This window comes from Hippichthys cyanospilos, chromosome 3, assembly GCF_059441005.1.
Source record: "Hippichthys cyanospilos isolate Australia breed blue-spotted pipefish chromosome 3, RoL_Hcya_1.0, whole genome shotgun sequence".
Taxonomy (NCBI): Eukaryota; Metazoa; Chordata; class Actinopteri; order Syngnathiformes; family Syngnathidae; genus Hippichthys; species Hippichthys cyanospilos.
In genome coordinates, this window is record NC_142371.1 from 27,307,595 (window position 1) to 27,449,247 (window position 141,653).

General features: G+C 39.0%; 12 protein-coding genes across 18 annotated transcripts in view; 11 read left to right on the forward strand and 1 right to left on the reverse strand.

The window, feature by feature from the left end:
• The first annotated feature begins 2,191 nt into the window (after nt 1-2,191).
• LOC148426623 (pleckstrin homology domain-containing family G member 4B-like) lies at nt 2,192-31,066 on the forward strand. Of its 2 annotated transcripts, XM_088411227.1 has the most exons (24): nt 2,192-2,334; nt 7,845-8,042; nt 9,413-10,646; nt 13,665-13,862; nt 14,030-14,153; nt 15,113-15,206; nt 15,700-15,789; nt 16,247-16,363; nt 16,596-16,694; nt 16,769-16,911; nt 16,990-17,128; nt 18,185-18,307; nt 18,872-19,036; nt 19,148-20,010; nt 20,561-20,810; nt 21,243-21,332; nt 21,605-21,829; nt 23,542-23,712; nt 23,792-23,969; nt 24,043-24,159; nt 25,195-25,473; nt 26,474-26,712; nt 27,761-27,820; nt 29,139-31,066. In XM_088411227.1, the coding sequence occupies exons 1-23, from the start codon at nt 2,266-2,268 to the stop codon at nt 27,803-27,805; spliced, it is 5,250 nt and encodes a 1,749-aa protein (XP_088267353.1). In that variant the 5' UTR covers nt 2,192-2,265; the 3' UTR covers nt 27,806-27,820; nt 29,139-31,066. The 2 variants fall into 2 exon arrangements, with proteins under 2 accessions (XP_088267353.1, XP_088267354.1); XM_088411228.1 differs by lacking the exon at nt 27,761-27,820 and having other exon boundaries at nt 2,193-2,334; nt 29,139-31,064.
• LOC148426624 (uncharacterized) lies at nt 29,683-34,628 on the reverse strand. 2 transcript variants are annotated; one of them, XM_088411232.1, is made up of 6 exons: nt 34,292-34,628; nt 32,427-32,602; nt 30,606-30,725; nt 30,066-30,122; nt 29,883-29,984; nt 29,683-29,814 (listed from the first exon to the last, which is right to left on the reverse strand). In XM_088411232.1, exons 2-6 carry the CDS (start codon nt 32,589-32,591, stop codon nt 29,713-29,715), a joined length of 546 nt encoding a protein of 181 aa, XP_088267358.1. In that variant the 5' UTR covers nt 32,592-32,602; nt 34,292-34,628; the 3' UTR covers nt 29,683-29,712. The 2 variants fall into 2 exon arrangements, with proteins under 2 accessions (XP_088267358.1, XP_088267360.1); XM_088411234.1 differs by lacking the exon at nt 34,292-34,628 and adding an exon at nt 34,048-34,267.
• On the forward strand, nt 34,207-37,467 carry LOC148426625 (uncharacterized). 3 transcript variants are annotated; one of them, XM_088411230.1, is made up of 7 exons: nt 34,207-34,428; nt 34,598-34,763; nt 36,490-36,585; nt 36,678-36,734; nt 36,822-36,935; nt 37,146-37,262; nt 37,338-37,467. In XM_088411230.1, the coding sequence occupies exons 2-7, from the start codon at nt 34,605-34,607 to the stop codon at nt 37,365-37,367; spliced, it is 573 nt and encodes a 190-aa protein (XP_088267356.1). In that variant the 5' UTR covers nt 34,207-34,428; nt 34,598-34,604; the 3' UTR covers nt 37,368-37,467. The 3 variants fall into 3 exon arrangements, with proteins under 3 accessions (XP_088267356.1, XP_088267357.1, XP_088267355.1); XM_088411231.1 differs by having other exon boundaries at nt 34,601-34,763; XM_088411229.1 differs by having other exon boundaries at nt 34,207-34,763.
• Nucleotides 37,468-38,578: 1,111 nt separating this feature from the next.
• LOC148426626 (phosphatidylserine synthase 1) lies at nt 38,579-48,965 on the forward strand. Its single transcript, XM_088411675.1, has 13 exons — nt 38,579-38,999; nt 39,976-40,067; nt 40,360-40,404; nt 40,483-40,607; nt 40,719-40,877; nt 40,949-41,100; nt 42,214-42,355; nt 43,650-43,762; nt 43,851-43,916; nt 44,172-44,271; nt 45,426-45,494; nt 46,146-46,212; nt 47,452-48,965. The coding sequence occupies exons 1-13, from the start codon at nt 38,815-38,817 to the stop codon at nt 47,544-47,546; spliced, it is 1,410 nt and encodes a 469-aa protein (XP_088267801.1). The 5' UTR covers nt 38,579-38,814; the 3' UTR covers nt 47,547-48,965.
• Nucleotides 48,966-50,391: 1,426 nt separating this feature from the next.
• On the forward strand, nt 50,392-52,657 carry LOC148426627 (E3 ubiquitin-protein ligase NHLRC1-like). The gene has a single exon (XM_088411044.1). The coding sequence runs from the start codon at nt 50,535-50,537 to the stop codon at nt 51,729-51,731; it is 1,197 nt and encodes a 398-aa protein (XP_088267170.1). The 5' UTR covers nt 50,392-50,534; the 3' UTR covers nt 51,732-52,657.
• Nucleotides 52,658-54,054: 1,397 nt separating this feature from the next.
• LOC148426628 (kinesin-like protein KIF13A) lies at nt 54,055-105,174 on the forward strand. Of its 2 annotated transcripts, XM_088410385.1 has the most exons (40): nt 54,055-54,406; nt 54,580-54,670; nt 69,826-69,841; nt 72,907-72,967; nt 74,473-74,565; nt 75,572-75,752; nt 83,554-83,641; nt 84,645-84,779; nt 84,858-84,970; nt 85,527-85,638; nt 85,713-85,925; nt 86,006-86,116; nt 86,187-86,321; nt 87,892-88,022; nt 88,216-88,302; nt 88,369-88,544; nt 90,019-90,238; nt 91,594-91,756; nt 91,837-91,980; nt 92,054-92,203; nt 92,298-92,462; nt 92,996-93,169; nt 93,359-93,510; nt 93,591-93,723; nt 93,825-93,971; nt 94,866-94,898; nt 96,158-96,257; nt 97,300-97,426; nt 97,505-97,560; nt 97,811-97,935; nt 98,921-99,097; nt 99,182-99,274; nt 99,357-99,509; nt 99,857-99,934; nt 100,027-100,086; nt 100,228-100,309; nt 100,607-100,758; nt 101,055-101,207; nt 101,631-102,669; nt 103,376-105,174. In XM_088410385.1, the coding sequence occupies exons 1-40, from the start codon at nt 54,352-54,354 to the stop codon at nt 103,507-103,509; spliced, it is 5,808 nt and encodes a 1,935-aa protein (XP_088266511.1). In that variant the 5' UTR covers nt 54,055-54,351; the 3' UTR covers nt 103,510-105,174. The 2 variants fall into 2 exon arrangements, with proteins under 2 accessions (XP_088266511.1, XP_088266510.1); XM_088410384.1 differs by lacking the exons at nt 94,866-94,898; nt 101,055-101,207 and having other exon boundaries at nt 101,634-102,669.
• Nucleotides 105,175-106,799: 1,625 nt separating this feature from the next.
• Nucleotides 106,800-115,755, forward strand: LOC148426629 (RNA-binding protein 24-like). The gene is made up of 4 exons (XM_088410493.1): nt 106,800-107,329; nt 108,492-108,615; nt 109,070-109,124; nt 114,036-115,755. The coding sequence occupies exons 1-4, from the start codon at nt 107,162-107,164 to the stop codon at nt 114,409-114,411; spliced, it is 723 nt and encodes a 240-aa protein (XP_088266619.1). The 5' UTR covers nt 106,800-107,161; the 3' UTR covers nt 114,412-115,755.
• Nucleotides 115,756-117,030: 1,275 nt separating this feature from the next.
• LOC148426630 (protein lifeguard 1-like) lies at nt 117,031-119,734 on the forward strand. The gene is made up of 6 exons (XM_088411048.1): nt 117,031-117,310; nt 117,380-117,486; nt 118,393-118,593; nt 118,753-118,881; nt 118,964-119,107; nt 119,361-119,734. Exons 1-6 carry the CDS (start codon nt 117,091-117,093, stop codon nt 119,511-119,513), a joined length of 954 nt encoding a protein of 317 aa, XP_088267174.1. The 5' UTR covers nt 117,031-117,090; the 3' UTR covers nt 119,514-119,734.
• A 1,151-nt stretch (nt 119,735-120,885) lies between these two features.
• On the forward strand, nt 120,886-127,818 carry LOC148426631 (sphingomyelin phosphodiesterase 5-like). 2 transcript variants are annotated; one of them, XM_088411046.1, is made up of 8 exons: nt 120,886-120,957; nt 122,832-123,954; nt 125,548-125,623; nt 125,685-125,825; nt 125,907-125,996; nt 126,079-126,142; nt 126,214-126,373; nt 126,520-127,818. In XM_088411046.1, the coding sequence occupies exons 2-8, from the start codon at nt 122,908-122,910 to the stop codon at nt 126,610-126,612; spliced, it is 1,671 nt and encodes a 556-aa protein (XP_088267172.1). In that variant the 5' UTR covers nt 120,886-120,957; nt 122,832-122,907; the 3' UTR covers nt 126,613-127,818. The 2 variants fall into 2 exon arrangements, with proteins under 2 accessions (XP_088267172.1, XP_088267173.1); XM_088411047.1 differs by lacking the exon at nt 120,886-120,957 and adding an exon at nt 122,153-122,273.
• Nucleotides 127,819-128,288: 470 nt separating this feature from the next.
• LOC148426632 (mitochondrial assembly of ribosomal large subunit protein 1-like) lies at nt 128,289-130,403 on the forward strand. Its single transcript, XM_088411003.1, has 4 exons — nt 128,289-128,684; nt 129,682-129,857; nt 129,948-130,029; nt 130,139-130,403. Exons 1-4 carry the CDS (start codon nt 128,372-128,374, stop codon nt 130,291-130,293), a joined length of 726 nt encoding a protein of 241 aa, XP_088267129.1. The 5' UTR covers nt 128,289-128,371; the 3' UTR covers nt 130,294-130,403.
• Nucleotides 130,404-135,164: 4,761 nt separating this feature from the next.
• Nucleotides 135,165-137,021, forward strand: LOC148426633 (peptide YY-like). Its single transcript, XM_088410515.1, has 4 exons — nt 135,165-135,273; nt 135,418-135,595; nt 135,687-135,776; nt 136,831-137,021. Exons 2-4 carry the CDS (start codon nt 135,432-135,434, stop codon nt 136,853-136,855), a joined length of 279 nt encoding a protein of 92 aa, XP_088266641.1. The 5' UTR covers nt 135,165-135,273; nt 135,418-135,431; the 3' UTR covers nt 136,856-137,021.
• A 1,324-nt stretch (nt 137,022-138,345) lies between these two features.
• LOC148426634 (protein PALS2-like) overlaps nt 138,346-141,653 on the forward strand; it is a 17,048-nt gene continuing 13,740 nt past the window's right edge. Inside the window, exons 1-2 of the mRNA XM_088410381.1 lie at nt 138,346-138,496; nt 141,556-141,626. The gene's annotated coding sequence lies outside the window, so the exon portion shown is untranslated. The remainder of the gene's footprint in view (nt 138,497-141,555; nt 141,627-141,653) is intronic.

Sequence of the window (141,653 nt, forward strand, 5' to 3'; positions counted from 1 at the left end):
GAGACACTGTGTCGTCGTCTCAGTTGTTGTGTGTCTTGCTTTAACAAGGCTCTGCAGGAAGCCGGGCCTCTCTCTAAATATAAATCAATTTGATTACCTAGCCTCACTACCTTCTTTGTCTAAGCTTGTGTGGTAATGTGATTTTTTACACATGCTATGCATCGCTTACTGTTTATGTGTACAGTAAAGTCCACAAGTATTTGAGTTTTTGTGATTATACTTTTATTCAAGTAACGGGCTGGGAAAAAAATCAAATTCATTCAATTCATTCATCATTGGATCCCTTTCTGGAACAGTGGTCACTACACTGGACAGCTATTCAACTGGTCATTACAGTGGACAACTATTTAAAAATGTCTTTCTCTTATATCCTCCTGAGACCCAACCTATTTATTTGCGTCTACCGTTGTGTCCATTTTATCTCAATAGGACAGTGCAGTTATCGTTATCCATCCAAATACATTTGACATAATTGTAAAGGTCAGAATGTCCTCTTCTGAGCTACTGAAAGGACATGAATGAATCTTAAAAAAAAAAATCCTTAAAAATGCTTTTGTGTGATTTTCATGGCTCATGCATTAAAGTGTCGACTTGAAAAAAGTAAAATCTCGAAATTGAAGTTTTGCACAAGTGACAGAATACTGGATGGGTGGTTCTCAAGACCTTTTTATATTAGTTAACTCCTTGACGCTCACCAGGCAGACTGAGCAAATTTGCAACAATGAAATGAAAATCCCCTTACAATTCCACATTAATATTTCATGAGCCATTTTTTTACTCTGAAGTCTAAGAGGGTTAATTGTGGCATTCAAGCAAGTTATGTATTGTGTATTAACTAGGATTAGCTATCTTTTGCACAAGCTAAGCATGATGAGTTTACATCAAAAGTAAAGGGGCGGCGAATTTTTGGCCACTGACAAATTTTGGCTGAAAATGGCAAAAAAAAAAAAAAAAAAGGTTATTAACAAAAGGTGCACACAACATGTCAAGTAGCAACTCAAGCAGGCAAAAGTACAACTCAGGAATCAAAACGGGATTAAAAGTACAAGTTAAAAAAGACATGACAAAATTGCATGTCACTAACCGTGATCAGGGACGAAACCAGCAGAAGGTCGTCGCCATAAAACTCAAAGTACAAACTAAATTCACTAACACAGACTGTGGAACGAGAAAAGGCAAAGTAGCAACTAAAAAACATATGTTGTAAAACAGAGAAACTAGGAAGCAAGGCCGGTGGCTCCGCCCCCTAATCTGCAGACAGGACAAGATATTAGGGACACGGGATGTGACATGGCTACCGGTATTTTATGCAGAGTTCTGCGATTTTCAAAGCTCTGTTTTATTTCAAAGGAGTTGAAGCTGATACAGGAGCTGAAAATAGATGATAATAATAGATGATAGACAATGCTGAATTAATGTGACTGCTGACAACTTGTGCAAAAGCTGCCTTGAGTATTGTGGCAGTCACACAAATTGATGCACCTTTCACCCCACTTTGTGGCTAATTTATCTTCCAAGATCATTCTGCTTCGATGTCAAATTTGTCTTCCTCAATAGAAGTATATCTCTCATGTGTCACAGGGTTCTAACAGCCGGTTAAAGTATTGGGTTTTCCCCTGACAAAATTTGAGGGGAATGCTATTGTCGTGAGCGACTTGAACCACCAATCCTGCGCTGATGTCTTCCTTTCTTTTTTTTGCCCTTTTGAAAAGCAGCAGAATAAGCTGAAACCCTAGTCCATTTGTATTGTGGGGACAAAAGAGGGCCCATTGTGGCCAGGAGGGGTGCGGGGTGCTGCTTGTGGAGGTAGAGGTGCAAGGGGTCACTGGGCCAGAGAGGAGTTAGTCAGAGTCCGACCCCTACTGGGTGGAGAGTTTGGGACTCTAGGACCAAGTAGCTTGCATGTGTGTGTGCGCGTGGGTGTGTGTGTGCACATTGGTGTGTGCGTGCGTGTGTGTGTGTGTGTATTTAGAATGATGAGTTTCAGCAGTTTGCATCTATCCAGCTGGAAGAGGTTTTCAGCATGGAGAGGCAGGGCTTTGGGTGTATTCTGGATAGGAGGAGGGAGTGCGATTGAGTGACGGGGACGCTCTCACGCCCCAGCAGGAGTTTATTCACGTCCAGCTGCCACAAAGCACAAGAGCTGGAAATGGACCTGGTGAGAGGGCAGCATTGGGCTGATCATACACTGCATTGTGCAGCTTGGATTTGACACAGCTTATTTCGTCATTAAAGAACCGCCTGGGATTTTGATCAGGTGCCTCAATGCTGTCACATGGCAAAATGCACGCCAGAGCCAAGTCGAGGAGTTGTGACAACTACCTGAGTATTAAGGTATGGACTTGACATGCGCTTTGGTGACTTGTGCTGGCATGTACTGCGTGTAGAAGTTATTTAACGTGTTATTTTGTTTACTGCTTGACTTCAGCCCTTAAAAAAAGCAGCTGTCTATTTATATTTGCATAAAAGAAGAAGAAGAAGAACAATGTGGACGCTGACACTGCATGTTGTGGCTGTTAAATGACAAACATATTTCTCTACATTTATGTTTTAATTAAAAAAACATTATATAGAGAAAAACATAAAGAAAAACATTTACATAAAGAAAAACATTTTGAGTTTTGAAAACAATACATAACAATTCACAGATAAATGTTTTTATGAACTTTACTCGCTCTGTTGTCTCGCCATGGATAATCGACTTAAGTTGTGATCTGTTGAAATTCTCTCTGATGTTAGATGCATGTGACAAAGCCCAATCAGGAGAAAAAAAAAGATTTAAAATGTATACTTGTATCACTACTTAGGTCAGTGAAGTACACAACTTTGTATCCTCTCTGATAAGCAACTTTCCTTTATCAACTCCCAACTTGTTTTGGTATGCACTCGTTCTATATTTACCTTGCACAGGAATCAACAGATTTTTTTCTAGAGCTCTTTTTGACTCTGCTGTCACTTCTCACTTTGTATTTTCTCTTTCCAATATCGCAAAGAAATATGTATACAAGTGTGTGTTGAGGAATGTAGAATACTACTGCATGGAGTCAAAAAGGTCAGCATGGGCTACTCAAGAACAATATCCTGCAGAAAGTGCTGTTTACATCCTGTCAAGCAAAGACATCAATCGGCCGACAACATAAATCAAGTCTTTCTCTTAACTATGGCAAGACTCTTAAAAACAGCTTTAATAAGATGGCGCAGTTAAGATTCCCTACATGTATTTTCAAGCCTAAAATGTAAGTTCCCAGAAATTACCATTTGAAACCCTGAAAAATGACTGCTTTCAGAACATTTGAAACTGGGCCACTCTTATGATTTTATTCAATACGAACTGTCATACTTTTGAAAAACATCTTACCTGACAACTGAAAGCCCTTCAATTATCTCTTTAAAGGGGACCCCCCCAGGGCTACCCCCTGAGATGCATAAAAATGCATAAAAATGGATGGATTTTGTTTTGTTTGTATTTTTTAAATATGTTAATAGTGTTAATCTAATATTTAATTTCTACTGTAAATGTATGTTTTTAGTATGCTGATTAGATTCACTTTTATGTGTCAGGCTAACTGTGCTTGAATGTTTGGGGGTTTGAAATCAAAAGTCAATCACACTCTGAAGTTGACACTGATAGGCTGTCATTGTGTGTGGCATAACCTGATAGGTTCCTGTTGTGAATGGGAGATCAAGTTAAGGGGCAGATGGAAGTTATGAAAATGAAAGTGCATGTGAGAGCCGTCGGTCTGATGAATGGAAAACACCACATTTAATAATCATAAAGCAGTGCTTACCAAAGAAGCAGCTACTCTCAAATGAAGCAAAAGAATGGTTACAAAAACTGCATCTGTTAAAGTCTGTTTAATAAAATGAACATACTTTTTTGTTGATATCAATCTTTTGATCTGCCACAATAATACAATGTGTCTAAATTTAAAAAAAAAGCTGGTTGAGGGGTTCTGAAATGTTTAGTTAAGATTAAAGTAAATGAATTAATTAAGTTCATTATTGATCTTAATTATTCTCAAAATTGTACAAACCTTTACAGTACTACTAAAAAACAATATTAATCAGAATGCTGTGCTTGCACTAATGGGGGTGCATTGAACATTATATTGTGAAGAAAATATTTGGGTTAAAACTCTGTCATTGTCCAAATACTTCTGGACCTAAGTATACAGGAACTTGTGGTCATTTTTTTCACGCAGAACTTACTGAAATATTGATCTTAGAGTAAGTGACCCTCAAAGGTTAACATTTATCACTAAGAGATAGCCCTCCCTAAAGAATCTTGTTTTTACTGTCGTCAAGGCCACAAACCCAGACAAAGCCTGGTAACTAATGAACAGGCCAAACAAATACAATTTTATTTTCCACTTTCATTTATGATTATGAATGATGATTATGATTGTCATAACTGCAAGCCCAAATCCATTAAGTCTATCAAGTCCAGTTTTTTGCTGATCCTTGTCATTGATTCCTATCAATAGAGTGGACGAAATCTTTAATTTAAATGACCTGGCAGGTTTGAACCACCTGTGGCCTTTTGGCATCATCCTGCTGCCTGTGAGACTCTCAGTAGCTGGGGGCTCTCCTGTTACACTCCCCTGGTGGCTTCATGCTTCACTGAATGCCTGGTAGGCAGCCTTTTGTGCCCGTGACCCACTAAATGAGTCAGCGAGCACCTCTCGATCACTCTCACTCCACCTTTCGCTCGGATGCAGCCTTGGTGTATGCCTTTTTTTTCCCCTTGATTCATTTTTTTGTTCCAACTTAAAAACTATTGGATGAAGGCATAATGGATGCCCAGAAGCTGTGTTGTTTCACACACTGAATTAAATCTTCGGGCTTCTTTTTACGCATGTCGGTAACAGCTGTTTTTCTAATGTCTCAGACAAAAGTAGCCCACCTGGATCCCGAGGCCACTAATTCCTACCAATCTCCTCCATCTCACAGGCAGCCATTTACCAACAAAACCTGGGATCATGAAAGGGTGGGACTTTCCTCTTCATTACTATGTCATGACCGAAGGTCTAAAGCAGGGCAACGTCTGCATTCCTGTGTACAGCTGAGCTCCTTTATTTTGTTGAACATTAGATAAACTTGCACGAGATGGGTTCTAGTTCAAGACTTGTAATAAATAGTTTTAAAGTGCTACATAAATAAAGTTGAGTTTGTACTCGACTGCAGACAATTCACTCAAAGTTGGTACAATTTCATTGTCGCTGGCAACTGATGTCATTAGATGTGTGCAGGTTCAAAATTAGCAGAGATAAGGGTGGGATTTTCTTAACAACATTAAATGAGCACTTCAAATGCTTCAATAATACCCCATAATAAATAAATGTAAAAAAAAAAAAAAGATTGTTTTTGTACATGACAAATTCTGTTGCCCACGCTGCTTTTCTCACCAACAATCTTCCATCTACTCATTAAATAGAGCTATTTAGGCAAGTGTTAGCATTTGAATAGTGACACTTAATTTTCTCCCCTGAAAACTGAATGTATATTTGTAATTGAAATTTAAAAACCAATGACAGAGTGTAATATTCTGTATAGAAGGCAAAATAGAAGAAGGACAATGTTGAAAAATAATAGTTGGTTTACTCCAATTTGTCTTTTGACCAGATAGTCAATATAATACAAAAACAAAATTGCTGTTTTCCCCATACAAAAGGCTCACTTTCTCCAGAATGCTGGAATCTGATTCCAAAATCTGATTTTCAAAATTCCATCAGCCTTATACGGTACTCACATCGAAGTGGCTTTTCACACACTTTGCATTTTGACAGATTTTCATTTTTTAATAAATCTTGTCAAATTGCAACTAGAGATGGTAGAATTAATCAATTAATCAAAAACATTAACTTTTTATTATTTTAAGAATAGACTAATCAGCCAGAGCCATTGTTTAACAAAGTTATCAAAATCCTCAAATTTCAGCCTCTCAGCAGTAATTCGGATTTCTGCAATCCTCCATAGTATTTGTTTGGTGTATCTTGGCTGTTTAATTTAAGTACTGAATCCGTTCTAGAAAGGTTAGCAAGTACAACATCCTTCCCTTTTGTGTAATATTGTTTTATTTTTTATATCACTAAACAATACCGAGTTAACAACAATGGTTGGTGTTCTACATGTATTAGCTTGAAAATCTCAGGTCCCTTCTTGTGCTTTTTTTTCCTTCCTTGGGAACCAAAAAAGGAAACCTAGTGACCCATCTTCACAGTGTCACGAAGGCTTTCCTTCCATTGTTGGCATTCTCCTCATAAAACACCACGTTGTTCTTCTCCTGCCTAGTGACTAAAGCCTAGAGACATTTCTGTCCCGCTAAGTGCTGTCTGACTACTAATGGAGGTGGGCGCTTTGTTTCTGGAGACCAACACTGTACTGCTCACACCACTTAGGGAGGTGGTGATCACAATGAGGGCCTTGTAGCCAAGTCGTGGCATGTGTACCAAGGCAGTGAACTGTACTCAATCTCCTCTAATAAACAGCGTTGAGCTGCTGAGTTCAACAGTCCTACAAAGGGTAAAACGATGTGCTGTCTGATTTAAACCACTGAAACATGGGATGCTTTGATTTAGTTCACATTGTCTTGCAAATGTGACCGAGTGAAAGTTCCAAAATGTTTTTCAATAGTGTTACATAGATGCCAAATGGTGGGACTTTCCCTGGCTTTTCTGTGTATCTGCATGGTTATCACGAATGGCAGATGTCCATTGTACTGTTGTGTTCCATTTGGGAAGGACAGATAGCGGTAGGATGTTTGGCCTTGGCGCCCTTGCCTGAGCTGTGAACATGACTTCCACTCCAGATCAGTCTCTTTATGCTCCATGACCGCCATTTATTCTGGCTAATGTACTTTTCTAAATAACTAACCTGTCAAGTCATGTATAAGTCAGAATTTTTTTTAAACGCGCCTCGGCTGCTATTAGAAGGTCAGGCTGCACTGGGTGGATTTTCCAGTTGTGCTGTTTGTGTCCACTCTGAGTGACGTCACTTGGTCCAGGTGTTTCCCCTTTGTCTGATGGAAAGTTCATCACCGGCCCGTGTTTCCTATCATGATACAACTTCCTGAATACATGGGATCATGATCAGTCTGTAAATAAGCATATTTATCTGCAGTTATGATGATGGTCATTCATGAGAAACAATCAATCTTTCTGGTACATAAGCGTTTTTTTTCCAAACACGGTTTCTTTTGGAAATGATATAAATTTGCATGAGTAGTCTTTTCATGTTTTAAGGGGAAGTCAAGACAAAAATGTCCTATACAATAATATGCACCCCAACACCATATTCTTATTAATACAATTGTTAATTGACTGAGCCCAGACCAATTGTGATGTCAGCCCACAGCAAAATGTCCGCCATCTGAGATGGATAAAAATGAGAGGATCTTGCTGTCTATTTCAAATTCCACAAACCCAATTTTACAAGAATGCCTTGTTTAGTCTATTGGTAGTGCATAGAACATATTATTTAAAAAAAAAATATTTGACTCGACTTCCCATTTAAATGGTCATATGTTACAAGTTTTCAGTTCAGCTTGTCACATTATGTTCTACGATGGTGGACATTTCTTGTGGTTTTACTGCAATGTGTGTAGGTGGTATGATAGTAGCTGTGAGACTGTGCTGTCTACATGAATAATGTCACAGATAACCAGTGTCATCCGCCAAATAACGCAATATTGAACATATTTCTATTGTTGCATTGAAGGAATAGGTTTCTTTTGACCATCATTTAGTAAGTGATTAACTAAGCATTTTTTTGGTCCTCCATACATAAAAGTGAGCCAATCTATACTCTGTGAAAGTCTGGATGAAACATTTCTGTGTTTCTCTCAGGACGCTGAGTCTTTGGACAGCTGTATCCAAAGCACTTTGTCGGCCTTGTACCGGCCCTTCAGCGCTACGGCCTCCACCGTCCTATGGCAACTTTTCAGCGTGGTGGAAAGACAGTATCGTGGGGACGGCCTTCGCTGCTTCATCGACTTCTTGCTTCCAGCCAAGAGGATTCTTCAGATCATCCAACAAGAGACTTGTGTGAGTGGTTAATTTTTGTGTCATTTTGATCTCATAATGTTAGTTGATACAAGTACATCCTCCTTTTTGATGTTCTTATGCATGTTCAACTCAGTGGAGTATTTAACTTGACTATAGAGATATGTCATCTGAGTTTTATTTATTAAACTTTGGAACTGCATTTGTTGCGGTATCTCAAAGTGTATTTTATTCAGCATCTCCAGAAGATAGCTTGTCTGTTCACGGTATTAAAAAGTATTGAATCAGATTTGCTGCAGAAATCCTGTTAAAATCTCATTAGCATCTGAAGGGCTTTCACATACCCTCAAGGGTACTTGTACATCCATCTGGGAACTGCTTAAGAAACAGTTTTCTAAACTTTACTTATTTTCTTTTTTTTTTATATATATTTTCTACTTGGATTAATACCTATTTTTTTCCATGTGCAATTTATACCAATAAAAACACATTTTGCCACTTGCAGTCAACTTAAAATGACATCACATGTACTCAGGGCTCAGGCTACAACTCCTCACGGCTCCGCTGTTTTCTGGGTTTGGTCATGTGACGTTCGCAAGCTTAGTATGATTGGTCACTTGCTACCTGAGTCAACAGTACATCTCACATCATTTTCAGTGAACAGCGGATGACAAAATGTATTTTTGGAGGTATTAACTGTACATGAAAAACAATGAAGTTATTGAAGTAAATATGAACAAGATAAGTGGCTTGGTGACGCTGTGAATAGCACATCTGCTTCATAGTTAAAGGAACCAGAGTTTAAATCCACCTCACTCCGGCCTTCCTGTGTCAAGTTTGCATGGTCTCCCCAAGCCTGTGTGTTTTCTCTCTGGGCACTCCGGCTTCCTCTGGCACGCCAAAAACATAAATGGCAGGCAAATTGCACATACTAAATTGTCCTAAGTTGTGATTGGGTGTGTGATAGGTTGTTCATCTCTGTGTACCCCGCGATTGGCTGGCAACCAGTTCACAGTGTCCCCCGCCTACCGCCTGAAGCCAGCTGGGATAGGCACCAGCAAACCTGTGACCCTTGTGAGAAGAAGTGGATTTAGAAAATAGATGGATGAACAAGATATTAACGTTTTACTGCTGAAAATGGTTAAATAAGTCTAGTATCCCTTTATTATTTTGGTCACAACAAGGTTTTGGTTGTTTGGAAACCAGGCTTGATCTGACAAGTCTTTCTAAGACAAATGATCACAGTCAGTGATTCATCATGTGCTTAGTGACTCTCTATTAAAGTTAAATATGTGTTGTAACTTTAGTGACGATTTTGGAGACAGTGATGCAAGTCGCCTCACAAGCTGTCTTTACACACAAAAGGCAATTTGTTCCTGGGACAAGTTTTAACTGTATTTCCCCTCTTCCAGTTGAGGTTCCGAGGACTGCTGCTCTATAATGAAGGGTGGCCTCTCTGCATCCATGACAAAGTGGTCTTGCAACTGTCGCCCTTGCACAAAGTGAGGCTAAAGCAAGGAGACTTCTACCTTCAAATTGTCCCATTAGGCCGCAAGGCTGCCAAGCTCGTGATAAAATGCTTGTCGGCCAGTGGGCAGGCCATCGTGGAGATCCTCATTGCGGAGAGCATGTATGGCAGCGTCTTCACCGCTGAGTTCCTGCAGAATGTAACACTGGAACGGAACCTGCACTCGCTACAGAACTGCCTGCTTACAACTGGCAAATCTGTCTACAGGACCCCGTGGAAGAACGTGGTCAACCCTCTGTTTGTCAGCAGCACAGCGGAAGCCATCATGCAAGCACATTGCAGCAGGGTGGGCTTCCGCGGCCAACTCAGCACCTGTAGTACGAGCGGATCCACGGGCACCCTGGACAGTCATCGAAGCTCCAGGGAGTCCCTCCATTCTCAGGGAGCGGATTCCACTTTTTCGGAGCCCATCGCACTAAACAGAAACTGCACGGATACCAGCAGCGATAGCCATAGCATGCATAGGGTAGACATAACAACTCCCATCATTAAGATCAGCCACACTGAAGAACGTGGGACAGAGCACAGTGGGGAGGACACTGGCGGGAAAGAAAGAGGACCAGTGTCTAAGATGCTCTCTTTTAGTACGGACCTCAGCAATCCAGGCCCTCGTAGACGTCATCCAAGAGACTCTGCGGCTTTTGAGAGCAGAAGACTTTTCAGGAAATCCTACATGGAAGCCCTGCAGAACCCCATGAGCCTCGGCTCCAGCACTGAGTCCATCCTGGAAGAAAATACAGAACCTGCTGGCTTTAGAGACGGCTCCGTGACGCCAGGCAGCAGCCCAGACACTCGTACTTCTTCTCGAGAACACTTATCCCGGAGGTTGGGAAGTCGAGGTTGGCTCAGTGGTGACGATTCCAGAACCAGCACACCTTTGCATTACTTACAGAAGGGACTGCGGAGTGCGGAGAGACGGGCGGAACGCCGCTCCAAGTCGCTGGAGAGGGCTAACAAGGCTGGCCAGGGTAAAGCTCACAGAGAGAGGTCTTCTTCTGGCGGCTCAACTAGCATCTCCCCCAAAAAGCTGATGAATGGCTATGTTCTTCGATTTGGGAAGTTGGAAGTGGAGGCCTCTCTTCCTGGTTGTGAAAGGAGGAGCAGCAAAGAAGTGCCAGGTATGTGCCAGTATCATATGTCATGATATGCACCTCACAATGTTCAAACTTCCAAAGATCATTATATAATTTTTGTCATAAAGACTTTCTTTATTTTGCCCAGATGGGGACCGCAACAAACATACAATACATTAGAATCTGGTGTTGTCAATGTCAGAAGGGAAATCAAGTCAAAGGCTATTTTCTTTGTCATTCTTCCATGATTAACCCTCTTTAACAATTGATATTGTTCCACAATTTAATTTGAAACATCATTCACACATATTTCAAAATGGGCTCAGTATACTGTGATTCAGTATGGCTCATCATTTTACAAGTAACACAACAAGTGTATGAAAACACAAATTTGGGAATTGAAACTATAACAGGCTAAATGTGGGCAGGTTTTAAAATGATAGCCTGCAGCAAGACTAGCTACAACAGCTCATCAAGAGTGAGACAGCTCACAACTACGAAACATTAATGCCGTCACTGCTGACAGATTGCTTTTTCAAAGGAGACTTTTTGTGGATTTTGGCACCTCTGTGTGGGTGTGTGCAAACGTATGGAGTGCAGGTTTGGAAAATGAAGTCACATCTGTGTGTTGTCTTTTGCACTGAGTGTTTTGTTTGGTTTTGTGTTGTTTCATGCAGTGTACTGTAGCATAGGTAACAAATAACATAAGGGTGATGTCTGAGGGGCTTTTTTGTTATGGAGGAAGCTTATTTCATGGGTTGGACAATAACTCACTTTGAGAAAAATCCTATTTTTTTCATATTCATTAAGTAATTTTACTGTGGTCATTAACATAAAATAGTATATATATATTTTGTTTTAATTTACTCCCTTCACTTAACCTTTGCTAATGTAATATAGGAAAAAGGAACAGTAAAAAAAAAAAACATAAAATGCTGATGTTCTTTTTTTACTTGAATATGTGCAATAATAATTATCTGTGCCTGACCATTAGCTTTTAAATGATTTTTCTAGTCTAGACTATACTTTACATTTCCTTCGTTTGAATGGGCAAATTAATCCAAAAACAACGTTTGAACATTACAATAATATATTCTATCCAGCCTATAAACATAATATTCTGATTAATAGTGTTTGTGGGATATGAATTCAACAGCAACATTTACCTGTCAAGCTAAAATGATATCACACTTGCTCAGGGCTCGGCTATTGAAAACAAATTCAGAAAACAGGTGAGCCATGATTGGTCAATTTTGAGCAACTGTTATGTTGTTTTCAGTTGACAACAAGTCATGAAATGGCTGCCCTTTGAGATAAAAACGTGTGGATCTTACGACTTTAATTTATATTTCACAAACGAAGTATTAGTAGAATCCTGTCTTTAAAGTAGCGAGGCGTGATTGAGCATGTTACTGTAAAGACCATTTTTGGCTTGACTTAGTAAAGGTGATTTCAGTGGAGTTTAAAATACTTTATATATTATTGAATCATCCCACCAGCATCTCACAGAAATCCCAATCCAGTACAGTAGAAGAAGTACCGGTAATCAAACATCAGATCCCCTTTGCACTCCTAAGATGACCTCAGAAGAGATTGCCTTTCACCTGTTGCAAAGCAGGTTTCCCTCAACATTGTTTCAAAGATGACAAAAGATTCTGTAAACCAAGCAGAAGGACCTCTGTATTCTACAATAAGATGGTCCTACAGTGCTTTCAAGGATGGGGATGCTCAGATCACGTGTGGGTTGACTCTATTACAAAAGTACCCTTTGTCAACCAACAAGGTATCAAGGTGGAAAAAAAGATCCTAATTAGTATAAGTCGAGAAAAGATTTAACCAAACAGGCTGAGCACAAGGTCCGATCTCTACAAGCTGATGCAGAGTTATCCTCAACAGTGTGTTGTGTCCAACCAGGAACACAAAAAGCAGATTTTCACAATACTCCAGAGGCTTTACTCTGTGTTTGTCACTTCCTGTGAAAACAAAGCAATTTAGGAAACATGCGGCAAACACTGGCCGGCTCACACAGTGGCACAGGAAATGCACTGACTATTTCAAGACAATAGAGGCTGTGCTGGCTGGTTTTACTCCCACACAACTGAGTGGGACATAAAAGAGGCCTCCAACTATTGAAAAATACAACAGTCACTGGCACGCAATCGGGGACTCTTTCAGTTTCTGTGTTTGTTTTTACTTTTTTTCACACTGCCATCAAGACTTATGACATAAGTCATTTTGGGCTCTTCTAAGACTATTGGTGTCTTCAACATTCATTGGATTTTTTTTTTTTTTTTAAACATAAACTGCATGTTTACTTACAACGAGCGTCACTGTACTTATGGTATATTCGGAGGGCTGCATCCCTGTCTCTGCTGGTATTAACAGCTGCCTATCAAAGTTTCTCCATTATTGCACTCCTGCTGTGCCAGCCCTCCCAACTTGGCAGAATCCATTCTGCTAAATTGGCAAACATGCACAGCGAACCTTGCGGTAGTACAAAAATCAGGACAAGGCAGCATTTCTGCGTTTTTGATTAATCATTGAACCTCTACTTTGTAATGCAATACTGCCATAAAAACAGGTGTCTAAAACGGGTTTGGAGAAGACCCGTTTAAATGATTTGTTTAAATGACATCACCAAAGTTTCTCGTTTCACTTTCCCACTTTATTAAGAAGAGAAAATGTTGTTTCTCTTTTAGGTTTTGTAATGCGTCACACAAAGCCTAACAGTGAGAACATTCTTGTATTGTACTAAAGTGCAATTTGAGATCAGTGCTAATTGAGATACACAATGAATAATCTTGTGCGGATGTGCTTTTACAAAGCCACACACTAGATCCAGTGTGGAAATTGCATTACCCATAGAGAATGTGGGTTGTGCTTATTAACGGGCCCCAGGGACCAAAATGCTGACGTTTATAATAACGGCGAATTCACTCTTGACTCATGCTGATGCTCCACCTGGCCCCCAGGATGAGTCAGTGTGGTTTACTATGATTATACCACACTGAGGTGAAAGGAAGCTTCTTTTTCTTAAATAGTGGTTTATTGTTAATATTACAGGCCAGGAGGAGGACACCGGTGATGACAGGAAGTCCAGACTCACAGAGGAGGAGTCCGACTGCCCAAAAACTGCTAATGGGATTGCCGTAAGTTTGGGGTCATCATCAAGCTCCTCCAATGACAGTAATTTGTCCCTCCCCAAACGGATGTCAGAGGTCAATCAGGAAATGCTTGCATCTGGCGCTATTATTTTGCCAGGTAAGTTGCACCTTGACCTCATTTCATTCTTCAGTCTCATAGGAAAAACATTTTTGTTTAAACCATGTATCAGTGGAGTCATACTTTATTTTTATATCATAAATTGTGAAAAAGTAGTCCCCTCCTTTTCAAAATATTTCACCCCCCGCTGGTCTTTTGTCTTCCAGGAAGCCGAGATCGCAGTGGGAGGGCGGTATTGCAAGTGTGCACCAGAGCTCAGGTGTGGGCAGGAGAAAGTTGCACGGTGCAAGAACTCAGCAATTTACTCGTCTACTTCCACTCCACACTTCGGTAAGCTTGGAATGGTCTGATTCTTCAGCAAATAATTTTTTACCAAGGTGTGTCCGTTCAACAGACTGATTGCAATCAATTAATTACAGTCATTATTAAAGTGTCATTCTTTTTAATCGGGTTAAACTTGTTTTCACTCTCTAACCTTCTGCTTTCCGTATGAGGATTCTGTCATTTTTTGTTTTTGTTTTTTTATGCTTCGGGCTTCTTTTGCTTCAGTTGTTTGGGATTGGAAAGCAAAGGTCAATCGGACCCTTGAAGTGGACACTGATTGGCTACCATTGTGTTTGGATAACCAAATAGGTTCCTGGAGATCAAGTTCAGGAGCAAAAGAAAGACATCAAATGGAAGCGCACGTAAGAGTTGTTGGTCCGTTATTTGTAGGAAGCAGCTCAAATTTAGCCTTGCACATAAATGCCAGGCACTCAGCTCCAATTGCAGCCACAGCTAACGATAGCAACAGAGATGCCACTGTAGCAAGTCATAGCAAAGCTTTTTGCCAAACTAAACTTAAAAATACTCTGCTTTTGAGCAAGTCTGCAATGAACAGGATAGAATAATGTTAATTTCTTAATATTTGGCCATTGACAAAATAAAACAGCACCATTCCTACTGATGGTTGAAACAGAAGGTTGGAGTGTCCAATACACCTAGCGTGCATGTTTTTGGAATGTTGGAATAAACCGGAGTGCCTGGAGAAAACCCTTGCGGGCTCAGGTAGAACAAACAAATGCCACACAGGAAGGCCAGAATGAGCTGCTTTTGAACTTGGGACTCTGAACCGTGAGGCGGGTGTGACAACCACTCTGCCACCAAGCCCTCTCTAATACTGTATATGTATTTTCATCTGTGGTTGTGTGTATGTGCCTTGTGAATTTTTTTGCCAGTTTCCCTTAAGGCACTGATGGCTATGTAAATATGTAGTCGAAGTGACTAGAGTATGCTTGCTGTGGTTGTAGGAAAGAAAAACGTGATGAAGGTCTGACAGTTGTGATAGACTGCAGAAGGCAGCAGCCTGTTCCAGCACTCTTGTCATCGTTGTCTGAGTTTCAGGTGAGAACAGACAGCGAATGTGCACAGACCTGGTTTGCAATACCCAATAAAGTTTACTGACCTCATGTGTTTAAGCAATGGCAATTGTATTACTTCTTTTTACATTCTATAACATGCCCTATACATTTTCCTAATGTTCAGCGTTTCAGCAGAGGCACACCTTAAAGTTGTAATGACTGCATATCCAAAAGCCTCTTCTGAGAAAAGCCTGGCCTGAGGCCTAACCTGTGCTTACATGCCTGTTTTTAACTCGCTGTGACTGAGTTGGTGTCAGAAGACTTGCAAAAGCCATATGATTACATTTTTGTGTCTGACTTAGAAATCCTCAGTCTGGAAACCCAGACATTGTAAAAAAGGACATATTAGCACCTGTCTACATGTGTACCAATACCTTTATAGGCCACTACAGTAAAAACTCTCATCCTTTCAACTTTTGACATTATGAGTAGTCGTAATCATTTTAATAATCGTGAACATGTGCATGTTTCTTCAGACACTGGTACCAAATGCACTTTACTCAGTTCTTTTCCTGGTGGACAAGGAGGCAGCAGCCAAACCTGAAAGGGACATTGTCAACGTACAGGTAAGTAAATATAGTTACTGTCACATGAGTAAGTCATGCGGTGACTTTTTAAAGTGGCTGTTCCCAGTAGGTTATCCTTGCCATGCATCTGCCTATTCTCAATAGTCTGTAGATTTGGGTTTTAAATCCTGGTCCTCGAGGGCCGCTCCCCTGGATGTTTTGTGTGTCACCTGGCTGTGACACACCTGATTCAAATGGTTAGATGCTCAGCAAGGTCCACAGAAGCTTGATAACTGAGCATTTGAATCAGGATTTTGTAGCAGGGAGACATATATGGTAAAACATCCAGGACACCGGCTTTTGAGGAGCAGAATTGATAGATGTTTTTTGGATGACTTCATCTTCTGTAACTAATGGTGTTTGTTGCCTTCTTTGTCCCCACCCAACTCTTTTAATCACATTAGTGTTAAATACAGACAAGAGATGTTCACTGACCCATGTGTTTGTCTCACCACAGACTGAGACATTGTCATCATTGAAGTCTCTGATGAAACATATTGAACAGCATCAACTCACGCGTGACTTGGATGGCACCTTCCATTACGACCACAACCACTGGATGCTCTTCAGACAGGTGAATGGTACAGACGACGGGCAGAAAATAACAGTTTGGTTAGCTGGGTTTGTTAATCCAGATCAGATCATCTGGATTGACAAATTTGGATGAAGAATATTCACATTTCTATGAATAATAATCGAATGAATAAAAATGTAGAATGAGTATTTTATTTTGTCATTTCTCCTTCAAAACTATTTCCGCCAAAACTGAAGGCAAAGCCTAACAAACCTTTTTGAAACACTTACAGAAAATAGAGCCATTTGCCAGCAGCTGCAGCGAAGCCATAGCTTCCCTCCAGGAATCTATTGCCACGTTAAGTGACTGCGGCAACCTGAAGACATCTGAAGTATGACTTGGAGTAAATAGTCCCGTTACCCTGAAAAATTGGGAATCAATCAAAAATGATCCTTTGTTGTTTAGGAGGTTTCACAAATGATAGCGCAGCAGAAGCATCTCATGAAGCGTGTGCTCGATGACACTCATCTAAATAGGTTACGTCTGGAAGGAGGCACCATCCTCGCACGCATCAGGAAGGAAGAGGCCGGTGACAATGAGGCCTACAGGTACTGCTGCAGTCGAGGCGTCTCACTTCCTGTTAATGCAAAAAGGACCTTGTCAATAATAATTTTGCATGCCTTCAGGGATGCTGTAGATATGTTAAGTGCGCTGTACAACCAAGTGGATGAAGAGGTCCACGAGCTTGTCATTCTGTCCAACAAATCTCAGAAAGACTTAGAAAGTCTCCTGGAGGTGCGCAGGTTTGAGGAACAGACACAACAGGTGAACTCTCACTATTTCGTTATTGATAGCTTCCCTCTAGTACACCAGTGGTCCCCAAGCGCCCGTCCAAAAAGAAATTGCAGAGCATATATATCATAACCCCACTCCCACCCTGATTACTCTCCGATGAGCAACATTAGTAGGGCTGGGTGACTGTACCATTGAGAATTGTGATATGATGTGACCAGTGGCAAGCTCTGAGCTTATTTTCTCAATCAAATGTTGCAGTCAATCCGTGTCCAATTTTTTCCTTCTAACTTTGGTTTGCAAGTTGAAGTAAAGAAAATCATCCAGTAAATGAACGAAGCGTCAGTACTGTAAACAAAACAGAAGAGTAACATGCAGCTAAGCATGCAGGTGATGGCTAGCCATGACTTGCCATGATTTTTACAAGTTGAACCTATTTTGACAAGAGAGTTCCTTCCCATGTTTTGCACAGTGGTGTCACTAGAGCGATGGGAGAAAAAAATGAAGCAATTGCGCAAGGCATGTCGGCAAGACTACAGATCTGTTGAATCATTTGAACAAGTAGTTCCCAAGTAATGGTGGAAAGCATGAAAATGTGAGCAGTTTGCAAAGCCTACCCACATAACTATTAGTCAATAGTTTAGCCCAAATAAAATCAATCACCAGACCAAAAACAACAATCAATTGTAACACATTCATTTGATCGTGCATTTTTTATTTATTATGCATTATTCATTTTTTATTTATCTTTTAAAATTCCTCGGGTATCCACTTTTTGTAAGTCCTTGTGTATTTTCAAATACAGTGTTTTCCTACATTTGTTTTATTCTTCAATATTTCATTTTAAATCTTCCTTTTTCTTTAAAATTACTGCCTCAGTTAAACTGTCAATTTAAAAGCAATAATGCAAAGTCTCCCCCCAACACACACACACACACCCCCACCCATCCCCCTGTCTGCAAAAAATAATGTACGTTTCTAAACCGGTCCATGATACAAAAAGTTTGGGGATCACTGTGCTTTACAACAACGTGGGAATGTATTTATTTATGTATTTATTTGTTTGTTTGCTTGCTTGTTTGTTTTCAGGTCAAACTGTGGTTCAATGAGGAGGGAGATAAGCATCTGGCATCTTTAGAATCACTCGCCTTGTCTGTCAGCAGCATAAAAGACATGAAAGAGAGCTTGGACCATTTTCTAAAAGAGTCAGTGGTAAGTATCTTGTCAAGAACAGAGATGATACCAGAACACATGAATTTCTGTGATAGTACATTATAAAGACAAAATTTATATTGTGGACAACCATTATGGGCACAATTTTCATAAACCGCACACATGTGCAGGTGCAAATATTGTTTTGTTTGGCAGGCCATGCTGTGCCATGCGAGATTTTTCAGTGGACCCAGGGAAAAAAAAATTCAATGCCCCTGGCGTACCTGACAAATTGATGTCTGAAAGTAGACAATTTTACTCGTCCTAACAACTGGCCTAATTTCTGGCGCATGTAGTGGACTGCAAGTTTGCTTGTGATTTGATGATTGAATCTCCTACATGGACTCCAGCCATTTACACTGCCGGAGGAGAAAGTAGTCTACCTTCACACCCACAACTGCACAAATGCCTAAAAAGAAAGAAACCTTCACCCGTGTGCACAGTTATGTTAGATTTTTGCTAGGCACAAAACTAGCGCCCTATGTGCCCAAAATTTTGTCCACGTCGTTTGTGCACATGATCTCAAAGCGTAAAGTAATCAGTTGTCCTTGTATTGGTTAATAGCACCAGCAGAGACATGCCATGCAGATGGTGAACGAATCTCCACAGTTTCTTCCTGGCTCAGTTTCCTCGGAATTCAAGGAACATCTTGTCTCCATTCTGAGCAGAGTGGAGAAGAGGAAGGCACAATTAGACATACTGGGAAACCTTTATGAGTTTTATGAATCTGTAAGTGTAAAGAAGATTGTGTATATTGCAAAGCAGTTCTTTTCTGTATGGCTCAAGAATCAGATGTGTACTGGAGTCCAAAATAGTCAACTCTCTTTTTAACATCCATAGGTAAACCAGTGGAGAGAGCACTGTCAGGACTATGTCAGTCACCTTAACACTACAGATGAAGCGCTTTCACCTGCCGTGATTCCAATCCTGCAGGATTACTGCACCGAGGCCTCCAAGTTCTCCGTGGACAACTTCAGCACATTAAATGAGATGGTGCTATCCCTGGAATGTCCTCAGTTAGTACAGCAGTGGAATGCAGTGTGGCACAGATGTCAGCAGACCAAGCAGCAGCTGGAGGACACTTTGGCCCGAGCAACAAGGACATCGTCAGACTCTATTTCCTCTGAACTTACAGATATTTTAAAGCCTGCAGAGATCCAAATTAGTGTAGCTGAGAATAGTGGCTGTGGGATTCTAGCTGATAGTTCATCTTGCTCCAGCAGGGCAGTAACATCTCAGGCTGCCGATGACACCAAGCTGTATTCCGATGAGACTCTCCCAAGAAGCCCCTCTGGTTCAATCGCCTCCTCACGCTTCACTTTCCCCCCTGACAGCAAGATGAGTCCATCTATGTTTGATGACACGGACAGCGACTGCACTATCGACTCCACCATCTCATGCCATTCTGAGCCCATCATCTCTGCAGCTTTCCGAGTCCGCAAATCACCAATGAAGAAGATCATGAAGAAGACAATGAGCTACGAACTGACGCCCAGGGATGGCGGCCATTCAGACTCCAGCCACGTGCATGGTTACACGGGGGTATACATTAAGGGTCTAGAGGTAGCCAATAACGTGTCAGCAGAGAAGAAACTGCAGAGACCTGATGTCATGAGCCCAGCGTTGGGACGTAGCCGCAGCATGTCTACGCCCTCCAGGATCCATAACAGACACATTGAAGGGGGTGGCAAGAAACAGAGCAGGTCAAAATGCTTTTATTCTTAACTAACCTTCATACAAAGTTGTAACATTTTGGCTATATACAGTAATCATCAATTGAACTGAAACTAAAAGAATATGCATCTATACAGGTTAGAGATGTTGCCTTGGGTCATAGACGAGCTATCAGCTGCCGTAGAAGCGCCAGTCAATTAGAGGACAAGATTAGAGCTGTTTAAATCAATGAGTTTTATATCTGTTTAGATAGATCTATTATCAGCCCGGCCGATTAATGACTGATATTCTGCATTTGGATGAATAGCGGCATTGACTATATTTTAAAATTGGCAAAGATTAAACAGAAACCCTTCAAGATTTCGTAAATCTGAGAATGTGTTCAATAGAAACATACAAGGCATTTCATTACCAATCCAGTGTGCAAATATAAACATAAATAGGACATTCTCAGTCATGGCTCAACAATAAAAAAAACTAAATAAATCTCGTACTGTGCAAAGACAAAAAAAATTTGCGGCATTCTAATCTTGCTAGATCTCACTTTATTATTCAACATGATGCTTTTTCTGTTTCCAGTAAAGTGCAGCACATCATGGACGAGATGATCGCCACCGAGAGGGAGTACGTTCGCTCTCTCAGCTATATCATTGAGCATTATTTCCCCGAGATGGAACGTCTGGATCTGCCTCAGGACCTGCGCGGGAAACGGAGCATTATTTTTGGCAATGTGGAGAAGCTGTGGGACTTTCACAGCCAGTACTTCCTCAAGGACCTGGAATCGTGCGCTTACTCCCCGCTGTCCATCAGCAGCTGCTTCCTCCGACATGTGAGTGTGTGCAAACAAATCGCCGTGCCCCGAGGAGGCGTACTGACAACTTACTAAGCATGCTCAGGTTCCATCAAAATTCATGACCTTTTGACATCTAATTACACAACTAAATGTGATGTTTCCAGGGTCATGATTTGTTATTTCCAGTGACATTTTGTATGGAGGTACAGTAAACATGTACCTAAAACAAGTTATTTCTGTGACCATTGTGGGTATTTCTGTAATTAATAGACAAGTACCAACATTTTTTTGCTCATGTGTTTTATATGGTGGAGAATTGTACACAGTTTGGCCTTGCGCTCAATAGCACAAAACTCCTGTGGTTTAAAGTACTCCCGATATTTAGGAGAGCACGCTGACATGCCAGTTTGCTTTCATGACTGTTCTAACTTGTTAATTGTGTGTGTGTGTGTGTGTGCATGTGTGCAGGAGGATCAGTTTGGAATGTATGCCCTGTACAGCAAGAATAAACCCCAGTCCGACTCCCTGCTCAGCAGCCATGGGAACGAATTCTTTAAGGTGCGTCTGGAAACTCTGGTAACATTCTTCACTGGGTGTGAAGATCATTACTAGTCCACAATGGTGCAAAATAAAAGAAGTGAAAAATGCATGTCTCACAAGACATGTAGCAACTCAATCTATACATCTACAAAGTTTATTTGATTACAAAACATTTAGACTTAAAACATACTTTAATGTTCACGTTGTATGTAAACAATCAACCATTAAAACAGTGACTATTAAAACATTGCAATGGCTAGAACCATCTTAACTGTGCTCTCACGTCCTAGAATAAGCAACTTGATCTGGGGGACAAGATGGACCTGGCATCCTACCTATTGAAGCCCATCCAGAGAATGAGTAAATATGCCCTGCTGCTCAAGGATCTCATCAAGGAGTGCGGCCAGTCACAAGCGCAAGAACTGAGCGACCTTCGCACGGCTGAGGAAATGGTCAAGTTTCAGCTTCGCCATGGCAATGACCTGCTGGCGATGGATGCCATTCGGGGCTGTGATGTAAGTAGAAAACATGCACTTAATGGACAAAAGTATTACAAAGGTATTACACGACAAAAAAAAAAAAAAAAAATCAAACTTCCTGGTGAAAAACAATAAAAAACACAGAAAAACAAATTACACATTTCTACTTAACTTTAAATCTCAGTTGCTTTACTTAAACATGAATTACTTCATTTAATTAATGACACAAAAGTTTAAATCAACGGTTTACTTTAATACTTAATGACCTCCTTCAGTTCCAGCTATTTTTAGACGTTGCTTTAGCTAATCACTTGAAAAATATTGTTTTTTTTAATACGTAAATGATTACCTAGGATGGAACGTTCGGAGTCTCAAAAAAGCGTGAGAATATATCTTTGATACTGAAAGAGTTAATAATGATAATCATCCTCCTCCTCCAAATCTCTTGTAAATAATTTTTGTTCTATAAAACAAATTTGGCGACTGAAAAAGCACATGTGAGTCAGTGCAGTTTGTTAAAAAAATGATCTGAAGGAATGGCAACTATATCAAGCTGTCAACATCAAAACGTGCAGTTATTTATTTTTTGTCACTCCAGCCTATATGGAGTACTGGAACGGGGCTAGCCAGCAGCTAATTTATGCTAAACAAATTTATAATGAAGCCGTAGCCAATGGATTAAACACTTGCAACTGTATGCCAATATCAGCAGAATAAAGTTGTTTGTTCACGCCCATAATTGGCCATTGAACGTGATTTCAGAACAATGTTGTCTTGTTCGTTTCGGGAGTCCTTTATTCTTTATTCTGTGACACGCTGCCGGAAACACCTTCAAAATAAAAACATGACAAGCCATTCATAATTGATATATTATTTGGTTAAATAAGGTTTATTTTGAAGTTGGCCTCATTGCGTCTTTGCCATGTTTTACTGTCATGCAGAGCATTTACATTTATTGCTACAATTGGCTTGACATTTTTTCAGACATATGCACTAATAAGCGGGTATCCGAGAAAAAAAATGCCTTGAAAGTTATTGTTGTTGTTTTGTTTTGTTTTTTTTAAATAAGGTACTTAAAATATTTAAGGACTCTTTCTTCTTTTTTTGTAAATAATTAATTTAACTACTTCATTAATTTTCATGTACAAATACCTTTAAAATGCATTTTGCATTTGCTGTCGACTGAAATTGATATCACATGTAGTCAGGGGTCAAGTAACTCAACTCAACTTTATTTATGTAGCACTTTAACCAATCATGTATTAGCATTTTTGAATCTAGGTACTCAAATTACTCAAGGACTCACTTCATGGACTTGGACAGTTCCCTTGAAATTGTAATGTGAAGCTTTGACTTCAACACTTGCAACAAAACAGTCATATCCAGGGGATACCAGGGTTGGCCATTGGGAATTTCAGGAAAAATTATGGATTCTCTCGGAGGGCCACGCTATTTTAAAGGGTTGTAATTATCACATCGTAAATGCTAGTTTTATTAACACTTCAATGATGCTTTACATAAAGTGCTAAAAAAAGAGCATGAGACAAAAGAACAAAAATGTCCACAGGGAACTTGAAAATCCACAAGGAAGCTCATGTCTCAATGTCACGTATACTCTTATCTGGAGTGCATATTTAAAATTGATGTCATCTTTTTTTTTTTTTGTATACAGTAGAGTGAAGTCACCATCCCGCCAGTACTTCCATTGTTGTGTGTGACGCATGTGACCCGATGTGCTTCCCGTCTAGGTGAATCTAAAAGAACAGGGTCAACTTCGCTGCCAAGATGAGTTCATCGTCTGGTGTGGACGCAGGAAGTTCCTTCGCCACGTCTTCTTGTTTGAAGACCTCATCCTCTTCAGCAAGACCAAAAAGATAGAAGGAGGATATGACATTTACATCTACAAACAATCCTACAAAGTAAGGTTTATTTTCCGCCTGTCAAGAACTTATTAGGCTGCCTAAACAGTGGTTTTTTTTCTTCTTTTTAAAAAAATAGACAGCAGAGATAGGTATGACTGAAAATGTTGGCGATAGCGGTCTGCGCTTTGAGATTTGGTTCCGGCGAAGGAAGTCCCAGGACACGTTCATCCTGCAAGCAAGCTCCGTGGAGAGCAAGGCGGTGTGGACTTCCATCATAGGGAAAATCCTTTGGAGGCAGGCGTTACGAAACAGAGGTGTGTTTCTTTTTCAGGAGTATCCATTAATTACGCATTTTTAGACAAACTGTTTGTGTATTTTGGCTTGCAGAGTTGCGCATGCAGGAAATGGTGTCAATGGGAATTGGAAGCAAGCCTTTCATGGACATTAAGCCCAGTGATGCAGCCATCAATGATAGAGCCATTGACTATATCATGAAGGGGTCTGGTGAGACTTTTTTTAATAGTCCCCATCATTCCTTTATTACTCCTGATGCCAGGGCTGAACAATTTTGAAAAGTAATCTTAATTGCAATGTTTTCCCCTTCCGTATTGTGGTTTTATTAGTGATTTTTTCATGGTCCTCTTCCCATTCATTTTTAACAAACACAATCAATAAATTAATCTCTGTTGCAATAAGTAGTATTAGATATTAAAGCCTACAGAGCAACCAAATCAAAACGGCACTTTTGCAATTTGAAAATTGCATTCTGCTCCATTGCAATTTGAATTTTATCAATTGTTCAACCCTCCAGGAAGGTGTATTGTATTTTGTTGACCAAATCACTTCTAGCTGAATCTAAAAAAACTCATTTTAACCACCCTAATTATCTTTGGTCTCATTTATTTCCAAAAGTCAAAACATTAGAAACATCATTAAAATAAATCTTAATCTGAAGACGTTATTTGTATTTCTAATTTTCACTATCCATCCTTCATTTCAATACAATAAAGGGGAAGTCAATCCAACAACTTTCTTTTCAATAATATATTCTATGCAGCCCCATTAGTTTAAACACAGTATTTTGATGAACTCACTTACTTTTAGCCCAGTTAAAAAAAACATTTTTGACTTCTATTGCTGTTAATAGTGAATGACTCAACTTATTTACTATCAGTCCAATGAATGTAGATTTTTCATCAATGGGACGTAAATGGGAGTGACTGAGTCAATATTCTGTTTGTGAAGTATGAATTAGGCAACAAAATCCACCTGTTTTTATCTAGCTTAGTAGCGCATTTTCCCACTTGCTATCGACTGAAAATGACATGACAATTGTTCAGGGCTCATGTAACGAACAATCAGAGCATTTGGTATTTTCAGTTAATAGCAAGTGGCAAAGATAGAGATAGATCAAAAAGGTGGATTTTCCACATTCACAGTAAATCCGTTTTTTACACTCATCGACATTGAGCACACATCTACAATGATGTTCTCATTTCACACACAATCCCACTTTTTTTTTCTCCGTGTTTCCATCAGAATGTAGGACAAGGGCCTCCATAGCGGTCCCCTCGTACGAATACTCTGCTTCCATCAAGAGACCGCACTCCACCATCTCCAACAGCAGCACGTCCTCCTCCAGCAGCCAGTCGTCCTCCTCCCTGCTGGGATCGCTCAACCTCCACCTGTACTCCTCGCCCTCGCACCCGCACGCTCATCCTCACCCGCTGGCCACCGTCCCTTGCTTCACTCAGTGGCCGTACGACTGCATCGAGGAAGACGAGCTGGAGCACGACTCTGGGAGCCGGCCTTCAATGCGTGAGTTTGTTTGTTTGTTTTGTTATTTTCCCGCTTTATTTTCATTTCAAAATTCCTGGCTAAATCATGAAATCTAAATCTCACTTAAGTGGCAGAAAGCTGGATAAGCCGTTTACGTTACATGTTTGCAATAGGTAGTAATTACTTAAATGTGCCATTTAAAGGGTAGTCCAATTACTTAGCCAGTTTTAACAATTAATTTTTGTCAATAAGCCATTTTAGGCACTCCAGCCTAACACCTAAAAATGTTTGAAAAAAAATCTAAATTATTACCTAGGATTTGATGTCTGTGCTCTTAAAAACATAAAGTTACAGCTTTGGGATTTAATGAGTTAACGTGAAAAGTATTTTTTACGCACAGTCAATACTTTTCAAAACACTCTTTTCACTTGCTCTCACCCTGAAATGACCTCACGTGTGCTGGAGGCTCAGGTACCCAAAAGTGATGTCATTTTCAGTAAACAGCAAGTAGAAAAATTCATCATTAATGGTATTAATTGTACATGAAAAATAATTATCAAATTAACTGTAGTCAAAATTAACTTTTTACTGCTAAAGATTGTGATATAAAAGGATTATCAATTTAAGCAAGCTATAGTGTTAATGTTACATTAAAACTGATTGTAATCTGAATTTATTATTTTTGTCTGAATTTCATCCACAGGATTTTTTTTTTAATAAATAGTTCACTAAATGTTTGTTGGGTTTATTTCTTCCATTAAAGTTGATTAAAATCACAATTATCCGGAATGATTGAAAAAAAAAAATCAAGATTTTATTTGTTGTCCATCTTGCCACATCCAAACATTTGTGAGTACTACTTCCTGTTTTTGCTCAAAAAAGAATTCTTCTATTTGAAGTGTTACATTTACACAACACAGCATTATTACACAACACGTGTTCATGCCAAATGATCAAAATGACAACAGCACGTCGCCTTGCCTGAACTTGCCTGGACAGTGCAAATAACGATGACTCACGTTATTTATCATTGTGTCAGTCACGGAGAGTTCCGAGACGTCATCCCAGTGCACTTCCAATGACAGCGTGACCGGCCTGAGCACCCTCACCTTACCAGGACCCCCCGACGGGCTCCTGGACTCGTTCAACAACAACAGCAATGAGGAATCCTCCTCCTTCCCGTGCTCCTCCGTGCCGCCTTCCTCCATGGAGGCCTCCTCCTCCCTCTTCTCCCAAAGTGAAGACCTCCAACCGCAGAGCAACAAATTCATCACAGCGGTGAGTCTTTGCCCTGCATCCTTGTCTTACTAATCTACTAATGATGAATTCAAACATAATAATTCACCACCAAATAGCTCGGGGCAAGGATATAAATATTAGTGGAAAAAAGTTTCTTTCGGTTCACAGAATGCATTGCATGGAGCAATTAATGAAGTTATATTAACTCGTCATGCATATTTGTGTTACTAGGAGGTCAAAAGTCATATTTAACAAATTTACACTTATTTCATGTGGCACTATATATTTTATGATTTTTATTTTTTTCAGCAAATTTTGACTAGGTTGTGTGTAAAGGTCAATTCTTTCCACAACGTCCTTGCATTGCTTGTAAAAATTTAGATTTGCTTTGTTTTGAGCTACCTTTTTTTTTTTTTTACCAACTTTATGACATATATTTAGGACACAAGTTTATGGTAGGGATTTATTTGTAATAAATAATGACACCAGGGTTTCTTGTTTGTTACTGGTTTCAATCTTTGAAGTAAATAAAGGTAAAAAGTTAAAATAATCAGCAAATATTGCCCATTCGGCCGATTTCTTAAGGCCCATAATTCAGTCAGGCCTACTTAAGAACTGCTGTGTCTTACAAAAAAAAAAAAAATAGATCGAAAAAATATTATTTCTGCACAGTTTGAACATTTGTGAGCAGTTGATTCGCTGTGGCAACTGCTGAAGGGAAAAGCCAAAAGGAGAACGTTTCAGTCAGTGATTCTTTTTTACGCCACTAGAGGGAACTATTGTGCCCGTAGTGGCACTCATACCACTTTGAGACTCACTGCCGTATTACTACCATTAGCCATTGTAATCATTTTACATCGGCCATTTTGAAGTTTATTTTGAAGCACTTGTTAAAATGAATACATTTAAGTGGATAGTTGTAATTCCTTCAAGTGCATAGTTTGCACCGAGTAGGAAACTTTAAGCACGGATGATGTGAATTGTTTGTTTTTGCAAGGCCTTGAGGACAAGAACCATGAAGTAGCTCAGTTTAAAAACTCCACTTTTTCCCCTCGTTTTCTTTTTTTTTTTTTTTTTTTTTCGCCAGAACCAGAGTCCTCATATAGCAGTAGGCCTGTCAACAGTGGTGTGAATAAAGCTTAGCTCTGTAAGTATTCAGCGTCACCATTGTGGTCATGTTAGCAGCCTGTTCAACAGCCGTGATGATGACACACGGCCTTGTTACTAATACAGCATGTGTGAAAATCATGCATGGTCGTGTGGGTTTGAAGCCTTTGCTCCATTGGCTGTTTTACCTGCCTGCCATTTTTCCCTGCAATCTTGTCATTCTGAAAGGATTGTGTGAGTGAACACATGCATGCTCCTGACCACATTCAAATGATGTCACTTTTGAAGGTACTCTATGGATATCATAAGTCTACACACCCCGCTCGAAATTCCAAGAAACAAGATCAAAGATTCTCGCCATTCATAGTACCTATAACTGGATTAAATCTTTACTCATGGGGAAATGTGTGCACACCCACTTGTAATTGGGTTGTAACTGCCACCATTTCAATGGCATCAGCAGAAGCCTGACTGTTTTACTCTAATAATTCGACAAAGGAATGTTTTGTCACAAAATACATCAAATCGGGTAAATAAATCTAATTCATTTGATTATTCTGTCATTTCAAAAATGGAAGAAATTTTGCTAAACCTTGCTGTGAATAAATTTATGTTAAACCTGGTATAAAACCACTTCATTGTTGTCTGAATATTTCCTCATTATTTATATGTTTTTAATCATTTAAAGTTAATAAGCGTTTGATTGGTGTGTTTAATTTAAATTGATTAAAATCGGAACGTCCAGAATGATTGAAGAAATCCTAGACTTTATTTTTTGGGCCATATCGCCCAGTCCGTATCGCTAAACTGCAGTATTGGCAGCATTGGGGTTTTTGGTGGGCTCATTTTCTTCAGTTCATACTGGAGCTGTAGTCAAGGTGATGGCATTTATGAGCAGTTCTGAATAGCAGTGAGCGGTAGTGCAAAAATGTGTCAGGAAAAGTCTACTAAAACATCTGTGAAGTGTATGACTTCCATTGAATGTGAATTTGAACGTGAGCCATATCCCCATTTAACAGAGGGTGTGCACACTTGTGCAAACAGATCTCTTTTGTTTTTTACTTTGGCTTTTTCCCCAGTTGAGTTGTACCAGTTATAGTCATAGTACAGTCTCTTTTTTTTTTTTATTACAAAAAATGTGGCAGTCGAACAGGGATGTGTAGACTTTGTATAGCCACTGTAGTATTTTCTTTTAAAAACAGCTACATCGTATTGAATGGGACGTGTGCAACAACAACAAAAAAGTGTTGCTAAGCAGGTCAGCGCCATTTGTTTTAAAAGTTACAACAACTTGCATGTAAACTCCACTTGAATAATTTGATGGGGTTTTTTTCTAAAAATATGTTTTTTCTTTGCAGCTGTGAAGTCTGGACAAAGACCAAATCTCCAACAAAGACGAGTTGGAGGTTCACGTTACAAAATTGACACCATGGTACTCAAATGGTTTGTAACATTTCCTTAACAGTTTGCATCCGTGTGTTTATATTGTAGATGTTTCTTCTTGTTCATGTTTTTATTGTTGTTGTGTAATTTACAAATAGCTGGCAGGTCAGTTCTGAAAAAAAAAGACAAAAAAAACTGCAGGTCTTCTGTTTGCTGTCCTGCCTTGTGAGACTTGTACAGATGATTAAAAACGTTTGTATTAAAAGATTGGTTGTATTTATTATGTATCACATTTAGTTGAGTTGGTGCAAAATAGCCCATAATGTGTGAAACAAACAGAGTGAGGATGATAACCACAACGTAGCATTTCAGTTAGCGATGTGTGTGTGTGTGTGTGTGTGTGTGTGTGTGTGTGTAGGGGGGGTCTTTTTCCTTTAAGAGCACGCACGCATTTACCGCAACTTTTTTGACATTGGTTAACCCAACATTTGAGATGGAAATAAAGACACGAAGCAGTTCTTATAATGCACATATTTGTTTGCAATAGATTTAATTGTTCCACTTGTGACGTTTCACTTTGGAGAGCCATACACAGAGAATTACACTGAGCAAAAGCTGAAGTCCCAATATGCAAATTTGCATCACCTCCATCTACAAAGAAATGGGGGAAAGATCATGAAACAATGTGCTTTTTCTCCTTTTTTTTTTTACATACTCACAATCAAATAGTACTCTGTAGTCGGATTCATTAGGTCAATGATGATCAAACTGATAGCACCTAATGTCATAAATATACATGCTCTGTTGATTACAAGAGACACCTGAAAGAAATTTGGCTATTAGTTCAATGAAACAATTTTAACAAAATTAGAACCACATGTAGAGTCATAAAGATTACTTACAGTCACTAATACTGGATATCTTATGAGAAGGCTGGCAACAATTCCTGCAATAATAAACTGAAAAGAAGGAGAATTTCAAACAATGGTTAAAGAAATTTGACTTAGGCTTTTTGATGTGTGATTCCAAAGGAAAAGCAAACAAAAAAATACTAGTAGGCTAAAATATTGCATAGCGTGTCAAAACATGACGACTTTCAATATACCACGCTGCCGTCCCTTCTATATGCTTGCAAAAGGGGGTGGAGAGCTACACACTATATGTGTCAAATTTAGCCCATGTCGGGCTCATTTACTGCCATTCAAAATCGGAAATATTGTCAATTTTGGAAAATTTGAAAAACCTGATGTTATAGCATGCGTGTGTGTGTGTATGGATGGATGTTAGGGCTGATGCCACTAAACATTTTGAGGGTTTGAAAGTAAAATATATTTATATTTGACGATGTTACGACCTTTGCAAAGTCATCTCAAGTTGAGTTATAATAATGCCACGCTAGTGAAAAATCTCCAGACACCCGGGGTTTAAAATAGACTTCTTACCAGCATTCCGGTGAAGTGAGCAACTCTGAAGAGTGTCAGAAGCGAATGATTTATCCTCAGGCTAACAGCCATGGTAAGACCAATTCCAACACTGGGTAGTCCGCTGACAACCTGGAGGGACTGTAATGATTGATTCACCATGAACTCATGGGAAATATTTATGTTTTAAAATATATGAAATTGTTGTATTTTAGAACATGTTAAATAATGCAGTACGGTGAAAAAAAATCTAAAGAAATTGTGATCAGCAAATTAGAAGCTTAACTCATATGTTTGATTAACTTTTATCAACTCTCACATCTAATCCCGTGTAAAAACGTGGTTTGAAAAAGTTAGCCAATGCCTTATAAAACACGGGGTCTTTTTTTGCAAGATATTTCAAATATTACTGATTTGATTCTTTTACAATAGTTCCAAGATTTTACTCTGTATCTGTAACAAACTTAGTAGAAAATAGTTTAAAAATGTGATTAATTAGTCAAAAAGAATGAATCATTTGACAGCACTAGTAAAAATATTTATTTGAATGTTAATAACTTGAATGTATTTGCACCATGAAAATGTTGATTTCTGTGCACTCATGTTTTTTGCAATAAAAATAGGCCAGTCTACAGTGCATACATTTTTTTGGGTATTGTTTTTCACCATTTAAGAGTGAGACCACAAGAGCCGAACGGAGTTTCCTGTTTCATGACATTCAAACTGGCTGGACATCCTTTAACTATACACCACAAAACCTCTGTCTATCTACAGTATCTGTCTGTGTATCAACTGCATAAACCTTTGATTGTGTATTCACTCCAAACCATCAGGGCTAAGGTTTTAAAACATAAATGCATGCTCCAATATATGTCAGTCCACTGATTTTTTTTTTTTTTTCCCCGTGGGTTATGTATGTCAAATATGCGTCATAATTCTCTCCTAAATTGTGCTGGCTTTCTCCACGTACTTTGGCCTCGTGTTTATTGAAGACTAAATTGTACATCACCTGCGCTTAAGGCTCGGGTAACGACCAATCATGGCTCACCTGTGGGTTAAGTGGCGTGTGGTCATTTTAGTCAACGGCAAGTGGAAAATTACTTTTTCAAGGTATTTGACATTAAAAATGAAAATATTGACTTTTTTTTTAACTGCTGAATATTGCTAGATTAGTATTCCTTTCGCAATTATTATACCAAAAATGTACTTTTGGTTTTTGTAAGGTCAAGCTGCCGTTTGGGAATTCTTTACTTCTCAACACTCATGTTGACATTGTTTATTTTGTTGTTGGTTTTTTTTGGTCAACAAATACGTCATATAAAAACTAAACAAATACTAAAAGTAATACAAATGTAACTAATTTAAAAATACATTTTCCTTCTCTGTCAACTAATAATAACATCCCATGCTCAGCTTGTGAAAGTCACATAAACAAACCCAGAAAAAATGCTAGTTTAGTATTAGCTAACTACATGGTGGGGTTTTTCCATCTTTGCCAATCAATTTCATACATGAGCTCTTTTTTTATGGCATATATTTATTTTAAATGTATTTATTTTGATATGACTTTACAGGAATCATCATTTACATATATTTCTCAGAGCTTTTTTGACCTAATTTTCGATTTTAGTTGACGAATATCTTTATTGAGAAAAAAGTTAATAAAAACTGAATTATTTTTTTTAATAAACAATAAATTCTAAGAAAGTCATTCTAAAAACTAATAAAAATGAAGTCAAAATGAAATAAAAATGAGTTCTCCTGACGACCTGGGCATCATGGAAAATATCCTGTTGTGGGATTCATGAAGCATGTTTATTAGTACGCACTTGTCGGCCTTACCCCTAACAGTGCGGTCGTAATCTTTAGGACGTCATGCATGGCCTGTGTCTCATCTTCGTTGACCTTTGTGACTTGGTATCGTACCAACCTCGGCAATTTCTCAGCTTCTCTGTTCAGGTTTTGTTCATCTTCTTGGATCTCCATTTTTACTACCGAACAAGCCATGCTTTACTCACCTGCAAGTGCATAATAAAAAAATAAATATTTTCATTTGTTTTGTATTATTATAAGGTTAGACTGTCATATATATACACATCTATATCATGTTTTTGTTCACATCAGATTTCGTTTTTATGTTGTTTCCCATGTTCAGTGTTAGTGTCTTGTATCCTCTAAATTTTGTTCTTGTCAGTCCTGTTCTTTGCGTCAACCAATCAGCTCCCTCCATGTGCAGGTGAGCCTTGCTGTCTTGTTGTTTTATTAGCATTTGGTTATCCGCTTTCTTTCTGCTTGTTCGTTGTTGCTGTCACGTGTTATGTGGTCGTGTTATGTTTGTTTACTTTGCTTTGACTTTTGAGTGGTTTGAATGAATGGTTTGACTTGTGAATTTAGTTAGTTAGAAACTCTGGGCTACTTTTTGTTGAAAAGCTTCCAGTTTGATTTACACTGCTAAAATCTCATGTGCTCAAAATGCATTTGTACTGATAAATGTCAATATGCAATATACATTTCTGGGGGAAGAAAATAGTCCAGAAAAAAAGGACTTTTTTTTTTTTTTTACTCTTTAGTAAATTATTTTTTTAAATTTTAATATGCCCCTTGCAACCGCGTCAACATTTGTACTTGATTAAATTGATTTAATTCAATTTTGCATGGTTATAATGCAATATTTATTTGAACTATTTGCTAATATGTTGTATGATTTTGTTTAACAGATTGTGTAAATTAAATACATTTTACACATACAAATACAGTGTATGATTTAGGGTTGTCACCATCGAATTTTGTTCAAATTAAAATAAATTATTGTGATCATTATTTCATCTTTTAATTTAATATTCTTGTAACATTTTAATTTTCATTAAATTCTATCACAAAATAAATCTTTCTTATTTAGAGTTTACATACCAATTATTGTTGTTTGTTATGTATTGTTTGCTGATTAATAAAACTAAACATTTAAGCTATAAAGTTTGCTTACCAATCATTGTTGTTTATTTTGTATTGATAGTGATAGTGATAATAAAAAATACTGAACAATAATTAAGTCACATTACACACGAGAGAATGACGTTGCACTCAGGGTAGGGTTACTCTTTTGAAACTGATTCAGTCGCTGGTTCAGTCTTCGTTTTCCCAAAGTAAAATCAAATTTCTTATTACTTATCAAGAAAAATAATCAGACAACTTTCATAAAGGATGAATAATTACTGTTGAGGGTCTGAAACTTACTGATCTCTTAAGAATTATTAAGATAGTTGTTGATAGTTGTCTTGTCCACATACACACATCTACATAATAATCTTCATAATTATTCTCAATAATTTTACTTGTTTTCCTGTGATATTGTACTTCTATGACTTGATACATTTGATCATATTACACAATGTGATTTAATATGTTATTGTGAATGCTCATTTCTTGTAAATAGAGTACATGTAAAAAATAAGCACTCATTTACCTTGTGATATTGGTTTTCTTTAGATACTGCTTCATTGTGCTGACATGGTTTTAATATTTGAAAAATACCTCCTTTGCAATTGCATTACAGTAAAGTCAGCTACAGCCAACTCGATTTCATGAAATCTTTGATCTTAACCGACGCATCATTTAACACGAAGCACAGAGCCGCCGAAAATTGAAAATTGACGAGTTGAAAGTTGAATAAGCCAGCTGTAAAAGCGTGCATGCAGGTTGTTACTTACCGCTCGCCTCTGCAACGAGTGCCCTTCTTAAGAGGAATTCTTCGCAAGAAATTGTGAGGTCACACTTGTCACTTCCTCACACGGCTGACACTTGGCTGCGAGATCATTCTCCGTGGCTGGAAATCCTGCATTTTTAGGTATGTTCTTGCTTCAAAATATCAAGTGGCGTTCAGAGCAATGTTTAATTTGTAACTTTTTTCAAAGGTTGCATCTAGTTCTGTTTGTTTTCTATGCGGGTAATCAGAATCAGCATTTCCTTGTCAAACATTGGATGAACAGAAACACATTTTTTTGTGTGTGTTTCAGAAGGACAATGAGGAAGACATTTGTGTGCGATGACTCCATGATCATCAATATTCCCATTGGGAAGGACAGTGAAGGGCACGCTTATGCCATGCCCCGAGAGTTTCATTGTGTATTTCGAGACACTTTCAAAGTTTTCGCTTACAATGGATTCCCAAAGCCTCTCGGGGTAAGTAGTAGATTAGAACCAGGAAAAAGTTTGTTTTTTTTTTGATTTACAGTAGCAGATGAATTTGCATTGATTCAAAGCAAATCAAGCTGTTTCGCTTTCAAATGTATCCATTGCCTTTGCCTTAAAGAAATCTACTTTAGAAGGAAATAGCACATTTACAGTACTGACAAATTCATTCAAGTGGATGTAAAATGACAGCAAAAAACTCACTGTATCATACCCTCTTGAGGTGAATCAATATATCGAAGCACATCCCTAATACACACACACACACATATATATATATATATATATATATATGTGTGTACATGATGTGTGTTGACAAAACCAGGCGTATGTTGGTGATATTAGTTTCAAGGTAGTGACAAAAATATTATTTTTCCTAAAAAATGTTAACTTTTGGATTTATAAAAAAAACATCCACTTAACTCATTCAATGCCAGGGATGTCTTTTCATGTTTTTTAAGAATCTGGACAGTAAATCCCAGATACTTAAGTATTAAATTGATACTTAAAGGGATAGTATTTTAAATTTAGACCATTTTTCAATATGGACCAGAGGAGGTGCTGCAGGTACTGCATTGATCATCGTCCGTAGCTATAAACATGGCCACCTCCGTAATATATTTTAATGATTAGACCTATGATTATATTTAAAACATACTGTTGGTTTATTCCTTTTTTGAGACAAACTGTCTAAATCTTACACACTGTCCCTTTAAGTGCCTTAAGGACATGAATTTCCAGATACTTAAGAATTAAATCGATTCTTAAGTATCTGGGATTGGATGTCCGGACTCTTAAAAAAAATGTGAGAATTGTGGGCTTGAACGAGTTAAAGTAGCGGCGACTCGGTGGAGCGGTGGTTAGCACGTCCTTCTCACAGTTCAGGGACCCGGGTTCAAATTCACCTCGCTGAGGCATTCCTGTGGGGAGTTTGCATGTTCTCCCCGAGCCTGTGTGGGTTCTCTCCGGGCACTCTGTCTTCCACATTCCAAAAACATGCATGGCAGGTGAATTCGACATTCTAAATTGTTCGTAGGTGTGATTGGGTGCGTGAATGGTGCCCTACAATTGGCTGGCAACCAATTCTGGGTGAATCCCGCCAAGAGTTGGGATAGGGAACAGCAGGCCTGCGACCCTAGTGAGGATAAGCGGCTACAGAAAATAGATGGATGGAACCACTTAAGGTCTCGACTTTCATTTCCTAGCAACCAAAAAGTTCAAATTGTAATCGAAGTGCATGAAAATATGAGAATCATAGACGATGTGCGTTATTTTATGGAATTTTCCGACACCATCTTCTTGATACATGTCTGCTTTTATAGATTGATAAGGAGCCCACATTATTAAGACTTTTGAAGTTATTAATCTTTAATGCAAAGATGAATCTTTTTTCTCTTTGAATTTGAAATGCTCATCTGTATTTGGATGTACCACGTCGTTAGCGGCCAGCGCTAACGCTTCAAACTTGTGCCAAATTGTATTGACGTTTGTGTATTTACTTTATGTTTTAATTTTACATTCACGGCATGTTGTTGGCATGTGATGTGATGTTTGTCGCCGCTTCCTTGGTAGTGCGCTTTGGATATAGGGGACATTTTAGATTGATTTTGAATCATAGTAAAGAAGAATCTTGACTCTAATGTGAATCGATTTTTTGCTATTGCGTTTTTGATATGCTGTAAAAGGCAGCTAATTCTTCCTTCAAATATTCAAATAGGCAGCACAAGGTCTCGCTGGACTGTCCCTTGCTAGTCTACGAGTGATGTTCTATCAGACACCTGTTGACATCCTCTTTATCTATCCCAGCATTGTGGTAAATACCCCTTCAGTCTCATCTTTTATTGCCATATATTTGAAATCATATGCGCTAACTTGAAAGTCCTCCACTTGGTTTATATGTTCTAGTTTGTGCTCAGTGGAATGCTGTCCTATGCGGCAGGACGTGTCCCTAGCATGCGCGTCGTAAGTGGACCCTGGGGAAAATGCTTGTGATTTGACTGTCTTTTCTATGATTCGGTGCATTTGACTATATTTCTCTGCACTTGCTAGACCAAGGCGTCATTCTGTTTGAACATCATCAGCTTCCTGGCGTCCATTGTGTCAATTTGTCTCGCCATACTCGAACTCCACTTGTTTGAGGAGGATACCTCAGACAAAATCTATGTGAGTTCAACACACACACACACACACATATATATATATATATATGTATGTATATATATATATATATATATATATATATATATATATATATATATATATATATATATATATATATATATATATATATTATTTTTTTTTTTTTTTTTTTTTTTTTTTTTTTAACTTCTTCCGAAGGGTTCAAAATAAGACTCATGTATTTCTTTTCCACAGTTGCTAACAGGAATGAAGGCAACGGCTTTGTGCCTGTTTGCAGTGGAAAGTCTGATTGCCTTGTTTCTGATCTACTGGCAGAGTAAAGCGGTGTGCAGACAACATTTCAACACGCTGGTATATATTGCCGTAAATTTGATGGGCTTCTTTTTACATCCAAATGAAACTAATGATGAGCACTTTCCCCTGCAGCCTATTGTTCAGCTGAGACAGGAGGATTAATAGGCTGATGCAACTCCACAATACAAGAAGGTCAACTGAATGCTTTTTAATAATAATATTACCACATCAGTGGTGTTTACCCTTAAACACATGAGTGTATATTCTCTTTGTTCATATTTTATTGTTTAATAAAATGTAATTTTTTTTTTTGTCTTGGTACTTATTGTTTGAATGTATCGATTTTAATTCTTATCATTCACCATAAAAAATGCATGATGAAGCGTTTGACAGAAACCTCCCTTGTTTTGTACTATGCGATTTAGGAGCAGTAAATTTGGCTTCTATTCATTTACATATTACACGTTACCTAAATTAGAGTACTCGTACAATATACAATAATGTGCATTCATATATAGTATATCAACCTTTTCAATTTATTGATTTTATTCGTATTGATCAGAATACTGTTAGACTAGTCCGGGATAAATAGGGCACATTATTATCAATTGGTTTTGCCTCTAAAATACTAAATGTACACATTTAAAGATTAAAGATTGCATTTATTTTTTTATTTTACAAAACAAACAAACAACTAAATACATTAAAACCAAATTCAAATTCAGCAGAGGAAATTCCTTGAATCACATTTATTCATATATTAATTCTCAAGCGGGGTCTCAAACCGTGAAAGAGTCACAGAAAGCTTCAATGGCACACAATGGCTGCCCGTGAACCAAGGTCTGAGGGAAGGGACAAACTCGAAATGCCATCTGGAAAAAAAAATATGAAACCTTGAGAAGTGGATGGGAGGACAACCCTTCCAGGCTCAACAGGCTGCAATTGATTCCGGGGGTCTAAAATGAGACACAGTGCTATATTAAATAAAAAGCGCAGATTAATAAGAGTCCATTTTTAAAGATCAAGGATTACATACGTCAATAAATATTACAGAACTGTTGATAATGCAAATATCCGGTTGTCCCTGTTGTAGAACGGAGCGGGCCGTGTGTGGCTGGTGGGCCATACCTTGACTACCATTGGTTTGTTTAACATACAACACCATAAATACCCGCTAGAGGGGGACAAACACAAATAAAAAGCATCGAGGCGCGTAACCGTGGATAATATGTTTCCAATTAAACTTCTTTTGACGTTCCCATAAACGTTTTCTCCATAAAATGATTGTTACGTAATTGAAAGAGTTTGTAATGTTTCTGTGCGTTGGCTAGAACGGTCAAGTCGTAAACAATCATTCCAGCGCATGACGGAGAGCGAATGAGTTCTTCCGCTTCTCGGGGACACTCCCTTGTGTTTACGCCAATCAAAACTCATCACTAGCATTTTTTTTTCCAACCTCGGCGTTTCTACGCTCGTGCGCTGCCTGTCACAGTAGTAATGTGTGTTTATTCCCAGCATTGCGCTCGCGTTCGTGTGGCTGGCTAGCCGCGCCAAGTGGCGTTTGGGTGAAGGCGGCTAGCGGCTGGCGAACCGCTGCTCTTGCTCTGCAATGGCCTCAGTGTACAGCCGAGGGTCCCATACCCTCAGCAAGGATGACGTGAACTACAGAATGCATTTCCGAATGATAAACGAGCAGCAGGTCGAGGACATAACCATAGAGTTCTTCTACCGGCCGCACACCATCACGCTGTTAACGTGCACGGTGCTCTCGCTGATGTATTTCGCCTTTGCGAGGTAAGCGCGCTGTGGTGAAAGAGGGTTAGCTTAAGAAGCTAGCAGGTGGCTAACAGTAGCTGTGATGCTCCGACACTTTCACGGAGTTACGCTTCATATTCTCCCAAACTAAGACAACGAAACGCTTGCCAGTTGGGAGGCTTATTACGCGGCAGTGCTTATAAACCAAGGCTGAAGACCACCAAACATTTAATGGAATGAAAAGATTACATATCAGACCGGTTCCTCCATTAGCAATCCACGGTCACATAACAACAGTGTTCCCCCGCTCTATCGCGGCTCCTCGAGAATTTTGTTGTTGTTGTCTGGAACATATTGTCCTTTGCAGAAGTTTGCGGTTAATCATGGTTGTTTTATGGGTTTTTCCTTGGAGTCCATTGGGAAAAAAATGACTTCCCCAATATCTTTTAAAAACACCAACCCTGTTTAAGGTTTCCACAAGGATTCCAAAAACAAACTGAAAAAAAAAACAAAAAAGGTTTTTAGAAATCCCAAGATTAGCCCATCCCATAAGACCAGAACATTTATTTATAATAAATCTGACATTTTTTTTAATTGCAATATTGATCAGTACCACTTCAGGGAGTATGTGAGATTTTAACAGGGTTTGTGCGGGTATCAAATTAAATTTAATGTCTTACATGCCATGACAGAAAAACTAGATTTTTTTTTTCTGTTTTACTAAATACAAATTAACTGGAGCATGAAGCAACTTATTGCTGAATTGTGCAGTCGTGATTCCTTTGTTAAATTTTATGCAGATGAGCACTGTCATTAGTAGTGATACCATTCTACAGCTGATGAGCCAGAAACAAAACAGATGATATTACATGATTAATCTTGTGGAGCTGCTGAATGAAATAGGCCTAGAGATGGCCTACGAATGTAGTTCAGAAGTTTAATTAATCAGACATGAATGGCACAACACTTTGTTTTTAAGTATTTTTTTACTGATTGATTATTTTTTTAATTACAGAGATGATGGAAATCCTGATAGTAACCTTTGGGTTGGTTTGATTCTGGTGATCTCCTTCTTCCTCGTTATCAGCGTTTTGGCATTTCCAAACGGTGAGTTCCAAATGAAAAAACATGTTTTGTTAATTTTTTAACAATTGTTGTTCCAAAGCACATATTTAAGGACTAGAATTCACCTAATTTACAGATACAGTACAGGTGTGATATAAATGAATAGATTAATCTGACCTTTTGCTATCTAGTAAATGTTCTGCCTGGCATAGCTAGATAAACAGAGATACCAGGTCAGTTATGTGAAATCTGATCATTTTCCATGGCACATCTGATGATCTTGCGGCACAGTGGTCGGAAAAACTGGTTTGATCTACTCGTTCCTTCTCTGCAGGTCCATTCACTAGACCTCATCCAGCAATATGGAGAATAGTCTTTGGTGAGTATTGATGACAGAACGAAAGCAGATTTTTGCAATCCCACTTCCTTTGTCATCTGCCACTGATTTGTTGTTCAGGTCTGAGTGTGCTATACTTCCTCTTCCTGGTTTTCATCATCTTCCTGAACTGGCAGCAGGTTAAACAGTTAATGTACTGGCTTGATCCGAACCTGCGCTACGCCAAAAGAGAGGCAGATATCATGGTGAGGATTGCAAGCCAGTAGTAACAATATGGCGGAACTGACCAACATTGAGAGTTAAATCAAGCATCAGTCCAGATTGGCTGAAGGTGTGTATGTTTGCTGCCTTTTTAGGAGTACGCAGTCAACTGCCATGTCATCACCTGGGAGCGAATTCTCAGCCATTTTGACATCTTTGCCTTCAGCCATTTCTGGGGTTGGGGCATGAAGGCCCTCCTGATCCGAAGCTACGGCCTCTGCTGGACCATCAGTATTACCTGGGAGCTCACCGAGGTACTGCACGCTGTCATATTCTAGGCAGGTTTTGCATCTGAGAGGTTGACTCTCACCTGTGTTTCCTTCAGCTCTTCTTTATGCATCTGCTGCCTAACTTTGCCGAGTGCTGGTGGGACCAAGTCATTCTGGACATCGTTTTGTGTAACGGTGGGGGCATCTGGCTGGGGATGACGGTGTGCCACTTTCTGGAGATGAGAACTTACCACTGGGCCAGTATTAAGTATGTCCTGGAAGTTGGAAGTTATCTAGTGTTCTTTTCCAAACCCTTGTAATGGTTCTTCTTCGGCTTTAACAGTAGCAATACTTTTATTTTTAGCAATACTGCATTCAATCATTCACTGTCATTGACTGCTATAGTCATTCTGTGGCCAAATCATCCTTAATCTTACCATATCACACTTTTAAAAATCAAATATTTGAAAATTAGCTCAATTGTGAAATCGAGATTTTGCTCAAGTGCAGAATGCTGAATGGGGTTTTTACAAAATGTTTACAATAGGTACTAACTGATAGTCCACCTTATTGAGCCATATTATGTAGTAATAAGTAAAAAGTTTGTCTAATTAATTTGGTATCTTATTTTTCATATACAATTAATACTTAAAAAAACATTTTTTCACTTATTGTCGACATAGAATGACTTCAAATGTGCTTCAAGCTCAAGTAAGACCTGGCTTGTGAATGTCACATGACCAATAGGTGAGTCATGATTGGTCGTTACCCAAGCTTGTGCACGTTATCTCGATTTTAGTTGACAGCAAGTAGCAACGTGTATTTAAAAGCTTTAATTCTATATGAAAAATAAGTTTTATTCTATATGAAAAATAAGTGTTATCAAAATAACTATAGACATTAACTTTTAAGTGATTACCCCTTTGAACAAGTTTTGCACAAGCTATGAATGTAATGTTTGCATTATAACTGATTTTAAATCAATATATATTATTTTGACATGTTTAAATACATGTTTGGCGGGTTTATTTTTCTGATTAAGAATCGAATTACAGTATAAGCGTAATTGTCTATAATGATTGAAGAAGATCAAATCTTTTGTCGCTTTTCTTTAAGAATAACGATATACAGTATATGCCTTTCAATATTGTTATTTTGACTGTTGCTCTACTGTTTGAGCAAATATCTACTATTAAAAGGCATTGACATTCCTAAAGCAAAGTTGCCCGGTTGTTTTCAATAAACATTTCTCAGTCATACTATAAAGTTGGAAGATGACACTAAGCATAAAAGTGTCACCACTAGGGATGCCTATTGATTGTTTATTACTGACCACCCTAATGTAGATTATTGTCATTCTCCCCCTCGTGTCCCTGACTAGGGACATCCACACCACAACAGGGAAGATCAAGCGAGCGGTTTTACAGTTCACGCCGGCGAGTTGGACCTACGTCCGCTGGCTGGATCCTAAGTCTTCCTTGCAGCGAGTCATGGGCGTCTACCTCTTCATGATTATCTGGCAGGTGGGTCGAACCTTTTGGCCATCTTGACAGCGGCTAGTCAGCGATCATCCTGTGTGTTCGACGGGCTAAATCTGAGCTGATCTAATTGCCACCCCCGTGGATGAAATCGTAAACCAGCTTCACTCGGATTTGTTTCATGCATCGGGTGCCCTGCTGTCTGCGCATTAGCAGCTAATCCCATAAAGAAGCAAAGCCAAGCTGGATTACTCGGGCGCAATTAATTAAGGAGGGTGTGATTTTGAGTGCCGTTACTCAGCATCACACCCAAGCTGCCTTGTCTTCATCGTTTGTCTGCCGTGGCAACACGCCGCGGGTTCTCTGCTATTTTGCACGCTAATGAAACAATATCACCGTGCACTTGGCCGCACGGCTCTCTTCTCTGTGGAGGCGCCGCACGGTAATTACCAATCTTGAAGAATAGATCCGGGAGGGAGCGATTGCGCTCGGCTCAGCATGGGGACAGTTGAGCTGGTTCACTTCAACAGGCTCTAGGCCAAATGAGAGAATAACACTGCGCCAGCCCTTCACTCTCATTAAATTGCTGTGGGAAAAAGAGGAGCTAGCACAAAGCGACGCTATATGTGGTGCACTGTTTTATAATATTTTGCTCAATTCCGCCATCCTGATAGCGTATTATCATGTGTTTCAATTGGCTTTATTGTCAATAGCAAGTGAAAATTGGTCAATTATAAATAGTGCATTATAAAGATGCTTCTTACTCTAATAATCTAATCAGTCTAATATAGCCAACAATGAAAAATAAGTTCACCTCACCCAAAAGATCACATTTACATTTATTTACACTTATGTATGTATTTTACCTAAAGATAGCTTCTGGGGTACATACAAGAAAAAAATGGTACTTAGTTTCTTTACCTTAAATGGTAATCAGTGCAATAATGTTAAGCGCGATTGCTAACCGTTAGCATAGGGTTGGTGTCTAAAAATTCATATGAGTAGAAGATAATAAATCTAGAGGACAGTCACTTCAACAAACATTCAACCTTAGTAGATTATAAGCAAAAACAACTGACGGCATGTGGGGGATATGGGGATTACTTGATGGAATAATCAATAGGGTCATCATTTGAAAATTTTCGATAGAGACAGCCCTACTTATAGGATTAACTGGATATTTTCCCACGACACACCTCACGATCTTTCGCAGAGCTCTGCAGCTACACAATAGTTGGAAATTCCCGATTGTAAATAATGACTCATCATTGAAAGTGTGACAGATTTTGTAGCGTGTCGGAATATTAACACCCATTTATTGTCTGCGTGTCTTTTGCAGCTAACAGAGTTAAACACGTTTTTCCTCAAGCACATATTCGTCTTTCCGGCAAGCCACGCCCTCAGCTGGTGTCGGATCCTCTTCATTGGCATCATCACAGCACCGACAGTCAGGTGAAACATTGTTGTGTATATGCGAGAAATACTGTATCTGCTACATTGTCATCTATCCAGTTCTTGACGTTGTTTGTTTCTGCCTCAGGCAGTATTACGCGTACCTCACAGACACCCAGTGTAAGAGAGTTGGGACTCAGTGTTGGGTGTTTGGGTAAGTCAGCCCGCCGACACAATGGCCCTTTCATACGTTTAAACAAACGCAAAGTGTTGTCAAGAGGCTGAAAAATGTTAACCGGTGTGAAATGATCCAGCGACATTTGTAAACAGCCGTAAGCCGGTTTACCCTGGTGAAATCTCCGAGTGCGTTGTTCCGCCCTGTAAATCATCACACCTCACTGATCTGTATGTTTAAAGTCAACTGCAGGTGTTCGGAACTTTCACTTTGTGTTCCTCTCACCTCGACCAGGGCCATAGCCTTTCTGGAGGCGCTGGCGTGTATCAAATTCGGGCAGGACTTGTTTTCCAAAACCCAGATCCTCTATGTGATCCTCTGGCTGCTGTGTTTGGTGAGATCAGCGTTGTTTTTGTGTCAATAGTCAACTGCCATGGTCTGCTGACGACAGTATCGAGCGACCGTCTTTATGTACGCGTTGTTATGTCAAAACCTGTTTTTGTGTGAGTGCTGAGATAACGAGTATGCCTCGTTGGGCTGGGTGATGTGGCCAAAAAATATCTCAATTTTCTTCAATTACGCTCGACCACTGCTACTTTAATAGATTTTAATGGAAGGGATAAACGCCAAATGTTTTGAACTATTAAAAATATAATTCTGTGGAAAATATTTTGACAAAAATAATGATTAATGATTTAAAATAAGTCTTCAATAATAAACTTAACATTCATAACTAGTGCATAAATTGCTTAAAGAGACCATTTATTTTGACATTTTCAGCAGTAAAAAGTTAACGTTTTTTCTGTAATTATTTGGATTTTAAGATTAATTTTCATATACATTACAATTAATAGCTTAAAAAAAACATTTTTCTGCTTGCTGTCAAGTGAAAAAGTAGTCACCTTTGCTCACGGCTCACCTGTTGGTCATGTGATTGATTGGTGGTTACCTGAGCCTTTAGCACTCATGTCATTTTCAGTCAACAGCAAGGGAAAAAAAGATTTTTAAATGTATAAGCAGCCATGAAAAATAATTAAGTTATCAAATTAACTCATTCAATCTGTGATGTAAGTTTATGTTTTTTAAGAGTTTAGACATCAATCCCAAGTACCCCATTCATATTTTTTCAAGTTTTTGGCTAAAAGAGTTTGTGAAAATGGTTGGTACTACAGGAGTTAATTGTAAACAAAATATTCACCTTTTACTCTTTAAAATGGCTAAACTGTCCATTGCCCATTCAGTTTCCTAAATTAAGTGCCTATTGTACGCATGTACATGGCAGCATTCTGCCACTTATGCAAAATCTCAATTTCACTATTTAGCTCATTTTCAAATATTTGTTTTTTTTAAATGAGAAATAATCAAATTCATCGGATTTATTGCTCAACCCTAATCCCTAGTCAAGTCGGCCAAAGGATTCCAACCAAAAGCAAATAACATTTCAACGTTTACTTGTATTACTTTGATACTGTATGTTGTGAATGTTATGATAAATGTGTTTTCTTGTGAAATACTTTGTTAATTACATTTCACGTGGATCTGTTTTAGGCCTTCATTACATTCCTGTGTTTGTTTGGAATGGTCTCGTACGCAGAGAACTACGGTCCAAGAGAAAAGGTATGCTTTATTTAGGTCGGTTTGTTTTTTTGTAAAGGCCTCGTTATAAAAGACATAATGTATGGTGCTCTCAAGGGCAGGAAAAAAATCCATGTCAGGACATCAACCTCTTTAGTTCGTCAGGCCCATCTAATTTTTCCCTGCCGAGTTTAGGGGCGTGAAAACAAATGGAACAACAACTAATGCCGACAGCATTTGTTTTTGCAAAGCATTTTCTTGCATGCCGTCACGCTCGCAAACAATTATTTTCTGCCATCCTGATTTCACATCGTTTTCTCCTCAATAAAAGAAGGATTGTTGAGTAAATGCACCGTGGTTACAATGAATCAAGGCTCCAGGATGTGCGCGCAACAGTATTGACAAGACGGCTGGGTCATTGTGTGACCTCATAATACACATCGCTGTTGAACCATGGATTCCTCTTCACTCATTTTTGAAATAGTCACCACGATACAATACATAATAACCCCAATAACTAAATACCGAGTGTAGGTGCTGTGAACCTTCTCCTCCATTGTCCGAAGATTAAGATGTATAATGTCACCTCTGTTATGCCTTAACCCGTTGCAGAGATTATTATCTTTGTTTTGCTAAGCAAGCAGTTGAAAGGCGAATGTTATGTATCGACGCCGTCTGTTTCTCCTCTCACAGAGTCTCTCAGAATGCGAGGACAGCTTTTACGCAGAGTTTGCTGACGATGTGTCAGAAGACACTACAGGTACTGTGACTTGTTTAATGGACAGTTAACCTTCTTTTTTCGGGGGGGCAATAGCTGGGACATAGTCCAAAATTACGAGTAATTGACGCATACCAAAAATGCTGTAAAACGCCTATATTAAAACGTTAAATTGTAAATACAATTTGCTATTTAATATTTTTAAATCTGTGCATTATGCAGAAAATTCCAATAGGATATCACATATTCAGATAAAATAAAATCTTGCTTACGCACTAGAAATTCTCTGTAAGATTATATACAGATACGTAAGTGTGAATTAAAACGTTGGTCAGGGTTTACGAAGCTTCTAGCAAAAATTAATCAGTAGCTAGCGACGCCCGAGAGTCACAGAGAGGAGTCGGATTACTTTTCAAAGGCATTTTTATAGACTGCACACTTCCTGGCACGCTTTCTGTTTACGACTGATCACTTTTGAACATACACTGTGGGTCTGACGTCACTTAAAATGTTATGGGCAGAGAGCTGTTTAAATTTAAGATAAAATTATATAAAATGTGGTCATTCATCATGCAATGGAAATGTGTTTTAACCAAACCAGAAAAAATGCTTTTTATTTTTATCCACAAACCAAAATACTAAATGAAAGCAACCCTACGAGAGAAATACAGGATGGGCTTGCTTCTTCCAAATCAACCGTGTGTGGAAATATTTTCATTTTCCAGTTGAAGAAATAAATGGTGAAATATTACCATATCAGACAAAAAAAATACTTCAACCACCCCAGCCAACACAAGCTGTGTGCATTTTTTAACTTGCTCAACGGCAGCTAAAAAGTTAGCCGGTAACAAAAGTGACTCCCCTGTTTATGTTTACTTTTGCATGCTAGCTTGTTGATTTTCTTGCAGTCTGCTCAATTTGAAAAACTGGAAACGATATGTCGGGCATTATTTTATATCACAAAATCTCATTTCTTCTCGTTCTTGTAGACTTAATCTCATGGGATTTGTGTCTCGTCCCATCTCGAATAAACGATGAAAATTGTCAACCTGAAATAGTTCATTTCATCTCACAAGCTAGCTTTTCGCTAACACATATTGCCAAGCATCTTAGAAAACGAATATATGTCCCAGTATATATTATTAAGGTAATAATAAACCTTCAAACAACTTCTATGTTGCGCATACCGGGCAGCAATATATACTCCATCCAAATTTGTTAGCGTTTGGATCTAGACTCTTGCTATGTTTGTATTCATGTTGAGGCCTTTCTGTATTTCAGGGGACACTAAAGTGGGAGGCGACTGCCCAAAAATCAGACTGAGAGCAAAAACCTCAGACAAACCTAACTCCGTTAATGGGCTGGAGGGCCAGTAGGAATCGCAGGAAGAAGTTCCTCAACTCACCCCAAAATGTTCTAAGGGGGGCATTAAGTCAAGGGGGTCCCTCGCACTCCAGGTGAGACTAATGGCCCGTGCAGGAGCAGCACACCCAAAACGCTCTTGATAAGCATAAGTGTGTAAATATACAGTATGCGTGTGTGAGTGAAACAGACGGTAATACATAACTTCCATCTTTTGAATTAACTGCATGCTCCGTTTAGCTTACAAGCAAAACTGCTATGATGCACTATATTCTCCGTTACCGTTCCAGACATTTCATATTTAAAGCCACCATGTCGAATTCATCATTTGAGCCTCTGTCTGTCATGGCACAGACATGTTCAAATCTTTTATTAATAATAGCGTGTTACCTGTTGTCAGTTTACAATGGTTTCGCCGTGTACGTACGTTGGCAGCGTTAAACTAACTTGTAACTTGAATGTGGGCGGGGCTTCCACACGAGAGCATTTTACGACCTGGAAAAGAAGCACATGGCTTAACGCACTTTGCAGAAGGTTTGCTTTGAAGAACTGCACGTTTATGATGTCTGTGTACCTTGGGATTCATTCTTGGTGTTTTTACTCCGTGTCTATTAATGGCTGCTATTTTTTTTCTTTTTTTTACCGCAATGGTAACGAAGGGCAAAAATGTAAATTGTTGGAGTACATGATTTGTAATGACCTTGTTACACGTGCATGGTTGCAATTTTACACTCAAAATCTAAGCAACACACACATGGTGGCAGCATTTTTATTTGTAGTCCATGTAAATTTTAAATTCACCTTTTGTGCCTGTCTTTATGTTCTCCCAATTCCCTCAGTTTGTATTAAGATTTATTAGCGGCTTTGCATGTTTCATATTTGCCTTTGATTGCTTTGTTAAAGATTTATTTGGATTTTGTGCCATCGGTATCAGCTCTTGCAGTACGTGACTCGTGTGCAATATCACTTCAACGTATTTGCCAAAGTTTTGCTTCCTCGTTTTTGTACTAATATTTTCATGTCGAGTTTTATTGTTTCAATCCGGCAGTTTTGTCAAAGTGTACGAGCACATTTTGTCTTGATGTTTGTGCGTCAATATTGTTGTCTGAGCAGAATCTGCACTCATGTTTTCATAGAGAGCTTCCGCACTGCCATGATGGAAACGGAAGTTTTACACTTACTGCATTTGTATTTTGATGCCTGTACTTACATTTTTTGGAATAATGTGATACATAAGTGGTGATGCACCTCTAATGAAAAATTCCCGACAAATCACATTTTTGAAACCAGCAACTGGTATGAAACAAAAAGTTCCTATGTATGGTACATGATTTTTCCTGGATGTAATTTGCCAAAACACTTACATGGGAAATGACTTGTGCCGTCCTATATCACTGTGAAATACTGAACCACATTAAAATGTTTTACATGTTTGTAAAGACTCATTACTTGCTTCCAACTAAATTAACTTCATAGTACGCCTACAGAAGGTAGTCATAAATGACCTTGGTCGACCCCTGAGGGGGTGCTTTGCTTCAGCAAAGAAGAAACAAAATTGGCCGACTGGCGTTACTGACTTGTGTGAGATCCAATTTCACTGCACATCATGAAACTAAAATAGCTTCCTCATGTCAAGCGGCGTCACCACTGCATTGCAAGGAAATGTGACTTTGCGGCGAAGGGCAAAGTCTTGTGGGATTGTGAAGTGGATTCACATGGAATTTGGAGTCTCCTGAGAGGCGTGGTAAGTATCTATGTCGCATGGAAACGCATGAAACCGCCTGTGAGTTAAAGGAACGAACCGTATTTTATGCTCCACAGGGAAGCGCCATATTTCATTTCATATAAAATATTGGTGGAAAGTTATGTTCCAGGGATCACTTGTGGCCTTTTATATTATCAGAAGTCCTGTCATGTTGATAGTAAATCACTTTTGCAAAAATTATTTCATATCTTTTGGTATTTATTTTACAAATGGTTAATTAACTCATAAAATTAGTTATAAAATGTTATTAAAATATAAAAGGTAGGAATTTAACCAGTGTATTTCATTAAACCCGTCCATCAATTTCTTTAACCACTTCCATTCACAAGGGTCAAGTGCATGCTGGAGCCCATCCCGGCTATCTTTGGCCAGAAGGCAGGGAACGCACTGAATTGGTTGCCAGCCAATCACAGGGCACACAAAAACACCTAAGGGCAATTTCTAGTATATTTCCAGTATTTATATTCCCTTTGTTGTTCACATGGGTGTTTTTTTAGCCCACTTTGGGAGTGCTCAATGAAATGTCACTCCCTTAAAATGTAATAAATTCTTTTCATTTTTAAACACGTTTTTCCACTTGCCGTCTACTGAAAATGACGTCACACGATGTGCTCAAAGGTTATATTTTAAAAGTATACTAAACCTATTTAGCTGTTTTCACCAATAACATTTTAATTATTTATATAACATTTGGTAGCCAAAGTATTTTTTGTGCGCAATTAATACCTTTAAGACAGTTTTCTACTTACCGTCGACTAAAAATGACATCACATACACTCCGGCCCAGCTGTTTCTGGATTTGCTCATGTGACATTTACAAACTGAGTTTGGTTACGTGAGCTCTGAGTACAAGTGATGTCATTTTTAGTTGACAGCAAGTGAAAATGTGTTTTCAAATGCGTTATTGATTGCATATGACAAATCATTTGGTTATCAAATCATTTGTAGGCAAAACTTGGACTTTTTACTGTTGAAAATGGCTAAAATATAATTTAGCAGCCCTTTTGAGTGCTTTAGCAGCATTTGATGTCATTTGTTTCCAGAAGAGGGCAGCAAAGAATACTGATCTATTGACTTTCGTCACGTGACTTGGGCCTACTGCACAGCACAACAATGTTGCAGTGCTCTTCTCGTGTCTCTCCTTTTCCTTTCATCTCTGCGTGATTAGAAGCGCCTTAACCATTTTTTTCTCTTTCATGCATCTCGAGTAAAGCTTAAGGAACATCCATCTGCAGCCATGGCGCACAGCTGCTCGAGGAGTGGCGGCCTTCCGAGACCCGAGGGCACGTTGCAAGAGATCCGGGTCAACTTGCTAGAGTGTAAAGTCTGCTTTGAGAAGTTCAACGCTCAGCGCAGGCCGCAGAACCTGTCGTGCGGTCACGTCCTGTGCGCGGAATGCGTGGGGGCCCTGTCCCACCCTCTCCTGAAGAAGCTGGAGTGCCCCTTCTGTCGACAGCTGTGCCCTGTTGGCGCCACCTCCCACTGCCAGCCTCTTTGTGACCTGCAGGAGCTGCTCGCGTTCAGTTCTGCTTCTCCTAGGGTGGAGAAACAGGAAGACAAAGAAGAGCCCTCGGGTGTGAGCGGCAAAGCCTTACACCTGTGTTTGACTTTTGGGGGCTGGGGGACGCTTGTCAATCCATCTGGATTGGCGGTGATACAGTCCTCGGGGACTGTATTTGTAGCGCACGATGGTGAGAAGAGGGTGGTGGTATTCACTCCTCAGGGGAAGGAGCGCATCTCATTCGGGCAAAGAGGGCACGACAACGAGGAGATCCGCTACCCCGTGGATGTAGCGGTGACCCCCTGCGGTCACGTGGTGGTCACCGATGCAGGAGATAAAGCCGTCAAGGTGTTCACGTCCAGGGGAACTCATGTGATCACGGTAAAAGCCGGATTCTCCATGCCGTGGGGGGTGGACAGTGACAGTGGAGGACGTGTCCTAGTGTCGGACGTCCAGGCAGGAACGCTGTCCCGCATTCGGGTGGACTACAAACGTGGCGTCACGCTGGAGGAGGGAGCGGTCGCGTCGCACCTGGAGAATCCCAAATCCGTGGCCTGCTGCAGGACGACAGGTCACACGGCGGTGATGGAGCATGTGGCCGATGAGAAACATTCCGTAAGGAGGCAAAGTCACTCCCGATTGACAGTATTCACTCCAGACTTCCACATCCTCTATCAGACAGACAGTTTAAGTCTGAGCCTGAAGGCCTCAGTCACAATCAACATGTCTGCTGTGACCTTTGACAGAAACGGGCACCTGCTTGTGGCCGACTCCTTTCAAGGCATGATTTGGACTTTTGGGAGCGTGCTTAGTGATGCTGTCCTCACTCCTCTTGTAGCAGAACACCTCATTAGACCGGTTGGACTGGTGTCATCTAGCAACACTCTCATCGTTGTGGATGGTGGAGATCACACAGTCAAGATCTACTCTTGAGAATCCAGGCAGGCTGTGTAGTCAAATTGCAATTTTATGTTATTCTTTAATAGCTAGTAGGATAGAGAGTCAGATAGCAGGCTCACTTGATAGCTAGTAGGCTAGCTAGCAAGATAGCTAGGTAGATAGCTGGATGAACAGACGGGCGGATGGATGAACGGACGGGCGGATGGATGGATGGATGGATGATAGATAGATAGATAGATAGATAGATAGATAGATAGATAGATAGATAGATAGATAGATAGATAGATAGATACTATCTATCTAGATAGATAACTATCTATCTATCCATCCATCCATCCATCTTTCTATTTATCTTTCATTCGTCAAGACCATTGATTTTCTAACCAGGGTGATATAGCAAGGGAACCTTTCAAATGTCACATGATTTTTCTAATAATAATACAACTGGACAAACCATCTAATTAATTTGATTAATTAGTCATTTTAAAGCTCAACCATTAGTTGTGAAAAAAAGGTTTTGCACAAGTGGCTGAATGGCTGTTTGTAATTAATTGAATATCGCTTTTTAAGCAAGTTATGTAAAAGCTATGAATCAGCCCAAGTGAACAATTATATGTATTGATGGCAGAGACATCTACGTTTGTTTTTCTTGCCAGTTACATACAAATGTTTTTCGATTAGCGGTACAATAAACTTTTGTATCCCCTTGTCGCAATTCATACAACCGAACAAGTTATGGCTTCCTACATGTATATCTGTTTTCATGTCAAATAAAATGAGCAGATTTTTGAATAGGTCAATTTGTTGGTAAATTAAGAATTTTTGACGCTTTGGTTTGGTGGTGTACTGACATTTTTGTCACGTACAATGGCTGCCTTGTCTCAATAGCCTTCATGTGATGTAATGAAGGTGATGTTTTATTTATTTATTTATTTATTGTATAACTGAACTGCAAAACGTTCACAAAATTGTCCTTCAGGTATTGAAAGCATGGTGGCAAAATATGTCTGCCTCTTTTTAGGCGCGACCTGACCTACGTAACCTGACTTCAGTAGAGGCGTGGCGAAATATCATACAAGACCTCGCGAGATTAAAACGACACAATAGTTCTTGAGGTAGTTCAACTAGACATAAATCGAAGCCTTACATTTTGATGCTGACATCCAATTGCAGGTGAAACTGATCACTTTTGAACATACCAGGCCCAGTTAAATGTGTCTGCCATCTGTGTATCTGACATCATTTTTCAATGAAAAAATATGCCTGTCTTAAATCTTACAGTTAAAATTAGAAAAGTTTATTATAAAACATATTTACTGTAAGAAATTTGGTCATTTATTATTAAATGGAAATGTGTTATTTGGTCTTCTGTGATCATAATTATTTTTCAGCTCCCCCTTCCAAAAAAAAAAAATGTCTGAGTAATAAAATAATAGTAATAATCCCTGCAGGATGTACTTATTACTTATTACTTTACTACCATTCTAGTATGGGGAGAATCTGGGTTTTCAAACAAATAAAAACAAACCTACTGAACATAGAATTCATTTCATGAACTTATATTTTCCTAAAACAATACATTCATTCAATGATTATTTTTAAAGTATCTTTTGTTTGTTTGTTTTATTTAAAATCTCGAGTACCCCCTGGAGTTCCTTCAAGTACCCCCAGGGGTACTCATACCCCCATTTGACAACCACTGAGCTAGAAAATATTTTTATTTTGCATAAAAATCCTACCTGAGTGGAGCTTGCATGTTCTCCTGTGCCTGTGTTTTTTCTCTGGGTTGTCTGACATATTCCCCAAAATATGCATGGTTGGTATGCCTAGAGTGCCTTTGTGAGAGTGAATGGTCGTTCGTTTCGTGTGCCTTCTGATGGGCTGGCAACCAGTTTTGGATGTGTCCTCCTGCTGCCCAAAGACAGTTGGTCTCGGCACCACAAAACCCGCTACACTTGTGGGGACAAGCAGTTTAGAAAATGAATCCATCCATCCAATGACTAAAGTTGTAGTTCACCACTAGATGGCGCTGAACTCTACACAGTGTCCCTTTATTTCTTGTGGTTGGGGTTTATTCATTTGTCACAAAGAGCATTATGGTCTGAGTAAAATGTTTTCACTAATACTACAGCGGGCCCACGAATAGCCCACCGGCCACATTTTGGACACCGGTATTGATGCCCAGCAATATTTGGGTGACAAAATATCATTTCATAGGAGCTTGTAAATCACTGCGCTACATCACATGTTGTCACCGCCTCCCCACCAATGAGCTCCCGGGTTTGGTGCACAGTGAAAAAAAAAAAAAAAAAAAAAAAAAAAGGGTTTGCCCCTCTTTGGGCGCTTTGGTGCAGCCTCCATAGCCTGCCAGAGGAGAGCAGAGCAGAGCCGTCGAGCTCCCGGACGGTGCGTGGAGGAAGATGGCGGTGGGGATGCTGTCTGGAAGCGGAGTCGAGCTGTGGATTTGCACCTAAAAACCAAAGACCGGTGGATATAAAGGACAACCATGGACGCTTTGCTGACGTTTCTTTTTGACGAGCGGACGCTTTAGTGGCGCTTTGATTCACGGTCTGTCGCCTTTTGCCTCGCTACAAATCCGGACTTGTCCGGAGACTTTCTCCCGCTGAGCAGAGAGGCAAAAAGTGGACAAAAAATGTCGGATACAAAGGTAAAAGTTGCAGTGAGAGTTCGCCCTATGAACCGCAGAGGTGAGTCGTTTTAAGTGTTGAATGTGTGTTGGTAAATTCCGCGAACTTTTCATCTGGTCGCTTTCAAAGAGCGCCACTTAATAGACTTGTTGAGTTTGAGCGGAATCAAATCAATTCGCGTTTTCACACCCAGTCGTCTGCTTTGTTTTGCAAAAACAAACGTCTTGGTGCAGAAATTGAGCTGAATACAAAATGCGTGGTGGATATGGAGGACAACCAGACGGTTCTGCACGCGCCGCCCTCCAATGCAAAAGGAGACAACAGGTAAAAACAAAGCCAAATGTTCCTTATTGTTTACATGGCATCACTCCCAACACAATTTGATTTGAATTGCGGTCGTCCATCCGTCAAAATGTTTTCTCTTATATGGTTTGGATTACTGTGCTTGGTTTGAGTGTCACCAAATATTTGGAGCACCCTAGGAGTTCCGGGGGTGTTATGTAAACGTCTGACCCCAAGTGCAAGTGCACAAATAACTTTGCTGCAGCATGCAATAACATAACACACTTGTATTTTTGGTGTCCTATTTCTTGTGTGAAGTTTCCTTGAAGAAATATTTGTGTAACATAATGTTTTAGTTTTTTTTTATTCTCATGTAACTTAATGGAAAGTCCAACCGATTATGATGATTAGGGTTGCTGGCTTGCTGGTGCCTATCCCAGCTGTCTATGGGAAGTAGGCGGAGGACGCCCTGGACTGGTTGCTATACAATTGCAGGGTACACAAGAACAGACAACCATGCACGCAATCAATCACACCTAGGGACAATTTAGAGCAGAGGTGTCAAACGTACGGCTCGCGGGCTGGATCTGACCCTTGAGTAGATTTAATTCGGGCTGCATCATTATTTTGTGAAGCATCACAAAAATGAGTAGCACTGCAACTTAAGAGCGTAAGTGACCAGTTGCTACCCCTGAGCAAAATAGTTTGCCGATTGCTTCAGTGACACAATGTAGAAATCTGACATGAAGATTTTAATTATATATAGCATTCGCAAGATGTGACAAGAAGAAGAAAGCACTCGTTGCTGTTCTAGTATACATCTTTACTCTTCGCATCACACTACTGCACAACATTGTCCAAATCATCAAAGTCGAAGCCACAAGGTTCAAAGCATCAAAGGTTCAGTCCAACTTGCATGCTGGGTGAGAGGCATTGTCGTAATGGCCGCCACAGCATAACCATTAGCATCTAGCTTCATCGTGCTACTACACAGCGCAGGTCGCCCCAAAAAGATTAACTATGAGCGCGGGTCGCCGTTATCAGACATTCGCCATAAGTCCGTGTTCTAGTAAGTGTTCTATAAGTGTTATAAACAATCAGCCTTGTATTTCTTTTAAGTTTTACTTGATTTACAGCTCAGCAGTTAGCACATAGTAATTTGACGTGATCTGACTTTCTTCTTCAAGCTTCAAACGTCTTGTCATGTATATCATTACGTGGGTGCCGCCCCGTGTCCAAAATGAGACACTACAGCACCATTTTAATTGTTCTTGACTGCACTCCTTGCAAAAAAGGTGAACAACCACAAATTTGGTTTTTTCCTTCCATGCAATATGTGCTTTTCCATTGTATTTTTTTATTTCCTCCTATGTGTTCTATGCAAAATAGGTACTTTATGAACAAACGGAAAAGACTGTAGAAAATCTTCATTCATTTCATGCAATTAAAGGAAAAATGCTAATACTGGGATACAGGGGACCAAAAAGGAAGTTGTTACTGTCAATAATAATTGGTGAGGAATTGGAAGCAGGCTGGTGTGCATAGCAAAATATCTACATATTATTTTCAAGTGTGGGAGGAAGCTGGAGTGCCCATAGAGAACACACATTGGCATAGGGAGAACATGCAAACCCCACACAGAGTGAGCTGGAATTGAACTCTGTACTCTGAGGCTAATATGCTAACCATTCTTCCACTGTGGCACCCTAAATCGAGAGTCTCGTGAGATCATTTTCTTCACGCATTCTGGTCAATATTGCACTTGTAGAATATGAATTAACCCTCCTGTTGTTGTGGGTCAAACTGACCCATTTGAATGATATTTTTTTTGCACTGCACTGCACTGCACTATACCTTTGCTTGGCTATCAGACACAATTTTGATTTGTACGTGGAATTTAACATTGTTTGACATTTTTCTTAATAAATCTTAACACGGGTCAAAAAGACCCACAAATATGAATGCTTTAGCTGAGGGCAAAAAAGACTCAGTGTTAGTAGGATTATCCACACAAATACTTGTTTCGAACACTTTTGGATAATTGAACATACTCTAGGGTCATATTGATCCAGAGACATCATTGCTGTTACTGAAAAATGAACATAACACTAATTAAAACAAAGTAATGATTTCATGCATTCCTGCCACATTTGAGTAACTAAACACCACCCGGGTCAAAATGACCCAAGGACTTTGTTTCTTGCAATCTTGTAATTTCTTGCTTTTGACAACCTAGCAAGAGTGCCCAAGTCCTGTTCTCTGGAGCCCCTAGTCAGCCTGTTTTTGTTGTTATCTGCAAGCTTCGCAGAAGCCTGACAACAATCTAAATCGTTTCAGTCGAGAGGGTAACATCCAAATCAGGGTGGCTAGGGGCTCTTGTGAACCGAACTTGAGCGATCCTGGGAATATAGAATGTTGGGTCACCCGTTTTCTGTGTTTGGCTTGAGTTTGACTTGATTTTCCCCTGAAAAAAATTGGTTCTGACTTTATAAGTCTATCATTATTTTGACATCTTACTGTGACAAATTTGAGTCAGGTATGTCGAAATTAATCAATATTTTTCCCCCTTGACAACAGTTAAAATATTTTAGGGGCTTGACTGAGAGTTTGGGAATCCTTGACGTCGCTAAAAAGCTAACGAACCAGGTTGGAACATGTCAGTTGTGCATTGCATTTGGCAATTTGAAACGTCGCCAAGTAAAGTGATAGGCGACTCCCATCAGCGTGCAACTCGATATGTTGGCTCATTGACGTTAAGTTTCCAATAGCCATCGGCTCAGCAGAGCAATTGTGACGCATTTGAACCCAGCCGCTGAATGTCTCGAGGTTTTGCTGCTGAGCTAATTTGAGCCAAGGGTGCCGGGTAACATGATGGCGTTTCACACTGGAGCAGAGGACGGACACTTAAAGACATGCATGGAAGCCGTAAAATATTACGGGTCACATTCAGACCTAATTTAAGCAAACAAAGTGTGGCATCATTATAATACTGCTTAAAGTGCCTTGTTTAAGCGGATCTATTATAGGTGTCACAAATTATTAAACAGATGTCTTCATTAACCATTGGTGCAATATAGTGGCATTTTTAACTTATTGGCTGTCACTGAAGGCATTTAATAAGTTAACTCATTTAATGCCAGCCCAGTTAAAATGGATTTTTGATGTCTATAGCTCTCAATGGCTGTAAATAAGCAACGTAACTAGACCTAGAAAAATTGATCTACTAATTGATTATGAAATTAGACAACTGTTTTCGTAATTGATTAATAAGCCTGGGTTTAATGTAAAATGAATCAAATCCTTACATTTCAACCTCTCAACAGTAATTATTCTGACTTCTGTAGCCCTTCATAAAAGTTGTTCATGTTTTGTTTAATCAAAATAGTATATTTCACATTACTTTGGGAAAACGATGACTGAAGCAGTGACTGAATCAATTAAAAAAATGTTTGTGACATCAATCCCTCTGGTGGAATATTGCTTAATTGTTTTTTTTATCACATACGATATAAAATAAAACAGCAATTGGTATTTAAATTCTAAATGAGAAAAAAGAGTTTTCTGTAACACACTTTAATGCAATATAAAATTGTATCTGAATATTCGGTTAATCGATAAAATAATCAATAGACTAACCAATTATAAAAATATTCAATAGTGACAGCCCAATACTTAACACGCAACTAAAGTATAACATCTATAAAATATAAAATGTTAAAACAACTAAAGTACTTTTTGAACTAGGCTTGCCAGGATTGCATCTTGTTAGAATAGAATATTGCTTCCAATAATTTAATACAATTTTGTATGTAAATGTATCATAAAACGTTTTTTTCCCATATTACTGTTGATTAACCAGTTGCTTTTTTTTTTTTTTAAATTGAGTATTCTTTATTATTAACTCGATATTAACTCGGATTTAATATCCGGACTCTGACATGTCCCTGACATCAAAGGCGTAAAAAATTCAATTCAATTGAAAGAAATGGGTTGATGTTAAACTCACTAATTTTTTTGAAACTGGTTTACAAAATAAAACCATATGGTTCCAAAACCATTTAGTTTGTTTAAACTCAAAAACATAATCAACCTGTTTTCATGAAGGTCTACTAAAATCGATGGATAATTACTGTTGAGAGTCTTAAATCAGAGGATTTGGAGAATTCTAAGCCAAAAATAGCTCAACATTGACTCAATTATTAAAATCCGTGTCGATTGATAGATTAGTTGTCATTTACAATTAATTTTGACAGCTGTACTTGAAGCAGTCTTAACTTAAACAAACGAGATGGCGAAAGTTGCGTCAGAAATTTTTTTAACACTGGCTGCATATTTTTAAACAATTACCAGTTGGTGGCGAGCAGCTATACAGCAAAGCACGTCTCTACAGTGACCGCTCACAATCTCACCAACCAACAATTTGCATTTGGCATTTGGTCATTTCCAAAAGATGTATTGGGACGCTGGTTGCTATTGTTGAGGGCGGAGATGAAGTGTGTTTTCACATTGCCTTCATATGTCTGCTGCTTATGTAACAGTTTTGTATGTATTTAGGTTTTCACGCCAACTGGATCGTTTCAGATCCGTTAGTCCTATTTCTTTTGATTTTGATCATATTTGGAATGCTAGCTAAGCTAATTCGCTGGCAGGCTAGTTGAAATGGATTTTTGACTTCTATAGCTGTCACAAGCGCCTTCAGTGGTAATGAATGAGTTAAAAACTTTCGAGCTGATGTCCAGTGCGCCAAATCCTAATGAATTGTGTTGTCCGGCCACGCTGCATGTGTCGTGACTTGATGCGCAGTACTCTTGCTGCTGGTGATTTGGCTCCTCGTGTTTAGACTACAGCGGTTTTACAAAAGCATATAATTTGACCCTCGAGCTGCGAAAGAGCCTTTTTTTTTCTCCTTCCTTTTGCAGCCGTGTTTTGAGGACACCTGTTGCTGCGTGCTGGAGAAGTGTCCGATTTAGTTGGTGTTAAAGTGCCAAATATGGCTGCAGGGGACATAGTCATGGGAAGTTTCCCCACTCCCGTGGGAACGGAGAGTCTTACGTTGCTAAAATTATGGAAGTGGAATTTGGTTTGGGATGCAGATGATCTCATGACGCGTCAAAGATTTGAAATCATGTTTTCCACAGACGGGCCACACAGCATCAGCAAACTTGTGCCTGGTCTGAGAATTTTGAGGATTTGCTTTGATGGTTGAGCTTCATTCTTTGCGCCACTCGTGATCCCTAAGTCGCCGGCCGATGCCGCGCAGATTGTGAAGGGACCCCAGGGCGGCAGGTTAAGTTTCCCTAAATTCCTAGTAGTCTTTCTCAGCTTTCATCTCTGTTATGCTGGCACGCTTGCAGCGTATTTGACATGGGAATGCGCGTTTTGTGTTCCGTCGACACAATGGGTTTAGCGGGAGTGGAAAGGCAGAGAAACACCTGAAGCTGCTGACTGGGGTGGCTACGAGTGGAGGGGCACGACAAGGAATTACCCCTCCAGGAGGGGGCCCGTATTACAGTCTGTCATGTTCCAACTTGCCTGCAGACATGACTGAATACAAAGTTGTCAAGATTTACAAAACTGCCTCTTGAGATGTATATCTTCTCATCTGTAATAACGATACCAGACACCATGTGGCATGGGAACAGAAAGGGAGGCCGGAATCAAACTTTACTTCAGAGTTCACTTTTTTATATATATATATATATATATATATATATATATATATATATATATATATATATATATATATATATATATATATATATAATCCACACCGTATGGGATATATTAAAAATGTTGAGTATTCATGACTTTATTCTAACAAAGGGATTATCATTAGACGCTTAACCTCATTCTCTGAATTAAGACTAATAGATTTTTTGTTGCTAAGTTATAAACTATTCATCCTCTGCATTTACTGATTTTTAAATAGTATGTAGGTACTTTATGTAGGTATCAAATTTATTTGGGGTTCACCGAGGTGTTAAAAAGTCAAGGTTTCACTAACTGCTAAAACTGTCTCCCTGGTAATGAGGATTAAAATGTGTTCTCCTCTGCTGCTTGCAGATGTGACTCAACAAGCTGCCTCTGAAAATAGATAGCAACGCAGTTATTTTTTATTTTTTTTACTTTCATGGCCTGCATGGAGGAAGGAGGAGGCCCTCTTATCCCACAGGTGTCTAACTCCAGTCCTTGAGGGCTGGTATCCTGCATGTTTTTCATGTTGTTCGCTGTAACACACCTGATTCAAACAATTAGCGGATCAGCAAGCTAAATAGACTTTCACTTGTGTAGCGTTTTCCTACCTTTGGTACTCAAAGCATTTTACTCTCGAACTCACAGCTTCTCAGCTGGGAGGCAACCGCTCTACCACCGATCACCTCTGCAGGTCTGCAAGACTCTCAAACTCTGCAGGAGACTGAAAATGATCCTTATCAAGTGAATCAGTTGTGTTTGAAAGACAAACATCAGAAACATGCAGGATACCGGCCCTCGAGGACTGGACTTTGACACTTGTGTCTTAATGCCTTAAGACCAAAGTGTCACGCTGGAGAAGGTAACATCTTTGTGTTTGTAAACCAATCGCTACGCTGAATTCGGTGATGTCGCCACTTCTGAGAGATGATCGGACAAAACTTGACCATCAAAATCAAGTCATGACCCTTAGCACGCCCTCCCGTGTTTTTACAAGATGGCTCTCAATGTGACTTCAAAAAGGCAAGCCTAAGCGCTCATTTATTTAAGACTAGTCAAGCGAACTTGTTTTTGTTATTATTTTAATGGTTACAAGTAATGTGATTTTGAAAATAATCAATTTTTTAGAGGGTTTTTATCAAAGTCTAGGGTGCCTCGCAGTGGACATTGCGGAAACATGGTGCAGTTGGACAATAATAGGACTTGTGATATGGTATCACTAAAGCTTGCATAATTAGATGGAAAACTGTTTTTTTTTAACTTCTTTGCATGAGTGAAGGATAAATAGATTTTTGTCTAAAAACATCTTATATGACTGGACACTGTGACTAGCTAATAACATTTAAAAAGCTAAGAATATCAAAGTATTTCTTTTGCACTATTATTTAAATATTGACAATTATTTGTTTAAAAAAAATTGTATTCAATGGAAGAAAATAGAGCTGTAATTTTCATACTGTGATGCTGTTATATCTTTGCTCATCTTTGCTCATATCAAAATCTAATATCAACCCACGCCTTCTGTCTACTGTTAGTTTTATTCTAGTCCGCTTTAGTTTTAAACAAGCTACTTGTACAAGGTTTAGTGCTATTATCTTTCTTTTGCTCCCGAGTTGGTACTGTATTAGGTGCTACTGTATTAAACCCACATCCTGGCTTTATTAATTCAGTGTCTTCAAGCATACATAATGCTTTTTTACTTTTTTATAAGCATAATGATCCTGCAAGCAGCTGTTCAGCTTACCGAAATGACAATACCGCCTTGTCCGGCGACTGCCCTCGGGAATGTTCCCTTTGTCTTTCTTTTATTCAGCCTGTGTCAGTAATCAACATTTCCATGGAGTAAAATGCTCTGAGATCTTCCTGGTGTAATAATACATTAAAGCGAACATGCTGTTCACATAAATTGACTTGCTCATATTAATCAGAAAAGGGTTGATTGTTTAGAGGCTCGCCTTTTGTTTTCCTCGTTCTGCCCAGAATGGAGAAAAGATGGCGTCGTCCATCTTTGTTGCGTCTGTGGTTCATCAGCCTCAGATGTGGTTTCTCTTGCGCTGACGAAAAAAAAAACCTAAACTGGAATTTACACACCACTTTTGCTTGTCTCTCAAGTGAGTGGAAACGGCCAATGGATCAATTAGACATAAAATGACGTTTGACGTTTTGATGTGTGTTTCTCAGCCATCCTGTTGCTTTTGCGACCTTTAGTCCATAGCTGCCACACGCCAAACCTATTCAAACACGTGACATCCACAAGTGGAAAGGGTCAAAAGAGGGTGTGTCCCAGTAGTAAATGTCACTTGGCGGGGAAGAGTCGCATCCAAATCAACAGATTGATGAACTTGGTTTCCCTTTTGAAGAGCTGCCTGTGAAAGCGATTGAATGCTTCTGGGGCGGCTCATCCTCCAGCATGCGTGGACCGCTCACCCACTTTTGTCACTGCAGTGTCACACATGCCTGAGTTGGATCCGACTTGCGTCATCTGTTGTGCCGCTGGCATGTGCGCAGGAAAATTCCCCAACAGCGGCGTACGGGAGCATCCGGCGCATTGCTCCTCATCAAGGCTGTTTTTGACAGCCTGAGCTTGGCTTTCGTGCCGGAACTTTGACTCACAAGGCCGGTCGTTTGTCTTGGCTCCGTGTTTGCGGGGCGGTTGCCGAGCGACAGCCGTTGCTGAGACACGGAGGAGTTAGCTAGGTTCGTGACCAAATGAGAAATATTTCATAGGCACCCAAATAGACATGTAAAACCTGAATGATGCACTGTTTCCTTTCAAGTGCAAAAAAAAAAGGCGCCAGTTACATAAGCCAACAGCTACATGTAAAAGTCAATGGTATTGTGTCCGCGTTTCAGAGAGTTACCTGTGGAGTACCACAAGGGTCAGTTATTGGCACTGGGGATGTCCAGATCCCGATCATGTGATGGGTATTCAAGCCGACTCTCAACATGTTCAGCTAATCGGAATCAGGGCAAAAAGAGCGGATTTAGAAAAAAGTCATGTTGTTTTGTTATCTTTTTTTTTTTTTTTTTTTAGAAAAATACACAGATGTAGACTTAAGAAGATATTGCCAAAAGCAAATAATATTTGTTAAACGCAACATGGAAATAGTCCGTTTTCTGTTTTTTTTTTTTTGCTGAAAATAGCTAATAATGAAAAAAAAATTAATAAAAGTTGTTTTTTGATATAAATACTGTACACTTTTTCCTTAATATCAAGAAAACCAAATTTATGGTTTGGGGGAATAAGGAAATAATGAGGCTTTAATGCAAAAATTAGAAACATCAGTAATGACCCAAGTTTTGGAAATTAATTCCTTGGTGTTATGATAGATGAAAAAACAACATCAATTTCATATAAAGGTAAAATTTCAAGAATTGTAATATTGTATATTGGTTGATGTATCGTTTAAATCATAAGACCTTACATACAATGTATTATACCAATTTCTGTTGAATTGTGTAGTTATAAATAAATGCAATTTTATAAACTTGGGTTACAGTTTACCTTGCAGGATTAAAACCGCGTTCCTAATCTTTTCACGATAAAGCTTAATGGACTGTGAGGTAAATTGCCTGTCCATTGATTTTTTTTGTTATTTTTAAACACTATTCTATAATGGGATGGAAAGATGCTCTGGGGAATCTCTGAACCCCTATTTGAATGCCAATGTCATAATGAGTAATTTAATGATCTCCTAGGGCATAAGGTCAGAGCTGAGGACCGTGTAGATGTACTGTAACTCCATATCTCAATTGTTGTTCTTCTTTGGTTTACAACCACATTGCAACTGAATAAACAACTGCACCTCTGCTGGTTGCTTCAAGAGACATGGGTAATGGGTAATTAAACATTTGCTATTTCCAGACCCTCTGTATTGCCAAACATGGAAAATCAATCACAAATCCAACTGAGTGGCCTTTTATACTGAAATATCTTCATAGTATTGATGCTAAAATTGAATGCCAGGCCAAGACTTTGTCTCAGTCATTTTCTACTTCACGGAATCTTTTTTGAACAAACAAGACAGCTCAGTGTTTTGCTGTGCATGTGTGCAGCGGGGTGGCCTTTTACTTTGAGTGGGCGAGGGCAGTCGTCTAGATTCGTTCTAAACATACAAGGGAAATATTTGAAATGAAGCCTGCACTCTAAAGGAGCGGCGTCTGCTGTAACCCAAAACTGACACACAGAGAGGGCGAGGGCTTCCAACGTTGTGTTTGGCTCTGAAACGCATATGAATTGTAATTGTCAAGCATGTTGACAGGCGAGTAGGGAAAAGAGTCTTATGTGTGGTGAAATTGGGGTTAAATGGTTTGGAGGGCTCGGGTTTTAACAATTAGACGGAATTTGATTCTCTGAGGTGGGTGTATGTCTGATACTGTTTCTGCATGTGTGACCATGCGGGGTCCATTTGAGCAGGATTATGTCATCAGACTGTTAAACTGTAAATCCGAAATAACTTCATTTGCATATTTGGAGCTAACACATCTGCACTTGTGGGTGTAGGCGCTCTATTTTCATCTTAGGGTTTGTAAAAGAAAATAACATTGAGCCACAACTATGTACCTGCATGTACAATAACAATCAAATGAAATCTATTACAATAGACATTTGTGTGGGAAATGTATTATGTTCTAATGTACTGGGATGCCATCTGACTGAAAAAAAAGCCTCCGTTGTTGAATAAGTGAATCCTGGAGTTGCATTCAAGGTTCATTGAATAGTTTGATCAAAATGGCCTCCAAAGGGTTTTCCAAAGATGAGAAGATAACTCCTTTAGCCGTAAGTGTGGTGTGCCAATTTAATGCTATTACGATACCTTTTTACGGTTAGGGGTTTGAATCCAGACTCCAACAGTTCTGTGTGAAGTCTGCATATTTTCCACGTTATCTCATATTCCAAAATAAATGTTTCTTAGGTCAAGTTAAGACTTAGTTGTCCGCAGAGTAGAATGTGAGTGTGAATAGTTGTTTTTCTTGTATGTGCCTTGCAATCAACTGGTGACATGTTCAGGGGTAGGCCAGCTATTGCCCAAAATCAACCAGGCTCCAATTCAACCTTGACCCAAGTTGAGTATATGCCGTAGGTAAAGTGGATGGGTGAGCACACTACTGTATGTAGTAGGGATGCGCCAAAATAAAAATGATTGGCCCAGACGGAAACTGAACAGTCAAGAAAAAATTCGTGTTCAGCTTGTATTTTTATTTCATAGAGCTAGACCAATATGTAATCAAAAATCAAACGTAAACCTAAACAAGTAGATTCCTTCCTAGAGTTTTCGCCAGTAAATGTTGTCCAAAATTTAAAAAAAAATGTTTACATGTCAATTATCATTGTTTTAATTTAATTGTTTAATTGTAAATAAAACCCAAAAGTGCAGATTATTCACAGGGTTAGCAAAATCTCTTCTAAAGGTTTAAATATTTCCCTGAAGTTAACACGGTTTAAAGTGATCCTTTATCAACTGTCAGACTTTTTAAAAAAAGAAATGCCGGTATCTGTCAAAATGCCAAATATTGGTTTCAATAATCAGCCCAGCCATTAATTGGTCCATCCCTACTTTTTTTTGAGATGTTCCAGGCACTTTTTCATATTTTCTGCGTAATGTGGTTTTGCTGGATAATGCATACTCTAATCTTGTGTGTTTGTTTCCCGCTGAGCTAGAGGAGGACATTTTTTGGCAACATAATGACCCAGTGGCCTTAATCCTGCTCCATATCCATGGGGGATGCTGTTACTGGCACTCCCACCCTTCATAACTTTTTTTCTGGGGAGCATACACTAACTGACACATGAGGCTGCAGACCGAATTGTGCACATCAGCCCTTTGTGAAAGAATTTTTAAAATAACCTTAGTCTCAGGGGAGGTGTTTTGTGTTTGAGATTTAAAGATCTGGTTGATAAGATCACCTTGACATGGGCGCTTTGGGATTTGTCGGGGGTTGGGTGAATTACAGTATAACTGTATCTGTCTTTCAGCCATGTTGATATCTTTTCCGGATGTCTTATCTTCAAATGGCTGGGAGCTAGTGTGCAGCCACCACACACAATGAAGCAGACACAACCAGTAGCCTTGGCCCGCCGTGTGTGCTGAACCACAACATAAGCCCCCCCAACCTCAACATGTCACACACGCTAGATTTTAATCAAATTGCCTCGAGGCTACGCCATCGCAGCTTTGCGACCGAGCGGCCACGGCTGGAACTGGAACGCCGTGAATACACTTCACTTAGCATTTAGGCTGACTGATTTCACGGCAAATTAAAATCAGTTGAGAGTTGCTGCATTCGCACCATTTTTAGCAGCTATAAGTATCACTTTTAATTTGTGTGCAGAAAGACTTAGGCACATTTTATTATTCAACCCCTAATAGATAGGATCATTATACATTGAAAATTCATGAAGGTATGGCATTGTTAAGAAGAAGTTAGATTTCTGGTGAGATTAAGAGATTATATCAGGAGTCTGAGTGGGAGAACGGGTGCCCAACATGCTGGAATTTATTAGGGAGGCTCTTAAAGTGACAGAGGCAGTTGAGAAGATGACCAAATTCACATTAAATAATCTACAAGTCATGAATGAAAGTCCACATTTGTCTTTAGTGAGGAAGTAATTGCGCTATCAAGATCTATTTATATCCACTTGGATACAATTTGCTCTATTGTCTTGCTCGACATTCTCGGCATACCAGATGTGGCCGTGTATACTGGACAGACAAAAGCCAGCCAGGGACGAGAGCACATGTACAGTGTCTCCTTTTTCCAGTCATACATCTGCACTGGGTCTTTAGTATTTCTCATCGTTGTAGGTTTGTTTGGCATTTGATTCATTGTTACCGTATTTTCTGCACAATAAGACGCACCGCATTATAAAGTGCACGTTCAATAAATGACCAATTTTAAAATTGTTTTTATCTATAAGGCACACTGCATTATAAGGCACATAGAATAGAAGCTACAGTAGTAGCTGGGGTTGCATTATGCATCCACTAGGTGGAGCTACACTTAAGGGATTGGCAACAAAACAAGCAGATAAATCAAACTCTTCAATAAAAATTTAAGAATAAAGATAATTTGTGGAAAGTACTGGAAGAATGGGGAAAAAAATACCTCTAGATTAAACTTTTTAGATCAATGCCAAGATGAATCAAGACTTTAAAGAAATATAATTATGTTTCAGTTAAATATTAAACTTAATTTTTAAAAATCTAGTTGCAACCAAAAACCTTCAAGTATATTGTTTTGTTGGTTTAAAAACAATTTCTGGATTTCTTTTACTAAATTGCGCTTTCTTTTATAAAAACACATTTTTTTGTGCCTCGTGCCCATATAAATTCCTTCAAAATTGGAGCATATATAGTATATCAAAATTTAAAACAGGGCACACATGGGGTGTGTGTTACCCCCCCCCCCCCAAAAAAAAAAAAAAAAAAAAGATAGTGACATTCTATTTCATGACTTTTTGAATCAAAGAGTTAATGCTTGTGTGTGTGGCAGCACTTGTTAGATGTGGAAATGTTATTGATGCTTCACAGAGATGCGAGTGGCCCTCAGGTGTAGCGTTTCCAATGTCATTAAAGCAGCCTGGCTAATAAACTGTGTTAGTTACCGTGCCAAGGTGATGACCTCCTCTGCCTTTATGCCAGCAGGCACTTAGTGGACGGATGTGATGATCAGTGCTGTGAGCTCAGGTGCCAATGCACAAGTAAAGGGACACAAGTATTGAGACACATCTCTGACGTACGTTTCCATTCTATCCGGTTCAGCGCTCACTTGAAAAAAAATCTATATCAAAACACTTTTCTCTTTCATGGTCCGATATTGATTATTAAAACCGTGAATCGATTCATTTAATGATTTTTTTTTTCTTCTCATGAAAGCGTTTGTGATGTCTTTTGTCACGCCAGATCTTGTCTAGCATGTCAAAACAGCATGGTGGAAGCCCTGAAATCAATAAGCTTCAAGGCAGATGTCTGGAATTTTTGGGGGGGCGGGGGAGTTGGTCAAAAACCAGCAATGTTCTGAAATTTGTGAACTGTCACAGTGGTGAATGTCATGAGTTTACAGTGTGCCTTTGCCACTTTATTTACAAATTCACTTTGCAAGCATATGTACGGTATGTATCTTATTCTTGCTGATATCCATTCAAATGTCATTGAAAAAATGAAATTGAATATAACTGTGAATCACAATTGAATCAATTCTGGAAATTATTTTTGACAGTCACCTCTAAGGGTCTCATCCTGTAAATAAATGTCAAAATTTGAGACAGTAAAGAGTGTTGTGAGCAACAATGTCAGAATTAAAATGATGAAAAAAAAAATCAAGTATGTTAAATGAAGCTTTAAAATTGTGGGAAATCAAGTTGCAAGTTGCATCAAACATTGCGGGGTGTTTTCTGAATGTGCTGAAACAACAGCCTGCACAACCGACAATCAAACACCACTCCTTAGACCGGGTAATATGGATGCTAATCTTTCTAGCATCTTTATCATAAGCTCCAGTCTACATGCTGGCTGGGCAAAAATGAGATGCGAATGAAAATGCTCAAGTTCTTAAATTGGGGGAGGAGTCTCATGCTGGGACCCTGTTTAAGCCAGGCTCCCTATAAACAAGAATTACTAATGAAGTATTAGTTGTTCATCTTCATCAATCTTTCATAAACAAGAATTACTAATGAAGTATTGAATAGTTTTTCATCTTCAGCAATTATCTTCACACATTTAAAATGTACTTATAAACATGGACTGTACAGCCCTGACCTCATCCTCCTTTAAAAACAATATCAGCTGAGATGAACAAGAACAGAGATTGTGAGCAGAGCCAGGTCCTGTCTCAGGACATCCAACATGAGTGACATCTAAGCACACAAATGTTCCTCTGGATGAATGGACACAAAATTCCCACAGACTTGCTCTTGCAACATCTTGTGGAATGTGTCCCAAAAGAGTGGAAACTGTTAAATTGAATGTAAATTTAATGGCTAGTTGTCCTCTTAATGTTATTTTGATGAATTTCATCATATTTCACCATACTTGTATATATAGTTATGGTGGACATTTGGGCCTGTTTTGCAGCTCTGGGGAATTTCCTCTCCAGATAAAAGTGTAATCCTACATTACTTGAGGCTGTGTATACTGCACAAAGCTTTTGTCCTTAGTTCCGGCATCTGCGTATGCCGAGTGCAGCGAGCCCCAACCTGGCCTCTTTGTTAAGTCCACAGGCAGAAGATCTATTTACTCAACACAGTCAGTGGGACATTGAATGCTAAAGCTCTTCCCTCGCTTATGCTTCACTGGCCCAGTCATAAACCCAATCAAAGCAGTGACCAACCTCAGAAAATGCTGCAGAAGACTGATAACAAAGTCTGATTTAGCGTATACACATTCATGCTTCAGCAATATTGAACAATTCTTTAGCACGTTGTGAAATCTCAGCATTCCTAATGGCTCTTTTTCTGTTGTTTCCGCTGGTTCCCCACCTTGGTTGATGGATTACACGTCATTCAGCAGGAAGCAATCTAAGGTATGTACCCTACGCCTCAACTGTCTATTGCTTTAACGACCGCGAGCAATCAACAGAGCTGATGCACGCCATCAACAGAAACCATTTCAGTGCAAGCATGTGAAAATGATCCAGACGAATGCGGAAGACAGTTTCCTTGAGGATGTGAGAAGCATCCTGCGCATCTCTGCGCACAATGGCAGTGATTGAGGGCGTTTCAGTCTCTGGGTTGGTCAGCAGGAGCAGGATAGATGTCCGTGTGAATGTGTCAGCGCTCCAAGATGTGCTGAGCACCCACAAAGCCTCTACAATGAGAGCGGGATGAGCGTGGACACTGGGCCAGTGTGTTTGCACGCATTCAAAGCTGCATTGTTGCAAACGCACCCCCACCTCTTCCCCTTGACGTTACACTGGTGACAGGGCTAGGGGATGGTTCATACGCCGGGGATCGCCTTTTGTGTCGAGTACACTTGTCCAGGAGTTCCCGGGGGACTGGGTGTCTCGGGCCTGTAAACTGAATTCACCCTGTCGCTCGACCAACACGTGTCTGCTGACTTGACTCATAGCATTTCGAACACAGGTTGCACACAAGTAGATAAGTAAAGGCGTCACTGTTGTAGCTCTTAGGACATTAACACATTTAACGGCAGCCCTCCTAATGTTGTCAATGCTTTTGAAGTACTGTACCTGCATGTCGATGGCAGCGAATGAGTTAAAAGACAAAATGAGACTCAGTACAATTCTCATTTGATTGCATGCTTAAAAGGGTTAGTTCAAGGGTTAGGGTTAGGAAAACCCTTCGATAAGTTAGTTCTGCGAAGTAGAATTTGCCCACCCAACCCCCAGACATTGTAGGAACATCAATTAAGTGAATGAAATGTGTTCAATAAAACCTGGCCTACCTTTTTTCCCCATACCTAATGAGCACCTAACTGTATTACGGAGGCCAAAGAGGCATATCTGTCTTTTTCGCCACAAATGTGAATTTCTTTTACAACACACATTGCATCTGAGCGTCGTGAGCGGTCGCTAACTCTCCTCGCAGCCCTGAGCACTACCCCCACACCCTACTCGGGTGATTCCCCTCAATGTAAGATATCTTAAAGGGCCATGCTCAGCCTGTGTTGTCAATCCCTCATGCATCTGCTCGCCCCTCCATTTACATCTCTGCACAGCTCTCTCACTCAGAGCCACAACTGCACTGCCTGTAAGAATCAGGAATTGTTTTTGCGAAAACGCCTTTATCTAATACCTTGCCGCGATCGGAGTAGAACGACAAGCAATGGTTCGAGTTTGAAGCAAAAGTGCTTTCATATGCGACTGAACATGACTGCATATTGACAGGCTGTTAGACTGCTTCAGACTCCACGTTCAGGCTGAGCATAGGAGTGTTATTTACTGCTGTAAATTGACGCTCTTTTGAAAAACAAACAAAAAACTGTGCTTTTTAAATTAGACGAGACACAAATTCCACGAGACGAAATATCCCACTGGATTTTTTTTTGTATTAAAATTTTATTAAAATTTATATTATACGGTAAAATAATACCCAATATAATTGTTCGAGTTTTCAAAAATGTTAATCAAGCAGACAAAGAAAAGGAACAGGCTAGTGTGCAAATGTTGACATAATCGACCGTAAACATAAAAGGAGACAAACTGTCTTTGTCTTATCTGCCAATATTTTGCCATTCTTTTCTTCCACTACAAAACCAAAATATCACCACACAGGTGATTGGAAAGAAATCAGAGCTTGTTGTATTTCTCCTGTAGAGCTGCAGCTATTGAGTATTTTGGTATTTGGATAATTCAAATATGTTTAGTTTAGCTTGGTTAAAAAACATCAACACAGAAGACCAAATAACATTTGACCAATGATTTTTTTTGTGTGTCATTTTTATATTTTTGGGGTCTTTTTTGCACATGCAAAAGTCGAAGTGAAGACAATCCCCGGGCGGGACTTGAAAAGGATTATTTATCCAATCAAGAGGCTGCTGAAACAAGACAGTCCAGAGGAGACTGCTCGGCCATAGCTAGCAAAGCAGCTCTAATTGAGAATGATGGCACTTTTTGTTCCTTTCAAAGGCACCAACTCACTTGACTGAAGTCACAAGAAGAGTTTTTGTTTTCAGAGCATTCACCGCCCTCTAAGCTTCTCATGCTGACTGCGCAAAAGCCGAAACTTCCCATCCAATCGCTCCTATCATGATTAGTAAGACTTTGGCAGCAATTTGCAACAGTGCTCAAATTCGAACGGAAGCTTAATCTTTTCAATGTCAGCTGTGTTTAACAGTCATGCTTTAATTTATGTGAATGCCACCAGAATTAAAATGTTCATATTTTACATAAATAATGTCTGTTTGCATATATATATATGTATATATATTAATTTATGTGGTAAATGCCGCTAGAATTAAATTTTTTATATAAAACATTAACATAAATAATGCATATATTTTTTAAAGTAAAACCACCGTATAAATGGACCATATATCTTTGTGAGGCTCAAACTAAGTCAAGTTGAAGTAAAGTTAAATTAGTGTCGATACAAAGCTACAGTAGCAGGCGCTGCTTTTTTTATGGGGCATGCTAAAAGAGCCCCCCGCCCCCCAGAGAGCATCTCTCTGTGTCAGTGTTCCAGAGCTCATGCAGGTGCCTCCGGGATACAAAGCAAGAGGTCTCTTCTACTCAATTCTGTGTTGTGAAACCCAGCTCGGAGGGCTGTGAGCCAGCACGCACCGCCGGGAAGCGCTCCGGCCCCGTTTCCTTGGAGACGAGGGTCACTGAGTGCTGGAATTTCTTGGGGGAGCGCTGACCCTGATTTATGAATTCATTTAGCCGCAGCCACTATGACAAAACCGCGAATAGCCGATTTGTACAGACCGTCTTAATGAGCATCACTTTGAACAATACGCTCAGTTAGTCCTCGTCTTACTCTTGCAGACATGCTGATTTACTTGCATGACATGCCACAATAAGCCCGATTTTGTGCCTTGTAAAGAAGCGGGATCAAGTTGTGTTGGACTGTACTTTCTTGGAAAGCTGTGGAAAGGGTGTTGACGAGTCTTTTACTGTCTTCTTTGCAGGTGTTCGCCTTTGATCACTGTTTCTGGTCCATGGATGAGTCCGACGTTCCCAAATATGCCGGTGAGTCACATGTGATAAAGACTTCACTCCTCACGAGAGAGTTCCAAACCTGCATTCCACTTGAAGAATTTGGCTCATGAGCTCTGAGAGAAAGCATTCAATTAAAAAGGAACAGGAAATCAAGCTGTGTTTCACATTACACTACTAGAAGAATCATTATTCAACTTAGATTTAGCTCATTCATGAACAAAGCCAACACCTCATTCATAACAGTACATTTCTTCAAATGTCTCGCTTTCAACAGCAAATTGTATAAAAAAATAACTGTGTTTTTGTCACGTGAGCAAAATTTGGACCCAGAAGTAGACAGTACACTGATATTGACAAGTTGAACTACTTTTTACAAAAAAAAAAAAAATCAACGCTACCATAGCAACCCGACCAGAGCAAGCATAAGAAACTAGAAAATTAAACTCGGAAAATTAAACTCAGCAAGAAACTAGAACAGCTTGCAGTGAGAGCTTGCCTTTCTGACAATGTGTAGCTGAGCAACTTAAACTTAAGAAAATAAATACAAATAAAACAAGGACACCACGCCTTAACCCTATGTGACAAAATAGACCAAATAGACTGACAATACCAAAGACTCAATCAGTCACACTATTTTTTTTTGTCTTTATTTTCATGTTTACTCTATTAGGTAAGGAAAGTTAATTGGTAACCAAGTCAAAATGGAATTTGCATCTTTCTACTGTCGACATTCATTTCTTCCTGCCACGAAAGTTCATAATGATAATTAATAATTATACATATGTGAGGGGTGTGCCAAAAAATCGATCGCCATGAGAATCAATTGCATTTTTCCTTTTAAAAATGTAAATGAATTAGTGGAAATGGTGCCTTTTTTCTAAAAAGTGCATCTAAAGGTTCAAATACATGAAAACATGTAGAAAACAAAAGAAGTGAAAACGACAACGTCTTAACCAGATTTATGCACAAATTATACGGCTCACTCCTCCTCTGCTAATGAACAATAAACCTCCTTGGCAGTGGTTAGAATGCGTTTATATTTACATGTGCGCTCGGGTATTATTCTTCAATCAGATATCTTTAGCTTCCATTCATATGGCAAATGAATGCTTTATGCAACATTTCCAATGACATAATCACACAAGAAAATTGCTTTGTTTGTGCAAGCATAAAGCGCTTTTTCGTAAGTGTTGTGGCTATTTTGCTCGCCACTCGGTTTTGTGATGGAGATACAAACATGGAGAAGACAATCGGAGTGCTCAGGGCGCTGCCTGAAACGGCCGAGCCGACGCTTTATTTAGCTTATTAAACAGCTGTTCTATTTCAAAGTAGCACGGCACTAGAGCCTGTGCGGCACAGCCAAATAGTTTCAACATGAGCAGGCAGCGATCGCTCACTGTATTTGTCTTGAGATTTCTTGTTAACTTCTAATTTTGCCACATTGACATAAAGATGCAAACCAAAGCATGTGTCGGACAGAATGATGAGCTGTTGTTTACCTTATTCTCCATGGTAACTCATTCTTTGTCTAAAAGGTCAAGAGGTGGTGTTCAAGTGCCTTGGAGAGGGAATACTTGAAAATGCATTCCAGGGATATAATGCCTGCATATTTGCCTATGGACAAACAGGTAATTATGAAATTGGAATACGGTTCCAGTCAATAGTTTGGAAACACCCTCTAATTAAATGTGTTTTGTTTTTTTTATTTTAAAAAAAAATCTAGATTAATACTTAAGTCATTGGCATTATGAAGACATTTTGGTTGAATAATGTGGTAAACAGAAATTTTCATCAAAGATAGTTTTCAAAGGGTAGTTTATCAGTCAGATGCATGATGTGGATGATGCTTTTTGCCCTGGAATGACGTTCAGTTCACTGCTGTGCATTATCAAGAGGTTGAATGTCTTGACCCTTGAATGTGTCTGAGACCATTTTAGTTGGAAGGTATTTTCCATACTTTTAATTGGTATCAGCTGCATGATGTTGTGCTGTTTTTTTTTTTTTTTTTTTAATACCGGTTTTACATCCCCTTCCCCCTGAGACCCAGCCTATTCATTTGTGTCCACTGTAGAGGACATTGGTCTTTGGTCCATATTTTTTTATATCAAGCTATTCTACTAATGTGCTCAGACGGGCACATCATAGTTTTTTATTTTGTTTCCAATTATGGCTCGTGTTTGGGTGGAATGCAATAGTCTTTGTTGTCTTGCGATAATTTGGAGTCATACAATGGACTTAATGGAATAGGCTGAGTCTCAGGAGAATGTAGGCAAGAGAATAACCTGCATGTTGATTTAATCAGGTGTTGTTTGCATACCAAACATGTGTTGACAGCTGGGATGTTTTTTTCCTAGAGGAATCACTTGTTTTCTTATAAGAAAACAAAACATATTTCTTTTATTCATGTGGAAATATTTTTAAGATGTAAACCTGCTGGAAAAAAGATGTTTCAAAGCTTGTTTTGTATCATGTGCAAGCAAGCTAATCGCAGTAGGAGGGAAAAAGAACATGAAGCAAAACATTTTTTGAATGTCACTTCTGTTAGGGGAAAAAAAATTCTTGTAAGGGGAAAGAAATCCTTGGAGGAAAAAAAAAAATAACCAGTATTTTCAAGCATTTCTGTCACGTTGGTAGGTTCCGGCAAGTCATTTTCCATGATGGGGAACGGGGAGCAGCCAGGTTTGATCCCCCGGCTGTGCTGCTCGCTGTTTGAGAGGGTCCACCAAGAGGCCAACGAGGGCCACACTTTTAAAGTGGAAGTGTCTTACATGGAAATCTACAATGAGAAAGTCCGCGACCTATTGGATCCCAAAGGGTGAGTTTGATGGATGATCTTGTGCTTGTCTCTCATAGTAAACACACATGTGACCTGAATCTGCGCCATAAAGCCAGTGAGCTAATGCTTTGGAGCCGCGGTGACACACACACAGACACACACACACACACACACACACAGCTGCTTGCGCAAACTGTGGTGTGTCATTTTTCCTGATTCATTCCGACTTGAGCCTGAGCACTGACCTCGCTGGCTGCTCCCACTTTGGCTGTTCGCAGCTCTGCCTGACTCAGGGCTGCCACGGCGCCAAGTAGGAAGCCTCGTCCGCTTCCCACAGTTGATTGGTTTACTATTTACGCTGCGAGCCTTCGGGGCGCTGCCATTGTTGTGGCTTGTCTCATAAATGTGTCTCCATTCAGGATGGAGAAAAAGACTTGCTAAGTTTGAATGAAGGTATTTGAGTGGCATTGACCTTTTTGAAATTGGAGAGCAGCGCAAATGCAGCTCATATAAGAGAAATAAAGGTGATAAAAGGCTGTAGCTCCTCTTAGAGGTAGTTGTTATCTTGTGTGTCTCAGAGACTAAGTCCACTTTTTAAGATGACTCTGCTTCCTAAAGCTATTAATTCCCACTAAGGATGGATGGGCAATGTATTGTCACAATAATCAGTAAACCGTTTTAAATTCTAATGATTGTGTGGAATCTATTGTTGAAAAATTGAAGCGTAATAGAGGCAGCGTCCATTCGTTTGTGCAAACAAGAATACATGAAAAAATGTATGTGCTGTTCAAAGAAAAAAAAGGCGAAAGATCAATGAATTGATCTTTTTTTATTTCACCTATAAAAATCCTAGATCAGAGGTTTTTATTCATGTTAGATACATTGTGTTATTGTGGCAAATCAAGTGATTTCAGTCATTTATTTTTTTGAACAGCTGTAGTTGTAACCATTTACCCTCTGCTGTATTATAGATTAGTCCATAATGCTGGCTGCAAACTTTAGTTTGGACTATCAGGAGGAATGTTTTTGTCAATCGCCAAATAATTAGAAAATATACTATCAAAATAAAACATGTATTTCTGATCATGGCAGACTTGTTGAAATGCGGACTGTTTTCAAATTAAATTTCGCAATGCAAAGACACAATGTAATGAGCTATGGCTCCTTGTTACATTGCCGTATTTGTGGTTAATGTTAGCTGTAGTTGCAGTTGCAGCTGGGTGCTTTGCATTTATGTGGCAGGCTAAATTTTTGTAGTAAGCAAGCTCCTTCGTATGAGTAAGAAGTCTTCCTTTTGCTACTGAAATTGCCCTTCCTTCTATAACAAGAGCCTATCATATTATGCACCATGACAGCCATTCAGACTCACAACTCAAACAGATCAAATCAGCAAACAGTAAGCTTAAAGTAGAGCTTAAAAATGTATTATATTTTCTAAATATCAGACTTACTGATAATAATAATTTTAGTTCATGATGATGTCGCAATGGCTTGTACTGTGCAATACCTCTACCAGCATTTTATGAGAAAAGCCATTCAAATGTTGCCATCCACATTAAAAAAAATATTTACAACTAGAATATTTGCAATTTCTGAAGAAATTGCGTGTGAAGGTGTAACCTCTGAAGGCAAAGGTGTTGAATGATGTGGAATGGTGGGAATTGGGGGAATTGATTAAAGTTAGAACGGTCCGAATCGGATGAAGAATGACAAAGATAGAAGTGATAAACTGAAAAAGTGGAATTGTGGGTAATTTTTGAACTCTGGAAAGAAGAAAATTCAAACTACCATTGAATGGGGGGAATTGGATGAATCGATTAAACTTGGAACGGTCGCAATCGGATGAAGAATGGCAAAGGTAGAAGGGAAAAACTGAAAAAGTGGAATTGTGGGAAATTTTTGAATTGTGAGTAAAAATGGAGTGGCGGGCATTGGGAGAATGGATTAAAGTTAGAACGGTAAAAATCGGATGAAGAATGGTGAAGATAGAAGGGAAAAACTGAAAAAGTGGAATTATGGGTAATTTTTGAATTGTGGGTAAAAATGGAGTGGCGGGCATTGGGGGAATTGATTAAAGTTGGAACGGTCAGAATCGGATGAAGAATGGCAAAGATAGAAGGGAAAAACTGAAAAAGTGGAATTATGGGTAATTTTTGAATTGTGGGTAAAAATGGAGTGGCGGGCATCGGGGGAATTGATGAAAGTTGGAACGGTCAGAATCGGATGAAGAATGGCAAAGATAGAAGGGAAAAACTGAAAAAGTGGAATTATGGGTAATTTTTGAATTGTGGGTAAAAATGGAGTGGCGGGCATCAGGGGAATTGATTAATGTTGGAACGGTCACAATCGGATGAAGAATGGAAAAGATAGAAGGGAAAAACTGAAAAGTGGAATTGTGGGTAATTTTTTAATTCAGGTAAGAAGAAAATAGATACCACCATGTAATGGCGGGAATTGGGGGAATTGATTCAAGTTGGAACGGTCGCAATTGGATGAAGAATGGCAAAGATAGAAGGGAAAAACTGAAAAAGTGGAATTATGGGTAATTTTTGAATTGTGGGTAAAAATGGAGTGGCGGGCATCGGGGGAATTGATGAAAGTTGGAACGGTCAGAATCGGATGAAGAATGGCAAAGATAGAAGGGAAAAACTGAAAAAGTGGAATTATGGGTAATTTTTGAATTGTGGGTAAAAATGGAGTGGCGGGCATTGGGGGAATTGATTAAAGTTGGAATGGTCAGAATCGGATAAAGAATGGAAAAGATAGAGGGGAAAAACTGATAAAGTGGAATTGTGGGTAATTTTTGAATCATGGGAAGAGGAAAGGGGATACACAAATGAAATGGTGGGAATTGGGGGAATCCATTAAAGTTGGAACGGTGGGAATCGGAGCAGGAATGGCCAAGATAGAAGGTTACAAAGTTTTGGATGAGGAAAATGGGAATGAGGAATTATGGGTAAAAATATGAAAATAGTTATGAATTACTGGAAGGTGTGAATATGAGTAGTATTCAAATTGGGGAATGTATTAACTGATTAATGTGAGTGTGAAGTGGAGAAGCTTTAAATAAAAAATGTTAAGTCCGCCACTGGGAATGAATTATGAATTGTTATACATGAAAAATATGTAATTATGGGAAAATATTGAAAATTATTAATTGTTACAATAGTGGGAATGAGCCAACAGGCGAAATGTATGAGTTAAATGTTATGAATATGAAATAGGAAAGCTCAAAATGTGAAATGTTTAATCTCCCATTGGGAATGAATGGGAAGCCCTCCCATTGGAAATGAATTATGAATATTTGAAGGATGAAAAATATGGAATTATGGGAAAATATTGGAATGTATTAATTACTGGAATGATAGGAAGGATCCCTATAACGAGATGAATAAGTTAAATATTGAAAATATGAAAAGGGAGAGCTGTAATAATGAAACAAAATATGACCCAATGTTAGTCAATGGGACTTTTTGGGGTGGAAAACCGGGAATTCTGGGAAAACTGTGAATACTTGGAATTCCAAAAATGGAAACGCCCTTCGGGCGCTTTACTGGAATAATGTGAAATTGGAACGGTGTGAATCGGATGAACTGGGAATGAGCTGAAATCCGTCGAAAAACAGGCAGAATAAGAATAATAATAATAACTAGAATATTTGCAATTTCTGAAGAAATTGCGTGTGAAGGTGTAACCTCTGAAGGCAAAGGTGTTGAATGATGTGGAATGGTGGGAATTGGGGGAATTGATTAAAGTTGGAACGGTCCGAATCGGATGAAGAATGACAAAGATAGAAGTGATAAACTAAAAAAGTGGAATTGTGGGTAATTTTTGAACTCTGGAAAGAAGAAAATTCAAACTACCATTGAATGGGGGGAATTGGATGAATCGATTAAACTTGGAACGGTCGCAATCGGATGAAGAATGGCAAAGGTAGAAGGGAAAAACTGAAAAAGTGGAATTGTGGGAAATTTTTGAATTGTGAGTAAAAATGGAGTGGCGGGCATTGGGAGAATGGATTAAAGTTAGAACGGTAAAAATCGGATGAAGAATGGTGAAGAAAGAAGGGAAAAACTGAAAAAGTGGAATTATGGGTAATTTTTGAATTGTGGGTAAAAATGGAGTGGCGGGCATTGGGGGAATTGATTAAAGTTGGAACGGTCAGAATCGGATGAAGAATGGCAAAGATAGAAGGGAAAAACTGAAAAAGTGGAATTATGGGTAATTTTTGAATTGTGGGTAAAAATGGAGTGGCGGGCATCAGGGGAATTGATTAATGTTGGAACGGTCACAATCGGATGAAGAATGGAAAAGATAGAAGGGAAAAACTGAAAAAGTGGAATTGTGGGTAATTTTTTAATTCAGGTAAGAAGAAAATAGATACCACCATGTAATGGCGGGAATTGGGGGAATTGATTCAAGTTGGAACGGTCGCAATTGGATGAAGAATGGCAAAGATAGAAGGGAAAAACTGAAAAAGTGGAATTATGGGTAATTTTAGAATTGTGGGTAAAAATGGAGTGGCGGGCATCGGGGGAATTGATGAAAGTTGGAACGGTCAGAATCGGATGAAGAATGGCAAAGATAGAAGGGAAAAACTGAAAAAGTGGAATTATGGGTAATTTTTGAATTGTGGGTAAAAATGGAGTGGCGGGCATTGGGGGAATTGATTAAAGTTGGAATGGTCAGAATCGGATAAAGAATGGAAAAGATAGAGGGGAAAAACTGATAAAGTGGAATTGTGGGTAATTTTTGAATCATGGGAAGAGGAAAGGGGATACACAAATGAAATGGTGGGAATTGGGGGAATCCATTAAAGTTGGAACGGTGGGAATCGGAGCAGGAATGGCCAAGATAGAAGGTTACAAAGTTTTGGATGAGGAAAATGGGAATGAGGAATTATGGGTAAAAATATGAAAATAGTTATGAATTACTGGAAGGTGTGAATATGAGTAGTATTCAAATTGGGGAATGTATTAACTGATTAATGTGAGTGTGAAGTGGAGAAGCTTTAAATAAAAAATGTTAAGTCCGCCACTGGGAATGAATTATGAATTGTTATACATGAAAAATATGTAATTATGGGAAAATATTGAAAATTATTAATTGTTACAATAGTGGGAATGAGCCAACAGGCGAAATGTATGAGTTAAATGTTATGAATATGAAATAGGAAAGCTCAAAATGTGAAATGTTTAATCTCCCATTGGGAATGAATGGGAAGCCCTCCCATTGGAAATGAACTATGAATATTTGAAGGATGAAAAATATGGAATTATGGGAAAATATTGGAATGTATTAATTACTGGAATGATAGGAAGGATCCCTATAACGAGATGAATAAGTTAAATATTGAAAATATGAAAAGGGAGAGCTGTAATAATGAAACAAAATATGACCCAATGTTAGTCAATGGGACTTTTTGGGGTGGAAAACCGGGAATTCTGGGAAAACTGTGAATACTTGGAATTCCAAAAATGGAAACGCCCTTCGGGCGCTTTACTGGAATAATGTGAAATTGGAACGGTGTGAATCGGATAAACTGGGAATGAGCTGAAACCCGTCGAAAAACAGGCAGAATAAGAATAATAATAATAATAATAATAAAGAAAATGGCCGAGCACAATAACATATGTGTGAAGGTTCCACCTTCACACAATAATAAAGAAAATGGCCGAGCACAATAACATATGTGTGAAGGTTCCACCTTCACACAATTAACAGTAAATGGTGAATTTTTATCTACCTAGGGCCTAAATGTCGACTAAACCAAAATGCATAGAAAAATATACATTTTTGTCTTTGCAGGTTAAAATTAGCTCTGTCATCATTCCAAACATGTGAAGCTTTGCTAAGAATATAAACACTGTATCATGTGTTGCCTAAGATTCTCCCCAATGAATGGATTGCAGATGGAATAGCTGTTGAAATTGTAGTGGACGTGCGTGTCATCACGAGACAGTTCAGCCAAAACTGACTTGAGTTCGACTGGACCAAAAAAAAAAAAAAAAACTGCGGTAGGTCACTAGAATGGAAAGAGAACCCCTGGTAACTGCTAACCTGAGTAGAGGTAAATCCACCGAGTTGGATGGGGTGACTTTCTGAGCTATTGGATTTCTCCTCAACAATTAGCAGGCAGCCATGAGGAATTTTATATAAAAAAAAAAAGTAGATTTCATACAAGTTGCTGTGTATGGTGTTTCAGTTGTAAACTGAAAAATGAGGCACTCCTATGGGATGAATGTTTTCACGGGGGAACGGAGGGAGTCGTTATTTCAGCCATATTCAGTGCATTGGCCAACAGAACCATGTTGCTTATGCTTTCAAAAAGCCATAGCCAATCCTTTTTAGGCAATGGCAAGCTCTTACTTAACATTATTGATCTAAAAAATGAACTACATTAGACAGGACAAAAAGTATCTTGACAGTTAAACTATTCCAGATTTTATCTCGATCGTTCACAAGGTTTTACAGTAGGTTCTAATTTCTTTGTGTGTGTGGGCAATTTCCTGCCTGTTTTTTGACATGTCAGCCTCTATTTACATGACAATTTTTTTCAAGGATGTTCCCTTGAAAAAGAAAACATCTACAACAGCCAAATCTTGTCATTTAAGACGGAAATGTTTTTGCTGTCAGGTGCTAAATGTTAAATCAAGTTTCCTCCGGATCTGCTCCAGACTGCGCATCTGGCAACAATTTCAATCTAACATTTAAAATCCCATATATACCAAATGTTCAGACACTAAGGTCGCTTGTCATATTTCATCATATCAAGTTTTATTATCATTGTTATTATGTATGATGTTTGTATTTTATTGTATCCAGATGACATCCTGAATCTGGATGTAACATTCCTCCTTTCTTCCTCCAGCAATAGATGTTCAACTCCCAGTTGGCTAAAATACTCTTTGTATGCTTTTATTAAAAGAAATTATCAATTAAAAAAAATCACAATTGTACGTGTTTCCCAGTTTTAAAGAGTAAGTCAATCAAAAAAAACCTAACATTTTAAACAGTAAATGTTCAGCACCCGCACCTGTAGGAACATGGCATTCTGCCTAGTATTGCTTTTGTGGAAAATCAATTAAGCAGTAAAATCTACCTATTTTTATTTTGTCACTATCTGTTGCTCAAGCTAAGGTAACAACCAATCACGATTCACCTATTTTCTGAGTTTGGGTTTGGGACATTCATAAACTGTGCTGTGATTGGCTGAGTCACTGTGATGTCATCTTCAGTCGACAGCAAGTGGCACAACGGTCGCTCCCTGAAATGGATAAAAACAGATGGCTTTTGCTTTTTAATTCATAGTCTCCAAACTTAATATTAACCAGAATGCCTTGTTTAAACTAGTGAGGCTGCATAGAAAATATTGTTAAAATTACTTTTGTTGACTTTCCCTTTTAACAATCTGGTTGAAATCACATATTGACAATGTACTTTTTAATTCTCTGTGCCACTTTTATTGTAAAAGGTAAAAATAATAATAATAAAATTAAAGTGTGGCGCTCTTGTAACATTATGTAACAAATAATAATAACATTAAAGTGTGTACCGCGACGCCCTTATAACACTATATAACAAATAATAATAATAAAATTAAAGTGTGTTCCGCGACGCTCTTTTTCATCACAAGTCACCAAATAGTGTGCAGCTCCAAACATGTGAGGTCATATTTTGCTTAATATTGCAAAAACAGGTTTCTGTCTTTCAGCCTAATGACATATTTGAGGTGAAATCGATGGTGTCAACACCCCAAATTGCTATAAATCCATGAAAAAGGACTACATACGCTCACTTAGAGGCATGTCACTCGCTCACTTTTTCCCCCTCTTTCAAGGAGCCGACAGTCTCTGAAGGTTCGTGAACACAAAGTCCTAGGTCCATATGTGGATGGTTTGTCTCAGCTGGCCGTGACCAACTTTGAGGTGAGTCTTGTGCACTTGGTATTTCACACGAATGAATAGTTTGGCTACTGTCACATAGTACTACCGAACAAAATTCACTCCAATTTGACAAACAGCATCAAACATTATTCGTTCCAGGCAAATTACACCAATCTTAACAATGTGGTTTTAATCCTAATGACACACATTATGTGAATGTGGAATGCACTTGTGTGGTTTTGGGTGGATTGTATGCCAAGCATTGGCGGGGCTTTCCTTAATTAAGTTTAAACTTCCCCACCCTATTTCTGTGTGCTTGGTATTAACGGCTGAACTGGACGAAGTGACCTAGCTGAACTGCATTTTTAAAACATTTTTTTTGTTATTGTTCTCAAATGTACAAACAGTAAAAGTTATGCAATGTCTCAATGTTGCCAGTATTGATCCCCAAACTGACTACTATGGTGCACAACTTATAACAGCTCAATGCTATTGCTTTCAAATAATTAAAAGGTATGAAGAGCAAAGGTTAAAAAAACAGTAGCCCTTTGGGGTATGTGCTGTAAATGAAACCTTTTAAAACCAACTTAAACTTGAGCTGCTTCAAGGTCAAGCGGGCTCTTTTCTTACAAGGAATGTGCATTATATCACTCGTATGTTTTTAAAGGTAAATGTACCATTCGGCGGTTTGACAACCCTCGAATCGTCTTCCACTATGATGTCTTCGATCTGCTCCTGAACTTGCCCTCCCACTCACAACAGGAGCCTATTAAGTTATGCCAAACATTGACCGCTGGCCAATCAGTGTCCACCTCATGGTGTAATTGACCTTTGTTTTCCAACCCCCGACAACTCAACCACAAGAAACCGATGGAACATATTTAAAGATTTACAGAAAGAATGAAGTTAGAGATGAAACATTTGATTAACACAATTAAAAAAAACACATAATATGACTAATTAATTGATCACAATTATGTTTTTAATACTGTTAATTGAAAGGTGCAGCCCATTTGCAGCTCATGTTTATCTTCCTCGACTTCAGGACATCGAGGTGCTCATGTCAGAGGGCAACAAATCTCGCACAGTGGCAGCCACCAACATGAACGAGGAGAGCAGCCGATCTCATGCCGTCTTCAGTATTATTGTCACACAAACGCTCTACGATCTGCAATCTGGGGTGGGTCTTTTTGACTTCATTGAGGAAAAAGTGTTCCGCAAATAGTTTGACCTTACAAGTGGGCGGGTTCATTACCAGAATTCTGGGGAGAAGGTGAGCAAGATGAGTCTAGTTGACCTGGCAGGAAGTGAACGGGTGTCCAAGACTGGCGCTGCTGGGGAGCGACTAAAAGAAGGAAGCAACATAAACAAGTGGGTGTATTTGACAATCCTGCATGTTTAAAAGCTGACTTTGGAATCGGACACATCATTAGGTATAGTGTCACAGATCAAATGCAAGACTTGTATTACAAATTGTATCTTAACGAGAAAGACAATCACTTTTGATTTATTAATATATTGGTGACTTATAGTGGCAGCCAAAAGTTTTTTTTTTTTCAAGAAAAAATTCTGACTTGTAGATCAACTCATATAAGAACTCAGACAATCCCCATTTTCCCCATTTTTAGACACTCATTTATCCAAATACTGAGAAAAAAAAGGGCAAACATATAAATAGGTTCCTGGGAATCTGAAAAATTGAATCTGGACTTTTAATAACAGAACATGCGTCTTTGAGATTGAATGAGTCAATACTTAAGTCGTTAATGTTAAAAAGCTGATTTCAAGTTCATAGCCGTGCATTTTTAATAGTTTCAATTTCTTAACCTCTTGATCTTTCAGCATCTGAATTTGAATGTGTTTCCAAACGTTTGACTGGCACTCTGCTTTATACTGTGAAATATTTAAATTGAACTTGTGATTTTAGGTCCCTTACCACATTAGGTTGTGTGATTTCTGCACTGGCTGATCAGTCTGCAGGAAAAGGGAAGGCCAAATTTGTGCCTTACAGAGACTCGGTGCTCACCTGGTTGCTCAAGGTCTGTACCCAGAGTTAAACTTGCGATGTTAGACGTTGGTGTCCCCACTCGCTTACTTTGCATGTTCTCTTCAGGACAACCTCGGTGGAAACAGCAAGACGGCTATGATAGCCACAGTGAGTCCTGCGGCAGACAACTACGAAGAAACTCTTTCAACTCTGCGCTACGCCGACCGAGCCAAGAGGATCGTCAACCACGCGGTCGTGAACGAAGACCCCAACGCCCGCATCATCCGAGAGCTCCGCGAGGAGGTGGAGAAGCTTAAAGTTCAGCTGTCTCAGGCGGAGGTGAAATTTTGGAGCTGACATAAGCTTGCTTGGCCACATTTGTTTTCATGTAATTTCATGTCATGGGATCTGCTCTAAAGTCTTTGAAGGCTCCTGAGCTGGAGGAGAAGCTCCATGAATCAGAGAAACTCATCATGGAGATGACCGTCACCTGGGAGGAGAAGCTAAGGAAGACTGAGGAGATTGCCACCGTGTGTATATATGACATATAATCATCAAATGAACTCACTTTGCTCACTAAAAAGTCAATCATGTTTACAGGAGCGCCAAAAGCAACTGGAGAGCATGGGCATCTCTCTGGAAACATCTGGGATTAAAGTTGGGGAAGACAAGTGTTTCCTGGTCAATCTTAATGCCGATCCTGCCTTAAATGAGCTGCTCGTTTACTATCTAAAGGTACTCGTTTTTACTGATGGCGGTTCATTCTGAACTTAAAGGCATCCAGATTGAGGTTCAAAGGTCAATTTAGTAATGTCACAGCAATCTGCATGGGGAATTATTGTGTCTCATTCCTTGTGTCCAACTCTATGCTGTGTATGTGCTCTCACCCCCCCCCCCCCCCCCCCAAAAAAAAAAAGATCACATGGTTACATTCAATGGCTTCATACCTTTGCATGACTGCTGTGATTCACTTTTCATTGATCACATGCAAAATTTCCAAACAGGAATAGCCTTGTGAAATTTTTGGAAGTCATAAGTAGCACAAGCGTTTGGTGTCAGTGCCACCTCTAGTTAGAGTTTCCTTCCTTCCTTCCTTCCTTCCTTCCTTCCTTCCTTCCTTCCTTCCTTCCTTCCTTCCTTCCTTCCTTCCTTCCTTCCTTCCTTCCTTCCTTATTCCATTCTTTCTTTTGTCCTTTTCTTTTGTTCTTTTTCTTTCTTTCCCTCACTTCCTTTGTTCATGCCTACCTACCCACACCTGACTATCTGAGCTGTTAGGAGCCTTTATTTATAAAAGTGAGAAGGTTTAACATATGAATGGCACGATGGCCAAAGGGTCAGTCCTGTGCCTTACAGTTGTAAGGTTTGAGATTTTGAATCTCAATTCAGGCCTTCCTGCTTAGTTTGATTTTAGTCCCCTTGATTGCAAGTGTTTCCTGCAGGTACTTTGACTTCTTTACAATTAAAAATTAAAAGACTGAATTGCCTGTAGGTGTGACTTGGGAATGCATGTTTGGGCAAGAGAGACCCTGCACTGAGTCGGTTGAAATTAGAGGACAGATAGATGGAACAAACATGTATAAAAATGACACCTGTGTTGAGAAAGCTTAGAAAATATTACACAAGCCAGATTTATAAACCATTTAGTCCGTATTTGTTTTCTGTCTGCTTTCAAAATTTGAGCTTTTGTGATTATTATTCATTTATTCTATATAGTAGTTATTAAACACAAGTGTGATCACATGTGGAGAATTTTGGCTAATCCACGCATTAGTCCGTGGGTGAAGGCAAAGTATTTTTTTCCAAAGGCAGCAGCCAAAGTCAAAAACGCCTCAAAAGCCAGGCAATCTTCTTTTCAATGTGATTAGAGTATTCTAAACAACAGTAATATTTTACTGATCCTATGTGGCTCAGAAAAGCAGAAGCAACTTGCAAGACAGTCTTGTAGGCGTGCGAGGAAGCGACCTGCTCGGCGTACAGAACAACAGGCCTTTGTCTGGGTTCTGCAGGCCAGGCCTGCCGTTTCAATGTGGAATGACCACGCTAATGTGAAATGGGCTCGCTTGTACAGGGTTGGACATCCTTTGAAAAGGGAAATGTTTGTTTAACAACGCCCACTTGCGCAGTGAGCACTTTTTTTTTTTTTTTTTTTACTTTGGCCTTATTCTGCCCCAGTTTTATTCTTTCAGGCACAGTCTTGTTTTCTCATTTCGTCACAACAAATTAGGCCAAATACGGGGGAGTTGAGTATAACTCCTTTCAGGTTTGCACTTACCGTCTCCTTAATATGTCTTCCACCTGTGTGTAGGAGCGAACGCATGTCGGTGCTGACACTTCTCAGGACATCCAGCTGTTTGGGATCGGCATCCAGCCGCTGCACTGCGTCCTGGAATTGTGCCCAGATGGTGATGTCACCTTGATGCCCATAGGGAACGCCCGGTGAGCTGCAGTAAAACTACTACTGCTTAGTGGAAGCTTCACATGAGCTCATTGTCGAGGAATTTGATTCCTCTGCTTTGATATCACAAGCATGTTTCCCCTCCACCGACAAATCAATTGTTCAACTGCTGTCAGTTTGTACCCTGAAAGGATGCAGATAATATTCCTACTTGATACTGTATTTTCCCTGCAGAACCTGTGTGAATGGAACAATGATTGATTCTTTGGTTCATCTCTGGCATGGAGACCGTATCTTATGGGGTAACAACCACTTTTTTAGGTGAGCCACACTGACTTCAAACCTGATGTGAAGTGTTTGAAAGCTAAAATTTAAAACCTGTGACAGGATCAATTTGCCCAAACGAAAGCGGCGGGACCGTTTGAAGGAGCTGGAGAGGGCCTCTCCTAGAGACAGCTTTGTGGAGGTGGATGTGGAGACCGCCAGTGAGGCATCTTCTGAGCAGGACTACAGCTATGAGTTTGCCCAAATGGAGGTCATCATGAAGACTCTGGGAAACAACGGTAATTAAGGCATTCGTTTTCAACTCGCAGGCTACGTTACATTTCTCTCGCCAGCTCATGGGGACCATAAATTCTATATAACTCTTCCTTTGATCCAGTCACTCCCACCTTATAGCATTTTTTTGGGGGGGTGGGCTTTTGAACTCTATTTTCCATCAGTCTTGGGTCAACTTTGGGTCCTGGTGATTATCTTGACAGTGATTTGTAACCGCACAATTAAAAGTTTGATAGCACGTTGAAGTTCATTCGAATTACAGTTACCCACCATGTTTACTAAAACAGACAAAAATGGCCACAAAACAGAATTGCTCGAATCATTTACTGCATCCTTTGCATTTTGGAAAATAGTTTTTTGTTTTTTTTTAACCACTGAGAAAGGGTAGGAAATATTTATTACTTTAAAACAATCCAACATGATTAATTTTACATTGTTACATTTTTGTCATGAACATTGATCCAAACTATTTGTTGCATCATGTTTAAAAGTTGTGATCCCCTTGGCTGAATTTGGTGAACATATTTTTGCCCCCAAGCCCAGAATAAAAATGACAATTCACTCAGATAGGCTAACTAGTGTAGCAGCACAATTCACATTGTATCTTTGGACAGCCAGAATTTTAAATTGCATTTAGGTCCAGATGTTATGTTGGTGGCAACTGAGAATGCAACAGAGAAAGGACAGGGAGATTGGACAGGATCAAATTTAGACAAATTAAATAAGACATACTAGAAGCTCAGATTACCAGGTAAAAAAAACATTTTTCTATTAATTTATTATGCTGCAAAAAATTATTAAATTACTTTTTCCCCAAAGCACCTTCTAATCAATAGGGGATTTAAAAGTTCTACACCCCCCAGTTGAAATTTTTTTGTGACATAACAAATGAGACAGATATATCATTTCAAAACTTGTTTTTAAAATATCTTTGGAAATAGAAATAAAAATAAGCAACTGAAATAACATGGTTGCACAAACTTCTTGATAATGCACGTTTAAAAAACAATTGGGTCAAAAGTAACCCAATCATGCATCGGGAGAAGGTCCTAGCCAATATTTGGGTCCATTTGACCCTGCTTTATGGTTTGATTTGCACAAAACAATCCCAAAAATGGATCGTTTTATTTGACAGCTTAAAGAATTTGGATGTTTTGCAGAAAATTACCCAGACTGTTGGGTCAAATGTTTCCAAATATTGGGCCAGTTTTATTATTTTTTTTTTTTTTACTCATAACTGGATCATTTTTGACCCGACTCTTATTAGAGTGGGATGTGGCTGTGTACAGAATTAACCAATCGCATTTAAACTCCGGTTAAATTGGAGTAAGCTCACATCGACCGCTATTGTAGGTGCCTCTGATTAACCGCAAATCAGAAAAATCAGTTACTTCATATCATAGCAGTTGTGTGCTAAATTACTCCCAATAAAAGTCTGTTTTATGTCACATTTTAACACACCTGCATGTGCTTTTCTAGACCCCATGCAGAATGTGGTCCAGGTTCTGGAAAAGCAGTACTTGGAAGAGAAGCGCACAGCTCTGGAAGAGCAAAGGATGATGTACGAGCGGGAGCTGGAATCGCTTCGACAACAACTTTCTCCCGAGAAAACACAACAGCACCACCGCAGCAACAGTGAACGCCTCGCGTTCCAGACGAACACACCGCACGGCAAGCTGCAACTGTGGACAGAGGAACGGTTCGTGGCACACAAACAAAATAGACCGTGTATAAGCTATGTTTGTATTTTCATCACTTGTTACTCAATACAGAATACTAATTCATTTCTAAGTAGGACAGCCAAGTTCTGCTCTGCTAGATTTTCCCATGCATTCTCATCCCATAATACGAGGTTCTATCCCATCGTCAAGATTGAGATACTGCAAGACAGTCTTTAGTGAGTAATGCAAAATTACGGCTGGCCTCATGAAGTGAAGATAACCGCCTCTTAAAAGTTGCCACTGGAAAGGCTTCAGTGAAGTGAAGCTCTGGGTCACATTCAAGGTTCTGGTCAGGTCAAACCACAAACTGAGACATTGCCACCAAGCAGCATTCTGCTGCATGTGTGTTGGATTAAATCTCAAAGCCTTCTTGTGCACCCAGGGGGAATTCCAATTTCGCACATTTTACCACTGACTTGTTTTGATTCTATTTTGATTTTTTTTTTTTGGGGCATTATTGGTCAGCTACTGTGGATATTACCCCTGCTAGATACTGCACAGCCAATCCACACAAGTTTTTTTTACACAACTAGTTAATGTATGGTTTCCAATATAGCACTACTAATAGAATCTTTTTGGGTTCCATAGAACAAACATGCATCCTACTTGCAACAGTTGTGCACATCGATGTACACCTGACTTTAATGATATGGACATGTTTTTTGTAAGTAGGACTTTTAAGTAATGCAGTTTCGTCTTGAAGATCAAATATATTTACGCAACTTTATCAGAAATTCTGAGAGGTGAGCCAAGGAAGAACGCATAAAATGCTTCCTTGTGAAAGTGCACATCCAGGGTTATTTATTTTCGTTTCAACAATAGATGGATGGTTATGCATATGTAACCACACAACGACTGGAATAAATACCCCTCATAATATGATCATTTATGACACCATGTCTGGAGTAATCATATACAGAAGCACGCATACGCATTACTGGGCATTGAATCACACTAATCGTGTACAACACATTCTATTTTCCGAAACATTTAAAAAACAGATTGACCCGCATCAGCAATTAAAACTTATCAGTATGCGTGATACTGTCAAAAGCATATTTCTTCTCGGTCCATTGTCATTATAGTTAATTTTCTTTGTGGTAATAAAATGATAAAAACATGGGAAGTGTAGCTCAGTTGTCAAGACTCGATTTGACCTGTGCTACATCTGTACTTGTACTGCTGTGACGTACAAGATTTTAAACTTGTTCTCTTGCATTGTTGTGTTGTACATAGAGTACATCTTTGTATTGCATTAGTTGTAAAAGACAATGTAGCCTTCCTTGTTTCCTCTTGAATAAATGTTTTCTCTTTGCGTGTTTGTGTGCATCAGGGACGAACTCTTCCGACAGAGTCTTTCTCGGCTCAGGGAGCAGGTTCTGAAAGCCAACACCCTGGTGCGAGAGGCCAACTTTTTGGCAGAGGAGATGAGCAAACTGACCGACTATCAGGTCACTCTTCAGATTCCTGCAGCCAACCTCAGCGCGAACCGCAAGGTGAGCTGGCTTAACCGCTGCCAATCATGCAAAGTATGTGCCCTAGTCCTAGTGTCGCTAAGGTGTTTGTTTTCATCCAGCGTGGAGCCATAGTGAGTGAGCCAGCCATTCAGGTGCGCAGGAAAGGGAGGGGAACTCAGGTGTGGACTATTGAGAAGCTGGAGAACAAGCTGGTGGACATGAGAGACCACTATAGAGACTGGAGGGAAGGCTCAGAGGAAGTGGTAAGAAACAGAAAACAGGAGCGTAAAAAAGGGTTTTCATGGAAATTGTTTTTGTGTGTGTGTTTGTTTACAGTATAGTAAGACAAATGGTAAACACTGTGACCCATTTTATGACGCACAAGAGAACCACAACCTAATAGGAGTGGCCAACATTTTTCTGGAGTGCCTCTTCCATGATGTCAAACTGCAATATGCTGTTCCCATCATCAGCCAACAGGGGGAGGTAAGAGAATGCCAGCGTTAACAGCCTTAAACATGTTTTTTTTGGTTTTGTTTTGTTTTTTTTAATGGAGATGTGATTTTGTGTGCACATGCAGTTAGCAGGCAGGCTGCATGTGGAGCTGATGCGGGTCAGTGGTGCCGTACCCGAGCGCCTTTGCGGAGGAGACGACTCCTCCGAGAACTCCAGTGAGAGTAGCTGCTATGAGGTCTTGGACACCAACGGAGAAATTGTCCATATGGCCAAGAGGCTCATTATCAGGGTAAAGGCCACATGTTTTTAAGAAGAACCACATGACTTGTGTAGAGACACCGTGATTTATGAGTGCCAATTTACTAGTTTGGAGTTTTAGCTTGTTCAAACATTTCTCAGGATTTTTTTGAATGGGTATATACTGTACATCACCAGTCAAAAGTTTGACAACATCTTCAAATGGTCTCAAAAACATTAAGAAGTCAATATAGTATATAATATATTATATATAATATAAAGTCAATGTATTAACTCTTGATAATGCAGAGCTATGAACCGAAAGCCTTTCCAGCTCATTTTCCACATCATAAAGCTTAAAATTTATCAAGATATGTAAAGCTGTTATCTGAGGAGAAAAAAGGTGTTTACTTTGAGGAATCTAATTTCAATCTGTTTTCAAAAAAATCATTGGTCTTGTCACTCTGATCTCAAGACACAATTGCTCAAGTTCATTGAGTTACAACTGAATATACTTGAGTATTGAAGTACCTCTGCACCAAAGTATGTAGGCTTCATACTGTGTGAATGCGTTTCCCATTACAGGTCCGCATCAGGGAGGCGACGGGGCTGCCCCTCAACCTGTCCAACTTTGTCTTCTGTCAGTACACCTTTTGGGAACATGGCGAACCCACAGTGGCCCCTCCAATGGTTAGCCCGGACAGACCTTCCCCTCGGAGCCCAGACGCACAGTTCACCGTCCAGTTTGACCACTGCAAGGTGAGAAATACCTTTTTTTTTTTTTTTTTTTTTTTTTACTTCACCTGACTCGTTTGTCAGTGATTTTGCAGGTGCAGAATGTTTGAGCCTTGGCAGAGATCTTCAAGTGTGCTATATCAACATGAGCACTGTTTGTGAAATCAAGTAAAGCCTCAGTGTTGTTGATTTTTTTATTTTTTTTACTTTCAGGACTATGTTGTACATGTGACAGATGACTTTCTGGAGTTCATATCAGATGGAGCATTGGCAATAGAAGTATGGGGTCATTGCTGTGCTGGGAACGGACATGCTCGGTGGGAGTTAGACGCGCTGGAAGCCAAGACTCAAACGCTCCGAGACAGGTATGTACGAGTTGAGTTAACGCTGAGAGATAAACACGGACGGATGCGTACAGATCCCTAACTTTGCTGGTTCCACGAAGGTGGACCGAGGTGTCACGCAGGATCGAGCTGTGGGTTTCCATCCAGGAGCTCAATGAACAGGGAGACTACGCCGCTGTGGAACTGCATCCTGGAAAAGACATCAGTACAGGAGGAGTCTTCCAACTGCGGCAGGTCGGAGAAAAACTGAAAACATTGTGACTCGTGTAATTATGTTTAAAAAAAAAAAAAAAGGCATTTCGAAGCACCACACTGAGGTTGATCCGTCCACGCAGGGTCATTCGAGGAGGCTGCAGGTCACCGTGAAGCCGGTCCAAAATTCGGGAACTCTGCCTCTGCTGGTGGAGGCCATGTTGTCCGTCTCCATAGGATGTGTGACACTACGTTCCTCCAAATTGCAGAGACCCCTTGATACCTACCAGGTCTGTGAAACCTATTTTTACTGGATAAGTACATGACACTGAAATGCTGAAAAATGTTAAAATAAAACATTTTGGGAACAGTGATCATTTCACCCCAGTTAGGTTCATATGCTAACCCATTAGCATATGGGTTAATATGGTAATGGTAAGCTGACCTGTTAAAATAGCATGTTATTATTAACCTAGAAGACGGTATAATCCTGACAAATCTAATAACTGTATTTCATACTTCCCATTATAAGCAATTAGTTTGCAATTGATTGCCTCCTAAGCGGAAGGCTATGGTCTATGTGCCCCCACTAGTTAAAACACAGTACTGTATTCTGATTAAATTTGTGTCTAATGTGACGTAAGTAACAAATCCACCCGTTTTTGTCCATCTCAAATGGGACCATTTTGTCACTTGCTGTCAACAGAAAATGACATCACAGTTGCTGTGGGCTTAGAAAAAGAAATCTCAGCTCACTCGTTTTCTGAATTTGGTTTTGTGACCTTAACTAGCCCAGCTGTGGTTAGTAAAAAGTCGTAAAAAGGGTGTACTTTACTTCTTTTTGTTTTTACATTCAATAAACACTAAATTAATCACAATACTGTACAGTATGTGGACTAAAAAATAACATGGCTTCCCCTTTAAGAATTACATTAAAAAAAAAATAGATAAGGCTAGGCTTCCTCTTTTAATGGTTGAAGTAATGCACAAGAATTGTTTTTTTTTTTTTTTTTGTTCAAAATATACAAGTACAGAAGTGCAGTCCACTTCAATAAATGTATTTCTGTAAGGAATGTTGCATGAGCTATAAATTGTTTTGAGTTGATAGAAACCCGCTCCACATAATTACACACAGACACACACACACACATAAACATCTGACAGTGTGTGTTCTCTCCTGCCAGAGAGAGGTGCAAGACGATATGGATAGTTATCAGGTACCCTCATCCTATTGTAACGCACCCCGCAGCATGAAGTGTCACGTGTTTGCAATCTTGCCCCTTGCTTGAGGGCCAGCGAGGGAAGAGGAAGAGGGCTGTGCCTCTCCTGCCTAAAAGAAAACAAGACCAAAAAAGCAAAGTTGCTTTATTAAACGAAACACACACAGTGCTATAATAACATCATAGCGACCATTCTTTGGCAGTCAAACACAACCCCACCCGCCGCTGAGTACATATGCAGACTAATGCTGATTGCTTGCCTCTACTGCAGTAACAAAACGTGCTCATCCAAACACTAGTTTTGCATGACTGACACTTTGCATGCAAGATGTACACTGATGTCAGAGGTGTGATGTGGCTTGGTTTTGAATTGGTTTCTCATAACTTTTTAATGGATAATTTGCCACAAGGTGTTGCGGTGGCTGCGACATTTGTGCATCAATGTGTGAGTCGAAAATTTTGTTTACGTATATACCGCAATTTTCGGACTATAAGCCACTACTTTTTTGTCATGCTTTGAACCCTGCAGTTTATAGTCCAGTGCAGCTCGGTTGATGTCTTTTTTACAAGCCTCCAGGGGGTAATCTCCCCGTAAACAATGGGAGAAATAAGAAGATGCGAGCAAAGTATTGATTTTGAGTTTGAACTGCTATTTTTTCACTAGCAGAGGGGCACACTCCACTAGTAAACACAAGTAGGTCTGTTATTGTTGTGTTGGTGCAGTGTTCCAATAATCTAAGTGTGTCTGTGTAATGTTGTAAATATGTTGGTGCTGCCCTTATCTCTGACATGCTTGTATATTTAATCTGTTGAAGTCATGGTGATGTTGTAACCAGAGGTTTTAAATAAATCCAAAAAACCTCTCTGTGTGCCATCTATCTGCTTAAATATCAGCTGTTACAACCTGTGACTTATAGTCCAGTGCAGCCTTTACATCACAAAAATAAACTTTGTTAAATTATTGTGGGTGCAATTTATAATCTGGTCCCGTTTATTGTCCAAAAAATACGGTGTGTGTGTGTTTTTTTACAAGCCAACTTTAATCATTTTTAGCTAGGTACAAATGTTTGGTGTGGAAAGTCATCTCCAGCACTTTATTTTATTGTGTATGGAATACAGTATTAACAACGGTGGGCTAAAAGTGCAGATGCAGCCCCTCCCATTAGGTGCACATTTGCCTTCCTATGGTAACCCTAGCAACATGCAGTTTACTTCACAATGCCCAACCTGCATTGATACTTATTGATGTCTTCTAGGAGGAAGACCTCAACTGTGTGAGAGTGCGATGGTCTGAGGCCTTAATCAAACGACGGGAGTATCTCGATGAACAAATCAAGAAGATCATAAATAAGCATGGTGAGTCAAAAAAGCTCATTAACTCCTCAGCTGACAGCCTTGTTCAAATTGATTTTAATTATGTAGCTTCCAATGGTAGTGAACGAGTTCATGTTCTCAGTCAGCCAACTTAAAATTGATCTATAACCGCTAATGTCAATGAATGTGTTAAAAAAGACCCTTTTTAGTGCACACTCATATCAGCTATGGTATGATTTCAAAATGGATATCCTTGTAATAAATAATAAATAGAATGACGTACAAATACTGTCAATGTTCTTCAGTAGAATTTACACAGCAGCACTTTTTTCCCTTTTTTATATTACTGGCAAATTTCCCTTTCGATCTTCTACAGTTTCCTGAATAAAATATTCTTGTATGAAATATACATGGTTGGAAGATGGGTTTGGAACCTTCAACCTTCCAGTTCACAACATAATCTACCTATGAAAGTGTGAAACTGCCAATGTTGAGTCAGTATTTTTGACTGTTTGACTGTTCAAACGTATTTGCAAGCAAGTAATATTATGTATGCATGCACATACCCTGTGGCATCCTTTGGAAAAAAAACAAACGCTGAATGGACATAAGTACATATTTTGCAAGTATATTTGAACTTAGTTTAAAGTACATTTGAATATACTTGAAAATATATTAAAAACATACTTCAAAGCGCATTCTCTACCCCCAGATGTGGGATGGCGCACCCTTTTGTATAAACTACATAAATAGTGTGACATCTTTGTTGCAACATGACAAAGTAAACACATGTGCTAAAAGGCTTTTTGTGTTCTACTCTCCATTGTCTTATATTTTGGTTAGCCACAGTACAATTTGGCTCTGTACTGTAAATCCTGATCATGCTTACATTTAAAAATGGCAACAGATTGCAACGTAAATACTATGTAAAAAAAAATTGACATGATCCAAGCAGCATTACAGCTTGTAACTAAGTCAATAAATGTGCAAGGTAAATGTAAAAAGATCCAGAACGCAACAGAACAGAACGCAACTAAATGTTAGAACTACTGTTAACTTTCACCTTCTGTCTCTATACATCCAGAAAAGTCTGAGGAAGACATTGAGCGTGAAGCCCGCCTGGTGGAACAATGGGTCGGCCTGACCGAGGAGAGAAACGCTGTGCTAGTACCTGCACCAGGAAGTGGCATTCCAGGAGCTCCTGCTGATTGGTATACAATGTGTTGTTTATTCCACCTTATTCATGTCAGATTCAATTGCTCTTTTATTTATATAACTTCTTCCTGTAGGACCCCGTGTGCTGGAATGGAAGCTCATATCCCAGTCCTCTTCCTTGATTTGAATGGTGAGTAAAAGACATCTGGAAATAAAATTACAACAAGGAGTGACAGGATTTGGCCTACAAAACAAACATAAGTTGGTAGAGATAATATGATTCATTGCTTCTTATTTAATGTACGGGTAATATGTGCTAAATATGAATAGCTGGTCAATGGCTGAATGGTTAGTACTGAATGTAATCTGATTAGCTGTGCAGATGTACTTAATGAGTATGTATTTTACAATCTTAATGCAGATATGTTTTGTTTCATCAGCTGATAATTTGACAGTGAATGAGCAGCTGACGGGCCCAAATGCTGCAGGCGTGAACTCGATCCTACCCAAGGAGCATGGTAGCCAGTTCTTTTATCTCCCCATCATCAAGCATAGTGAAGAGGAGGTGAGAATTACTATGTATTTACTGCCTTCTTGTGTTCAAAGATAGAACTGCAGTTCGCATCTACTCGTATTGATAATAGCAGCAGACTGTCGCTTGAGGCAAGCCTCAAGTTTTTTTCTTTTTTAACTATTTCCTTGGCCGTTTTAATAGTGTGCTGTCTAGTGTTCTGGCGTCACACGTATGACACTTATAAACTATCTACGGACCCAAACCAAATACGTACTATAAAACCCTGCAGAGAGTGTACCCTGTGCTGTAGACATACAGTATGTCATTACACCCACCCCAGTCTTTTCTCCGTGGAAGACACCTTTTGACCTCATTTGAACCAACGTGACTCCGCCCTTTGCAGGGCCCCTGAACAAGCTGGATGTGCTTCCAGGGCTCCCAGAATTTATGTCAGAATAGCCGTTTTTATCATCTTCATCAAACATTTAGAGTTTTTAATCTAATAATTTAAAGATACCGAGGAATGTCTTAAAGGGGCACTGTGTAAGATTTGGACCCTTTTTCATTAAAAATTATTAAATTATCACAAATTTTAAAAGCTTGCAAATAAATGTGTTCTCAACAATCAACAGTATGTTTTAAATATAATTTTAGGTCTAGTTATTAAATAATATCACAATGGGGAGCCGGAGGTCGCCATGTCTGTTAAAGCTGTGGACAGGAGGAGGTGCTGTATTTACCGTAATGCCCCTAGAGCTCCCACAGGTGCATGCGAAAAATTACACAGTATCCATTTATATATATATATATATATATATATATATATATATATATATATATATATATATATATATATATATATATATATATATATTGTGTGTTTGTGTGTGTGTGTGTGTGTGCGTGCACGTGTGTGTATGCTTGGAATCTGTGTGGGCGGATTCAAATAATTAGGTCCACCTGCAGCCAAGGGTACTAGGTACAGATCCCATGTTTATTTTTCAAGTTTTGAAACATGTTTCATACAATTTTTCAGGTGTCAGCAGTATGTTCCTGGGACTCATCCATCCATGATTCCGTTCATCTCAATCGGGTCACATCTCCTCACGAGCGTATCTATCTAATCCTCAAAGCCACGGTCCAGCTTAGCCACCCTGCCTCAATGGAGCTGGTGCTTCGCAAGAGAATCGCTGTCAATATCTACAACAAGCAGGTTTTTGTGCCAGGAATGGCATTTTGATTCATAGCATTCATATATGACTTAATTGGTTCACCTAACCTGACTCTTTTTAAACAGAGTTTCACACAGAGCCTCAAAAGGAGAATGTCCCTGAAAAACTCACTCTACTCCTGTGGTGTAACCTATGAGATTGTTTCCAACATACCAAAGGTGCAACATGTTCTCTATGCATTCTAATTATTTCAAAGACGTCTTTTGGAATGAAGCCCCTTTTCTCCTTTTGTGATTTCAGGCCTCAGAGGAACCAGAGGAGAGAGAGACTTTGGCCCTCATGGCTGCTCGTGCAGACAGCGAGGAGTCTCAGGATGGAGAAACTTATATTGAGAAATATACTCGGGGAGTTCTGCAAGTTGAGAACATCATCAGCTTGGAGCGCCTGCGACAGGTACAGTAGAGCCACTAGCAGATAAACCAGTGATGCTTGGAATAGTGATTCCTTCATTTTGGCCAATTTCAGCAACCTATCACTTTATGTCATAGCATTAATTTAAATAAAATATCACAATACACCAATTTATACTGTATAGTCAGCCATCTATTTAAATCAATTGTCCAAGTCAATAGTCAGGCATAATCATAAATTTGCCCCAGAATGACTTTTATTTGATAGAAAAATAATCAAGGCGTCTTTTAAACAGAGCTACCTGCTGGATATGGTTATCAAGTGCCCCTCTTACCCCAATTCAAAATCCCCACAGTGAGCTATTATTAAAAATATATATTTTTCCACAGGCTGTGACGGTGAAGGAGGCACTCAATATGAAGGGAAGACATCTTAGAAGAAGCCTCAGCACCCCAAATGTACAGCATGTAATGAGCTCATTACTCCTTTACACAGCATGGGTCACATGGAACTAATAGTTTTGAGATGTCGTGCCTAACATATTTTCCCTTCTCTCCAGTCTTCCTGCAGTAAAACAGACCTGACTGGCTGTGAGGACGAAGACCGCAGAGTATGCGAAGTATGTATTAACACTGTGTTGATCCCATGTTTTACCGCTGCAGTGGTTTTAAACAATGCACTTTTATGGTGTCTGTCTTGCTTTTTAGAGGTGATCTTATATTTTAAGATAATCTGAGCAACTGTTTATAATGGGTTCTAGGACCACTGTGATCACATTGACAGCTGCAATACTCAGGAGGGCTCTCTTTGTAGCACACCAGTCAAAAACAAGGAAGGACCAGGTAAACATGAGAGAATTTGTGAATAAATATGATAGTGATGTGTGAAATGCTATTACTATAAATTTTTAGTACCTACCAGAATCAAGTATGTAAAGGAATCCTTTTCTTTTATCCTTAAATAATTACTTACTGTAATTCTTAATTCAACAGCCAATTTAAACTATCCCATAATTGACTATCCTTTAGCCAAACATCTGGTAAAGAATTTCTTGGCTCTTTTTTTTTTTTCTTTTAAAGGTAATATGTTTTTGGGTTTGAATGCGTTAGGTAGTGTAATCACATAATGTCTCTACACAGGGTTAGTTCCAGAGAGTCCCACATTCTTTAACTCTAGTCCCTTCAAGCTGCTTTCACCTCAGCCATCCAAGTTCCTCAAGTCCCTGCTACCTGTCAAGGAGGAGAACAAAGTGAAGAAAGTCCTGGAGGCCCGTCCACTGCTCGGACAAGAGGCAAGAGTACACGAGTTGCATGTCCCATGTTAGATTCTCATTGAATGTGATCGTCACCCCTGTGCATAAATGTTTGTCATTCATCGTATCAACACACATGCAATTTACTCAAGTTTTCCACACTTTTATGATAGGTTGTATAGCTTCATCATGCTCCACTGCAATGCATTGAAATGCATGCCACTAACTATGTAATTGGCCTGCCCAGCTCCATGCATGCAATGTGTTTGTCTATGTGTGTGTGTGTGTGTGTGTGTGTGCGTGAAGTCTATGCTGTTGTTCTGACCCATCCGCAGAGCATGCGCTCATGTATGGACAACCCTGCACTGCTCCCCCCTCCCTGCCCCTGGCGCAGATCCAGGGCAGGCAGCGAGGGCCACTGCAAGCCTTCCACCCCCACCTCCACCCCCACCTGCAGACAGCACAGCCACACACTGCCTCATGGTGCTGTAAGTGCTACACACGCTGCTCTTAGTGGAAGTCAGGCACATGGGCACGGTATGGCAAGAAATATATATATATTTTTTTTAAAAACATTTTAAATCTACTTCAGTTGGTAACTTATTTAACACTTTTGTCTTTTAAGCGTTCACTTCAACAGCTTCACAAAATTCATGTAAGTGTTTGTGTGGGCAAAAGTCAGTAAATTAGATTAACAACAATTCTTACTGTCATATTTCATGAAACATAACATGGGGACTGCCTCTCAAACAGCAAACAAATAAATGAATACATTAAAAAGAAACACCACAGCAGACTCAAGCCATCCACTTTCATGTTGCATGATTACATTCTGCCCACATTAACAGTTAGAGTAGTGCTGGAATGAAGGATGAAGCTCCATTCAGCTAATGTCTGCTGGTATTGTCCAGCAGGACTCCGATGAGGAGACTGCAGCGGACGCGACTCTCAATCAGGACCGAAGCCTTCAAGACCAAGACGGTGGCTTCCAGGCATATATCCCAGAAGACTTTGCAAACTTTGACATCTACAACGCCAGCCTGGAGAGCCGCGCCGATTTGAAGGAGCGGCGGGAGGTGTCTCGCAGTCCCACCACCAGTAGCTGCACCAGCGGTTACTTCTCCCACAGCGCCTCCAACGCCACGCTGTCCGACCTACCTTTCAGTTCCAGTGAGAGCTCCGATCATCTCAGCTGCACCTCTAGAGATTCCCAAGACATCCTCGGGTGTCATGCTGGGAAGGGCTACGCGCAAATTAAAAGTGTTCCCGCTGGAAGTGAAGACCAGCAGCTGCTCACCGCACCTACGTTCTTACCTATCAGTGTTACATGTGGTGAGCAGAGAACTTTTCCTCGGCCTGAAAACTGCAATCTCAGTTGCAGTCAGGAGTTCACTGACTTCAAAGGGGCTGACGATACTATTGCAGAAGAAGATTTGGGTGATTTTGCAGAAGGATGGGAGCAAGGCAGTGTTGAGAGCGCCACAACAATGAAGACGACTAAGAGTGACCCATGCGACTCTTCTGATGTATCTAGTATTATGAACAATCCTGACAAAGCCTCGGCTGCTTTACACAAATATCCTGTTTCAAGTAACTCTGTCATTTGCACCATTGCCCCATCTCCAACCTCAATTACCACCTCTCCGTCACCATCCACTGTTACATCCTTATCCAAAGCCCTGACTCTCAGAGGAGGAGACCCTCCGATCCGCGAACCGGCCCAGGGAGACGTGCCCCACGGGAGCCCCTGTCCCAGCCCCAACCCCAGCAGTACGGAGCCCTCTGGTGACTCCAGCGGGGATGAGAACACCCCTGTAGCACAGCTCCCTGATTGGATGGCGCCTGGGGAGCTGGTGTGGGTGGGGAAGAGGCGAGGAACCGTCCACTATGTCGGAGGAGTGGAATTTGCAAAGGGCATCTGGGTTGGTGTCAAACTGGACCTAGCAGTGGGTGAGTCATTGAAATTTTAACAAAGGAAATACTGCACAATGGCATAAAAAGATTTACTCATCCCTATCTGTGCATAATGGTGTGTCATCTGTCTAAATGTGTTGCACCGCTATTCGTGTTCAAATAGTCATTTCTTAGATATATGCTAAGCTTATTGGCCATTTTATGCAGCCAAACTAATTTTCATGTGCAATTTATCCCTTTAAAAACACATTTTGCACTTGACTGAAAATGACATCACAAGTACTCAAGTCTGAAATCGCAGCCAATCGTGATTTACCTGTTTTCTGGGTTTGGTCATGTGATATTTGTAAGCTGAGTCGTGATTGGTTGTTACCCGAGTCTTGAATGTGGCCTGTCATTTTTCATTTGACTGCAAATAGTAAAAATGTATTAAAAGTATTAATTGTACATGAAAGATAATTTAGTTGTGAAATTAATCACTTTTTATTGCTGAAAATGGCTAAAAGTATACTCATTCAACCCCAAAGACATATTTTTACGTCTTTATGGAGTTCATCTATAAGGACAGATGGAACGTCCAAGACTCTTGAAAAAAAAATGTAAAAACATGTATTTGGGATTCGATGAGTTAATAAAAGCCGCAATAAATTAGCCCTAAAAATAAAAGTAAAAAAATCGAGTCAACATTTGTCATTTCACTGATGTGAAAATTGTTGAAATAATAGTTGCAACCCCTCCTCAGGTAAGCACAACGGTACTGTCCAGGGGAGAGTGTACTTCCGATGTCCCCCGGGCCACGGTGTCTTTGTGAAGCCGTCTCGTCTGGCCAGAGACCCTCCCTCCATGGACATCGAATCAACCACCCTCCTCAGATAAAACAGTCTGGGCCGCTGCTTGACTTCTTTGGCCAAGATTGTGATTTGGACTTTTTTAGGCTATTACTTTCTAATGAAGCTAATCACTGAATATGCACATGCTTGTTATGCACATATTTTTCCATATGGATGTGTTTATAAGGTGAAATGCGTAACAGGGAGTCCATATGGAAATAATATCCACTTCAATTTCTTAAGCATATTTTTGTATGGCGTCATAATCATAATCCCCTGGGGCTCATATGTTTAATCTGGGATATGAAGATTAAGAATGTACTACTGTCAATAAGCCTCGATATTTTCATTGATGATGTCAGGGGCAACCAAAGAGTTCTGATGTTCTGCTGTTAGATGTTAAATTGCAAAGAGGTGGAAGCTTTCCATGGGAAGTTTAACTGAGGAATTTGGCAATTTTGTAACTGATGGCACTAACTAAAAATTTGGGCTAAAATATCCAAACTTTCATAATATTGAACAACGTAAAAGTGAACTCTTTACTGTCTTAAGCAGGTTTTCAGGTAAGTTAATATACTATTTGATACCAACAGGGTAAAACTATCTTAGATGTTTTTTTTTTGTTTTTTGTTTTAACTTAGATTATCCTGTTATGATTATCCAATGGCATTTTAAATTCTGTATTCCTTAAAATTCCAGTTATTCCCCTGGAAGGTTTCCATGTTTAAAACCTGAAATTAGCATACAAAGTTGTATGTTTTCGAACATACTGTATGTGAAAGAACACAGCTTAGACAGCATATTTGTGTGTAACATATAGTGCCATGTCCATACAGAATATGTCCACATATCTTCAAGACCATTAAGAAAAACCTGCATTGCCTTCACTTTGTGACTCTTGAATTATCCTGTTGAAGTACTGTAACACTGTGGATGGAACAATTGCCATCCAGCATGAAAATTTTGCTCTTTTAAACGCTTGCACTGTAAAAACTCAAAAGACGATCGGGACGGCCTCCCGTACCAAACTATTGAGTTCTCATGCTTTCGACTGAGGACGCGAAAGCAGTATGATGTCATCTCTATATGAAGATTTTGTAGAGTGTTCAGCACTTGGGTTTGAGGATTTTATAGGCTTTATCCAGAATTTGGATACGAGGATGCCTTATCACCCTGCTTCCATAAAGGTGGACACATAACCTTAAAAAATGTGTGTACCTGTGACAATTTTGTGTTTCTTATGATGAAGCCCAGTGGCTTTTTGAATGCCACCCAGCCTTATTTGGCTTGACTGATGTGCAAACTTTTTTTTCTGTACTTCTATTGTGTTGTTCATTGAAATATATTTGTTGATTGACTGATACGCAATACCACATGTTATTAGCAGGTACTCAATAATACATTATGTCCTATTTAGGATCGAATGACAATGTGATGAATGGTGTCACATTACGAGAGGATGAGGGTGTTCTGTATGAACATGTGGCGAGCTACCACAAAGTTGTGATGTATCTATGATGTAAATGTTCAAGTTGTAAATGGAAGCTCAATTCTTTCAGCTGTCTCTTTTGTGGAGATGTAAATACAATTGTTTTTTTTTTCTAAAATAGTATTTACACTATTATAATGTACAGATTTGTATTTATGATGTATCGCAAAAAAGTTCTAATTGGTACAAAGAATGTTCTAGAATAGAACATCTACAATCAAACTGCTGTGTAGACTTTTCTGTTGATTTTTGCTTTTAACATTTTTTAGCATAGTTCATGTTCCTACACCCACTGTTTAATGAAAAGCATGTGTTGTACCTCAAAATTGTTTTTTCCCAATACAAAACAGTTACCATATACTTCCAAATACTTGGAAAAAAGTTTCAATTAATTAATAATTTTATTAGATTAGAAGCATGCTTTTCATTAAACAATGTGTTGAACTGCCATCTCACTTGCCAACATTTTTGCATTAATACAAATTCAAACTTAAAAATCTAAATTTATATGTTCTTACTCTTCTTGTTTAAAAGATTGTTTTGTGCTTCCTTGTGTTGCGTAGTAGTCTTACAAGCTAGCATCTAAACAAAAGTAGAAGCAAAACCTCACTTTTAAACAACAAGCATGGAAGGTGAATATATCTGTAAAAGGGAAAAAAAGACCAACTACCATTTAGGTCACACAGGTTATGTATGGTGTGTGTGTTTTTAACATTTAGGTTAGTCAAGTTTAACATCAACAATGACTGCATTCTATTTGGTCATCCTTGCAGTGTTACACTATGACTCACTCATTTTTAGTGTCCATACTTGTGCTTTCCCTGTACGACCTTTCCAAATATCTTCATGCCTCAACACATATAAAACATGATACGGCCAGAAGCCAGTCTGAAGCTTGTCTGTCTGAATCTAAATTTAGCTATTAAAAATGAGTCTCCTTAAACCTGCAATCACAAAACAGTCATGTAACGTTGATGAGCACAACGCATTTGGGAGAAATAGTATTCATTGCATCAGTCAGCACAGCTGATTTTGAGGCTTCAAAATCAACTCTGCTGATTTTGAAGCCTCTAAGCATCCTAGCACAAAGAATAGATCTTGACACACACACAAAAAAAAAACTATATAGACCGCGCATTACTAGAAATACTGCAGCAGTGAGAAACTACAAACTGAAAATACCTTTATGCAGGAATTTGGAATTTGTATTATAAATTATATCATAAATGTAGGACAGTGTTTCTAATTCAGTAGTGCAGTGCTCAGCAAAGGTCTTGCTGGTTTGGACTGCTCACCCTAAGATCCAAAACAAAGACATGGAGGCAAATTACAGATAATTTTAGTATTTATTTGATTAGGCTTCAATCACCAAAACTAATTTGTATCAAATCAAAATTCAGAAATCAATTCAGTTTTCACAAAAAATAAAAATAAAGTAAGCTAGCCAAAAAATAAAATGAACCACTCATTTTCAAATCAAACTCACAAATTTAACGCCGTTTGTTTCGTTATTATAGTATGACAAGACCGTTTTTTTTACTGCACAACACTGGAAATTTTTACTGTAATTTGCGTTTAGATTATCATGGATTTATTTCCTTACAATGTGTAGGTTTGGCATACTATGGCCAACATGGCTGTGTGTGTCCTCTGTAGCTGACTTAAATAAACCTCATAAGTCATCATTACGTCTGTGCAACCTGTAGATTAGAGAACGTACGAAGGTGCGCCGACGTCACCTCGAACCACACCTCCAAACCCTCACACCTGTTACACCCCAATCCAAAGAGGAAAACACCTCTGACCACCTCCAACCAACAGGAGGCGCTTAACGCACAAGTGCCACCTCACTTCAACCCCCTCAACAACCCACAATGTAATAAACAACATTAGCGCATTTCACGTTCATTTTTGGGGCACTTTCTTCGCACTTCAGCTGCTGTGAAGTAGTTCTAGAGTGATGCTCGCCACTTGGGTGGAGTTACATTTACGTGTAACACACTCTGACAAGTGGAGGACGAACTAACAGGTGTCCTCTTCCTCCTCCTCCTCCCTTCAAGCGACCGGAGGACAAACTTATCCTGTCCCAGCCACACTCCACACATTCATACGCTCTCCTGCCACTCAGACGCTCGCCTTAGCTCCCAATTGCATTTTTTCCCCTTCCATTTAACTTTTAACCCATTTAACCCCGTTAACTCAATCAACTATGCATTCGGCTCAAAAAGACACCACCTTCACGAAGATCTTCGTTGGAGGTCTCCCTTACCACACAACAGACTCGAGTCTCAGGAAATACTTCGAGGTCTTTGGGGACATCGAAGAGGCTGTGGTCATCACGGATCGACAGACGGGGAAGTCCAGAGGTTATGGATTTGTAAGTGATCACTACAAAAAAGTTGGCGTTTTGTTTTGTAACGTTCCTGGAGCACGTGCTACCGGCAGCGTTGCCTCCAATGTGTGACATGTTGATGACAGTACAAGCACTCACACTCAGTGCAAGTGCAGATATCTGTGTTAAAAAAAAGAAGCTGTCATTGATTCATTTTATTTAGAATCTTAAATCTTTAGCAAATGTACGATCGTATTTTTATTGAATTTCAGTTCATAAAAAATCTAAATGACACGACGATATAAATTGATATTTCGGTATGAGAAAAAAAACGCACAGAAATTTTTTTTTTAAAAAAAGAGCTCAATTCTTCAATGATACCAAAAAGCAAAGAATATGGTGCGCCTTTCTTACTGTATGTGTTTTGTTTTTCTTATTTTTTAAATGCTGTTTTGTTTGTTTTGGCAACAAAAAAAAATACCCTTAAATCATTCTTAGAGCTGTTATTGTCATAAAAAATGTCAGGCTACGATCGAGGAATATCTTCAAATATATTGTCTTAAATGCTCACATCAGGTCCCCAATCTCAACACTCATGCAATGCCGGTTGATCTTAATTTTTTCTATTTACTCCACGCTTTTTTTTTAACTGTGTTCATAATAAGGAGTAGGAAGTACAGTTGAGAAAAATATAAGTACAGATATCTAAATTCAAGAGATTTATTGTCATATGTATAGTTGTACTATACAATGAAATTCTTATTCTGTTCACTTCCCAAAGCAGCAGACTACATTATTGAGCAATAAATAGCAATAAACAACAGAGACAATGGTGCTAATAACATAGTGCAGAATATCATGTAGTGCAAAAAAAAAAGTTCAAGATTTTGTTTATGCGTGCAGTAGGAGGCAGATTAGTTTGTTAGGGATTACAAATAAATACAAATAATCCAAGTACAGTATTGATTATTTGTACTTTGTGGCTTCCGACATTTATTTTCAGATCACTGACAATACAGCATTCTAAATGGTCAAACTAATTATAAGCAAACAAAACAAAATTATAAGAATACACTTTGATCAAAAAGACCCCAACTATTCGGTCCCATCCCTAAGTGATGATGGATTTAAGCTTCTTTAGTTTTCTTTAGTGTTTTTTTTGTTTGTTTTTTGTTTTGTTTTTTAGACTATTATTATCTTCCCACAGGTGACCATGGCAGACCGGGCATCTGCTGACCGAGCCTGCAAGGACCCCAACCCCATTATAGATGGCAGGAAGGCCAATGTCAATCTGGCCTACTTAGGAGCCAAGCCTAGGGTCATACAGCCTGGTGAGAAGGGCTCATTGTTTACTCTTATTTTTGTATTTGTATGTTGTATGACAGAATAGTTTTACAGATGCAGTATATAGGCTAATATTCAAATATTTTGTGTCACTTAACTCATTTGCTGCCGCAATAGAGTAAAAATAAAGAATAATCTTTTTCTTTCAACAATAAAGATTTTATTTTATTTTATTTTTAAAGGGAACCTTTAGCTTTTGAAGTGTCATCCACAACAATGTTTTTCATGGAAAGCACCCTGTCTGACTTTTCTATTGTCTGTGTGTCTAAATTTTTTTAAGAGGAGTGTATATTGTAATTTTTGCACACATTTGCACATCCATTAAGGTGAAATTCAATGTGCAATGAAGTTTGTTAGACACCACACAAAAAGAAAATGTCCTATTTTTCTTACAGGAACTTGTTGTTGGATATCTTTTTTAACCTGTTATGTTCTTTCTAGGCTTTGCATTTGGCATGCCTCAGATCCACCCAGCTTTCATCCAAAGGCCTTATGGGTATGTTGCTCAATCTGTCCCCCCTCAAAAACAGGACAGTCACTTTATCATGACATTTTTATTATGCCTATCACCTGTTTAAACCCTGATGAATGAGGACATGTGAGATATGTTGAGTGCTCCTCTCGGTGTTGACTGTGACGGAATTGAACATGTGTCCCCCATACCCCCTCCCCCTCCTTAGCCAACTGCTGGATTGACTTCATGTTGTCTGTGTCTCTCTCTGATCTGACAGGCTCGGTAACGGTTAAAATAGCAGATGGTGGTTTGAGGAATAGCTGAGTCTACTATTGGGCAGAGCGCTAAAGTGTTACCTGTAAACATACACAAACGAGCTGAAATGGTGACTAGATGCATGGGTGTCTTTATTTTTGATGTTTTTTTTTCATAGCACATAGATTGGTGTGTGCCTTGTTTTCAGTATGATGTGGTGTTCAGCTTAACTTGTGTGCTCATTTCTACAACTATATGGGGCTGGGGAGTTCATCTTTGTTCCCGATTTGAGTGAGTTTTGCTAGGATGGTATAACTTTGCAACGGGGTGTTGACTCTTTAATTTGTCCTCTAGCTTGCTGTTTATTCCGCCTCCCTTCGAGTTTTTTAGTTAACATTAAGATGATCATGTTTTGTTGTGAATGGAGAAAAAACAAAAAAAACACGGATTCTGATGAGCTCACAATTGGATTCCTTGCAACAAAACAAACATTTGGCCTGCATGTGGGATTTTTATTTTCTTTCAATTAACCCAATGCTTGGCGTTCAGTCGTATGCCTACAATCCTGAGCAGAATTTAACTCCACCAACTGTAGACCTCTGTAGGTCAACAGACAAATGTTCTGGGGCTGGTGACACGAGACCCGAGCGCCTCACAAGCAGCAGCTGTCTGCTACAATGATCTCCGCGGCCTCTCAAATTCGGATGGAAAATAGGAGTAGAGCTGTTAATAATGCATAGCACAGGCATCGCCACTCAGCTGTGGACAACAGGTGGAAGCCTTTTGGTCCTATGCTGCAAATTACCCATGTGTCCTGGTGATTTACAAAGAGCCTTTATTTAGCTCTCCACTGGAATAACCGCAAAATATGCATCAAAGCTCGCACAGGCTCCTCTTGAATAGCTCGACTATTAAAACAGTTGTGGTCAAGGGCAATAGTTGATTTTTATAACTGGTCAATCAGAAGTAGTGCCAAAAAGGTTTTGTTAACTCCCAATACAAGTGACACCCCCCCTTGCATTCCTTTGAAAAATCATTTTATATTAACTCATTAATCCCAATGGATTTTTGAGTTATATAGCTGTCAATGCCTTTTTAAAATGGATTTTTGACATCTATAGGCATCAATGGTACTAATAAAGTTAACAATAATGACAATACAAGAATTACGCAGTGATTGAAAATCAACATTAATCACTGTCCAGAAATTGCGCAAGAATAAGTCCGCTCAGTAAGTCTGTCAGAAGTCGAAATTGTAAACCCACGATGTCATCACGGTGTTTATTGATGCAAATCGCAGTAGTGTGTAATTGATACAAAAAAAGCCACCTACCGTTATAATATGTAAAAAAGATTTTCGTTCTAGCTACAATAACTAAGCTGCTATCCCAGAATAATGTAAAATATGCACTTAAGGTTAGACTTTACACACTCAGGGTTGTTGTTCGCTGAACACCGATTTTAAAAATAACCACTAACTGAGCAGCACTCAGAAGACGGGACAGTATTTCAATTTTAATAACTTATCTACTGCAACTACTTGCATTCTGTTTTTAGAGTTTCAACAAAAATATTTATGTAATTGTAAAATAAAGCCTTTTTGCCACGGCACAACATTTTTTGCCATGCCCTTTAGAGATGCAAAGGTAAAGACCTCCATGACTTCTAGAAGGCATAACTGGCCAGACAACTTGAGACAAAAATAAAGAATGTAACAACTCACTGACATTAAATTACTATTTTGTAATTACTGTAAATGACAGCACGAAATAAATGCCACTGATATTGAACTAATGCTACAGAAAACATTCCTATACCTATAAAATGATCAGTTCCACTTATTCAAAGATAATGCCTCATGTTGCCTCTCAAAACATTTATACAATTTTTTTGGGTGAACCTTTGTTACAACTAGTTACAAGGTGGCCTCCTTGCAGTCACTGAATTATTAATTGGCGATTTTGTGCCATCTATTAGAAATAAATCTTTTGCGATGTAATTCCTTTTGAATAACTGCCAATTTTAAGGTATATAAATATGACTGTTGTTTACCGATTCCAAGAATAGTCGGACGATTATTTGCTAATCTGATCTTTTTTACTACCCGTGAGATCGGAGACGGCCAAGTGGCGCAGATGAGTCGCCCCGGTTGTTGCGGGCCCTGCCATGTGTTACTGAAAGAGCTCAGCACGTCCTTTAGACATGACAGGGGGGGGCAAAAATAGCCTTGCCTCCAGCCTCTCTTGTCAATCATGTTGGCATGTGTAGCTTGGTGTGTGTGGGGCCTCTATGTTTAAATGAGGAATAGATATAACCCCTTCACACCTGCTCGTCACTATATTTTATGAGTGGCAACAAGTTCATCGTAAAGCCAAATTTACTCTTGGTCCCCTTCTCCTGGAATCAGTGGAGTCCATCGATATCACACAAATTTTTACTTTTTATAAAATTACACCTTTAAATCAACCAAGACCACTTAAGGTCGAATCTTATCCATGCGTGATGTCATGTGATGTCACGTGATATGGCTTCTATACTTGCAGCACTTCAGATCAGTGTGCATTCTAAGGGGTAGGTGGATAAAATAAATAAATAAAACCAAAGTTCAAATATCTATACAATACCAGTCATCATTTTAGAAACAACCCAAGCCACATGCCTGTTCCATTTTTTTTATAACGGAAAAAAAAAATGCTGAATTATAGCTCAATACTTACGCATTAATACTTCCATAAATTCATGTTTTTTTTTTTTTTATCATTTTGATTTTTCTTAGTTTGCACCTTTTGCCCAGATAATAGCCTTGCACATCTCGATATTTTCTTAGTCATCTTTATGGTGTGGAATATTTATGACCTTGATTTATGGCATATTTATGCCCTGAAGTAACATTTCAAGAATTCATAGTTTGTATTTCTTGACCTCTTAACTCATTCAATCCCAAAGAAGTATTTTTAAAATATTTTTCAAGAGTCTAGAAATCATTGCTAGGTACATATTTATTTACTTGTTTTCAAACATTAGAATGAAGGAAGGTTGTAAAATGGCTGACATTGAATGAGTTAAGTAGTTAGAAATCGGTTAGTATTTGGAGGTGTTTCTAAACTTTTGACTGGTGCTGTACTTAATATGTACTGTACTTACTTTGCCCACCTCTGATCTTAAGCATTAACTCGAATGTGTCTCATGTTTTCTTTTTTGTGGGCTTCCAACTGTCCACATAATCATTTTTATGGTGCCACTATATAAATGACAGCATGACACATGAACATTAGAATTAGATTAACATATTAATGGCAATTAATTAAAGTCAAAGTCAAATAACAATCATCTAATATTATTCTAACTATGCTTTTTGTATATGATTAGATCCAATTTTGTGCATCAGGCTTCTGATGCTTGAGCTGTTGAGGGTTGGAAAACGGTCACACCTTGAAGTGGACACTGATTGGCTGTTATTGTGTTTGGTATAATCTGATTGGCTCATGTTGAGGGTGGGAGGGCAAGATCAGGGGCAGAAGGCAGGGAAATTGTAAAAGCATCTGATAGTCATCAGTTTGATAAAGAGTTCATTTAACTTTCGAAAATGCCCTGACAGCACCTTTGAGAATGGTAGCATGATATCCATTCTTTGCAAAGCAGTTCTGGTTTAGACCGCCACATAAATGCAAAACGCCCAGGTGTAACTGCAGCCACAGCTAACGATAGCAATGGAGAGGCAAATGTGGTAAACCATAGCAAAGCTCTTTGCCAAACACTACTCGAGAAAACCTCTTGTTTCAGCGAGTCTGGGACGGACAGTATAGGGCTATTGGCAATGATTCATTTTAATGTTATGTTTGAATTATTTGTTGATTGACAAAAGAAAATAGCACAGATGATCAGAACAAATGTTTGGAGGCAGCACTTGGGACTTGTTTCTAATACTGCAGTAGGTAAATGGTTACAACTGCATCTGTTAAAGAAAGAGAAATGACTGAAGGTACTTTTATGTTTTATATCAATCTTTTGATCTGCCACAAAAGCACAATTTGTCTAAATTAAAAAAAAGGGTGAGGCTTTGTGTAAAATGTATTTAAATGAGGTTAAAATCAAATTAATTAGATTAATTATAGATCTTAATCTCATATTTTGTTATCCTGACAACTATTCACTTAACTGTCGAATCAGTTTGCCGTGACTCAAGTGTTCCACGTGTTTGGTCATCAATAATAAAAGACGGTACCTCAAGGGTTCATTGTATGTTTCTCAATCAATAAAACTGTTCCAATTCTCCAGATGCTAGTCCCGCCCCTACATTTTGCAGTTTCCATAGCAGTGAAGTGGACTTGTTTGCAGTTGATTGTTTTTGTTGTGTTTAAGGACCTCCTAACATGTGTGGGCATGCCTGTGCGTGTGCTGTTGGCGTGATGACGTGGGCACAACGATGCCCACTTTCTTGAGGTTGTGGTGACATGCGGTCGGCGCGCATTTTGTCGCTAGGTCGTGGGGTGTGGTGCCGGGTTGACTTCAAGATTTGGGTGCTTTTATAGCGCTTGTGTTTTTTTTCTGCTTAACTTATCGAGGTAGGGTTTTTTCTCCCCCCCAGTTGTTAATGAATGGATTTGCTGTGTTCTGAGGACTGGATTGAGGTATTTGTGGCACCTGGATTACTCGCTGCGGTTTACCTTTGACACCAGCCATGTTTGTGTTCTACAGGATCCCGGCTCACTATGTCTACCCTCAGGCCTTTGTCCAACCCAGTATGGTGATCCCTCACGTGCAGCCCTCAAGTGCCACGGCGACAGCTGCCGCGGCGGCTGCAGCAGCCACCTCGCCATACCTAGACTACACTGGAGCCGCTTACGCTCAGTACTCGGCGGCAGCTGCCACCGCTGCCGCAGCAGCTGCCGCCGCATACGAGCAGTATCCGTACGCGGCCTCCCCGGCCCCCGCGGGCTACATGGCCACAGCCGGCTACGGCTACACGGTTCAGCAGCCGCTTGCCGCCGCAGCCACCCCGGGAGCCGCTGCAGCCGCCGCCGCCTTCAGCCAGTACCAGCCTCAGCAGCTGCAGACAGATCGCATGCAGTGAAAAGAAAATGGCCTAGTTGACGGGCGCTCGAGAGGTCACCGCCCCATGCAAATGGGGTTAAAGTTACTGTACGAGGGTTCTCCTCACAAACTTTTAACTTGAAAAATGAAGAAAATCACAGGACGTGCAAACAAATGCTGTATTTTATTCAAATTAGAACAGTATTTTTGTCATTATTTAATATTTATACATCAGTAAAATGATTGAATGTTAACTAAAGCAGACTAACTGAACCTCATTACTAATTTTTGTATATAAATATTCTGTAAGTGTTCCCAACCTCATTCGTGTCTTATGATCAAGTGTCTTCCCCTTTACAGTACTTCGAATACCAAAATGTGTATGGATATGAGTGAGTTGCTCATGGTGCATTTTTCACAATTTGTATCGTCTTGAATCTATGCAGACAGCCCCCCTCTAGTTTCCACTTAAGTTTGTACACTTTACAAAAGGTTTGAGACATTGGACATGGAAAAAAATTGAAGATAAACCAGAAATGCACTATAACCCTGACAGGGGATCTTCAATTGAAACAGTCTTATTTGTGCTGTTAACAAGTTCAATGGTGTTTTATTTTCCAAAGAGGGACAAAAGCTCATGATCAATTGTACATCGTCATGTGGCTAATAACATGGGGTTCTCAGTGAGTTTAGTGTCAGTACCAGGTTGCGAATGTGCAACAGGAAGGAGTCAAACACTCATGAATTTTGCCACTCTAACAAGGGTAAGTTGTGCAAAAACGACTGAAACGTTGGGTTTAGAAAAGTAATCCACTGGTAAAGAGTATGTTTTAGGCTCATCATAAAATTTAATCTGAAGACCCAGTATTCTTTGAGTGTTGTACATCTGTTTTCCATAACAGTTGAGATAAATAGCTGAGACTGGAACTGGGGAAAAAGCACTCTTCTTCCTCACTTATGAAATGCACATCAAGCAAGCTCAGCAAAGATAAAAATGACTCTTTAACCTTATCCTAATGTGCCTTTTAAATTATGCTATTTATGTATTTATTATGGAAGCTTACAATAAACCATTTATTTTTGTGCTGTGTATTGTTTAGGTTCACAACAATGTATCAAGAGCATGCTGTAGATTTTACAATTTGTATAAAGAACAAAGTATGTGTGGAACAGTAGCACTAACTTGTGTAGATTTGTCATTTTTGTTTCAGACTCTTAAACGTTACCTTTTTTTATATATATACTTGACCACTTTGATAAGGAAACTTAGGAACTTGAACCTTTTAATGTCAGCTGACAAATTTCAAGTGCAAGGTATTTTGCCTTGTGTTTTACAATGTGTTTAAAAACGTTGGAAATAAAGGAAAATCTATTAAGATCACAATTCTGTGTATTTGTCTACAATATATATGTACATATATAATAGGCTCTGAATTCATGTATGCAGTAATGTATATTTGTTTATTTTTTTTAGATAAGAAAAAAGGTCTTCTAATGTCACCAATGAGGAAGTATGAATTGTTTTGCTGCTATTTATAGTGTAGGTGGTTAGTTGATTCTTAGGGAATGTCCAATGTTTTACCAATGAACTGCTGAATGACAATATTTTTTAAACACAACCGACTAAAATGGACGGAACAGTAGTTATGATTGATACTAATTCGTCATTGTAATCGTCATCGTTTGCATCACCTTTCACCGTAGGTAATAGTTTGGAAAACATGCAGGACACAGGCCATTGTGGACTGAAAATTGATGTTTCGGGACTAACAGGGTTACGAGACGTATGTGTTGTTGCTTTTTAAATATGTTTTGAAGCAATAAATCACTTGTACATGGTTGAGCAAAGCATTCTCGGATGCCTTTCCATTCAAGTACCACATTGCAAAGTGACAATATCACCCTGTTTGGCTATTAGCCAGGAAATGCAAGTTTAATGTTTTTTAATTCCCTCCCAAAAGGCATTATCTAGAAAATTAAGCTCAGCAAAATCATCCTTTTATCTAGGAGTGTATGGAACAGATGACATGTGGTCAAATTTGAATTCTGTTTTATGTAATGTCACTTTAAATATATTTTCAAGCGATTAAATTGTTGATTAACTGTTTTTATTTTTGAATTGGATGATGGAGGTTTTTTTTTCTATTTGGAGGGGGTGTTGATGATGGGAGTGATCGGCAAACCGCAATTGCAATTTTTGGATTGGAAAAATGGCAGACAGGCGTTAGCGGAATGGAGGGTAGGAGGGGGCACAGGCAGAAACCCACTTCCGTGTTTACATAACACTTGTTAACTGTGTCATCTGATAAAGCGTGTGTACTAAAAAAAAACTGCGTCATTGTTTGGCAGCTTACAATAGTGGTGATTTTTTTATTATTTTTTTTTTACATAAAACTGAGTTTTTATAATGTGTATCATATTGTTTTGTAACTACTGTATATAAAAAAAAGTGGTCAATGATTAACCCGCAATACTCAACGCTACATGTTTAGCTTTTCTGACTTTTCTAACATCTAAGAAGTTAAACGTTAGCGTTTGAAAAACTTGCCACATCTAGCAACAAAAACTCGCGTATCGTTGGAGGAGCGACGAACGCAGGGCCAAGAAATGTGTGAATCACGTGATCTTGACGTCACCGCACTGTTGGGGGCGTGTTTTCCCAACCATTCGGTATAATTATTGAACACAAACCGGACGTCCACGATCGGTTGTAGCCGAAATGGCCACTGATAAAACTGGGTACACTCTCCTAAATGAGGAACTGCCGCCACCGCAAACGTCGTTCGCTACCACGGCAAGCCCGAACATGGTCGTGGACTCTCCCGGGGGTTTTCCACTACCTCCGCCGGCTGCCTTTGGGCCTGGTGTACCTGGAGCCTTCGGTATGGACAAGCAACCGTATTCTCCACCTGCCTATGGCTTCCACGACAACGTTAGCGGTAAGCAATTTTGAGGTGTTTTTTTTTCTTTCGCTTTCAGTGACATGTGTATTTTTGTTGACACTTCAGGTGATGCTTACCGCCACAGTGAGGAGGATCCACCACCATTTCATGACAACGACGACTTCGGTTATGGTTTAGACAACAAAACCATAAGAAGAGCTTTCATTCGGAAGGTAGGGGGCGGTGTACGCTGAAAAAAAAAAATCAGCCAAACAATGAAATTATTTGAATTCTTAATTACTGGATGCACAATGGCCATTGTTTTATATCCTTTTTTGAGCCAAGACATCTCTCAAATAACACCTCCTTCCCCAAAACAAGAAAGCAAATCTGGCTCAAAAGTACAGTGTCAGTTTGACTTACTCCTGACCTAATTTTCCAAGATACAAATTGTTTCATAGCCGTTTTTTGTTTGTTTGTTTGTTTTTACTATGACTTGCAAGCAAAAAAAAATCACCAGTTGATGACAGCAAACTCAACTCACTTTCAGATTTAAACTAAATCTGAAACAAGGAGAAATATGTTGCTTACAATGGTTAATATTCACTACCATAATGCCAACACACGATGCAAAATGCCATGGACAGGCTAAATAATAGCACCTACATATATCGTGTTTTAACACCATTGGTGCAACAGCACATGTAGACAGATAATCTAACCATACTCACAGTAATGCTGTAAATTCTTTAGCCTGTGTTTAATAACAATATTACTGCACCTTACTGAGTTGGTTACTTTGTAACTATAATACCGATACAGTTATTTGATTGAATAATAATCCAATAAAAGCATCCATCTATCCATTTTCTGTAGCCGCTTATCCTCACAAGGGCCGCTGGCCTCCTAGTGCCTATCCTGGCTCACTTCGGGCAGTAGGGGACACACACCTTGAACTGGTTGCCAGCCAATTGCAGGGCACACAGAGACAAACAACCATTCACACACACAATTAAGGACAATTTAGTATGTCCAATACACCTGCCATGCATCTTTTTGGAGTGTGGGAGGAAGCTGGAGTGACATATTTGTTAGTCCATAACTTACCATTTTTATTCCGTTTAAATTTCACCCTGCAGGTTTTCTTGGTGCTGACTGCTCAACTGGCAGTGACATTCTCCTTCGTGATGGTTTTCACTTTTGTGGACGAAATCAAGCTGTTTGCGAGGGAGAACTTCTGGCCCTACATTGCGTCCTACATTACATTCTTTGTGAGCATGTGCGCCATCAGCTGCTGTGGAGACCTTCGTAGGAAACATCCATGGAACCTGATTGCATTAGTAAGCCATCTTTTTTCTTTGTTTGTGCTTGTTTTAGTTAATGTGATCTGGAGTCTAGAATGAAAATTATGTAAAGGTTGTGCTTATAAAAGTATTATGACTCTAGACAGGCTGTAGGGTTAGGTATTGAAACTAACAATTATTTTTTCTTGTTTGCAGTCCATCCTGACCCTGAGTATGTCATACATGGTGGGAATGATCGCCAGCTTCCATGAAACCGACATAGTGGTAATAGCGTTGGGCATCACAGCTGTGGTCTGCTTCACAGTTGTCATCTTTTCTCTCCAGGTTGCCACTTGCCCTTTACGTGCTACTCATTAAGTTTGAGAAACAATGTAAATTTAGTGCCATGCTTGTCATCCTTCCACAGACCAAGTATGACTTCACTTCCTGTTATGGAGTGATGTTTGTCTGCTTGGTTGTCCTCATCCTCTTCGGTCTGCTGTGCATCATCATGCAGAACAGGATCATGAGCATTGTGTATGCTGGGCTTGGAGCCTTGCTTTTCACTTGTGTAAGTCTTCACGCAAAAGCACACTCATTTGCCTACTGATTTGTGATGGATATCAGAAGTTTGCGATAATATTAGTTTTCTTGATATTACTGTGTAATAAACGGCAGTGTCCCTAAAATCTTTTGAAAAATTTGACAAAAAAATGCAAAAATAGACTCATTACCATACGTGGGCACAATAACACGAATAGTACGTGAGAATTTCTGTATACCTCTGTAGATGCATTTAAAGAGACTTCTTTCATTTGTTCTAGTTTTTGGCAGTGGACACCCAGCTGCTGCTTGGCAACAAGGAACTGTCCCTGCATCCTGAAGAATATGTCTTTGCTGCACTTAACCTGTATATGGACATCATCAATATCTTCCTCTACATTCTTTCTATTTTGGGAAGAGCCAGGGGCAGCTGAGCTCAAAAACGTGAGAGAAAGTCACATCCGAATGCTGTTCTTGCCGAGTGAGGTCTTGTCGCCTGATTTCCTTTGTTTTTACTGATCAAAGTATTGTGTTAAAGTCTCTTATTTTCACTAAGCCTTTTAAATATCTGTTAGTGGTTATACTATTATGAAGGACTTCGTAGATTTGTTGTTTGTAATATTTTGCCTTATTAAAACCTTTATTAAGTAAATCACAGTCGGTTTAAAAATGTGTTCTATTGAAATTTGTCATACATTTGATCCGTTATTAGTATTTTTTCCATACATGTTTTCTTAAACCCAGATAATTTAATTTTAAACCCGGAAGATTTACAGTGAAATGAAAAACCACTTTTAAAAGAGAATGCTACAGGATTCAAACATTGTTACTCCAGATCAAGTTAATCAAGGGGAAAGTGATGTGTATGCAAAATGACCGTAGGGTTGTTCATCGCAAACCCACTAGCCATTTTATTGATTCTCATCTCCCCCAAAATGTGAAATGCAGGCAGAGTTCAAACATAAGTATTCCAATTTGATCAATATAAATACAAGCTTGATATGGACTTAAGATTTTAACACCTATTCTGTGTGTGAAAAGATTCAACCCTCTAAGTGTTCCTGAAAAACTTAGTTTAAATTGTGGTGTGGTTTCGATTTTAGTTTGTACTTTGACCACAACTCGTTTCTTATCACGGTTTGGCCACACTTTTTTATTGATAGGCATTGAACGCAAACATATTGCGTCGCACAGCCAAGTGCGCAGTGCAGTTTATTTGAATATTGTAAGTAGTTTTTCTTATATTTATATACAGTGTTAATTATTCAACTACATGACATCACAGTAGCCTACACAGTGACAAATACAACTATACTCTGCAGTATACTCTATATTTTTTTATCTACTACATTACTATATTTTATTGTTGGCTATTATGGTGATATTTGGACGACCATGTATTTTTTTGGTGATCATTGAATTACTATATGTCTGTCTGTCTCTAGCTAGCTAGCTAAGTAATTAGCTCTCTTAGCTTTTAGTTTGATCGTGGATTTATTGTATGCAACACATTAAAATTAGAAAAATAAACACTTTTACATACGCATTCAACGTGCAGTAAGTTATCAGCTTGTGACTTATAAACTAAAAAGTGACCAGTATTTAGTGGGACTAATAAAAGATAGCTTGTTTTATTAGCCCTAAATGTGTCTGTTGAGGTGGTAATAGCAAATATATAATTTGTATTCACACACTTAAATGAAGGAATCAGACAATAATGTATTTGTGAGTTGTTTTGTGCAAGTGTAGCTGGTGCCCGGGTCAGGTATGTTTATCACGTGGGCTCAGGTGCGGTCACGTGATAAACGGGTTAATCCGCCCATGTGACGTCATCAACGTTCAGCTCACTCTGCTCCATAATGAGGGACTGACGACATGGTATGTGTTTATCGAAATTAGACCACTTAATTAATTCATTCGTTTTCTTAGGACGTGGATTTTATTATTGAATACGCGACTACCTGACTTGATAAAATCACATCAGGATGTAATAATAGAGTTCTGCTATACAATGTGCTGTTGAGACGGTCCGCCCCAGTTTCATGCCAATACGTAGGAATGTCTTGAGTTAGCCGTTTGATGCTAGCCAACGGCGTTTGTGTTAGTACTTTTTTTTTTTAATTGCATTCATGCATATGCATTGACCAAACTATAGGCTGTGTTGGGGATGTTAAAAACGGCCACGCACGTATACGACATTGCCCTCGGTATTTAATTTAGATACAACATTGTTAGCTTAGCATACCTATTACCTTATACAGAAGTTGTGACTCGAATCCACACCTGGAGAAGGAAGCAATGGTGTGACGGAAACACGTACGGGAAGTTTCAGTCTCCAGAAATAAAGCAGAATGTATTTCCGCAAATATATGTCACAATACAGTGAAAATGATGAATTAATGCATGATTGATGACTGTGCTTTTCAAGAAAAACGTGTTATTTTCCTGTTATGTTATTTTTCTGACGAGCATGTTGAAAATGAAATTGTCACGTCAATGCAAAGATTTTCAGTGTGTTTTGGTTCACTTTCATGTGTGAGTTCGAATGTCTGCTCCAGCCTCTCTGTGTGGAGTGTTTGCATGTTCCTACTTGTAGTTGCGTGGGTTTTCTCCTGAATTCCAAAGCATAACTTGCTAAAATAATAACCAAAAGATTATGTAGAATATGTAGCACCACATCCTAATGGTTGGCAAGACGGCCTCACAGTTCGGTGGTTCTGGGTTTGAATTTAAACCAACTTGGGGGTCCGACGTTTAGGGGCGCTGAGGTGCTGGCTAAGCAAGATAAATTTAACATATTTCTCATGTAACACCGTTTCATTCCCACATCTTTATAAACATTCACACATTTTTCTTATGGTAATCCAATCAGTTAGCTTGTCAGTAGTACCTTGATTTCAATGTTAATACACACACTGGACACAAAGCTGACTTCTCCCTTTGAAATTCAAACAGATGATAGCAGTGCTGTACCCAACAACCTTAAATGTTATCTAGCTACAAAAAAAGTAAACTATTCATCCATCCATCCATTTTAGCTGCTTATCCCCACAAGGGTTGCAGGCTGACTGGCGCCTATCTCAGCTGGCTTCGGGCAGAAGGCGGGGGACACCCTGAACTGGTTGCCAGCCAATCGCAGGGTACACAGAGACGAACAACCATTCACACGCCCAATCACACCTAAGGACAATTTAGTATGTACAATTCACCTGCCATGCATGTTTAACTAATCTAATCACATGAATAATAGGCTACAATTTTAACTTACTGGATATGCAACAGTGATGACTGGCAACATTATAATATTATGTTGGTAAAGTATCACATCTTAGCCATTTTAAAAAACACCGATATGGATATGAAAAAAAATCTATTCTCATGAATTTTACTGGTGTTGGGATTCAGTTTAGCAAATTTGGTATAGAAACACCTGTGGGATTGCATGTCATTTTTGTGCCCTGTAAATGGCTGGTGACCTGTCCATAGTTTACCAGCCACCTGGAATGTAGAGATCTTTACTTACACTAAAGACATGTATGTCTTATTTCCTGCTTTGGAGCAGCACAACAGATGATGGATTATAGAAACCCATAATCCATCATCTGTTGTGCTGAAAATGATGCTGTCTTTTTTTTTTTTTTTTTAATCAAAAATGCCAGTGAACTGTCAAAGCTGTATTTACATAGCTCCTTGTCTTGTAAAACCACATTCTATTATGATGCAGTGCTACTTGTGGCTCCTTTCTACTTTAGTGTCCAGTGGAGAGAGAGGAAATGAGGTGACACCTGGTTTTGGTCTTCTGGAGTTTTTAGAAACGGGCCTGGCGGTATGGCCCTGCAGACATCCCCTTTCCCCAACCGGTGCACTGCAGTGGCCCATGCAGCGGGATGGGTGCTGATTCTGCCATGTTTCTGGTTTCTGGACCGCCTCATTGCCGTGTGCAAGTTGACCACCCTCGAACGGAAACGACAGGACACATGCTACCTCTACCCCCTCAAGGTCTTCTTCGGCTCCATCGCCTTCTTTGTTCTGTTTGTGGTGACGGCGCCCGTTGCCTTGCTGGGCTTCCTGTTGTGGGCCCCACTGCAGGCATGCCGTAGACCCTTCTGCTACCACCGAGAGACGGCATCGCTCCAGAGTGAGACGCACAGAGGCTTGGAGCTGGAGGGAAAGGCGTCGTTCGTCTTCGCCTCGGCCAATTTATGTCTTTTACCTGACAGTCTGGCTCGCTTCAACAACCTGGGGCACACCCAGAAAAGGGCCGCTGCTATTGGCGAGTGTATCGCTCAGGGTGTGGGCCGACCCAATATCCGTATCTTTATCGACTCTCCCAGCAGCAGTGGTACTCTCAGCCCTTCCAATAGCATACTTCCCGTATCCAACGCTTCTACATACGGCGCTACGGACAGACCAACTTCCAGAAGTAATGCGGTATATGTACCCATTGAGGATACAAAAGAACCCATCGCTTCCATTCAGCAGAACTCAAACCAAAACTCCAACCAACAGGGCCGAACCGGCCAGCGGACCGCGCCGCGCGCTTTGCTTTCTCAGGGACTCGGGCAGCTTGGCGACGTGCCGTGGGAAGTGTCCACCATGTTTCCCGCCCATGTGGACATTCTCTGTTTAGAGGAGGTATTTGATAAGAGGGCCGCACAGAAACTCACCCGAGCGCTAAGTCCTTTGTTTGCGCACATACTCTATGACATTGGGGGGTATGCCTGCCAACCCCCATGCAGCTGCTCCACCTTTAAGTTCTTCAACAGCGGCCTCTTCCTGGCCAGTCGATTCCCCATCGAGGAAGCTGAGTACCACTGCTTTCCCAACAGCCGAGGTGAAGACGCGCTGGCTGCCAAGGGCCTTCTTTCTGCCAAGGTACTATCAGCGTTTCTCTGATTGGGGCATGTGAAATTTTAACGGTGTTTCTGTAGTTATTATCACATCTAATTGAATGCTGTGACAGGAACAGTAGATGTATTTTCAAACTAAGAGCAAATTAATTGGAACATGAAGCAAGTCATTTACACATTCTTTTACAGTGACTCCATTGGAAAACGTAAGCATTCATTTCATCAAGTTTTAAATGGATGTCATTACTAATGACGTTACCAATGATTAGTAATTAAAACGGATGTTGCTGTATAGAATATAATAGAATACATAGAATATAATACAATGCATGCCTTTATTGTCATTGTATGCAGGTATACAATGAAATTGGGGCATATTAATATTATGAATAAAATATGCTGAGTGATACTACTACAAAAGTAGTTCCACAATTTATTAAATGATGCACGGACGGCGCAGCACAGTTTTTTTTTTTTTTGGATGATGCTCTTTGGTCTGAAATGACATTTATGTTGAATAGTTTTAATTTCTTGACTTATTACCTCACTTGACCCAATTTCAATTAGAAAGAGATTACAAACTTTTGACTACTACCTTATACTGTATTATTACATCTCCGCAGTCACCAGATGGCCCTCACTACAAAAACATGGAATATTAGATAAGCTCATTATTCATCTTTTCTTTTCCAGAGAGCGTCCAACATTGAGTCACGTTTTTACACTTTAAAATGTTATGCTAAAGTAAAACCAAGCCAACCACTGTTCAAGTCAAATGTCAAAAAAAAGTACAGGGTGTCATTAAATTGAAGTCTGCTGTCCCAGTAAACATCAATGGACCTACGGCTTATGGTGCTGTAAAATGTAACTAACAATGCTTTATGTTCATGACCGATTGTTTTTGTTTCACAGAGAGGTTAAAACTATTAATATGTAAGTAATGCCTAAAGTGTCTATTGTTTGAGGAAGTACACTGTTCATTTACTTGTACCAATGATGTGTAATAACAAATAAGAAGCAGTAGCTATTGTGTATTCACTTGTGTATTTGCCGCATGTCTAGTCTGTAAACAAGCACTACAGGTCCGATTTGATGAGTGTCCAAACTTTTTCCTCTGAAGACCGCATACAGATACAACGATGCAAGGGCTTAGTTATATTTTGTTATACTTTAACTTATTATTATTGAAGTTCAAGTATAACAAAATATAACGTAGTCTTTGCATCGTTGCATCTGTATGCGGTCTTCAGAGGAAAAAGTTTGGACACTCATCCCATAGGACCTGTAGTAAAATAGTAATTAAACATTGTAAAAATAAATCACGCAAGCAATTACACATACTCTATAAAAAGTATTTACGAAATGCTATGTCAAGGCTTTCAAATAATTAATGAGGCAAATTAAGATGTTTTTGTCACATTTCTAAAGTTGTCCACCATCAAATCTTTTATCACTTTTTTTTTATATACTAGCATTGTGGGCCGTGTTAAAATGTATTTTTGTTCTATGTCGTAGGGCCGCAAACCTGTAGATGGCATGCCACAAATAGCCCCCGGGCAGTAGTTTGGACACCTCTGTCCTATGCTCTAAGAAGTTTTAAAACAATTTATGTTCCTAGGTGCTGATTGGGAAAAATCAGAAGCAAAGGAAACTGGTTGGTTATTTTAACTGTATTCACCTTCATGCACCAGAAGGTAAGAGACATTTTTTTAGAATAGCTTGGGGAAAAAAATGACATGTGCCTTTTTGAATAAGGTGAAGGCGAGATCCGCTGTACGCAGCTGAACATGGTCACCAAGTGGATTGGTGATTTCCAAGCAGGCACCAGACAGGCTGATGAGGACGTGGTTTTTGATATCCTCTGTGGAGACTTCAACTTTGACAACTGCTCACCCGGTGTGCTTCTAACTCCTGCAATTGCCGTTTCCCCACTCCAATCAGCCCCTCTCGTATCAACCCGTTCTCCTGTCTGTGCAGATGACACCTTGGAACAGAATCACCATCTTTTTGAGGAATACAGAGACCCTTGCAGGGCAGGGCCAGGGAAAGAGAAACCCTGGGTCATTGGTGTGTACATGCTCCATGTGGACAAGCACATGAGGTTCCATTTGAACATCTAATCACATAAAAGGTCATATCTGCATTCCAGGAACGCTGCTAGAACAGCCAACACTGTATGACGAGGATGTAAACACTCCAGAAAACCTCCAAAAGTACTGTAAACATCCCTTGAATTTCAGCTTCACTCAAACAAAGCAAATCACGTATTTGTGTGTCAATGCAGAACGTTGGCCAATGACATGCTGAGAAAGCGTTACATCTGCGCTCCTGTTCCCGCCACCGGCTCGCCATTGGTTTACCCGGAAACCGACCAGCCGTGGATTGGACGAAGGATTGATTACATCCTATTCCGCGAAAAGTCCATTTCCAAGCACTGCCAAACGGTATGTGGCTGCACTTAACATTTTTCACTTTCCGCTCCAGGTCCACCAGTCTGTGGAAGTAACAATATGCTTTGTATGATGTGTTGACAAATATCACGTGCTTGTTTGCTGTTTCTTTTATTTATTTATTTATTTATTTTTTTTAGGAAGTGGAAGAGGTATCATTCATAACACAGCTGGCTGGCCTGACTGACCATATTCCCGTGGGCTTGAGACTGAATGTCAAAATGGACACGTGACTTTGTTAGAACTACTGTAAACATAATTCCATTATAAGAAAAAGGGAACAAAAGGAACTGAAAGTACATGGCTGTGTAGCCATAATAATCTTATGTTTACGTACTGTATTGTGATTTTGAGATACAGTATAATGCGAATGCACTAGAACTCTCAAATATCTCAGGTGGTGTTAGTATGGGTTTCCTCTAAATATTTAAGGTATTGTGTTGCACATTTAGGCTTCTGCATTTTATATACATATTGTTTATTTAATTACAAGAGCTTCCAACAAAATTAAAAAATAATTACTGTTCATTAACTCCTATTACAAGGGGTGGGAATCTGTCTCGCGATTCGATTCATATTTTCGGGTCTACAATTTGATTCAGAATCGATTTTTGATTTAGAATGATTTTCCATTCAAAATCATTTGATGGATAACAGTTTCTGCTTTAATCTTTTGATGTGCAAGAGCAAAAGCGGCTACCGTTGGTGTCTGTTTTCCAAGACAGAATGACAAATGATTACAAAGTGTCTTTCTATTTTATTTTTTTACATTTATCAAATTTTGAATTGTAAGGATTGCTCCTTTTCCACAAAAACAGGGTGTGGACAAATAATAGTATTCTATTCTATACTTTGTTTCATTGACATACCAAGCAAGCATCAGGATGGAATATGAAAGCCTTGTTATTTGATTTGATATTCTAAACCTAAGTGACTTGATGGGCCATTTTACTTACTTTTATATTTTACTTAAATAAAGATAAGTTCACCCCATCATTCTTCTTCTATTTAGGCATTTTCAATTATTGCCATTTAATAAATAGATGGCCTTTTTTTCTGTTTGGAGTTAGAAATGTCCAATTCCATTTGAATGCACCTTGTGCAGTATCGTACAATGACCGTAATTAATTATCAGTTTCTTAGAGTTTAAATGGCTTTGTGGTGGTGCTAGTAGGGATCTGATGTGATTGCAGATGAAATCGGAGTTGCAAGGAGGAGTAAAACTAACTGGCACTCATCATCATTGTGAAGGCCAACTTCAAGATAGAAGTGTAGTACAGCCATTGTGTTGACAGCCATGTTTTTTGTTTGTTCGTTTTTCAAGTTGGCCTTTGCAGCACATGCGTTTGGCATGTGATGTGATGTTGTGTCCTCCTTGGCAGTGCACGTTCAGCGTATTTATATCAAAATCTGCATCACATTAAATGATTTTTTTATAATGTTTTTTTTTTTTTGCCCCACCTCTACCTATTACATTGCCATTCCACTGCTGACATCGTGACACACTTCTCATGTCATATCTCATTTAAAGATATCAGTTGCCACAAGCCAGCACAACCAGAAAATCATGTTTGCATTTGTTATCGTTCAGCCTCACCACATGTGTGAGGCTCCAGAAGGGAAATCAAAACATGTTTGGCGAAATTAAGTGACTCACAAGGATTTAGTGGTACTTGGCTTCCTAAATATCCCTCTAAATATCTCTCCAATGGTCAAAGGTTAAATTGTTGTGCTATTATTTGAATCCAAAAATCTAACTATTGAAAATTGAAACCTTGAATGGTATGTAGCAGGTATACTGTATTTCGAAATGAGGTTTTATTTGTTGATCAATTTTCGGTTGCAATCAGTAGAGGGCGATATGTGCACATAACCCGATGGCACAGCAAACGAAGAACACATGCAGACCAATCAAAATCCAAGGACGTATCTTGCTTCCGTGTTTACGCGATAGTGTAGAATGTAGTGTGTTCGCGCAGGTACTATTACAGAATGAATATTTTAAAGTGCATTAACCCACTCGTATGCACGAGTAGGATATTAGTTGAACATAGTCGCGTCTTTACAAAACTCTGCTTGGTGGCTGAAGTTCCGCTTCGTTGCCATTTCTTTCCGCGACACTTGGCCACACATTCAACCTCATGCTCGCCTCTCCACCATAAATCTACTCTTCATTTTTACACAAAAAGATGCTTTTCTGAAATGGACGTCGGCCGCAGTCATTTACTGACGAAGGCTGACGTTATTCCGGATGAATCACACGAGATGGATGGCGACTCTAATGACAAACGTCACCCGAGTCAAAGTAAGTGAGTTAAAACGTTCTGTTTGATTTCATTATACACACCGAGGGGTGTCATTTGATCCCGCTGGGCGTTTTAAAAGATGTTAATTTCCTGCATTGCAAAGATTGGTGAAATTGAAGTCGCGTTGAGAAAGTAATTACAGTACTGTATTCACATAAAGTGGCTTCAATTAGCAGGGTGTCAATGTCCTAGTTTCCTATTTTCAAGATATTATGTATTTGGAGAACCAGGAAGAAGAAGAGTTCCTTTCATAATTTCTTACTGAACTATCCCTTTATTTCAGCTCAGACCGCATTCTGAAATAACCATGCCATTAATTGTATCCTATCCATTAGAGTTGAGTCGCCAAAACTAATTTCATATATATATATATATATATATATATATATATATATATATATATATATATATATATATATATATATATATATATATATATATATAATGAAATACACACACACACACACATAGTTATCAGTAACTAGCTACAGTTAACCATCTGAGGCTCAAAGGAAGCTTCAGCAACAAGAAAAATCTGATATTTTGGTGAAAATGTCTTATGAGCTAAGAATATGCAACGATTGGTCAGAGAGTGGTTAGCGCGTCCGCCTCACAATTCAAAAGTCCAGAGTTCAAACGTCTGGCCACTCCGGTTTCCGCCCACATTACAAAAATTTGCATGGAAGGTGTAGTGAACACACTAAATTGTCCATAGGTGTAATTGGGTGCATGCGTGGTTGTCAGGAATTTCATTGTGTGGTATTACTATGTATATGACAATAAAACTCTTGAATCTTGAAATAGGGCTAATAAAATATGAATGTGAAATAATTAGTGCATCATCATTTCAATGCTCCAAATATGCAACATCTTCGTTGAGGGGGCTAACTAAAAATGTAGCACTTAGTACCTCTAAGTATACTTTCATTCACTTATGCACGTGACTATGTCCAGCAAGTGCCAGTAGATGTTTTTCATGACTGTTGTATTCTGCAGGGCCCTCTGAGACATTCAACCTGGATGTACTTGTGGCGCTCCTGCGTCAGGAAAATGCCGCGGACATCTGTGTTATCAAAGTACCCGAGCACATCAAATACACCGAGCATTTCATCGTTGTCAGCGGCGTTTCACCGAGACACCTGCGCGCAATGGCATTTTATGCCGTTAAAGTAGTAAGTGGCCTGCAGTTTCTCAATTTAATTCGGACATCCTCAAGCAGAGTTCTTTCTTTTTTAAAAAACAATAATTACTTCATCCTTTAGTACAAATTCTTGAGGAAAGATCCTGATGCGCATGTTAAGATCGAAGGAAAGTCTGCAGATGATTGGATGTGTGTTGATTTTGGTACGTGAGATTTTCTTCTTTTTTACATAATGTACTGGAAAATGGATGGATGTTATTTCGAGGGTTGCATTTGCTGGTGTAAATTTCTCATGTCGTTTGTGTCCTGCAGGCAATATAGTTGTTCACTTCATGCTTCCAGAGACGAGAGAGTTGTATGAACTGGAAAAATTGTGGACTCTGCGCTCCTATGACGAGCAATTAAGCCGAATCCCCAATGAGAAGCTGCCAGAAGACTTCATATATGACCTAGAAGATATTAAATGACAAAACACTTTCTAATCTGTGTTTTTTTTATGTATCATGCAAAAGTCTCTGGACATGTTTATTTATGTTTTAACATGATTTGTCATTTGCCAGCATGCGTTTTGTTTAGAAAAGACATGTCAGTTTAAAATAAATGAATATTTTTCTAAATGAGTCTTAGCCCATTATTTAGCTTTTGGTGATCCAAAATGACATCATCACATTATAAACATCATCTGTTGTAATAGATGATTAATACATAGATAGATGCTTATAATATGTATATCGTACCACTGCAATAAAACTCCTTGGATATAGAAATCATCATTTGAACTGCCCAGTAATGTTGTTAGGCAAAGGGGAGCAATCAAATTATATTACCACCAAACAGTGTAAATTGAATTGTGGGATTTTTGTATCATTATAGTCCATAGTAAATATTTAATTTTGAAGCTGGGCATCTTAATGTAATTTTTTTTAACTGCCAACATTTTCAGCGTGCTTCTACACGTTTCTTACTTTTTGTTATTTACAATAGTGATACAAATTGATAGTTAACAGTTTAGTGGTGTGTCGTTTCACTGCATTGAGTCGATAATGTTTAAAGGTTTGTAAACTAGTCGTTCTTGAAACTGAAATGCCACAACTGAAAATGAAGTGCCACAGAAATAAAATACTGACTCCCAAATACCACAAAAACGACCAACATGAAAATACAGGAGTAGGTCTTCACCAAAATTATTATATTGCAACTAACAATATGTACAGTTTAAACATAAACATAGTGGCTATATACATTAAAATGGTTCTAAAAGACATTTTGAAAGATTTAACTTCCAAATGTGCAAGTGATGTTTTAATTTAGTATTCAAGATTTGCATAACAGATCAGTGGCCTAGCAAGTGACCGTTCTGTTCCATTGACCCTCCTGTGAGTCACACTGGATCAGAACATTAGCAAAATGTCCAAATAATGATTTTAGTGATTAGCACCCTACTTTGTGCCGGTCGGTTGGAATTTTATTCACACAGGACGATGCGTTACACCAATGCGGAGCATGACAGAAGATGTGGATAAAGGATGGACAATAACAGGTAAAGCATTCCTCAATCAAGTTTTGGTTCTACTAGAACTTTTAGCCTGCTGTGGCCAGTGTTGTGATCGGTCGCCACGCGGTCATTCTACCAATTTCACTCATTCCCATTAATGGCCATCGCGTTTACATGCCGTGAAAGAAATATGAGGTTTCTTCACTTTAAGACACCACAACTCATTACGAAGACAGCGGAATGATTTTAAAGCAGAAATGGACAAACTTTTCGCTCACACTGTCACTCTCTCAGTGAGTCACTAATGAGTAGTGGTACGCTCACTTGACTTTGGTTCAGACAGAACGAGTTCAGCTCCCACCGAGTCACCTGATTGTGAGTAGTCCTTTACAGCTCCAATATAAGCTGCATCAAAAATCACTTTACAATTCACAATAGTAATACTTCTCACTTTGAGTTAAATTGTTAGAATTAAACAATCTAGTTTTGCTGTTGATGTATGTAGACTTACATTGTATATTTGAGTGCTTTCTCACTCTTGAAGCACCAGTGTTTCACATGAGCCCACATAACACCTTTTGTTTTTACCTTTCTTTCATTAACTTTGTGAACTTCATAGTCTCCTTTGTAACTTGGGTATCCCCCACCCCCCCAAAAAAAATTGCATCAAGAAAAAAAACTAATGAATGACAACATTATTGGAGGATATGGCACAGGTCTCTGCTGTTTGTAGCTAGTCGCTAATGGAGAGGGCCATCAGAGAGTTAGTATCGATCCTTTATTTATTTATTTTGATTTCTCATGGGTCCCTCATGCACTTCCTTTTTCGAGCACACACTTGGGTTATTTATTCGTTTATTTAACATATTTTCTATTTCAAGTTTACCTGAGTGTAGTCCTACTTTGATTCAAATACATAAAATTAGGCTTCAAAATTCCATCTAAATAATTAATCCGTGGGCGTGTCTGATAAATGGGTTTAAACCAGACCCCCAACTGTCTCCTGTCAATCAAATAGCACTACTTTGACCATGAAAAACAAATGCAACTTCCTCTAGTACCTTTAGTTTTATTACACATCCCTCGATACGCACTTCCTCTTGTCCGACAATGAGACGCTCTAAAGTGGACACAATAATGCAGTGATGCCATTTGGGGCGGTATAGTTAGCTAGCTAACTGCACAGTGTAATTGTGCTGGTTAACCACTGCTGCGAATAAAGGCGCCCAAGTTCCTCCACAATGGGGAGGCTGGATTCATTGAATACTATACTTTTAGTATCTTCTCTATTTAGAAACAAATCTCTCAATTCACCCTACACGGTTTTTAACAACACAAGAAAATCAAACTGCAGCCGCATTAATAAGCAATAAACATGTTAAATTAGTAACTGTGTGCCAGGTTTTTTTTAAGCATTTTTTGTCTTTTAGCACGATTGTTGGTAAAGTTTTATTATGTGGTGTTTTTTTTTTTTTTTTAATTAGACATTCAGCTCATGGTCAAACTCAGATATATTACTTGAACATGGCAGTTCCCTAATCATTTGCATTCATTTGCATAAATCACATTAGTCACAAAACTAACATTCTCCTGCCCTCATGTTTCATTTGCAACTGTTGCTCTTATTTTCTTTGGGCTAAGATGACTTTAATCTTATTTTAATTGTATGATTCTAATAGCATATGAGAATGCAAATGTGTGACTGTTGTCCTTGTTTTTTTGGGAGGGCTATAAGTTGTTTTTGCAAATTTCCTGCAAAGACTTTGTTCCACCAATCCACCGTAATGCTCTTCTCGTTCTCCCAAAGTAGTTGTGTTAAATTGCCCGTCATTTAGGGCCTGAAAGCTTTTGAGACCTCCATTACTTCCACCTCAAACATTTTAGGACTGACCATTTTTATATGATTTTGGAGCGGTGTGCACTCTTTTTGCCAACAAAAGGCTTGAGTTACTGTTTGAAGTTGTTTCCTGTGTGGGTGGCTGTGCTGCTGTTTACAATACATTCAAATCTCGCTGATGTGTCGGCAAAGTCTATTTGTGTGCATGCTGTAATGTCTATGTAACTTTGCTTTTGTTTAGCTATTAGCTCGGATTAATTTTGTTATTTGCGTCTTAGCGCAGACTCTGCTTTCGTCAACAGACCAGAGTGATCGCATTTCTACTTAATGTGAATACACATCATCATCAGCCATTGTTAGCAGTTCGGCATTGTTACGGCTGAAAAATAAAATCCCTACACTTTTTGTCAGCAGTGCACATAATGATTTAGTCTCCCCATTCATTTTCTTATTTAATATTTAAAGGCTGCAAATTGAAATCAATTGTACGCCAGCCTGTGAGTGTTTGTGCAATTCATTTAAGTTTAATGTCTTAATGGACGCGGGCTGCTTAGGAGCTGATCATGTTGTAAAACACAACATTTGCTGGGATGTAATTCAAAAGGTATTGATCCTCTGGTGCACATGTGGACTCCTTGCACTCTAATGCACTTACGCTGCAGGACAGCCACACTTCCTATGCTATTGTATTGTGGATACTGTGATGTCCAAAAGTATTTGGATTATGATTGTACTCGCAATAAATTGCTTCTGTTGAATTAATCAGTCATCATGAAATTCTTGTACACGTTCCACGTGTTGCTCAATGAAGGTGTCTCATAAAATGAGATTAAATAGAACGTGATTTAGGCATTTCCGAATGTGCTGACCCTTGAAGAAACTCTCATTTTGTGATGCTCACATATCCACATTGTCTGAGTGAAATGCTAATTGATGTAAAAACACGTCAGAAATTCATTTAAAAGAATGCAGTCATTTTGCTCACTGAAACGCGTTGCTAAGTTACATCCACCGTCATGCTCATTAAATGCTAACTTTCGTCAGAAAGGTTTAATAATAAACTAGCGTATTTTTTTGTGTGAAAAAACATTGCCCGCTTAATATCAAGAAAGAAGTATGAGTATAAAATCTAAAATCACAACTTTTTGGGGTGAAATGGGGAAGTCTCAAAACAATGAAATAAAACTATTAACACGAGATTGAACTTTTTTGCCCAAGTACTAGTCAGTGCAGAAAATGTAGATCCCCTGAATGAAATCACTGTAATTCTCAAAGGGCAAATGCCGTGAAATCTAAAGTTTTCAACTTCAAACCAGTATTAACCCTTGTGCCGTATTTTGATCATTTTTGGGTCCTTTTTTCCCCCATGTCATTCTCGCAGTATTTTCATGATAGTGTGATAACTAAGTGGTCATGCCATGTTCAACTTTGATATGATGTCAACCATCTGGGTGAAATTTCAGCTACTTAATGTCTTCTATTAATATGATAATTGATGTGAATGCCTTTGAGGTAAAATTCAAAAGATTGGGCAAAATACTGCCCATTCTATTCCAAATTCTTCAGCAAGATGACGGTCCTCATATTTCAGCCTCCGCATCACAGTTCCTTAAAGCCAAAAAAAAGGTCAAGTTGCTCCAGAATCGACCAGCCGAGTCACCAACCATGCACATTACTGATCTGGTCCGAGATGAGATAAAACCAAAGAATCTCGAACTGTGGAAGTCCTGAAAGTTTGCTTTACAAAAAAAAAAATCAAGAATGAAACATTTCATGCGTCATTGATGTTCATGAGTGATTCACAAGTGAAATGATGTGCAACATGTGAGAAGATGGGAAAGGTCAGCTTTATTTGGTGTCTTACACATGTATTTAGTCATAAAGGCACAAAATAGTGACATTGGTGTCTTTGGCAGAGATTACTAATTGAATGAGGCTGTGGATGTATCTCAGGAGGGTTGTTAAAGTGAGTGAAACTCGCCCCCTCCCCTGCCCTCCCACTCCCACTCCATTTGACACACCCTGTATAAAGCACCAGGAGCGCTGGGAGTCTGACAGAAGAGCTTGGAAAACATTGGAAGTCAACCCGCTGCACAATTTTCAGCCTCTACCAACGTACGTCATTCAGGATGACCACTTATTTGCTTTTTGGGTTAAGAAATTATGCTTTTTTTTTCCCCCCTCTCTTTCTGGATACTGGATGAATACTGCTAATGTTATGATTGTAAAGTTTTTGTTTGATTGATGTGATCCATCCAGGATTCTCTGCTGGGATGTCGCTGGTTGTGCTTCTCTGTCTTCTGACTGCTTGCGTTCACTCGGGCATCGATGCGTATCCGCGCAAGCCTGTCAGCCCCAAAGCAGGAGCACCCCCTGAGGAAATGGCCAAATACTACTCGGCGCTCAGACACTACATCAACCTCATTACGAGGCAGAGGTGAGTGACGTGGACATCGTGTTGTAATTGCTGTTCTTGACATATTGACATATTAGTATTGACATATTGCCTGGATCTTATCCCTGCACAGGTACGGAAAAAGAGATGTTCCAGACACAATGTTTTCTGATATGTTTTTAAAAGAGAGCACAGAGACTATACCTGGGTCCAATTATGACAGGTAGGATTTTTTTTTAATTACTCGTACATTGTTATACTTTATACCTTGAGTCTTTATCAGTTAAAACATTACTGCCTGTATGTTTTGATCCATTTATACCATTTGGTGTGTCTTAAATTTTGAGCAATCTTTATAGGGGAGTATTTACCATTTTATCATATATTTGAGGCTATTATTTATTTATTTTTAATTGAACTAATTAAATATTTAAAGTTCACTCGACCAGTAATTTGTCATTTATGGGCAATTAGCATCATATTGTGTCAAAAGGTTACATCCACACATCCACTGACGTCATAGCAACATTCTCAAGAAAAAAAAGGAAAATCCCAGCACTGTGCGCAAAAGAAGACAGATAAAAAGGAATATTGGAAGCTCTGCAAATGATTTTGCGAGATGCTTGTTGAGTGGTCTCTAGGGCACCGTGAATACATCATTTTTTCTTACAAAATTAAGCTTATTCTCGGTAAGATTATAGAGAGTTTTTCAACAAAGGAAATTGAAAAAAAACCCTACAGGGCATGGAGCCGTATCAATGCTTTCATGGACCATATCTGGACCAGTAGTTGCCAATTCCTGCTTTGAATGGATCATGCTATGCAAACCACATTTTATACTTTATTTTTATATTTATGATATTTATAAAATTCAATACAGTACTTCTGAATTTGAGAAGACACATTTTATTTCTCAGCATCCATGTTACTCGAATGAAAATTACTTGAATAAGTAAGATTTCCTCGAAGGAATATAATATTGTCTCTCATTATAAGAAAACACAAACATATTTGAAGATTTTTTTAATTACATTTTTCTATTTATTCATTTCAATACCTAGGAGGGCACTTACTTTACTTTGTATACATTTTTGCTGTTGTATATAGCCTTGTGTTAATTTTACCTCTTAATTGTACAACTGTATTAGTAATACAGTACATATTAGTAGTATTAGTAACTTACTTACCAACTGATGCGAAAAACCGGTTTACGTTTTTTATTGTTTTTGCAACATGTAGTGTGCTGTATTGTGAATTGTCCCTCTATTGTGTTGTAGGTATGATGACCTGCCAATGTGGTGATGAAGAAGAAGTTGCTTAAAGCTTTTAATTTGGGGGTAACTGTCAAGTTGTGTTGCATGAAATATTGTCTTTATTATGTACGTTGGAAATAATGTTTATCCATGTCTTCTATTGCCCATACTGAAAATGCAGCGTCCCTTACTAAACAGTGCTCTCTAGTGGCAAATTGCGGTACAGTGATATTTTTGGTACTACACTACACTAATGGATTGTGTTTTGTGATTGGGACGGGAATAAAATACAAATATGAACAACTGTTGTGAATCAAAATCTGTGCATTCATTTTAAATTTCCATTTATGATTATTATCTTACTCGTGCTAACCCTTTCCCGGGCAGTGACCACTACAGTAGGCAGCTATTTAATTTCGTTTCATCTGTATGAATGAATAATTTGAAAATACCATTAACATTTTTACGTAGGTTATCATAATTCGTGAATTAAATGGTTTTAATGTCCCCATGCATTTATTTGGCTTCTTTTCCATGTTTCACCGATGGATTAAATGAATTATATTGCTCGTATTAAAAATGCATTTGGTCTGTAGTTTCTCTAATATACAATAAAAGGTAAATACGAAGCTCGAAATGAACAAATTGGGGTTTTTCAAAATATTCAAGCATAATTACATTTTCTGTCAATGATTCTCAAAGTGTGGTACATGAAATAATTCCTGCTTAGTACAGTCCAGTTTTATTTAACGTTTTAGTGCAATGCATTCCATCATGAAGTGTTTGATATTCGTCTTTATTTACGTCATTTTGATATAATATTTATGTGTAATGCATTTAAATGTGTCATGCATTTGAATTTAAGTACAGATTTAAAGACAGAAAAAAATTACAAAAAAACTAACCTGCCTGCCAGACACTTTTTGAGTGCTTGTTTCCCCTTGAGGAGTTTCCTCTTGAAACTAGTTGGTTTCCCCTCAAAAGCCACTGTGTTTCTTGACCTCTGACCTTGATATTTTACCCCAGTATTTCTGTTCTTAGTTCATCTGCGTTTTCACTGCATCTTAACAGTGTCAAACGCTTTATGGTTTTTCATACATTTTCTCAATATTTCATCAGTCCCGTTTACTTTTATGGTCCCAAATGTGTTCATATTTAGTGTTTTACGTTCATATACAGTAAAGTAGTTTGTCGTTGGTTTTTGTTCCAGGGTTGCATGGAATTAAGACCATAAAACCTACTTTAAAGCTTTTTAAAACGTTGTGCTTCTCATTTGGCCCCTGAGGAAAAGCAATTGCCCATCCCTTTTGGAGAATGCTATGCTATATGTAAGTTAGAAGAGGTATTACAGTTAAAATCAGCAAAAACAACAACAAAAAACACCCAGAAAGCTTTATTATAAATAATGTCGTCAATAGTGGAGCTTAGAGCAAACAAGCAGTGTTTTGTGCATTTTGAAAGTGTTCTTCCACAACTTTGCACGACATTCGATGTGATCCACAGAGAAGCTTTTGTGTGAGTTGAGTGAAAGTGAAAAAAGGGGGCGCAGCAGCATCCTGGCTGCCTGGCTAGCAGACACGCACGATATGCATCAAAACAACGTTAATTATTGTGCAATAACTCGTCAGTAATGGACATATTTGGCAGAATTATTTCAGCAAGCGTGACTGAACTCCAGTGAACGAAACAGGTAATATCATGCGTTTACATGCACGTTACACCCGACTTACGTTAGCAACCTCGTGCTAGCTCCATAGTTCTTGCACGCATTGTACCTTCGGATGGACAATTTATCGATGGAAACTCATGGCATTTATACATGCATGCCCTGCAGTAATTGACATAGACGCGCGTCGGATTCCCATCCACTGCGACAATTTTTTTTTAATCCAGTAGCAACGAATAAAGGCGTTAAACGCGCACGTGTGTAAGGTACCAACGCTAACGCGTTCGCGGAAATTATTAGCCAATGCTAACGCAAAAGATGACAATAATTGTATGTATTTCACTCAACGGGTCCATTCGGTTTAAAGTGTCAAACCGTCAAGCAACGAAAAGCGGCGACTTTAGTTAATGTCACGCCACTAAACGTTATTTAAAAACCCAACTATAGATTTTAACGCGCTGGTCCGCTATTTTCGGGCATGGCTGATGTACTAAAACTGACCGCTTTTATAAGCAGAAGTACCAATACCTTTGTTAACTGACAGACTGCTCTTTAGCAGAAGTGCACATACTTTTTTTTGTTTAAGATGCACAAATAGCAACTTTATTTCTGAGAAGCACCGATACTTGCGTCCCTACGTCTTGAGATTGTGGCGAAAATGTTTGAGTTCAATCAAATAATAATTATAAAAACAAACAAATAAAACATTCTGTGTAATAAGTACGCTCAAATATTACTATTTTACAACGTTTTCGCATCCAACTACATGTCTGTTAAACTGCTATACCCCCACTTTAAGATATATGATAAGGCTTTAAGATTTTTAAGTAATTTCCCTACTAACGACAGAAAACGCCTGACTATCTTTTGCTCATAAAAATACCTAGTGAAAAATTATCCAGTGGTCTGAGGTGTTTTAGGAGCGATATGATATTTTTAGGCTGGCAGAAAACATGGCATGACATGACAAAATTTATGGCGCTGAATAAGATTGAGCAAATATTCTGGCATTTGAACTTCGCCAGTTACTCCATTTGTCCATCCATTGTGGTACTTCTGTAAACACTAACATTAAGCATGCACCCTGTGTGTGACGTCACATGTCCTCAATGTGCTGTAGGACAGTTTGGGGCTGTATAGCATTCACACACAGGTCACATACAGGTTGCATTTATTTGGAAATGCCAGTGACCTGAAAATGAGCATTAAGGCCTGCAGTGTGAACAAAGCTTAAAAGTATTTGGCTTTCTCCAAATACAATACATGCTCGCTGACAGATATTCCTTCATGTTGCTTGCTGCTGTTCCAGTTGTCTGCCTTGTGAGATGCTAAGATCTCGATTAATCACGATCTTAAGATTGTTGTAATAGGTTGAAAACAAGAATAGGCTTTTAAATATTATTCTAGGCTACGTGTTTATGAGTATATGTGCTTTTATAGCAAGGAGTCTCATTTGTATGTTTATAATGAATGGCTGTACCGAATCTATTTTTTTCATCTTAAAAATTCTATGGAAATATCTTATGAAGTTGTTAATGAATTTGGGGATTATTGTAATGTAAAGGGATGAAATATATCGAAAATATAAATCCTTTAGATCTTGTAACCGGGCGAGATTTCAGATCACATGATCATCTGGATCTGGACATCAGAATTAAATACACAAGTAACACACAGACCCCTGAAAAATGTAGTAGTCACAGTACAGCAACAAACGATTTGGACATTTGTTAGCTTGCTACACTGATTACATTTGTTGTCGTACTGTCAACATTATAAAAAGACATGCCTATTAACATCTTCATTTCTATTCAGATGGCGTTGTTGTTATTTACATGCAGTGTGTAGCCACTAGAAAAAAAATAATCATTCATACTTATTGTATGTGTGGTCGTGGGCTCCTTAAAAGAGATTGCTTCCCCAAAGGGGGTCACACGTCTGTCAAGTAGTGTAGCACTTGATACAGTTCCTTTTAACTTCCCATTTATAAAGATCTCCTTTTACTTTGGAATGGGCAAGCCAAGTTCCAGACACTTCTGCGTGCTTGTAATATATGTCCTGCAGTCCGCTGCGACGTCATTCAGTCTTCCTGGAATCAAAAAGAAAAATGTCAAACTTTCAATCTGAATATTTACTATTGTTGCATATTCGCAAGGGCTGATCATGTCACGTTTATTGACGTGCCGTTTATAGTTTAGTAGAGTATTAAAATAGCAGCCAGAAACGCTTGGAAGACAGCAACTGTCATGAGCAATCCCAATTCAGGTTACTAACGTTTTAGTGCAGTACATTTGCATTTCATCATGAAGTGTTTGACTTTTGTCTTTTATTTAGATCATACTATATTCAACATTTGGATGCAAAGCATCATCTACGTAAACAACATTGGACACTTGCTTAAACTATCAACATAGATTTGTAAAATTAAGCACACTTTCTTTCATATCAATTCATTTTTTTTTTAATTTGAATTGATTACTTTTTGCACCTCTATTATTTATTTATCTATTTTAACCTCACTAGGCAGATTTTTCACATGGCAATTAGTTGAAAGCTTTGTACAATTTAAGAAGCGCATTTCTAGATGTTTTTTTTTTTTTGAAGTTCCACTTTATTCAGTGATATCAGATGGATATAAATATCCATAAAATTGTATCTTTGTGTATGAGATTAGGGCTGTCACTTACAAATATTTTCAAAATGAATTATTCTTTTGATTATTTCATCAATTATCAAGTAAACAGATAAAACTTTGTTTTGCATAAATGTATTACAAAATCATTTTCCCTCACAAGATTACTCTCCCAACTAACTATTGATTGTTTATTTGTTATCACAACAGTTAAACTATCACAGAAATTGGATTGACCCGCCTTTTTGAAATGGATTCATGTTGTGGTTTGCTCATTGTTTTGAAAGTAAAATCCCTTATTTTTGATCTGGTTTCATTCATGAGTAATTCCTTTTGCTAGACCGAAATCAAAAGAATTGGACAATTGTAAATTCAGTTATAGCCATAAGTGACAATTTTATTAAATGGTTGATTTGTTTAAATTTCAATTAATCCTCTTGTGTGATTTAAGGTTCCAGATGCGTGTAGAAGACTGGACTCCATGTTGGAGTGCCGTGCAAATGATTTGAAAACAGTTTTTGGGTAAGGTTATTCTCACCTTCATTTCTT

Coding starts and splice junctions, on each gene's coding strand:
- LOC148426628 (XM_088410385.1), top strand. CDS start 54,352: ATGTCGGATACAAAGGTAAAAGTTGCAGTGAGAGTTCGCCCTATGAAC. Junction 83,642..84,644: donor TGGCCGTGACCAACTTTGAG/GTGAGTCTTGTG, acceptor CCTCGACTTCAG/GACATCGAGGTGCTCATGTC. Junction 97,561..97,810: donor CCTCTTCCTTGATTTGAATG/GTGAGTAAAAGA, acceptor TTGTTTCATCAG/CTGATAATTTGACAGTGAAT.
- LOC148426632 (XM_088411003.1), top strand. CDS start 128,372: ATGAATATTTTAAAGTGCATTAACCCACTCGTATGCACGAGTAGGATA. Junction 129,858..129,947: donor CATTTTATGCCGTTAAAGTA/GTAAGTGGCCTG, acceptor TTCATCCTTTAG/TACAAATTCTTGAGGAAAGA. Junction 130,030..130,138: donor TTGGATGTGTGTTGATTTTG/GTACGTGAGATT, acceptor TGTGTCCTGCAG/GCAATATAGTTGTTCACTTC.
- LOC148426627 (XM_088411044.1), top strand. CDS start 50,535: ATGGCGCACAGCTGCTCGAGGAGTGGCGGCCTTCCGAGACCCGAGGGC.
- LOC148426633 (XM_088410515.1), top strand. CDS start 135,432: ATGTCGCTGGTTGTGCTTCTCTGTCTTCTGACTGCTTGCGTTCACTCG. Junction 135,596..135,686: donor AACCTCATTACGAGGCAGAG/GTGAGTGACGTG, acceptor ATCCCTGCACAG/GTACGGAAAAAGAGATGTTC. Junction 135,777..136,830: donor CCTGGGTCCAATTATGACAG/GTAGGATTTTTT, acceptor ATTGTGTTGTAG/GTATGATGACCTGCCAATGT.
- LOC148426624 (XM_088411232.1), bottom strand. CDS start 32,591: ATGGCTTGTTCGGTAGTAAAAATGGAGATCCAAGAAGATGAACAAAAC. Junction 30,123..30,605: donor CTCACTTCACCGGAATGCTG/GTAAGAAGTCTA, acceptor CCTTCTTTTCAG/TTTATTATTGCAGGAATTGT. Junction 29,985..30,065: donor GATATCCAGTATTAGTGACT/GTAAGTAATCTT, acceptor AATTTCTTTCAG/GTGTCTCTTGTAATCAACAG.
- LOC148426630 (XM_088411048.1), top strand. CDS start 117,091: ATGGCCACTGATAAAACTGGGTACACTCTCCTAAATGAGGAACTGCCG. Junction 117,311..117,379: donor CTTCCACGACAACGTTAGCG/GTAAGCAATTTT, acceptor TTGACACTTCAG/GTGATGCTTACCGCCACAGT. Junction 119,108..119,360: donor GAGCCTTGCTTTTCACTTGT/GTAAGTCTTCAC, acceptor CATTTGTTCTAG/TTTTTGGCAGTGGACACCCA.
- LOC148426629 (XM_088410493.1), top strand. CDS start 107,162: ATGCATTCGGCTCAAAAAGACACCACCTTCACGAAGATCTTCGTTGGA. Junction 107,330..108,491: donor AGTCCAGAGGTTATGGATTT/GTAAGTGATCAC, acceptor ATCTTCCCACAG/GTGACCATGGCAGACCGGGC. Junction 108,616..109,069: donor GCCTAGGGTCATACAGCCTG/GTGAGAAGGGCT, acceptor TGTTCTTTCTAG/GCTTTGCATTTGGCATGCCT.
- LOC148426625 (XM_088411229.1), top strand. CDS start 34,431: ATGTTCTTGCTTCAAAATATCAAGTGGCGTTCAGAGCAATGTTTAATT. Junction 36,586..36,677: donor TTATCTATCCCAGCATTGTG/GTAAATACCCCT, acceptor TATATGTTCTAG/TTTGTGCTCAGTGGAATGCT. Junction 36,936..37,145: donor ATACCTCAGACAAAATCTAT/GTGAGTTCAACA, acceptor TCTTTTCCACAG/TTGCTAACAGGAATGAAGGC.
- LOC148426626 (XM_088411675.1), top strand. CDS start 38,815: ATGGCCTCAGTGTACAGCCGAGGGTCCCATACCCTCAGCAAGGATGAC. Junction 40,068..40,359: donor CGTTTTGGCATTTCCAAACG/GTGAGTTCCAAA, acceptor CCTTCTCTGCAG/GTCCATTCACTAGACCTCAT. Junction 43,917..44,171: donor ACTCAGTGTTGGGTGTTTGG/GTAAGTCAGCCC, acceptor CACCTCGACCAG/GGCCATAGCCTTTCTGGAGG.
- LOC148426631 (XM_088411046.1), top strand. CDS start 122,908: ATGGCCCTGCAGACATCCCCTTTCCCCAACCGGTGCACTGCAGTGGCC. Junction 125,997..126,078: donor AGAGAAACCCTGGGTCATTG/GTGTGTACATGC, acceptor TCTGCATTCCAG/GAACGCTGCTAGAACAGCCA. Junction 126,143..126,213: donor ACTCCAGAAAACCTCCAAAA/GTACTGTAAACA, acceptor GTGTCAATGCAG/AACGTTGGCCAATGACATGC.
- LOC148426623 (XM_088411227.1), top strand. CDS start 2,266: ATGCTGTCACATGGCAAAATGCACGCCAGAGCCAAGTCGAGGAGTTGT. Junction 10,647..13,664: donor GAGCAGCAAAGAAGTGCCAG/GTATGTGCCAGT, acceptor TTAATATTACAG/GCCAGGAGGAGGACACCGGT. Junction 26,713..27,760: donor GCAACAAATTCATCACAGCG/GTGAGTCTTTGC, acceptor TTTTTTCGCCAG/AACCAGAGTCCTCATATAGC.